The sequence below is a fragment of the Desmodus rotundus genome, chromosome 11, assembly GCF_022682495.2.
Source record: "Desmodus rotundus isolate HL8 chromosome 11, HLdesRot8A.1, whole genome shotgun sequence".
Taxonomy (NCBI): domain Eukaryota; kingdom Metazoa; phylum Chordata; class Mammalia; order Chiroptera; family Phyllostomidae; genus Desmodus; species Desmodus rotundus.
Genome location: NC_071397.1, coordinates 35,667,163 through 35,811,341, shown reverse-complemented (window position 1 = coordinate 35,811,341; position 144,179 = coordinate 35,667,163). Strand labels below are relative to the sequence as shown.

The 144,179-nt window shown below is 37.1% G+C and overlaps 1 pseudogene; it reads right to left on the bottom strand.

The window, feature by feature from the left end:
• Positions 1-58,642: 58,642 nt before the first annotated feature.
• On the bottom strand, positions 58,643-141,007 carry LOC112319276 (striatin-interacting protein 1 pseudogene; annotated as a pseudogene).
• Between the last annotated feature and the right edge of the window lie 3,172 nt (positions 141,008-144,179).

Genomic DNA, 144,179 nt, shown 5'->3' with positions numbered 1-144,179 from the left:
TCGCTCTCAAATTCTACACTGTAATCAATAAACTATAATTTTTCTGATGATAAATTTCTTACTATTGCATTGATACAAGAATTTTTATATTTCAGTTATTCCCAGTGGCACTGGGAACAGGGGAATAAATTACTTGGTAGTGCTCCAGAGGGCTAGTAACCTAGAACAATCTGTATAGAAAAATTTATTAAAGATTGTATGGGCTAGGATGTTACAGTATATAACTAATAGTGAGCTGACCTCCAAGTATGGATTGAGTTTCCCTCAGAAAGTAAAACTGGAAATCAATTGGAACAAAAATATACAAGTCATCTAAGGGATAGCCAACCTACTCCCTTAGGCGAGAAACACATGACTGACACCTGACTGAAGATGTTATATCTGAAGAAAGACAATACCAAGCAACTAAGGAGCCTGATTGAAATGGAAATGTAAAAATAGTAAGTCATGTCCCACACATATCATGGTAGTGCTCTTCTAACCCAGTCAAAGCAAGAGGGCCTGTGGTCAGGAGCAAACCTCTCAGGGCCAAGTAGCAAGAGTATCCCTCTTGTGTAGATGACTGTTCCTTGTGTAGATGACTGTTTCTCCTGTCATATTCCACACAGAGGAAATGACATGAGTCGAGACAAAAGGGCAACAAGTGATCCAGCATAGCAGGAACATATTAGCAACAAGTTGGATGATGGTGCTAATGGTCAGGTGATTAAGTGTGTGGGGAGAATTATCCATTGTCCTATGGTGTCTGATTGTTATTATTTAGATTTTTTGGGTACTGAAGGTAACTAAGGCAGGGAATAATGAATAATTAGGGAAACCCATATGAGGTTTTTGCAACATAGAACAGGTGAAAAATGATTAAGGCTTAAAGTAAGCATTGGACAAGAGGGAGCATTGAGTATGGTCTCTTGCAAAATGAATATACGACAATAAACAGAGAACACTTTTAGCATCAACAAATAGCAACCAGTGTTTAATACCACTCAAGTGTCTGAACTTCACTTTGCATCAGTAGAACACCTGTGAATGACGTTGTCTCTATAGCCTAGAGCACTATTTTTTAAATTATTATTATTTGTAAAAAGTATTTAAAATACCACAGACAGGGACTTCTAGAGTCTTACCATCCTAGGCAGTGCCAAGAAGTCCGCTCTTGAGAAATACCTGGGAGACTTCACTCCCACAGAGGTCCTGTGTAGCTTCCAGGCCCAGGGCCTTAAAGGGCCTTGCTGATATGACCTTTCCTGCTTATCCTCAGGAGTGCAGTGCAGGGAACCATTCTTTCTAGGAAGATGGCTCGCTGGCCTGGGGCAGCACCATGTCACAGGTCTAGAAGTCCTGGACCTCTAAAGGCAGGTGCTGCCAGAACAACTGCGCATGTCTTTGGGGCACTGACTAGGCAGCCTGGGTTGTGTAAGGATAGTCCTGGCTGTAGGAATAGTAAATATTTATAACATGAAGTTTATAGTGATAATAAATATTTATAACATTAAGTTTACCATTTTAATCACTTTAAGTGTATAAAATACAGTGGTATTAAATACATTCACAATACCATCACCAATATTTATCTCCAGAACTTTTTCAGTTTCATTCCAAACTGAGACTTCTACCTATTAAACAATTACTCCCTCTTCCCTCCCCCCTCCACCCCCTGGAAATCTCTATTCTACTTCCTGTCTCTATAAACTTGCCTACTCTAAATAACTCATTTAAATGGAATCATATAATTGTCCCTTTGTTACTGGCTTATTTCATTTAGCATAATACTATCAAGGTCTATCCATATTGTAACATATTTTAGAAGTTCATTCGTTTTATGCATGAATAATACTCTATTATATGTATATATCACATTTTGTTTACCCATTCATTAATTGATGGACATTTGGGTTGTTTCTACCTTTTGGTTGTTATGGATAATGTTGTTAGAAATTTTGGCACACAGTATCTATTTGAATCCCTGTTTACAATTATTTTGGATTTACTATTCAGAGAAGTTTCAAAGTCTTCCTTCATTGTGATCATGTGTAGGAATGAAAGGCCAGATGTGTGCACTGTGCCATCAAGAGCTCTGAATTCTAATCACTGTTTCTATTGCTCAGAAGAAGGTCAGATTGTGTAATTATTCATTCTGGGAAGTGACAATGCCTTGAATTTCAAAGAAGTAACACTTTTGTTTCCCAAAGTTCAGGAGAACAACTGCTTGTCATTTTCCCTCAGTCAGTAGTATGTACATGTGTGTATCAGAGGTCTTTGCACAAACACTGGGCACTTTGGCAGTAGCACACAAACATTTCCATGGTACTGGCCACTCAGTGTGAGAGCCTGGAAAGAAGGAAATCATGCCATTGAAATCCACATTGTCTTGCAGACTACTCTTTCTTAATAGCATCTAAAGTTGATGCTGACATTACCTCTTATGAAAACAAGTGCTAAGGCTGTGAGGTAGTAAAACTGAATCTCAAGCATCAGTATGTTCTGAATCAAGGCATAAGTTTGTGTGTAATGGTGATGGGTACTGTGGTCATACCATTTGCAAGGAACCTTTCTAAGTTTTTTTTATATGTGAAGTGTTGGGCACGGAGTAGTCTAAGCATCTGTCTTTCAAACTGGATCATCTCACTGTGTTAATATAGTGATAACTAGCACCCAGCCTTTCGACATATCTATAGACAGATGGAATTAGCCAGAACTCTAACAATCAGGACCTGGGTTACACACTCCTGCTCAAAAGCAATTTAATCAGCATCTCGCTTGGACATGTAGACTCTGCCCAAAGGCAGCCAGGGTAAGGTTGAAGTGAGCCTAGCCTCTGGTAGGTCTAGGTTTTTTAAATAATATTTTGTGTATTTACAAATTTATATCAAACTAAGATTCTGAAAGAAATATTGAGAGTAAAGAAATTCATCAAGAGTAGTTTCTTTATTATAGAATTTCCTGAGGATAAAAACAAAAAGAATATTTTAACCCTGTGTTTTTGTAAGTTAGTGGAAAGATAATTTTACCAACTCTTATCTGTTTTATTTATGCCTGTGATCTCCTCAGTGGGAGAGGAGGGATACAGCCATTTACATCATTTTTGAAGATCAAGTGTAACTCAGAAATGCTTGGGACAGTGACTTGGATTTACATGAAGATTTAAATGAGTGGATTAGGATAAGGCGGGCAAGAGAAGTGCACAGAGGAAGACACAAGAGCCACTGAGTCCCTACGGGGAGAGCAGTGTTGGAAATGCTTTGAAAGAAAAGACTTAGGATGCTGGGAATGAAAACAGCTGACTTTAAAATGATCCAGGGCTAACTCTTGGTACACATTATTATTAATTTCATTTGACATTAACAATTTTTTAAAAAGCCTTCTAGAGTTAAACATGTTAGAAAGATTCTGAGAAAAGCAGGCTTTTTATCCTCCAAGCCTCTACTTGCTGTGTGTCTGTGTGTACTGCTTGCAGAGTATGTTCCTGTGCAGGGAGACAGAAGCACAAATTCTGTGTCTGGGGCTTCATTCAGGAAAAAATTCATGTTAAGTTCTTCATGCCCTAAATTAGAAGTCACTGGTCCTTGGGACTTAATGCTGCTCTATTTGCTGAAGCTCTGCATTCTGTGGATTTTCCTGAGGAAGCAGGGGAATCATCTATCATCACAAATTGCTGCTGGTTTGGTGACTACTGCTCCCATCATTGTCTTTCTCTTATTGTACATCCTCCAATTTGGTGTGAGATCGAAAGGTACATCCTAGAAGTTACTGATTTTGTTCTTGGTTCTGCATGGCCTTAAAAGCCAAGGGCTTTTTGGATACTCCTTATCCTTACCTGAAACTAATGTTCAAGGAAGAGAGAAAAGGAAGAAGAATTTGTTCAGACTTTCAAAGGGAGTGGTATTATCCTTTATTTAAAAAAAAACCCAAAACTTAGAATGATAATAGTACTTCAGTGCATTTAAATTGGTCCTGTGGATCTGACAAGGCACTGCATTTATTGACCTATTGTCAAGCCAGAACAGGAGCCCCTCATACAAAAGCTGTGAGCTGTTTTTTGTTTGTTCATTCTGGAAATGTAGCATCAGTTTGGAGGCTCCTCTCCACTTGTCTGAATTTGTTACAAGGAAAGTAGAATATAAATAGAACATAGGAGTCTTTATGCAGGGATTTAACTTATTTGCATCTTTACTAGACTTATTCATTGGTAAAATGTAATTCTCTGTAAACTTTAAAAATATATTTTCTGATATTTTGTGTGTGGAATAAAAATTCAGAATATATTCTGAAGATAATTAAGAATATGATGGTATTGAAGGTAATTTAATTTGTGTCCAGAAGTATTTCAGAAAAATAAATCTTGAGCTAAAGCAGGAAAGTATTAGCTGGACTCAGGACAGACCATTGCTTGGTGCTGGTAGAAAAGCTGGGTGATCTGGAACTGATTTTAGATTCTATGAAAGAAATGATTCATTTTGATGAAAACTCTTAGAATGTATATGAAGTGAAGCCAGAGAGTGAAAGATAATAGGACTTGTCATTCCTATTTTTGCTTCTCTTAAGTCTGGTAAAACATATTGGAAAGTTCATAATAACTGCATTCCTGGCCGAAATGTAATGTGATCAGAATAGGTGGCATGTCTCTATGCTCTCTGCTCAAAATTCTGCTATTGACTTGAATTGGATACATACTTCAGAAATGATTATCTCAGGTACATTCATGCTTACCAATGTGCTTCCAGGGCATCAAAACTCTGTAGTAAATTTGAAAACCAGAGTATCTCCAGCCCTAGAACAATGCTCCACACATATCTTCTATTCAGTAAATATTTGTTGAATTAATGAAAATTGACAGAGAGGCAAATTCATCTTTAGTGTGTATAAGTGTAATCTTCCTAATAATAAAAAATGGGAGCTTTCCTTAGGGTGTAGAGGTTGTTTATAGCATTCAGAAATTCATATCAGGATATTCAACTCTTAGAAAGATTGGCCGGGTTGAAGGCTGGAGATAGCTACTAAAGCAATTTTACCCTGGGCCTAGGGACTCTTAAATTCTATACAAGTCACAGTTTGCACAGAAAATAGGTTAGAGCAGAGGTTCCTAAACTTTCTTAGCTCCCAGTGCTTTTAGTGTCTTAGTGATTTTTTTAAATGATACTCCTAGACCAAAAGAAAAAGCAACCAGTTCCATTTATTAATTAGTTAGTTCTATACAACTTAATACTTAAGTCCTAAAAACTTAATAACCATTTGAAAAAATACACACACATTAAAAGAAAAAAAAAACAAGATTTCCATTTCCTTCTAAAATAGCTACAATTAGGCTCAGAAGGTTGGGCATCATCCCACAAGGTGAAGGGTTATTTGTTCTGTTCTGGTTGGGGCACATGCTGGGGTTGTGGGCCCGGTTCCTGGTTGAGGTGTGTGTGAGAGGCAACCAATCGATGTTTTTCTCCCTCTCTTTCTTCCTCTCTTCTCCTCTAAGTAAGTAAGTAAGTAAATAAATAAATAAATAAAATCTTTAAAATACCTGCAATTAGTTACCAATGGGATGTGTATGCGTGTTGAGCACTGTACAACTTCCCAAACTTCAGTATCACTGTCACCCTCATTTTCCTTTCCACAGTAACTTTTATGTACTACTTGATTTTTATCCCAGCAATCACTTTAAACCAAGTTTCTCAAAGATGGATATTTTGAAGAGAACAGGAATCTAGTGTTAAAATGGTCCATATGGTATTTGGCAGATGTCAGGGATTGCTACGTTTTCCTCAAGAATTTAAAATGTCCCACTGTGCTCTGTGAGTTCACTGCTGTGTCCCAGAGTCCCTTGGTCAACATTTAGAAACCACAAAGTTAAAGAGTTAGAAAATATGCATAATAATGTCACCTGTCAACTTTCCAACAAGAACACCAACATAAACAAGACCAAATTTATTTTTAACCCAGTAAGGGAGACCAATAATCTTGTTGAGTCTTAGTAACACATCTGAGGGGGGAGGTGAAGGCACAGATATTTATAAGGTTTTTGGAGTTCTGGATTAAACAGGTTTCTGAATGCAGTGGCATGATTGGGATTGGACAAAGTGTGGGACATAATAGTTTAGAATCATTTGCCATGGTGAGGTAAGGATGTCAAGAGAGTGTGGAAGCGTACAAGTTAAGTAAGCATTTGACAACCCCAGTTGAGGTCTGTTGTCCTGAGAAGGGAGGTAATTAGGGCTTATTGAAAGTTGAGTTATATAGATTTGGTGGAAATTCCTGAAATAAAAAATAGTTATTAGCACTTTCATTTTTTTGGACAAGTGTTTCTTGCAAGAGACAAATCATGTTAATGCAGACAGACAATATGGTTATGGTTTTCAATAATAATGACAACAATAACTACCATTTATTGAGACTTTTTTTTGCTAGCCATGGTTCTCAGTACTTCATATGTATTCTATTTTAAAATATTCTCAATAGTTTTTTAATCTTCACCTGAGGATATGTTTATTGACTTTTAGAGAGAGGGAGGGAGAGAGATAGAGAGACAGAGAGATGTCAAAGTGAGAGAGAAACATTGATTGGTTGTGGCCCAACTGGGGAGCAAACCTGCAAACCAGGTATGTACCTTTATAGGGAATTGAACTGGCAAAATTTTGGTGCATGGGACAACACTCCAACCAACTGAGCCCCGAGCCAGGGTAAAAATATTCTCAACACTCTTATGAAGCAGATATTGTTATCCCCATTTTTAGAGCAAAAGGATGTGAAAGGAAGACAGACTGGCTAATTAAACGTGCCTATGGTCACGGAACAAGGACAAGACAAAGCATCTGCTTTTTTGTTTTTCTTTTAAATAGTAAAAAGGCACAAGTAGGATGATAGTAATTCACAGGTTTGTACATTGAATATTTAGTTTCAAAATGTTCTTTAAGCATTCATATTACTCCTGCTGTGGCCTTATAATGGTCTGTGGGGCTCCCTGCGCATTGATAGAGGGGCTTCTCTGGTTTGACCATGCTTTAGGTGCAGCTTGTTGCAGCTTCCTGTTTCCTAATCCTGGTTGTTAGAGACCAAATGCCCTGGAGCTGATGTCAGGCCTCACACTGCTGCTGACTCTGGCAGAATGCCTGAATGTCAGCAAAGCCTGTGTACGTGGAGAACAGGCCTTCATCTGAGCAGCATAGCTGTAATGCACCCTGTTCTCTTACTTTATGGTATATTTATTAGTTGCTTAGTTATTGAGCCATGTTACAGATTGTGACTTCATTGTAAAAAAATACAGTGTTAAAGTGATTTGCATCCTTGTTAGCTTAAAAAATGTTTTACTTTAGGTGTTAGTACTATGTAAAAAAACACATTCTGATACAAGAGTTCAGGTTCTAACATTTCCAAGCTGTTACCTGAACCAAGTTACTTAACATCTCTGAATTTCAGGTTCTTCTTTAGTAAGTTATGAATAGGTACTTCGCAGGGTTGTTAGGAAGTTCCTATAAGTTAATATCAAGGTATATTAGGTATATTAGGTTTTTAGCACAATAAGGTATTATACATACATTAATAGTAACTATTGTTATTATGTGGTTCTGTGAAAGTATGTTACATATAGTTAATTACTAGATAGTCCTATAATTCTATTTAATGCTACTTCATGCTAATATGTTTATTCCTTGAAACACAGGAATTCATATGAATCACCTTCTAATTCTGGGCATATTGTAGTCTAACACCCTGGCAGCTCATTTACAATAGACTAGATTTCTAAGCATAGTGCATACTGTATTGAAAATTATTTCTCCAAGCTATATTTTGAGTTGGTATTTTAATTTTCATACAGGCCCTTAACTGCAGGATTTATAATATACAAGAATGTGTCAGTTCAAACACATACCCACAGACACACAAGCACTGTCACAGAATTTCCTACAGACAGAAATTCATCTTTAGAAACCTTCCTCCAAAGGATAGCTCAAGGGGACTTTTACTATGATCAGATGTTCTCTGAGGGAGTCTTACTTTTTGACTTTCTTTTAGTCCTTCAGGATGTACACCTCTCATTTACATAAAAAATAAATGCTGAAAGTGAAGGAGATGATGGAGAAAAATACAAGAAAAGCAATGTTTTTGGTTTCAAAATTACTAAATTTACTAAATTACTACCTTCCAAATTACTAAATGCCACTGAATTTATTAGCCAGTTTTAAGAGATCAAGTTATCATTTCTACTTATCAAATTAAAACATAATTTATTAGTTTGTTCAATTGATTTTTACCACATATCTGAAGAACTAGAACATATAATTTACGAATTACAGGTATACTTCAGAGTTTATCTCTCATTAAGTGTAAAAGAACACCTAATTGGCTATGTAACCCTGGTCTTTCATGTAACATTAATTATAATGTTTATATACCAGTTGTCAATGGGTCTAGAAGTCAATAAAGTAATAATCATGACTTTGTATATAGAGATTTATTTTTATTTTTATAAAAAATAGCTCAATCAGAAGAATACAGTAATTTCCCTCTAGCAAAGGATAGAAGGCTGGTAGGGACACTGTGACAGGAGCTAGAACTGAAATTCAACAGGACCTGGGCAGATTTTTTTAGCATGTGCCTCTCTTTCTCTGGAAATACATGGGACTATTTCTAGGCATCCCTCATTGTTATTTTCTTCCTAAAGTAAAATTTCTTGTACTCTACTTACACCTTTCTATCATGACTTCCTCAGAGGAGGATCCTCTGACCTAGGATTTCACAACATGTGACAAAGAAGCAACCACCACTAACTGACCTTTCTACTCTTTTAGCCAATTCCAAATTCCTGGGAGAGAGAGACTCATTGGCCCAGTCCAGTGTCTTGGCTATTAGTCCTTAAGTGACTTTTGGTTCCTTAAGTCACTAATACTATAAGTAAACTCACCTAGAGCCATGGAGTAAAGGCCTGAAGTAGGAACATGACTCCAGGGACAGGGGATGACAGTTCCCAGAGAAGGGAGTTATGGCAGGATAGCCACCCCCAACTCACAACACCATAAGAGGTTTTAATTATAGAAATGCTTTACTGTTATCACAGAAACATTACCATGCAAAAAAAGTCAGTTTCACAAAAATCTGGATTTAGTTTATGTTCCCAGCTTTATGTAATGACTAAATTAGTAAATATCATTTTATTTAGTCCTTTGTAATCCTCAGTATAGTCATTTACAAGAGTTCTATGGGCAAGTGACTTTTGAAAAGTCCTGTGTGGACTTTGGTTGTGGCTGGCGAGAAACCTAGTGTTCTGTCCCAGTCCACATCCAGCTAATCCTCTCATGGGAGTCTTTATTGTGGCAAGCACCCTTGTGGTGCTTAATGGCTCGACCCATGCCCTTGAGATTGCAGCAGATGCTTAGGAGGGAGAGCAAGGCTCCTGCTTACTAAAGAAGGTACAGTTGCAAAGCAGTCGCAAGAGAGGGTGACCTAGGGAGAAAACCATTTTCCTCTGAAATCCAACACATCCTACAACCTAACTGAAAAGCACTTGGTGTCATTGGCCTTTACCTGGGCTGATGTGTGCACTCTAACCAAGTTGGTGTGTTGTCCACAACAATGGCTGGTAGCCCTGGGTCCCTGTTCTGGGGCGCCAGCTAATGTGGACACTGGCCCGCATTGTCCATGGCATTGTGGCTGAGATGAGACAAATTCACACAGACTACTGAGTCCTGTGGAGGAAAAGGGATGGCATGGCCACTCTCTCAAGAGGAGAGTGTCCAGACCCTTGCCTTGACAGGCTTTTATTGGCTTAATTTGCATAGGAATACAGGGTGTGTATGAAAAGCTCATTAATCATTGTCGGGCAGTAATAATCAAATAGATAACATTCAAAGAACTCTGAGGGCTTATTCTGAGTCAGGGTCAGATAGCTAAAGGACCATAAAACTTTGGGGAAACAAACTCATTTCATGCTTGGACCCCTATCATTTAAATTGAGGGTATTAGCAAAGCAGGTTTCACAGGATTTTATGTATTCTTCTTAGGCCTGATTGCCCTAGGGAACCCGCCCTTTCTAGCACAGGACTGCACTGCCCTCCAGCATTGTTTCAGGCTTAGGTCAGGCAGGGGAAGTAAGGCAGCCAAGAGATTAGGAGACTTCTTGCAGACAGAATGAGGACTCAGGCCATGTCAAAGCCTGAGGGTGAGGGTCCATCACCCCCTTTCTCCATAGCTCCCCAAGTCCTTCCCTGAGGGCCCCCTTCATGACTGTGCCTGTCTTGGGTCATCCCTCCCTTGAGAAATCTTACCCGTCATTGGCTAACCTGTCATGAACTAGGGGCCAGGCAGGGTAAAGTAAAGTGGGCAGAGGTGGTGCTCCTGCCAGAGAGATAAGCTTTGTCTCTTTAGTGGCTTAGGGTCTCAAGGTCTCTCACTCAGCCTTAGCCATGGGGGTTACAGTCTCTGAAACCAGGCAGGGCAGTTACCAACAGGAGAGTGCTTTTAAAAAACAATCAATAAACATGCTTTTATGGAACATACATTGATAAGTATACATATCTTTGCTATAGTACATTGGTATAACAGTCAACAAAAAATTGATTTACTTTATATTATTAGAATTGATACTTTATAGAGTTTTTTGGTTCCTTAAGTCACGGGGTTCTGTCAACTTGGTGATGAATTTGTGGTGGTTGTGCCTTCCTTTAATCTGTATCTTCTTCTTTACAGTCTATATATAGAATTATTGTCTTAATTCTAAAATGGGTATAGGAAAGAGCTTAAAGTGTTAGAACTGAAGAAGGGTAAATTTGACTGTAGTCTGGTGAACAAGGGGAAAATGACATACATGCATGAATTCCAAGATACAATCAAGACAGATATCAAGGAATCTCTTTATAAATGCTATGATATTTGTTTTCGGTATGTGAATTTCCTATTTACAGCAGAACTCACTGAAGACCAGTGCAATCTACAAAATTTATTCTCAAGATGTTTCATGACTCATTAAATTAGTAACGCTGTCTTAGAATAGAGGAAATTTATATAAGGTACAGTTAGACCCCTAGGCTCACTCCCTCCCTGGAAACCAGGTGACTTTCCTGCAAGTAAGAGACCAGCCATTAATAATTCAGGGGTAACTGAACCTGAGAAGTGCTGGACTTCTGTACATAAACCACAGCAACATATCAGTGTGACAAATTAAAAAAAACAAACAAACCAGAAACTATATAGGGAGAAATAGATGACAAAAACAAAAGCAATGTTTGAAATCCTCAGAATAATCAGAAATCATGGATTCACTACAAACAAAACACAAAATCAAAAATATGATGTTTATGTAAAGGAACAGAATCAGAAAAAGTCCTGCAAATTAAATAAAGTTATTTTTAAAAATGCAGTACATGTCAAGAAAATCCCTGGGAAAATAGAATCAAAAGATAAAGAACTGGGAAATAGAAAAAAGGAAGATAGTTAAATGATCAATCTAGTCTCAGCATTCAGCTCATAGATATCACATAAAGAGAGAGCAGAGAAAGCAGAGGTTAGAAAATTGCTCAAGAAATAGAACATAAAGAACATTTACAGAACTGAAGTAAAAAGGCCTCCAGGGTAAAAGAACACAGCAAGAACTCAGGAGGAAGGAACTCACATTAAAGCAACCTTTTGTGAACTTTGAGAACCTTTAGAAAAAGCAGAGGATCCCAAAACTTTCCAAAAATATAATTAAAATGAAAAAAGAAAGAAACACACTTATCTACAAAAACACTAGAATTAGAATGTCGTTAGACTTGTCAAAAGCAACACTAAGGTTAAAATATTATGGAAAGAGCTTAAAATTTAAAAGGAACATTGTTTTTAACTTAGAATTATATATACCCAGACAAACACATTATTCAAGTATATATGTGGAATAAATATATTTCAAGAATGCAAAAAATTATTCTGATTCTTGTGTTCTTCCTCCCAGCTTTGTTGAATTATGATTGACAAATAAAAATTATGTGTATTAGTTTATGCAAAGTGATTTTTAAGGTGTATAATGTATTGATTTATATATCTCTTAGTTCAGCTTCAGCAAAAATGAGAGGGGGGAAAAATAACAATATGGAACTCAAGGGAGGAAGGTCTAGTTCTTGAAAAAAGTCATCCTTCCTTCCTTCCTTCCCACCTTCCTACCTTCCTTTTCTTCTTTCCTTCCTCCTTTTCTTCTTTGTATTTTTCACCTGAAAATGGTACCAAATTTTAAATTCTGTAACCTGGACTATGTAGATGTTTACAACTCTTAATGTAATAGCAATTCCCTTTGTCTCAAATAACTTTTTGCCTCCTATCTTTAATGAGTCCTCAGGTTATTTACAGAGTGGTGAAGAAATCATCCCAAGCATAGTGTGGCTAGGGAGAGAAATGCAGGCGGAGAACACATGACTTGATGAAGAAAATGAGAAAAGCAAATTGAGACCTTCAGGAAGTGGAATTAAAATCAGAACAAAACATTTGCCCCTGTACAGATAGTGATGAAATTAAAGCTTTGTGGGAAAGTTTGCAAAGCATTCTCAAAGCTATCGAGATATTTTATGCTTTTATTGGAATTTCTGCATCATCTCTTCAGAGTCATCAGTGCAAACTAATTACAAATATACTGAGAAACAATTGAGGAAAATTTGTTGTAAAAAAACAATTGCATACTATCAAAATAATTTTAGAAGGAAACAAAATTATTTTGTCATGTTTGCCACTCAAACCCATGGTTAGACCATTTTTATATGTATGCATTGTTCATAGTGAATGAAATAGTAAAGTAAATCAGTTCTTTAACACACTATACCTGATATATTTTTATCAAGCTTTCTGTTGGGTAAACATCACTTAGATGAAAACAGTTCATTTCATTTCACTTTAGTTTTATACTACTTCTTTGATTAAAAGAAAAAAATGGAAGAAACTAACTGGTTGGTATCACAAGAAACTTAAAGCAAACAGTCTGTGGGCTGTTCTTATGATAATATTATGATATGTATTATCTGTCATTATTGATATATTGAGTACATGAGAATTAACATTATTGATATATTTCTTTGATATACTTCAAAAGTTAAACATTTGATAAGATACTTAGGAATAAAATTAACCAAGGAGGTAAATGACCTGTACTCAGAAAACTACACAACACTGAAGAAAGAAATTAAGGAACACACAAGTAAATGGAAGCATATACCTAGTTCATGAATTAGAAGAATTAAGTCATTAAAATATCGATATTACCCAAAGCAATCTATAGATTCAATGCAATCTCTATCAAAATACTAATGACGTATTTCACAGATATAGAACAAATATTTCAAAATTTTATATAGAGCCATAAATGACCCCTAATAGCCTCAGCAATTTTGAGAAAGAAGAACAAAGTTGGAGGGATCACAATACCTGATATCAAACTATATTACAAGGCTACTGTAATCAAAACAGTCTGGTACTGGCATAAGAACAGACACACAGATCAATGGAACAGAATGGAGAGCCTAGAAATAAACCCATGTCAATATGGTCAGTTAATATAGGAGGAACATAATATGGAGTAAAAATAGCCTCTTCAACAGATGGTGTTGGGAGATCTGGACAAGTCCATGCAAAAAAAAAAAAAAAAGATACTTGACTACCAGTCTACACCATACACCAAAATAAACTCAAGATGGATAAAACACTTAAATATAAGCCATGATACCATCAAAGTCCTGGAGGGAAACACACGCAGGTAAGTTTCATATATCCCATGCAGCTGTATATTCACTGCTATATCCCCTAGGGCAAGGGATATAAAGGAAAGAATAAATAAATGGGACTTCATCAAAATTAAAAGCTGCTGCATGGCTAAAGATAACATCAAGAAAATGGAAAGGGAACCAACCATATGGGAAAACATATTTGCCAATGATACCTCAGACAAGGGTTCGATCTCCAAAATATGTAATGAACTCACATGGCTCCACACCAGGAAGACAAGCAATCCAATTAAAAAATGGGCAGAGGACCTGAACAGACACTTCTCCCAGGAGAACATACAGAGGACCCATAGACACATGAAAAAATGCTCAACATCACTAACCATTAGAGAGATGAAAATTAAAATCATGCTTGAGAACCAAGATGGCAGCATAGGTAGACACACTGCGCCTCCTCGCACAACCAGAACTGACAGAAAATTGAATGGCAAGGAAGTCCGACACCAAGGAAATAAAAAATAAACATTCATCCAGACCAGTAGGAGGGGTGGAGACAGGCAGCCGGGGCGGAGAGGACTTGTGTTGCCGTGGCAGGACCGAGACTGGCGGAGTGTGGGATGAACGGGGCAGGCAGTGCCCCACATTCGCGCACAGATAAACTGAGAGGGCTAGACTCAGAGTGGCGGGTAGCACCTGGCGGCCCCACATTCATGCACAGATAAGCCAGACAAACAGCAGGCAGCAAAGCAGACCGTGCAACCCAGGGCTCCAGCGTGGGGAAATAAAGCCTCAAACCTCTGATTGAAAATGCCTGTGGGGGTTGGGGCGGCAGCAGGAGAGACTCCCAGCCTCACAGGAGAGGTCGTTGGAGAGACCCACAGGGGCCTGGGGCATGCACAAGCCCACCCACTGGGAACCAGCACCAGAGGGGCCCAGTTTGATTGTGGGTAGCGGAGTGAAGGATTGGGGTCTGGTAGAGAGTGGAGCAGCGCCATTACTCCCTCTCTGCCCCTCCCCCATGTACAGCATCATAGTGCAGCAACCAGTGTTGCCCCGCCCCTGGTGAACACCTAAGGCTCCGCCCCTTTAAGTAACAGATGTGCCAAGACAAAAAAAAAAAAGGCTCAAATGACAGAACACTTCAAAGCTCCAGAAAAAATACAACTAACCAAGGAAGAGATAGCCAACCTATCGGATGCACAGTTCAAAACACTGGTTATTAGGATGCTCAAAGGAGAACTTCCCCAGTCTGGCAAAGGAAATAGACTTCCAGGAAGTCCAGGAAGCTCAGAGAGTCCCAAAGAAGCTGGACCCAAGGAGGAACACACCAAGGCACATCATCATTACATTACCCAAGATGAAACAGAAGGAGAGAATCTTACAAGCAGCAAGAGAAAAGGACACAGTTACCTACAAAGGAGTTTCCATAAGACTGTCAGCTGATTTCTCCAAAGAGACCTTTCAGGCAAGAAGGGGCTGGCAAGAAGTATTCCAAGTCATGAAAGGCAAGGACCTACATCCAAGATTGCTCTATCCAGTAAAGCTATCATTTAGAATGGAAGGGAAGATAGGGTGCTTCTCAGATAAGGTCAAGTTAAAGAAGTTCATCATCACCAAGCCCTTATTATATGAAATGTTAAAGGGAGTTACCTAAGAAAAAGAAGATCAAAAATAGGAACAGTAAAAATGACAGCAAACTCAGAGTTATTAATGACCACACCTAAAACAAAAACAAGAGCAAACTAGGCAAACAACTAGAACAGGAACAGAACCATAGAGATGGAGATCACATGGAGGGTTGTCAGTGGGGTGTGGAAGGGGGAGGGGGAGGGAAAGGTACAGAGAATAAGTAGCATAGATGATAGGTGGAAAATAGACAGGGGGAGGGTAAAAATAGTGTAGGAAATGTGGAAACCAAAGAACTTATAAGTATGACCCATGGACATGACCTATAGGGAGGGAATGTGGGAGGGAGGGGGTGGGCAGGATGGAGTAGAATGAGGGGAGGGAAATGGGACAACTGTAATAGCATAATAAATATATTTAAAAAATAAATAAATAAAATTTCTTACCTAAAAAAAAAAAAAGAAAATTAAAATCACAATGGGATACCATTTTACACTGGTCAGAATGGCCATCATTAATAAATCAACAAACAAGTGCCAGTGAGGTTGTGGGGAAAAAGGAACCCAAGTACACTGTTGGTAGGAATGCAGACTAGTGCAGACACTGTGGAAAACTGTATAGAATTTCCTCAAAAGTCTAAAAATGGAAATGCCTTTCAGTCTAGCAATCCCACTGTTGGAACTATACCCTGAGAATCCTGAATCACCAATTCAAAAGAAGCAATGCAGTGTTCATAGCAGTGTTATTTACAATCACCAGATGCTGCAAAGCGCCTAAGTGCCCATCAGTAAATGAGTGGATCAAAACACTGTGGTACATTTACACAATGGAATACTACACAGCAGAAGGAAAGAACTCCTACCCTTCTTGATAGCATGCATGGAACTGGAAGGCATTATGCTAAGTGAAATAAGCCCAGTGGTGAAAGACAGATACCATATGATCTCACCTGTAAGTGCAACCTAATCAACAAAACAAACAAACAAGCAAGCAAAAAAGAAACAGAGACATGAAAATAAAGAACAAACTGACAGTGACCAGAAGGGAGGTGGGAGGGGGATAATGTAGGAAGGAAGGGGAAGTGTCAAGTCAAGGAACGTGTATAAAGGACCCATGTGGGAAGGATTGAATGTGGGAGGTGGATAGGGTACGAGAGAGTAGTGGGGTAAAAATGGGGGCAACTGTAATTGAATAACAATAAAAAAGAAAAAAATCCACAAAAAGCAAAAATAAAATGGAATCAAATATAAAAAATTAAAATAAAATTTACTTTTTCCTTTATTCACCTCATTCCTGTTCCTTACTCTTTTTTTCTCCTCTCTCAAAATCATTATTCTTTTTAGTCATTTCATATGCTTTTTCCTTATAATAATTGTATTCTCTTTATAACTTTATTAATCTTTGCCCATTTCTCATTAATATTGCTATTGTAATTATTCTTCAATTTTGTCCCTATTTTTTCAATATTTTTATATCAAATCTCATATCATTTTACTCTTCCTTTGTATTACTCCATTATACCTTCTTCTTTCCCTTTCTTACTTTCAGTTTAAATTATATTTTTTCCTTTTCTTCACCTTGTTTCTATTCCATGATCTTGTTTATGCCTCCTCTATCTTGTCAAAATCATTTTAATTTCTTTTTGTCATCTCATATGCTTTTTTTCTGTCTCATAATACTCTCTTTCCACCTTTGTTCTTTGCTCATTTGTTGTTGATATTGCTGTGGCTGTAGTTTTTCCTCAATTTTGTTCCTATTTTTTCATCCTTTTTATTATTTTCAAACCTTTTCTTGCTCCATTTTGCCCTCTTCATTCCCTTTCTTATTTATGTTTTAGATTTCCCCCTTTCTTCGCCTGTTTTTATTGCCTATTCTTATTATTTTTCACTGTCTACCCTCTCAAAATCATTTTCTTTCATCATCTCATATTCTTTACCTTTCTTATAATATTCTTATTCACTTTCCACCTTTATTAATCTCTGCTCATTTGTCATTCATATCATTGTTCTTGTGGGTGAATATTTTTGCTTGTGTGGGTTTTGTTTTCTCTGTGGTTTTGTTTTGGTTTCTCAGCACCTGTACAACAGCACAGGAGATCAAGGTGATTGCACCACAGAGTTGTACAGATCCCCTACACAGAAGGCCTCCTGATGAAGACAGGGAATCAAAGCAGATCAGTCCAATATGCAGAAGCAAAAAGAGTCACTTAAAATGGGGAGATGAAAAACCCCCAATCAAAAGAAAAGGAGGAATCCCGAGAAAAAGAGCCAAGTGAAATTGAGGCATGCAATTTATCAGATATCAAGTTCAATGTGATGGTTATAAGGATGCTCAAGGATCTTAGTGAGAACTACAAGGAACTTAGTAGGAACTACATCAACATGAAAAAGGACATAGAAACTATGAAAAGAACCAGGAGAAAATGATAATACAAAACTAAAATGAAGAATATACTAGAAGGAATTAAAAGCAGGCTAGATGGAGCAGAGGATTGATTCAGCATGTTGGAAGACAGGTAGAAAAAACACCCATTCAGAGCAACAAATTGAAAAAAAAAAAAGAAAGAAAGAAGCTAGTTTAAGGTCAAAATGAAACATAATATTTGCATCATAGGGATACCAGAAGGAGAAGAAAATGATCCAGGGACAGAAAATATGTTTGAAAAAATAATGACAGGAAACTTCCCTAACTTGGGAGGGAAAAGTAGCACAAGTCCAAGGGGTCCCAATCAAGATGAACCCAAAGAGTCCCAGTCTAGGACACATCACAATAAAATAGCAAAATGTAAAGAGAAAGAGATAATTTTAAAAGCAGCAAGGGAGAAAATGCTAGTTACATACAAGAGAGTTCCAATAAAGCTATCAGCTGATTTTTCGACAGAAACACTGCAGGCCAGAAGGATTTAACATGAAATATTCCAAGTAATGAAAAGTGAGGACCTGCAACCAAGACTGCTAATCCAGCAAGGCTCTCATTCAAAATGAAAGGAGAAATAAAGAGCTTTCCAGACAACAACAATGACAACAACAACGACAACAACAACAACAAAAGGCTAAAGAATACACTTCCATCAAACCACCATTGCAAGAAATGCTAAAGGGACTGATTTAGAAGTTACAGAAAGAGTGAGAGAGAGGGGGAACACAGGTACAAAGGGAAATAAATGGCATGAACAAACACCTATTAATAATAATCTTAAATGTAACTGGTTTAAATGCTCCAATCAAAAGACATACGGTAGCTGAATGGCTAAGAAAACATGACCCACATATATCCTGTCTACAAGAGACCCACCTCAGAACAAAAGATTCACACAGACTGAAAGTGAAGGGATGCAAAAAGAAAAAATAATAATCCAAGCAAATGAACATGAAAAGCTGGGGTAGCAATACATATATCAGACAAAATAGACTTCAAAACAAAGGCCATAATAAGAGACAAAGAAGGTCACTACATAGGAATTGTACCAAGAAGATATAACCCTTGTAAACCTATACACACACAACATAGGGGCACATAAATATAAAAAAAAAATCTTGGAGGACTTTGAAGAGACCAATAGCAATACAGTCATAGGGGATTTTAACACCCCACTGTCAAAAATGGATAGATGGTCCAAACAATCAACAATGATATTGTGGCATTGGATGACACACTAGATCAATGGACTTAATTGATATTTACAGAGCACTTCACCACAAAGATGCAAAATAACATTCTTTTCAAATATACATGGATCATTTCCAAAGATAGACCACATTGTAGGACACAAAACAAGCCTCAACAAATTCAAGAAAATTGAAATCATATCAAGCATCTTCTTGCATCACAATGCCTTGAACCTAGAAACCCACCTCAAGGGAAAAACTGAAAAACATTCAAATACATGAAAGCTGAACAACATATTATTACATAACAAATGGATTAACAAGGAGATCAAGGAATAAATAAAAAAGTATCTGGAAACAAATGAAAATGAACACACAACAACCAAAAACCTGTGGGACACAGTGAAAGCAGTCCAGAGAGGGAAATGCATAGCAATATTGGCTTATCTAAAGAGCATATAAAAGTCTTAAATAAACAACCTAACAAAAGAAGTAGAGGAACAACAACAAACAAAACTCAGAGCAAGTAGAAGGTAGGATATAGTCATGGTTACAGCAGAATTAAATGACATAGAGGCTAAAAAGACAATTTAAAGAATCAATGAATCCAGGATTTGGTTCTTTGAAAAGATAAACAAAGTGGACAAACCTGTAATCAGACTCATCAAGAAAAAAAGAGAGAGGACCCAAATAAATAAAATGAGAAATGAAAAAGGAAAAGTAACAACCAATATTACAGAATTACAAAGAAGTGTAATATATTACTATGAACAATTAACTATATGCAAAGAAATTGGACAACCTGGGAGGAATGGATAAATCTCTAGAAACAGAATCTTGCAAATCTTATCAAGAAGAATCAGAAAACCTAAACAGACTGACAGAAAACAAGGAAATTGAAGCAGCAAACAAAAAACTACCAGGACACAAGAGCACTGGGCCATATGGCTTCACAGGTGAATTTTACAAAACACTCAGAGAAGTAACTCGTATTTTCTCAAACTATTCCAAAAAATTCAAGAAGACAGAAGACTCGAAAACTCTTTTTATAAGACCAGTATTATCCTAATTCTAAAACCAGGTACAAATACAACAAACAAAGAAAATTATAGGCCAATATCTCTGATGAACATAGATCTAAAATCCTCAACAAAATACTAGCAAACCAGATCAGCAATATGTTAAAAAGATCATATACCATGATCAAGTGGGATTTATTCCAGGGATGCAAGGATGGTACAATATTAGCAAATCAATAAATGTGATACATCACATAAACAAAATGAAGGATAAAACCACATGATCATATTAATAGATCCCAAAAAAGCATTTAATAAAATCCAGCACCCATTTATGATAAAAAACACTCAGATAAGTGGGGATAGAGGGACCATACCTCAACATAGTAAAGGCTATATATGTAAACCTGCTGCCAACATCATACTCAATGGGCAAAAACTAAAAGTGTTTCTTTTAAGATCAAGAACAAGATAAGGATGGACCCTTTACCACTCTTATTCAACATAGTACTGAAAGTTCTAGCCACAACTATTAGACAAGAAAAAGAAGAAAAGGCATCCCAATTGGGAATGAGGAAGTAAATCTGTCATTATTTGCAGATGATGTGATAGTGTGCATAGGAAAGCTTATAGTCTCCACCAAAAAGCTACTTAACCTAATAAGTGAATTTGGCAAAGTAATGGGACAAAGTCAATATTCAGAAATGAATGGCATTTTTGTACAACAACAATGGGAATTTTGTACAGCTGAAAGAAAAACTAGGAAAAAAATCCCATTTACTATAGCAACAAGAATAATAAAGTACCTAGCAATAAATTTAACCAAGGAGGTAGAAAGTCTGTACTCAGAAAGATATAGAACACTGAAGAAAGAAATTGAGGTGAATACAAATAAATGGAAGCATATACTCTGTGCATGGATTGGAAAAATTAACATCATTAAAATGTCCATATTACCCAAAGCAATCTATAGATTCAACAGAATTCCTGTTAAAATACCAATGGAATATTCACAGATCTAGAAAAAATATCCCAAAGTTTATATGGAACCAAAAATAGACCCTAAATAGCCTCAGCAATCTTGAGAAGGAAGAATAAAATTGGAGGAACCAGAATACATGATATCAAACTGTACCACAAGTCCACTGTAATCAAAACAGTCTGGTAGTAGCATAAGAACACACACAGATGAATGGAACAAAATGGAGAGCCCAGAAATAAACCCATGTCTCTATGGTCAATTAATATTTGACAAAGGGGGAATGAGCATACAATGGAGTAAAGACAGCCTTTCCAATAGATGATGTTGGGAGAACTGGACTGGTACATGGAAAAAATGAAACTAGACCACCAACTCATACCATGCACCCAAATAAACTGAAAATGGATAAAAAACTTAAATATAAGTCAGCATACCATAAAAATCCTAGTGGAAAACATAGGCAGTACAATTTCAGATATCTCATGTAGCAATATTTTTCCCAATATATCTCCTAGGGCAAGAGAAATAAAGGAAAAAATAAACAAATGGGACTACATCAAAGTAAAAAGCTTTCGCACAGCTAAAGAAACCATCATCAAAATGAAAAGGGAGTCAACTATATTTGCCAATGACACCTTGGACAAGGGTTTGATCTCCAAAATATATAAAGAACTCATACAATGCAACATCAGGAAGACACACAATCCAATTATAAAATGGGCAAAAGGATCTTATTAGTTACTTCTCCAAGCAGGATACACAAATGGCTCTTAGACATACGAAAAGATGCTCAACATCACTAGCCATCATAGAGATGCAATTTGAAACCACCATGAAATTTTTCACCTCAGACCTGCCAAAATGGCTATCATTAATCAATTAGCAAATGAGTGCTGGAGAGGATGTAAAGAAATGGGAACCCTAGTGCACTGTTGGTAGGAATGCAGAAGGGTGCAGCCACTGTGGAAAACAGTATGGAATTTCCTCCATATTGTTATTAAAAATGGAAATGCCTTTTGACCCAGCCATTCCAATGTTGGGAATATCACCTAAGAATCACAAAATATCAATTCAGAAGAATTTATGATCCCCTATGTTCATAGCAGTGCTATTTACAATATCCATGAGTTGGAAATAGCCAAAGTGCCCATCAGTAGATGAGTGGATCAAAATTATGTGGTATATTTACATAACGGAATACTATACAGCAGAAAAAATAAGGAATTCCTACCTTTTGCGACAGCATGGATTGGTTGGAGAATACTATGCTAAGTGAAATGTCAGTCAGTAAAAGAAATATCATATGATCCCACTTATAAGAGGAATCTAATGAACAAAATAACTAATGAAATAAACCGTAGTCATGAAATTGGGGATATACTGACACTTGTATGAGGGGAGGGGCAAGGTGGGAACTAATTGAAAGTTAAAGAGATTAGGCAAAGAACATAAATATAGGACCCATGGGCATAGACAACAATATGGGGATTGATTATGGAATCGGGTAGGTGGGCTGTGTGGATGGGGTGAAAGGGGGAAATAGGATATCTGAAATAGTGTAAACAATGAAATATCAAAATGAAAAAATAAAACAAAGAAAAATTGACATCTTATATACTGTCTTCCTATTCAAAAACATATGTCCATTTACTTAAGCCTCATTTTATATATCTCATTAAAACTTAATTATTATTTTTACGTTTTATTGTTATTCAATTACAGTTGTCTGCATTTTCTCCCAATCGCTCCACCCCACCCCAGCCAAATCCACCTCCCTCCCCCACCTCCACCCTCCCCCTTGATTTTGTCCATGTGTCATTTATAGTAGCTCCCATAAACCCCTCTCCCTAGTATACCCTCCCCACTCCCCTCTGGCTATTGTTAGATTGCTCTTAACTACAATGTCTCTGGTTATATTTTGTTTGCTTTTTTCTTTTGTTGATTATGTTCCAGTTAGAGGTGAGATCATATGGTATTTGTCCCTCACCACCTGGATTATTTCACTTAGCATAATGCTCTCCAGTTCCATCCATGCTGTTGCAAAGGGTATAAGCTCCTTCTTTCTCTCTGCTGCATAGAATTCCATTGTGTAAATGTACTATAGTTTTCTGATCCACTCATTTGCTGATGGGCACTTAGGTTGCTTCCAGTACTTGGCTATTGTAAATTGTGCTGCTATGAACATTGGGGCTCATAGGTTCTTTTGGATTGGTGTTTCAGGGTTCTTTGGGTATAATCCCAGCAGCGGAATTGCTGGGTCAAAGGGCAGTTCCATTTTTAGTTTTCTGAGGAAATTCCATACTTTTTTCCACAGTGGCCTCACCAGTCTGCATTCCCACCAACAGTGCATTAGGGTTCCCTTTTCTCTGCATCCTCTCCAACACTTGTTTGTTGATTTGTAAAACTTAATTATTTTTTAGAAAACAAGTAAAATGTTCACACTAAACAAAGCAATCTACAGATTCAATGCAATTCTTATACCAATTGCATATTTCACAGATCTACAGCAAATACTACAAAAATTTTATGAAATGAAAAAGAGACCCCAAATAGCCTCAGCAATCTTGAGAAAGAAAAACAACATTGGAGGGATCACAATACCTGATATCAAACTATACTACAAGGTCATTTTAATCAAAACAGTGTAGTTCTGGCATAAGTACAGACACAAAGATCAATGGAACAAAATGCAGAACCCAGAAATAAACCCACATCTATGGTCAAAGAAAGTTTGACAAAGGGGGCATGAACATACAATGGAGTACAAATAATCTTTTCAATAAATGGTGTTGGGAGAATGGGAATGGTGCATGCAAAAAATGAAACTAGACCACCAACTTACACCACACACCAAAATAAACTCAATGGATGAAAGACTTAAATATAAATTGGGATACTGTAAAAATCCTACTGGGAAACATAGGCAGTACAAATTCAGATATCTCACATAGCAATAATTTTGCCAATATATCTCCTAGGGCAAGGAGAAAAAGTGGAAAAAATAAACAAATGAGACCACATAAAATTAAAAAGCTGCACAGCTAAAAGCCATCATCAAAGTGACTGTATGGGAGAACATATTTACCAATGATACAATGGACAAGGGTTTAATCTCCAAAATACATTAAAAAACCATACGACAGAACACCAGAAAACAAACAGATAAACGATCCAACTAAAAAATGGGCAAAAACATCTGATCATATTAATAGATCCCAAAAAAGCATTTAGACATATGAAAAGATGCTCAACGTCACTAGCCATCAGAGAGATTCAAATTAAAACCACAATGAGATTATCATTTCACCCTTGCCAAGATGTCTATCACTAATAAATCAGCAAACAACAAGTGCCGACAAGGATGTGGAGAAAAGGGAACCCTAGTGCACTATTGGTGGCAAAACAGACTGGTATAGAGACTCCTCAAAAACTAAAAAATAGAACTACCTTTAGACCCAGCAATTCCACTGTTGGAATATACAGTAAGAATCATAAAACACCAATTCAAAAGAACATATCCACCCCTGTGTTCATAGCAGCAGTATTTATAATATCCTTGAGTTGGGAACAGCCTAAGTGCCCATCAGTAGATCAGTAGATTAAAAAACTATGGTACATTTACACAATGGAATACTACACAGAAGAAAGAAAGAAGGAGCTCCCACCCTTCCTGACAGCATGGATGGAACTGTAGGCTGCTGTGCTAAGTGAAATAAGTCAGTTGATGAAAGACATATACCATATGATCTCACTTATGAGAGGAATCTAATGAACAAAATAAACTAATGAGCAAAATAGAACCAGAGGCATGGAATCACAGAATGGACTGACAGCAGTAAGAGGGGAGGAGCAAGAGAGGGGACTGTTTGAAAATAAGTGAAGGGAGCAGTCAAGGAACATATATGAAGGACCCACGGACACAGACAATGTGGTGGGGATTGACTATGTAAGAGGTGAGTGGGCTGGGTAGAGGGGGTAAAGGGAGAAATAATTGTAACAAGTGTGAAACAAAAATTTAAAATAAATAAATAAATAAAAAGAGTTGGCAATTTCTTCTGATTCTTTGCTCCTTTTCTGGCAGCTATTTATTCTTAAGATTTAACCATGTCAGATGTGATTCCTCTGATAACTAAGGGCCAGTAAATGTCTCCTTATGGAAAGCCTGCTAATAATCAAACTTAATACCTCAGTGCTCATCGTTAATTCATTCTGGAACTCTTGACAAGTACGAATCTGACAAGTACTGAACATGTGGAGTGATGAAGCATTTTCTCTTGTGGGGTGGCATCATGAAGTTCTAGCAAGAGTGATGATTCCAGAGTGCTGGGTGCTGAAATATTTTTTTCTTGCCAAAATGCAATGAGTACAGGGTTTGATGAGTTCTGAAGCCAATGAGTACAGAGGTATGTGATGTGGATCCCATCCCGTGGGATCCAGGTGCTGTGGTAGCAATGGACAAATTCACATGGACTACAGAAATCCTGTGGAGAAAAAGGGGTGGCATGGCTGCTCTCCAAGTGAGAGAGAGCGTGAGGGCCAGAGAGAGCCCAAGAGAGCCCAGCACCTGCCTGGACAGGCTTTTATGGCTTTTCTGGGCACATTATACTGAGGATGGTCCTTATTTACTATGCACAGGTTCACTGTAGGTGATTACCTTTTACAGACAACAAAGGAAAGAATGCTGCTAATTACTTCAAAGAGAAGGATGTTAGAGCTCAAGGGGGAAAGTGGTTGAACTGGTTACACTCCATACTTGGGAGGTTTAGCACAGACTTTAGGAATAGCCAGGGGGGAGTGGGGAGAGGGGATTACAGGAACTACTATAAAGGACACATGGACAAAATCAAGGGGAGGGTGGAGGTGGGGGAGGGAGGTGGGTTCGGCTGGGGTGGGGTGGAGGGATGGGGAGAAAAGGCATACAACTGTAACTGAATAACAAAAATAAATAAATAAATAAATAAATAAACAAAAAGAAGGAAAAAAAAAGATACTCAGTAAACATTTGCTGCCTCAATCCAGGGTGAGGGAGTTTTAGCAAAAGCAAGTCTCATAGCAGCCTAGGTACAATGCAGGCCTGATTCCCCATGGGAGAATCTGTCCATGGGTGTGGGTCCTGTGTGCCAGACTTTGCACCCACTGGCTTTTCTGAGTGGGAGCTGGGCTACATTTTCCACATGTGGAACAGTTCCCTATAGGTATGACTGTATATTTAAGCACAAATTCATTTTTCTCTTAACTTCCATGCTTTTGTCTCCAAGTCAGCTTCTCCTACATACCCTGAGTGTTGATTCTCTCACAGGTTCAAAGGCACTCTTGTCTTTTCTCTCCTTCATCCAATCGCTCATTGAGATCACTTGGATCCCCCTTTAAATTATCTTTTTAAATGCACTTTTCCTCTGTTTTTAAGACTATCTATCTTGTATTATTGCATTACCTCCTAATTTCCCTCCTTGATTCTAAAGTTTTCCCTCTGCAACCCATTATTTTCACCCTCTCGATATACACAGACACATCTTTTTTTTACACACATTAATCTTAAATGGTTCCCACTGCCCACTGAATAGTAAAAATTCAGAACCTTAAACTAATTTTCCACGGCTTTCCTTTCCAGGTTCATATTTTTCCACTACACTTTTGTCCTAGACTTTGGTTTTAAACCTTCCAACCCATGTTCTATATTTAGTCTTTAACATGTCTTGCATTTTTCTTTAGCTGAGCATTTACTTTTCTTGAGTTTTCTTTCATTGTGGTATTTCTACACTTTTTCTGTGAAACACCACTTCACATTATTCCAGATGCACCACTATTATTACTCCTTCCATGAAGCCTCTCTACCTCTATCCCTATTAATGATACCATTGCCTTATCCAGATGCAATGGTGTTTAGTTTATACATTTTATAGTGCTTATATTAGATAGGTTTTCAGTTTAGTAGTGAAAAAGGAAGGCTCAGGGATCAGACTTACTTGCTGTGTGGCCTCTGCAAATCACTTGATAGCTCTTTTAGTTCCTTTCTTTATTTGTAAAAATAAGATTATTAACACTTACTTCATTGAGTAGGTAATGCATGCAGTTCTTAAAGGATTGTCTAGGTCATAGTAAGTATTCAATCAATGCTACTTATCATCATTGTCACCATCACTTTTTATATTATAACTGTTTGAGTAGATGAGCATCTGTGTTTCCCCACTTTGAGGTGCCTGAGGGTAGAAAATGTGTCTTCTTTATTTTGTGTCCTAAATCATAGCACAGAAACATGAGACAAACATTTTAAGAAGCTTAATTTAAAAAATAAAAGCAAGAATCTGAGAGCAGCTATTCTGAAATATATTTGAGTGACTGGCAAATGTCACAGTCCATCATCAGAAGCTGACAGGTGGTACAGTTAATGGTTCAAAAACATGCTTGATTTTTAAGGATAAAACATCTAGGTATTAGGAATTTGTATTTGATAGATACTTGCACTCCCCCCACACTCAAAAAAGTTCACAGATTAGAATGTGTTTTGGTTTCACTTCAGTTAAGAACTATGCTACAAAATTGTTAAAAAGTAACTTTCCCTTGAGGTATAAGATTTTGGGTGTTTGCATGCTTTTTTTTTGATACATCCAAGACACAAAAGCCAAACATAAAGCTGTCTGGGGATGAATTTGGGCAAACTAAGTAGTGAAGTGAGCTTGTATTAAAACAGTTTAAAGATAAGCCTGTTGATGGCAGTCATCTGGGACACATGCTCCTATTATGAGCACGATAATAATTTAAAATATTACTAGAATTTTGTATTACTTTGGACAGAGGCAAAAAGCACTCTATATTTCCTCTTTGTTCTGTGACTTTTCTGTTATATTTTATTGAAAAAAAGACCCTACTCGCTTTCGGAGCTATCTATTAAAAATGTGACAAATACCATATGATCTCACCTTTAATGGGAACATAGTCAACAGAAGAAAAAAGCAAACAAAATATAACTAGAGACACTGAAGTTAAGAACAATCTAACATTAATTAGCCAGAGGGGAGGGGGGAAGGGACAGTGGGGAGAAGGGTTTTCAGGAACTACTATAAAGGACACATGGACAAAACCAAGGAGAGTGTGGAAGCAGGGGAGGGAGGGAGGTTTGGCTGGGGTGTGGTAGAGGGGTGGGGAGAAAATGCAGACAACTGTAATTGAACAATAATAAAATAATTTAAAAATTGAAAAAAAAGTGTGAGCAAATTTTTTAAAAACAGAAATTGTAAGATAGACATCAAATCTACTTTCCATGGCAATAACCTGGCTTGCGTTTATATTGCATTCTAATGCCATCCATCTTAACCTCCAATGAGACAGTAGGATTTGGAAAAGTTACAACAAAATGAAAACTTGTTTCTTAAATTTTGTGTTCCTAGATCTTCTTTTTGACATCTTGTCTTGGTCATTAGATTTGTAGATATCTTAGCTCTACCATTGCCTATATTCTTGTTTTATACAGTTTGTGGCTCTTTCAAAAGTTTTACTCATGAGGTGGTTGGTTGTCAATATTTTTTCTATTGTAATTAAAGTTAATGATACTTAGCTTATCAAGGGTGATGCTTTATAAATGTATAGTCAGATATCAATGAAAAAGACTAATAATAGTGAATTATAAATGGAAATTAATCTCCTAACAAATTAATAAGCTGTAAGAAATTGATGTTTTATTTCTTTTCCTACTTCATTACACACATTAATGCCTTAAATGAAAAGCTATTACATATTCCTTAAGATCTGGTTGAACCATTTGTCAAAACAGGACATAAGAGAAAATTCTTAGAGATCTTCACTAGTCTTTTGTTAACATAATTTTGGCCAGACATCAGTTTAAATGTTTTGTTTATTTTATATATTTGAATTCTGGCTTAAAAATTCAATGTCTTTTGAGAAATAGGCAGCTTAGCTCAAGTTTAGCTAATGTTTTCTTTTTATCCTATTTTGCATTGAAGATCATACTTGGGAGGCAGCTGTGAAGTGCCTGTTAGAATTTGTAAATAGGGGTAATGAAATTGCCCTTTGACAATTAAATTATTAAATTAATAGATAGTGGATCAGAGCAGAGATATGTAGTCATCTGGAAAAAAGAGATACACTGGCAGTGTTAAGAGCAAGACTTGACTGATTTATATTTAAAAAGTATAAAGGAAAATAATAGTCAGTCAGGACATCATCCATCAATAAAGGCATGAAAAGTTGACTCAGAGGAGCCAGCATTGGCTCTGTCCATTCTTAACAAAGAAAGAACATATTGGCCAATGACTTTATTGTGGAGACTATTCTTCAGGCCATCACTTGAATTATATAACTTATTTTTGTTGTGATTCTGTTCTCACCAAGGACCATTCCCATTAAAGTTTGACTTTCCTTAAAGGTCTGCCTTTGGGAGTAAAAGCTGGTTATGCTGATGTGTTTAAGAAGGTAGGACAACCATATTTCTATTTATTCATGGGAATTCTAATTTAATACATGATTCCCTGTGTACTGGGTGAATGAAATCCATCTTCTGAAAGATGAATTGATTCTCAATGTGCTGACATTTAGGCTTTTTCTCTCCAGCTTTATTGAGACATAAGTGACACATAACCTTGCATGATGATTTGATACACATGTACTTACAAGATAACTACCACAATAGGTTAGTTAATACATCTGTTACCTTACATGATTACCATTTTTGTCATATGTGTGTGTAGTGAGAACTTTTAACATCTACTCTTTTAGCAACTTTCAAGTATACAGTACAGCACTGTTAACTATAGTCAACATGCTGTACATTAGACCCTCAGAACTCATCTTATAACTGAAAATTTATACTATTTCATCATCATCACCCATTTCCTCCACCCCCATTCCCTTGCCCCTGGCAACCCCCAGTCTACTCTTTGTTTCTATGAATTTGGGTTCCTTAAATACCACATATAAGTGAAATCATACAATTTTTGTCCTTCTTAGTCTGACTTACTGCACTTAGCATAGTACCCTCAAGATTCATCCATGTTGTTGCAAATGGCAAGATTTCCATCTTTTTAATGGCTGAATACTATTCCACAGTGTGTGTGCCTATATATTAAATATATACTATATACATCAATATATATCACATTTACTTTATACCTTAATCTGTAGATTGACACTTAGGTTGCTTCCATGCATTAGTTATTGTCAATATTGCTGAAATAAACACCTGGGGTACAGATATTTCTTCAATATCCTGATTTCATTTATTGGGTATATACCCAGAAGTAGAATGACTGGATCACATCATAATTCTATTTTTAATTTTTTGAGGAACTTCCATTCTGTTTTCCATAGTGGCTGTATCAATTTACATTTCCGCTGCATGAGGTTTCCCTTTTCTACACATCCTCACTAGCACTTGTTTTCTCTTGTTTATGTGATAAAAGCCATCTAACAGATGTGAAGTGATATCTCACTGTGGTTTTGATTTGCATCTCCTGATGATTACTTACATTGAGCATCTTTTCTAATATCTGTTGTCCATTTGTATGTCTTCTTTTGAAAAATGTCTATTCAGGTCCTTCATCTATTTTGGGGGGGGTTATATATATGTGTGTATATATATATATATATTTCATATCTCTATCTCTATACATGTTTATCCCAAATATATATATCTTTATATATATATATATATAGTGTGTGTGTATATATATATATATATATATATATATAGAGAGAGAGAGAGAGAGAGAGAGAGATGTATGAGATCTTTGTATCTATTGGATATTAACCCTTTTTCAGATATATGATTGGAAAATATTTTCTTCCACTCCATAGGTTACCTTTTCATTTTGTTGATGGTTTCTTTTGCTGTGCAAAAGATTTTTAGTTTTCATGTGGTCCCATTTGTTTATTTTTGCTATTGTTACTTGTGCTTTTGGTGTCATATCCAACAACTCATTGCCAAGTCAACATCAAGTAGCTTTCCCCTGTGTTTTCTTCTAAGAGTTTTACAGTTTCAAGTCCTACAATTAGTCTTCAGTCTATTGGGATGGCCAAAAGTTCATTTAGTGTCTTCTGTACAATCACTATAGAAGTGTTTAATTGTCTTTAACTTCATCCAGAACAATTTTGTTAGGTTCTATTGTGACAGCTGTCATATCAGTGTGCATTTAAAAAAAACCATCAATATTGATAAATTTTTGTGTAGCCATTTTAATACTGAAAATGGGAGAAAATACACATTTTCAGCATATTATGCTTTATTGTCTCAAGAAAGGTATGCAACTGAAAGGCAAAAAGAAGATTTGTGCAATGTATGGAGAAGGTGCTGTGACTGATCGAATGTATCAAAAGTGGTTTGCAGTTTCTTGGTACTATTGACATTTTGGCTAAATATTTCTTTGCTGCAAAGCTGTCTTACACATTGGAAGATGTTTAGCAGCACCCCTGGCCTCTATCCGCTAGAAGTCAATAGCAGGAGATAGCCAACATACTCAAAATATTCAAATCAATAAAGTTATTGGTGAAAATGAAAAATACATCTTTTATTTTATGGAAAAACTAAATGGAATTGTTGGCCAACCCAATATTTTGATTTAATTTTTGTGAGTGGTGTAAGATAGAGGTCTAGTTCCTTGGGGGGTTTTTGTTTTTTTGTTTTTTTTAATCATTTTTTATTGTTGTTCATTACAGTTTTCCCCATTTTTCCCACCATTGCTCTCCCCTGCTCCATCCAACACCTGCTCTCAAAGAAAATCCCCTCCCTATTGTCCTTGTCCATGAGTCCTTTGAACATGTTCCCCTTCTTTCCCCTGTTATCATCCCCCCTCTCTCCTCTAGTCACTGTCAATTTGTTCTTTATTTCCATGTCTCTGGTTCTTTTTTGCTCATTTGTTTGTTTTGCTGATTAGATTCCACTTATGGTGAGATCACATGGTATTTGTCTTTCACCTCCTGGCTTATTTCACTTAGCACAATACTCTCTAGTTCCATCCATGCTGTCATGAATGGTAGGAATTCCTTCTTTCTTTCTGTTGCATAGTATTCCATTGTGTAAATGTAACACAGTTTTTTGATCCACTCATTTGCCAATGGGCACTTAAGCTATTTCCAACACTTGGCTATTGTAAATTGTGCTGCTATGAACATTGAGGTGCCTAGGTTCTTTTGTATTGGTGTTTCAGGATTCTTAGGGTATAATCCCAGCAGTGGAATTGCTGGTTTAAAAGGCAGTTCCATCTTCAGTCTTTTGAGAAAATTCCATACTCTTTTCCACAGTGGCTGCACCAGTCTGCATTCTCACCAATGGTGTATGAGGGTTCCCTTTTCTCCACAACCTTGCCAGCACTTGTTGTCTGTTGATTTGTTTATAATGGTCATTCTGACCGGTGTGACGTGGTATCTGTGGTTTTAATTTGCATCTCTCTGATGGCTAGTGATGCTGAGCATCCTTTCCTATGCCTATTGGCCCTCTGTATGTCCTCCTTGGAGAAGTGTCTGTTCAGGTCCATTTTTTATATGAATATTCAACATACTTTGAAGATACTATCTTTTCCCCCATTGAGTGTTCTTGGTTCACTTGTTAAATGTTAGTTGACTATATATGCATAGATTTATTTCTGGGCTTCCTATTCTGTTCCATTGGTCTATGTGTCTGTTTTTATGACAACATCATACTGTTCGATTACTGTAGCTTTGTAGTATAGTTTGAAAATGGGAAGTATGATGACTGCAGCATTTTTCTCAAAGTTGGTTTGACTACTAGGGGTCTTTTTTGGTAACATACAACTGGTAGGATTTTTTCTATTTCTTCAAAAAGATGCCAGAATTTTGATAAGAATTGCATTGAATCTATAAATGGCTTTAGTAGTATGGTCATTTGCACATTATTAATTCTTCCAATCTTTGAACACAAGTTATTGTTCCATTTATTTGTGTCTTCTTCAGTTTCTTTGATCAATGTTTAATAGGTCTCAGAGTATAGTTTTTTCACCTCTTTGGTTAAAATATTCCTAAGTTTTTATTATATTTGATGCTATTGTAAATAAGAATGTTTTCTTTATATTCTCAGATAGTTTTTGTTTGTTTATTATTGTTTATACTATTACAGTTGATCAAATTTTCCCCTTCACCCCAGATAGTTTGTTAATAGTGTATAAAAATACATCTGTTTTTGTATGTTGATTTTGTATCCTGCAACTTCACTGAATTTATTAGTTGTTTCTCATGGAGTCTTTAGGTTTTTTATATGTACCATATTTTTTGGACTATAAGACACACCGGACCATAAGACACACCTAGGTTTTAGAGGAAGAAAATAGGAAAAAAAAATTTGAAGCAAAAAATGTGGTAAAATATTTAATAACATAAATAACATAATATTTCACCAATATAAATGTAAACAGAACTCAACAGCAACGTTAACAACCATTATTACTGACTTTAAGCTTTAAGAACGGAAACTCTTCTGATGACCAGGGAACCCCAAGAACTCTTCATCTCTACTGTCCATATTTATGAAGCTCAGTTCCTCAGAATCACTAGTATGACTGTCTTCACTCTGTTCATAGAGGATGTCATCGTCAGAGCTGTCTAAGGTATTGCTGATGCCACATTTTTTTAAAGACCTCACAATGGTTTCATCCTGAACTGACTGCCATGAGGTTTTCACCTACTCACAAAGTTGGGTAATAGTGTGCCTCTTCATTCATCCAGTTGGTGTCAGGTCATGATTTCCAGCAGCCATTCATTTGTTCCACTCTTCTCTCATGAAAACTTTAAATGGCTTGTTGATGGAAATGTCCAAAGGTTGCAACTGGCTGGTAGGCCCCCCAGGAATTATACCTAGATGGGTTTCTCTTCTTTAAATCTCTTTTTTGTGGCTTCAGTGATACATGCCCTAAAGTGGTCAAGCACTAATAGAGCAGGTTTTTTCAGAAGCCCTCCAGGACATTTGGACCATACTTTTTCTATCCATATCTTCATGCCATTTTCATCCACCCATCCTTTGTCATGAACATGAATGATTACTCCTCTTGAGATTGCCTCTTTTGGCATGTTTTTTTTTTTCTTGAAAATCAGCATTGGTGGCAGTTTGGTGCCATCTGCACAGCAGGACAACACAACTGTGTAATGGGTTTTATCATGCCCTGAGGTTTTCATGGTTATGGTTTTGGCACCTTTCACATCAACAGTCTTCTTTGATGGAACATCAAAGGTTAACGGGACTTCATCCATGTTCCCAATCTGGCTTATTTCAAATCTATTTTTCTTTCTTGCATCCAGTACATATTTGTGAAAAGACACAATCTTGGATTCATATTCTATAGGCATTTTTGTGCAATCCTAGTTTTGGTGCGCACAGCAAGGCCACATCTCTTCATAAATTGGTGGCCCCACAATGGTGATCCAGTGCCTTTCTCTGCAGCAAGATGTTTGGCTTCATATATGGTCATTTTTGTAGATACTGAAAAGCCATTGTTCCCGTGGTGTATGATCCACTCTTTCATATCTATTTCTAACTGTGGCCATTTTGCAGCATGCCCACAAAAACGTTGCTTCATTTTGTCCATTTTTTGCAGTTGATCCTCCTGTTTCCTCCATTCCCATATCATTTTTTCAGTTGGAGGTGGCCCAAAGTGTCTCTCTGCTGCTCTGTTCCCATGTTCTTTGGTGTACTTCACTACCTCCAGTTTAAAAGGGATTTTACCTATATGAAATCCTTTTCTGCTTTGACATCTTTCCACAATTACGGTAGATTCAGCAGGAGACTAGGGTACACTACCATATCTTTCTACAACAAAATACAGTAATGACAGAACTATCAGCACTGTGCCCTTCATAGTTATGGGGGCCCTGTAGCTGAGAACATCAGTGGATGATGCACTGGTATGGGGAGATCTGCTGCTGACGCTGTTATGGGGAGATCTGCTGCTGATGCTGTTATGGGGGCATCTGCTGCTGACACTGTTATGGGGGGATCTGCTGCTGGAGGGCCACAGGTTGTGCAACACTCTTGTATGAAGACAGCAGTTTTGCACAACCTGTGTGGCTCTGCAGCTATTGCCAAATTGCAGCTACCATCATCCCAACCTGTCCAAGTATGATGGGAGTTGTAGTTTTGCAACAGCTGCAGGGCCACATTGACAGGTGACCCTGCAGTGGAATTTGCTTATGTTAATGTTAATTGGGGACATACCAGTCATGTAATAGAGGCACATATGGGCTCCTCAGGCTTTCTTCTCCTAACGTGCCTACACTGCCTGTACCCTCCTCCCTAGCACTGTAGTATGCCACAGCGGGGACTCTGCTCCTGCCTCACTTGCTTCCCACTGCTGGGACACCCCCTCCTCCCAGCCCAGGGCCCGCAGCATCACCCCACTCCTGCCACAGCCAGCTTCCTGCAGCGGTGACCCTGCTCCTGCCTCCTGTGACCCCACTGCCCCGCCTCCTCCTGCCCCCCCCCCCCAGCACAGCAAGCCAGGTAAACTACATTTGGACAATAAGACACACCCCCATTTTTCTCCCAAATTTGGGGGGAAAGTCTGTTTTATAGTCTGAAAATGAAGTAAGATCCTGTGATCTGCAAAAAGAGATGTTTTATTTCTTCCTTTCTGATTTGGGAGCTTTTAATTCTTTTTCTTGCCTGATTGTTCTAGCTAGGACTTCCAGTACTATGTTGAGTAGGAGTGGTAAGAGTGGACACCTTTGTCTTATTTCTGATCTTGGAAAGATTCAATCCATTTGTCTCTGAGTATGATGTTAGATGTTGCTGACATTTAAGTTTTAAGCTTAAGTGACTGATGGTCAGAGCCTGTTACTTGATTATTTTACCACTGTAAATGTAATTCTAAGATCTGAGATCTCAGATGAGAGAGAGAGAAAGAGAGAGAGAGAACACGCACGTTTCACCTGGTGAGGCTCAATTTCAGTATTTTCTTTGAAACCTCTCCATGTAAAAAAACAGTGTAACTTCTTGTTCTGCCTTGGAAGCATTACTCAAACCTATTTCACATTATGCTTTTTATGTAATCAATTCTTAGCAAGGTGATAGATCAGTGGTTTATTGTGTGTTGTAATAATGAGGTGGGCTATCTCAGGGTACTATAATGGTTTTCAATGTCTCCTAAAAATATTTCTTTTCTATATATGTTGAGACACCTAAAAGTATTCCTTTTGTATATGTGTTGAGAGGCAATAAATAAAAGTTAATAGCTTCCATATATAAAAGCTGTTAGAGTGACAACTTCTTTTAGTTAGTATTTTAGAGTTTGATTCATTCAATAACTGTGTGACTCATGCAGGGGAAGTATTATTATTTTCAATTTGTAGATTAGGAAATTGTGGCTTATGTCATTTAATCAACTAGCCAAGATCACATGACTAATAAATGTGATCTTGTCAGCACAAGCACATATGCCTCAAAACACTAATCCAGTGCTCTGCTAATTCTGTTACTACCCCTTGTATACCAAATTAAAAAATTTAAAAAAGGTTCCAAAAATTAAAGTTTGAGTACAACTTGTTTTTATAAAATGTCCCTATATCTGGCCAAACTGTGATAAGAAAAAAAGATGATTATAAATAACCCACTCATGAAATGTTTATCATGCACATACCATGTGTAAGACACTGAGCTAAGTACTGGAAGTGTGATAGAGTACAAGGCAGGTAGGGTCCTGCGCTGATAAAGCCAACAGTTTAGTGGGAAGACGGTCATTAGGCACATGATTATACAAATGCCTATGTGAATGTGGTAATGGACTGGGGGCTTGAGGTACGTTCCGCAGGAGTGACATTTCAGTTGAGGCCTGTTGGAGAGGAAGTTAACCAGGCACAAGAAAGGCTAAGGAGGAAGTCACTTTATTTGGAAACCATATCATGTTTAACTTAATCATCTCAAATAAAAAAAAGAGAAAATTGAGTTCTTCTTACCAGAACTTTTTGTTCCCATTCAAATTCCAGCATCAGGGAGAAGGAGGGTAGGAGGAAGAAGAAAAGAGATGTTGCTTTAAACGAGCTGATCCTTGATAATTAATTACCACAGCTTCTTGGTTCTCATTATTATAGTATAGCTGAAACTTTGAATAAAAATTCCCCACAAGATTCAGGGATGGCTAATAGGATATTGTGTTACTGTAAAAGCAATCAGAGGTCCAAACTTAATTGTCTTAATAAGCCACTTAATCATTCATGACAGACAAGAGAAACCACAAAGGACCACAATTCTTAGGCTTTTCAGTTTTAAGTTTTCAAAAGCTCATTAATAAAGCAGGAGGTTGAAGAGAAGGCTGCAAAATTATTTTATCCAGAGATCTCAGTTATTATTATGCTATGTTTGTGAAATTGCTTTGTATTAATCTTTCTTGGTAGCATGAGGAAAATTTTGAAGGAGTCCCCACACAGAGATAATTATAGGAATCATCATGACAAAAGAGAACTAAGCAGAAATTACTTTGAAAATAAAATTTTGAGCATGAGAGACTGAATAGCTTTCATAATAAATAAATAAAGCCCAGGCCTTGATTAACTGGAAGCATAGGGGATTAATTTTTCTGACCAATTATTAAAAATACTTCAAAAATAAACTAACCTTTTTTAAAAAAAGGCTATCTTATGCTTGTATTACTTCTATTTATAATATGTTAGAAAGTTGGAAAGCCTAATAAAATTTTAAGTTTCATAAAAGAAAAAAATAATATACAATGATTAAGCTAAGGGAATTTGATAACCAGATACCAATTATACTTTAATATTTTTCCTTCAGATCCTTTAAGAATATGTACACACTATTAAACATATGAAAAATATTGACAATATTGTATTTAATATTTCAATTATTTTTCAGTTATATTATGATTTAAGATTTTCAATTTCTATATATTATTTTAACATGCAAATGTGCCTTTTTATTTAATCATCATTCTTCTTCCCTTTTTATTGAATTTATTCAGGTGACACCACCGATTAACAAAATCATACAGGTTTCAGTTGCATAATTCTACAACACACCATTTTTGCACAGTCTTGTGTGTTCACCACCCCACGTCAAATCTCTTTTCATCACCATTTGTCCCCCCATATCCTCCTGCACCTCCCAATCACCATTCTTATGCTAGACACCTTGGTACCTTTTTACTTTTAGACATTTATCCCTAATGCTTGAGTAAACCACCTTCCTCAAGGGTCTGTTTATTTTTTTATAAATCCCTATAAAGGAATGCTTAAAATTTGTTTTAATACACTTATAGAGTATGGATGTTTAAAATATATTTACATGTATTATAAAATTGCAGATTTATATGCCTTATTTGTTTTTTTGCAACAATTCTACAAAACACATTTATTTCTTTTCATGTCTAACAATTTTGAGTGAAAACGCACACTTCACTGTATCTTAAAAACCTTGAAAATTACTCATTAAATAATTGTATTGGTTTGGTGGACTGAGATGAGATATTTGCAACTCTCCCTAAAATCTTTAAACTTGCAGAAAATTTATTTTTAAAAAACTTAGCCTATACCAGCACTCCTGAAAAGAAAGGAAGCCATCAGCAAACAAGACAAGGAATTTCTGAATATAAGAAAGCAGATGACATAGTGATCTCAGAAAAACAAGAGAAGAAAAAAACATAGCCCAAAACAATTAGGAAAATTATGGCAGAAGGAGAAGCAATTCCAGGAATAGTGCAACTTAGAGTCAACACATAAGAAAAGCAAGTGCTGTGAATGGAGACATTATCAACATGAAAGATTGCTTAAGTGTTTGAACTGCCATCCCTTGGAGTTTTCCATAAATGAGTTAATGTGTCTGGACTGAGCATCTAGAGTGAATGTTTTTGTTGGAGAGAGAAGTAGAAAGAAAGGAACATCTCATCAGGGAAACAGTTTAAATTACTCTCCATGCCCACCCATAAAAAGACCTGTTTATTTTAGGACTTACAGGCTTTAATCTATAGCTTACTTATCTGCTTCCCCAGTGCCCTTCTCCAGGCATACTTAATTGAGATACACAGAGAGCATTCATCCCTGCATTCAGAGGGAGGCCTGCTGGGCAGCCAGAACAGGACAGCTGTGGAAGACAACTACACCAATTAACATAGCCCTTCGTTGTAAATATGAACCACCAACCAAGGGTCACCAGACATTTGAGGAAAACTAATATCATTTTTCTTTATCTTTGAACTGCCTCAACATCTTTGTAGAAAATCAGCTTACCTTATTTTGCAACTCTCTATTATGTTTCATTGATCTTTTATGTCTACCCTTTCACCAACATCAAATTGTTTGATAACTGTAACTTAAAATCATGCTGGGTGTGTGCTTCAACCTTGTTCTTCTTTTAAAATATGCTTTGGCTAGGAATTATACATTTCCATACAGATTTTAAACATCTTGTTAATGCTACAGAAAAATGCTGGAATAATTTATTGGGAATGCATTGAATCTATAGATCAATTTGGGAAGAATTGACATATATTGAGTCTTTCAGCCCATGAACATAATGTATCTCTCCATTTACTTTCATCTTTTAAAAAACTTTTCATTAACATTTTGCCATTTTCACTGTAGAATTTTTGGGATTATTTTGTTACATTTATTCTTAGGTATTTTATAATTTAAATGTTATTGCAAATGAAATTGAGTGCCATTTTTACTACCAGTGTATAAAAATATAGTTGATTTCTATATTAACATTATATCCTACATTCTTTCATAACAAACATTAATTTTAGTAATTATTTTTGTGTGGTTTTTGGATTGTTGTACCTATACAATCATAGGAACAGTATTATTTTTCCTTCTGTTACTTGTGCCTTTTTTTTTTGCTTTATTGAAATTTCTAGGACCTAATGTAAAATTTGACAAAAAATGGTGAAAGGGAAAATCTTTACCTTTTCCTATACAAGGGGAATATGAGGAAAACCACCTTTCACTGTTACATATTATATTAATTGTGTAGATATTTTGTATACCCTCTGTATGAATGAGGAAGTTTCCTGCTATTTTTAATTTTTTAAGGTTTTTTTAAAAATCATGATTGGGTATTGAGTTTTATAGATTTTTATCTGTTGAAATGGTTATTCTATTTATTTTTATTTTGTTAATGTAATGAATTACATTGATTAGTTTTTTAAGCCAACTTTGCATTCCTGGTATAAACCCTATTTGATTATATTGTGTATATTTGCATGTAATGATGGATTAGGTATCCATCATTAGATCAAAATATATTGGTCTATATTTTGTGCATGTTTATATGAAGTCTTCATCAGGCTTGGTATCAGAGTTTGGCTGACTACTTAAGAGCTGATGAATTTTATTGATATTTGCAAAGAACTAGATTTTGGCTTTTAAATTTCTCTATTTTCTGTTTTCTATTTTAGTAATTTTTGCTTTTATTTTTGGCATTCTTTTTCTATATTTATTTTGGATGCATTTTACCTTTCTTTTCATAGATTCTTATGGTGGATTCTTATGATTCTTATCTTAGAAACTTTTCCAATTTTTTTCTAAAATTAGCATGATACACATTGCTTTAGATTAATCACACAAATTGACATGCTGTGTTTTCATTATTGTTTAATTTAAAATATTTTCTAATTTGTTTTGTGATTTCTTCATTGATGCTTGGTAAGCAGCTCTGTGACCATTATTTTGAACTCTTTATTGGGTAAATCACTTGTCTCCATTTATTTAAGATGGATTCCTGAAGATTTATCTTGGGGTTTTTTTTGTTTTGTTTTGTTTTGTTTAGAACATTTCTTCACTTTTCCTGACTCTCTGTGTTGGTTTCTGGGCATTAGATACAACAGCCGCCTCTCTCAGTCCTGAGTAACTGATCTCTTATAGGAGTACACCTCATCAATCAGCTCAGCCTGAGCTCCCAGTTACTTCTCAAACATTTGTGATCCTATGAACCATCATCTGTTTTTAGTGGCTCCAGTATTTGAAGGCATGCCAAGACCTGTCAGTGTCCAAAGGTGGGAATCATAGTCAGCACCTAGGTGCAGGCTGATTGGAAGTTGGACCCTCAGGCAGCAGCTGGGAAATTTGCAGTCAAGCCCCTTTCAGGGAAAAACTAGGATATGGGAGATTTTGCCTACTTTCTCTGCACTGAGCCTGGGCTTATAGTTGTGTGTACACGTGTGTGTGTGTGTGGGGGGGTTTCTTTGCCCATTTAAAAGATGCTTCTTTTCTTGCCATAGTCTTATGGAATTCATGAATTCAAGCCCCACTGCATGTAAAAACTAGGTAATTTGGGAACTCATTCCTTAGAAGGCAATTATGAAATTTGGGGTGCTAGATGTGTGGACAAGTTTCTTCCACAGAGATGCTCACTACTTGTTTTTGTTATTGGAACAAGCCAGAGGCAGATGATGAGAGAACTGCTAACTGTTTCTTTCAAGTTCGGAGAAGGCTTGCAGTCGGCACTTGGATTCATGCTAAATAGAAGCTGGATTCCCAGGCAGTAGCTTGTAAAGTATACAGTCAAACTCCTTCCAAGGAAGAACTGAGTGTTTGAGCCTGCTCCTCCTGCCCTGAGACCTGGGAGGAGAGCCTGTGAAAGTGCTCACACACCTGTTAAGTACTGTTGCTTTGTTTGCTGTAGTCTTGTGTGACTCTTAAACACAATCCCTCTTGGCTAACAGAACCGGTGATTTTGGTGTCCATCCTTCCAGTGGCAGCCTTCAAACTTGGGGCACTAGATGAGTGGTCCAAACCCTTCACTCCTCAAGGAGTAGCTGGGAGTTGAAGGTTTCCTCCCAACTGTATGGCACTGTGCAGGGGGTAGGTTTTGTGGTGAGAACCCCAGCCTTTCCAAACAGTTTTGGGTATTTTCTCAGTCTCCTGAGGTGTAGTAGTCACTCAGTTAGTTTCTGTATTTCTCTCAAAGTGAATTTCTACATGTGTAACTGCATATTTGCTGCATCTGTGTAAGGAGGTAAATTCAGGTGCCTCCTGTGTTGCCATCTGGATAGCCCCCTTTATCATTTATTGCAGTGTAGGTCCACTGAAGGCAATTTTTTTTCTGGCAATGTCTTTATTTTGTTTCTTTGATAGACAAATGTCACTCCTCCCCCCAATTTAATTGTCCACACTTCCCTCCCAGTTTCAGGGCCAATCCATGATTAAGACGAGAATAGCCACCCCAAAATGTGCCACCCTGGCACTATGTTGACTCCAAGGCAATTAAGACTTAACTGACCGAGGAAAGCTTTTTGCCTGTCCCTTAACTGCCTAAGAGAATTTAAATAAGGAGCTTGTACCAGAAAGATAGCTAATACCAAAGATAACTTTTTATATCAGAAAGACATATCTGCATGGCCTAGCAAACTTTTGTTTACTAACCATCTACTCTCCTCATTTTCCTGTGGTTCATCTTTCTTCCTTAAAGACTCCAGGCACCTACCTCCTTCTCCTTATCTCAGGGTGGTATATAAACCTCAATTATCTGATCACTGAGGAGTTTCTTAAGTCTTTGTGAGGCTCCCATATATACAAAATAAAATTTCTTTTTCTCCTTTTAATCATACTTATGTCATTTAATTAAGAAGGGAAGAAGAGAAAACTTTTCTACTTGTATAGCCATAAGAAAGGGAGGAGGGGAATTCTGGTTGCTTCTCTGGTATTGACTCCCTTCCAAGGTATACCTGCTTTGGTTATTCCTTAGGATCCTTAGGTAGTTGTCTTTTGCATTTTCCCTAAAGTTTATAATTATTATCAGTGTAAACCAGAGGGTTGGTCTGGACAGGAGTCAGTCATATCACTGTAAAAATTCTGCCATTAGTTTTTATATCTAGCATAATAGCACAATAATTTTGCATGCCTGCTACTTTTAAAGATCTTCTAATGAATTTATTGTAAAAGGTGATTAAATGATTTATATACTAGGTAAAGAGGAAGATAGAGTTATATATTGAAAAGAAATTATCTCTTAGAAATAGTGAGTAACATAAGCAAGTATAATGTGTTTTAAAACAAAAACAAAAATATAAAGTGCATACTTGAGTATGGGTATCTTTTTAAAATTTGAGCATAATTTTAATGCCATATAAGAAATGTATTCTCATTATTCTTCTCTTTCTCATTTTTTTGGGATATGTTAGCACATTATTTTCTTCTAAGTGAATTTTAAGAGCACATTGTTAAGTGACCATTGTTCCATTCTTCATATAATATTTTAAAAACTATAATTGGACACTGTAACATTCTGGCTTAAGACTCTTCAATAGTGTTCTTTTAAATTGATGATAGTGATAAAATAATAATAGACAACATTTGTAGAACTATTTTAAGTGGTAAACTACATGTCAACATCTTCTTTTTAACTTTATTTATTTATTTATAATTGTTGTTCAAGTATAGTTGTCTCCATTTTCACCTCACCACGGCCCCTCACCCCACCCATCCCCACTTTCCACCCTCAAACCTACCCCCTTTGGCTTTGTCCATGTGTCCTTTATAAATATCCCTTGATGGACCTGCCCCTATTATTTTACCCCCTATCCCTATCCCGTCTCCCTTCTGTTTACAGTCAGTTTGTTCTTTATTTCAGTGTGCACAATTTACAATAGCCAAGTGCTGGAAGCAATCTAAATGCCCACCAGTAAATGAGTGGCTAAAAAAAAAAATTATGGTACATTTACACAATGGAATACCACACAGCAGAAAGAAAGAAGGAGCTCTTACCCTTCACAACGGCATGGATGGATCTGGAGAGCATTATTCTAAGTGAAATAAGCCAGGCAGTGAAAGACAAATACCATATGATCTCAACATCTTATTTCATTACTTCTCCCAACCTGACTTAGATACATAGGTAAATACATGTTAACATTTCCTAGTTCCCCAGAGAAAATGACAACCACTCTCTGAATTTTAGCTACATGCAATGTGTCTGCCCATTGCACTTAGGAGAAATAAGGCTTAAATATAAGTCAATGTAGTAGTTACAATGGGATAGATTTTTTTTTTGTTAACAAGCAACCACAAATTCTTCTTGTGTAAAATTGAATGTATATTGGGAGCCAGATCACGACTCAATTATTTTTGTCTTTAAATAGTTAGGGTGCTGGGCTCATGTGATAGGAATATGATGACCCAGGACTAAAGGAGAGAGGTTAGAGAGATATATGAAGAAAGGCATTGGGAGAAATATAAATTGCCTGCTACAAAAAAAATTTTTATGCTAGAATTGGCCTTGTGCCATGAATACAAATTGCAAGGATGTTTTCTCTCTTTTCTTTTCTTCCTAACACTACATTCCCTGAACTGCTAGCATCTGGGACTCTTCTGAGTATGTAAGTATAACCGTGCTGTTGTGTGGGTAACTGTCTTTGTTCAGTCTACTCTTAGGCTATATGTAATATTTATAATACAGTTTTCACATTCTAAAGAATTTACTTGAACAAATTGAATAGTTATACATTTGATAGTCAAGGAGACCTACACAGAGCTAGCACCCAACTGACTCCTGGCATTTTTCTTTTTTGTGTATATAGTTTGTAGAAGTTCTCTTTTCTCCATGAGTCCAATGAGAATTATTCCACATTCTAAGTAGTCTGACTTAATGGCATGACTCAGTTCTGAATACAGTTTGTATGACCACATGTACTTTTTCATATGTATGAGTGAGGGATAATAGTTGTTAGTGTAAAAGGATAGAAAAATATGACTATAAAAACATTTGAAACTTAAACCATCAAAATAATCTTTGTGATATTTTCTATTAAATAGAAGGTGTTATAGCATATAAAAAAGTTTAAAGGAGTTCTGTTTTATTGTTTAGATGACAGAGCATGAATGAGTTTTCATCTCCCAAGTCCTACAGTGCTATGGTTCTTTGACCTTGGGTTATTTAAATGATATTATTGTTGGCATACAAGTCCGTTTTGTCTACTTCCAGTTATGAACTTCACAATAAACATCAGGAGCCTTTATAGAATCTACAATTCTGACTAAAACATATGTAGTCTCAAATTGAAGAGGACAGTTAATGCTAAAGAAAGTGATATGTGTTCCTCAAGCTCAAATACTGGTACACTCAAAGCCAGCTCAGCATTTCCCAGGGCCTGGTATTTCATCATGGCTCTGTCAACACAGCTTGATCAATGTCTTCAAAGGAAAAATGGAAGCAAATGGATGATTAACTTCAAGCATTTGTCACTGAGAGTAAGCTTGGAGCAGTCTTGGGCAGTGTGATGGATGGCACAGAGAAGCTCCTTTATATCTGTCGGTCAAATGGAGTAACTGTGGAAATATTTAACGGTATAAAAGAATCTGCATTGCTCACCTTCAACTTCCCTGAATTTTTCTCAGCAATGTTAACATTCTGCAGTACAAATGATATAGCCAGAAAAGGGGTGTTTAGGACACATAAAGAAAAAGGAAAGACACATTCATTCAACTTACCTCTGTGCTTGGCTTTACCAGAGACCATTTTCTCTTCCTCCATAATTTTACAAAATAAAATACACACATGTATGTCACTGGATAATATGTGTGGTGGAACAAACTTAGGATTTTGATTCAGAAGACATGTGCGTGGGTCAGTTCTGCCACATACTAGATGTGAGGCCTTTGTCAAGTTATCTGTCGTACCTGTTCTAAGTTTCATCATTCTCGTCAATAAAATGGAAATAATAAGGCTTCTTCATAGGATTTCATGAGGGTTAGTGTACATATGAGTACCTGGCATGTGGTAGAAAAGACCTTGTAATGGTTTAAAAGAAAAAACACATGTAAATGTGTATGTGTTCATTTACAGGAGGGAAGGCCAGGGTATTCTTGTCTATCACACTTTCTAATATAAGTCAAACTGAGAAGAGGCTATTCTCAGTACTGTTTTTATTAGTAACATACAAATAGTCAACCACAACAATTTATTATACATATATAAAAATAGGAAGTTTTTTTTTGGTAGAATGTTTCTTCACTATTATACAAATACTGCACTAGTTAGCATTGTAGCACAGAAAATGCAAAACTAGTGGTCTTTAGAGCACACCGCTGTGCTGGCGAGGCTCGTCATCCTTTCTGAGTAATTAGTTGATTCTTTAAATAGCACAATAAGATGAGATTTATAAACCATAATTCTTTTTTTAATAAATAATCTTCATTTGTATTCAGTGACTAAAATATCACTTGATATATATACTTTGCAAAATGACTTGTCTCTTGTTTGATAATTTAATGGTGATGCTTAAGAATAATTTTCCTCCTAAGACTCTAATTTCCTGTTAAAACATTAAGTAATTATCTGTGGGATCACCTCAGACAGAGAGGATAATTCCTTTGACAAAGATGCTGGACTGTGTAGGATTAATCTAATTCAGGAGTATTGGGGTTCCTATTTCATCCCAAGGAAGTGATGTGCTAGATAGCAGGTACCACAGTCTTTGCCTGTGGAATGAAGAAAAATGCACCCCCAACTCCTGGAATTAGCTGACTGTAGTCTCACTGGGTCATGCGTAAAGAGAAAAGGAAAAGAAGAATGGAAAATATAAGAAAGAAGAGGATGTGCAAAAACTCCTCCCCCCCCACATACACAAACATACTTACTGTGAAAGAAGAGAAGGAAAATGAACCCAGAATTACAAATAGTAGGTAATAATAAGCATTGATGCTTGAAAGATTAGATATTTTTAATATAGCACTCACTCTTCTTTAATTTTTTTGATTGTTGTTCAAGTACAGTTGTCTCCATTTTCTCCCCACCACTCCCCATTACCCCAGCCATCCCCACCTCCCACCCTCAATCCTACCCCCCTTAGGCTTTGTCCATGTGTCCTTTATACATGTTCCTTTGAAGAACACATTGTATTTGAAGGAAAAATTATGCCTTGTAGGTCCTAGTACTCAATAACTCATCATATCCCACTTCTCAGATGGGGCCAAGGCACTGGGCATACCAGGAGACTAGACTGGTTTTGTAAATGGTTCATCAATTTTCTACAGGCTGCAGTGCAGGGCACTATGGGGGTGTTGTGGAGGGAACCTGTCCTAAAGAATGGGACACTACAGGAATGGCGAGGGAGAAGTAATCCTTTTCTCATTTTATTTTCCTTTTGAATTTACATACAGTAATATTCACTCCTTATGATATATAATTATAAGGTTTTAACAAAAGTATAAAGTCTTGTGTCTGTTATTACCACCCTGATATGCTCTAATGATTCTCTTGTACTGCCCCTTTGCAGTCACCTCCTTTCCTTATGCTAGCAACCACTAATCTGTTGTCCATTCCTGTAGTATTGCCTTTTCTTTTCTTTTTTCCTTCCTTTTTTATTGATTTTATTGGGGTGACATTGGTTAATAAAATTATATAGGTTTCAGGTGTGCAATACATCATCTGTATGTTATATTGTGTGTTCACCACCCCAAGATGTTCTGTATCCTTCCATCACCATTTACTCCCGCTTTACCTTCTTCTACCTCCCCTTACTCCCCGTCCCTTTGCCTTTTCCCAGATGTCATAAAAATGGAATTTCACAGTCTGTGGCTTTTTAAAATTCTTTTAACAGAATTTTCACAAAAAAGTTTTTAGTTTTGATGAAGTTCAATTTATTGATGATTTTCTTTATGGATTATGTTTTTGGGTACTTTGGAAAGCAAAACAGACAGATCCCTTGCCCTCATAGGATTCAATAAACTAAAATAGTGTATTGAGATAGATATAAATATAGTAAAATGGATGATTAAAGTAAAAGGAAATAGAATTTCAGCCAACCCTAAAGGTCCACTTGGGGAGAGTGGTCATGAATTTAAAATGAGAGCAGCCAGCAAAGTTTTGCATCTATTCCTTCAGCTTTATTCAGCTGCTCATATGCCAGTGCAGATGGCATGAAGTCATGCATGGTCAGAGATTTGATTTAACTGGGTTAAGATTGTCACCAAGAGAGTATAGTGGTGGGAGAATGTGGCAAGGGAATGGAGAGAATATATGGGACACTAATTATACTAAATGGTTTGGAATCTCAACCAGGCAAGGAGAAATGGACAATCTGAGTTAAGTGAAAGCAGTGAAAAAAAGGTTAGGTTAATAGATTGGAAGTTACACTGCATAAAAGGATTGTTGAGATGGGAGCAAGGAATGAGATAGCAGGATAGAAAGTGGTGGTCAGTGAATGAGCCTAGAAGTTGAGATTATGGATGGTGATAGAGGTCCAGTTATTGGAATGACAGGGAATAATGAATTAATTGCTGAGAAAGCATAGAGGGCAGAATTAATGGGGGTGAGGCAGACAAGAAATTAAGAGGCCAAAATTTGGAAAGAGTCAGGAAGATATTTCAGTGTCCATGGATATGGAAATCATAAAAGTCATTATAAGCATAGTGTCATAGGATAAGATACTAAACCAGGTACTGTTGTCTTCTAGGAATTTAGTGGCCTGGACATCTGTAGATGCATCCACTTGGAGTGTATTAGTTTCCTATTGCTGCTGTAAATAATTATAACAAACACAGTTCTGGAAGTCAGAATTCCCAAATCACTTTTACTGGGCTAATAATGTCAAGGTTATCAACAGGGCTGGTTCCTTCTGATTAAAGAATCTATTTTGCAATCCTTTTCAGCTTTTAGTGGCTTCCTTTTTCCTTGGCATGTGTTTACTAACATTTCTGCTTCTTTTCTTTTTTTAAGGCTATATGTACATATGTGTGTGTGTGTGTGTGTATAATTGTTTGATTATAATTATTCTGCCTTTCCTCTATTGCTCACCCATCCCACTCCCCTACTCCCACAGTCAATCCCCCCCCATTGTCTGTTCCCATAAGTCCTTTATTCATGTTCCTTTTCTTGCTCCTTGCCCTTCTTTCCCCCATTTCCCCCTTTCCCCTTCCCTCTGGTCACTGTCAGTTTGTTCTTTATTTCCATGTCTCTGGTTCTATTTTACTCATTTGTTTTGTTGATTAGGTTCCACTTATAGGTGAGATCATATGGTATTTGTCTTTCACTCCCTGGCTTATTTCACTTAGCATAATGCTCTCCAGTTCCATCCATGCTGTGGCAAAAGGTAGGAGCTCCTTCTTTCTTTCTACTGCATAGTATTCCATTGTGTAAATGTACTGCAGTTTTTTGGTCTACGCATTTACCGATGGGCACTTGGGGTGTTTCTATTGTAAACTACCTTTTTGTATCCTTTCATCAAATCTCCCTCTGCCTTTCTCCTAAAAGGCCATTTGTTATTACTTTTAGGAATGTCTCACCTAAAAAAATCTATGACACCCTCCCCATATCAAGATCCTTAACTTGATCATGTCTTCAAAATCTTTGCTATATAAGGTAACAGGACCTGGATATTTTGGTGGGGGTGGGGGTGCACAGAATTCAGGTCACTACATGATGGTACAGACTGATGGAAAGAGCTTCAAAGAAGCCTGGAGGTTTAGTAGGGGGGAAATTAATGGCCTGGAAGCAGCAATGAGGAGGATACCCATTCCTATATTATAGAGGGCAAGGTGAGAAAACAGTCTCCACTTAAGACAGATCATGCAACAGAGGTATTAGGGAATAATCAATTTCCACTGGATCAAGAAGGTGGAGGGAACTTTTAGAGAAGATTTTTGTGAATATCATGCATTGAATTCTGGGTGTAAGGGAAGCGTTTGGGGGAGAGGGAAGGTGTGAGGTTAGGCCAGATTTGGAGTAGGCTCTACTTTCTATGATCATTAAATATTGTTGAAAAATCTGGGACCAATCTAACATATTTTTTCTCTTATTGGTGACAGTGCTTTTGTCTGAATGTTTTTGTCCCCATATTGTTAAATTTCAGTAGTAGCTTTACTAGATCTGAGTTGGTGTTGACTACTCTGGGTCATATTTTCCAAGTGTTCAGTGTGCCTACTGAATATATAGATATTGGGGTTTCTTCCAGAAAAAAATTCTTTATATTGTACTTTAAAAATTTGTTTAGTTCAGTTGTTTTGTTTTTCCCTTTTAGGTATTTTAATTATTAATATATCAACTTGAGCTTTCTTTATATGTCTTCTATATATTTGACTTTCTTGAAAATGCCTTGTATCTTTAATTCTATTTCATTACAGTCACCCTTTTCTTTCCTCTAATTCTTCAACTTTGCTTTATGTTTATATATTTGTGTGTTTCTTCAAATTTAGTCTTCATTGTTTATTATTTTCATTTTCTTCTCATTTATTAATGAGTTATGATAGCTTTTTAAAAAGTTTATATCCTGTTGTCTAGTCATTTATTCTGAGATGTTCTAATTTTGATTTATGCTGTTTTTTCAGAGTCTTGATAATTTCCTTAATTTCTTCTGTCCCTTTTAGAAATAATATACTACATTTATTTTCTTTGCAGTCATATTTTCTTTAATGTTTCTCACTATTTTGCTAGAACATCAATTGGGTTATTTTATCTTCAATTCTATAATGTCTTTATACGGAATTTGATTGTAATCTTATTTATTTGTTTTACATGTTTAAATGAAAAAGCATTTCTGGAATTATTAGGAGGATGTTTGTATGTGGGAGGCATGACTGGGGCAAGGTAATTCTTCCCCTTCATAGCTTAAGAGCTTTTCTATGTTATCTGTCATCTATCTATATATTTATTACCTATCACCTATCTATATACGTATTTAGCCACTTGTACATCATATCTCTCAGGGCTTAGCCTGATCTGACTCAGGTAAGTTTCCTGTCTCTATATCTGTATTGTCCAGGGCACTGCCAGCTTTACTTTTCAAGATGGTGATGTCAATGCTAAACATTCAACTCTGCTATTCCAGTACCCTATGTTCTATTGCAGGACTGTCAAACTCATTTTCATCAGGGGCCACATCTGCCTCACGGTTACCTTCGAAGGGCCAAATGTAATTTTAGGACTGTATAAATGTAACTACGGTACTCCTTAATGGTTAAGCGAGAGCTCGGCACTGCTGCCGGGTAGAAACAAGGTGCTAGGCGGGATAAGACAAGGTGGAGGGCTGGATTCCGCCCACAGGCTTGTGTTTGCCTCTATTGGTTCCCTTTGCCATGCAGTATTTGAATGTTCTCCCCATTCCCCATGTGAGTTTTATTCCTGCAGTTTTAGTTCAGAGTGGACCTTTCCTTTTAAAAGGAAAGATTTATTAGATATTGCTGCATTCCAATAGTGATTCATCCTCTTCTACACTATTGAATTTCTTATGTCTCCCTTAGTGATGTCCTGTAGTCTTTGTGCACTAACCTCTTATTTGGAATCTACAAAAACTTCTTCGAAGTTTATTGGTTGTTCTCAAATTTATTTGCATAAAGCTCACTCAGTGTTTCTGTAGTCTTCTTCTCATAGGAACAGTATTTATTGATGATTACTCTGTTCTATGACTTATAACAAACATCCTTCCATATTTTAATCTTTACCATTAACACCATATAGCTGTTGGTGCTAGCAGACCTGTGCTATTTTGGTCCCATCTGCATCTTCATGAGAGTTCCTCATTATCTAGTTTTATTAAAAATATCATTGGCTGTTTATATTTTCTCCAAGAGCTTTAATTTTCTCTTAGTATTTTTGTATGAGGGGATTTGTGGGGATTATAAAAGTTTACTACATTCTTTTCACTTCCTTTATATTTCCTCCAGAAACCTGTCTTTGCATATTTTTTCTTGAAGCTAAAGGATCTCTTTGTTTTCACTGTTATGACATTTTATGATAGCATGCCTTTGAGTGAGTCTATTTTTAGGCTTTTACAGGGTACTTTCTGGACTCTCTCAAATTGTGAACTCATGTTTTTCTGTGCTTTGAAAATCTCTTGAATAATTGAATTTGTTCCTCCATTTTCTCATTTTTTTTCCTGGAATATCTATAAATTGGATATTGTGTCTACTGAAGGTTTTTCTATTGTTTTTTACTCTACTCTCTTTTTTCCATTTTCCTGTTTTTCAGGCCCACTTTCTAGGGGTGTTTTTCAATTCCTTCTTCTAACCTATCCACGGAGTTTTCATGTCTACTCTTCTTTTAGCAAACTGAGAGGCTATTATTTTTTGTTTGTTGAGTTTTCCTTTAGGTAGCATCCTATGCTGATTCATGATTGTAATAACTTATTTCTCTCAGAGTATTAATGAGAGTTAAGATTTATTATTTTTTTAACTTTTCTTCTCCATGCATTGTCTTTTTCTGTTCCAAATTACTTCTTTCCTATTTTGGTTGTTTTCTGTCTTTGATTTCATATATTTTCTTAAAATGTCTGGTAATTCTTGGTTGACAGCTCATATTTATAATAAGAGTAGTAAAAAGTTCATTGGAAGCTCTGAGTGTATGGGTGAGGCTTATTAATTTTGAGCTTTATTGTGGGATGTTTCTTTGGGAAATGCTTAATGTCTGTGTCTTAGATTCTTTCTCTTGAGTTGTGAAAAAAGCAAACAAAATATAACCAGAGACACTGCAATTAAGAACAATGTAACCATAGCCAGAGGGGAGTGAGGAGGGGATAGTGGGGAGAGGAGTCTATAGGAGCTACTATAAAGGACACAAGGACAAAATTAAGGGGGAGGGTAGAGGTGGGGGAGGGAGGTGGGACTGGCTGGGGTGGGGTGGAGGGATGGGGAGAAAATGCAGACAATTCTAACTGAATAAAAAAAATAATAATAATAAATAAAAAAAGAAACAACTTGACAACATCCCCTGTGAGGCAACTTTGGGTAGGGACACATATGTTGCATGTATTTGTATGACTTACACTGTAATTTAGAAAAGAGCAGTATTCAAGCCAAACAAAAATTGGTCTATTTGTATGTTTGACATTAAGCCAAGAGATAGTTTAAAGCTTAAATATCATATTAATACTTTTTTCTAATTAAAAGCTAATATCAGCTTTCATAAGTAACTTGAAAAACACTGCAAAATAAAAAGTAAGGAAAAATTAATAAAAATTTTATAATACAAGAAAAAAAATAAAGACATGTAAAAAAAACCCCACAAAAACACAAAAAAATAAAGTGAGTACCCAAAGATTTTGTCCATTCACCTGCCTGGATGATGTGTATGTAGCTGCCAGAATTTTGGGAGCAAAGTGAGAGAATACAGTGAGGCTTTCCATATTCAATATATAAAATTTTACCTAATTCCTTTGTATGTGTGGAATTTCCCAGGGCAGGAGACTTTTATTACTATTTGAAAAATTATATACCCTCAAAAATGCAAATAAAAAACACAATGAGAGACTGCTCTATAGCCCTGAGGGTGACTAAATGAAAAAGACAGGTAACAAGTTTTGTGAGAATGTGAAGATGGAAATCTCATGCACTGCTGTTGGGGATGTAAAATGGTGCAACCACTTATAGAAACAGCATGCTAATTATTTTAAAAAGTAAAGATAGAATTATCATATGTCACATAAATTCCACTCCTATGTCTATTCCAAGGGAAATAAAAAATATATGTCTGCATAAAAACTTGTACACAAATATTTATTCATAATATATATAAAGTGAAAACAACCAGCTATGGCTGGGTGGCTTAGTTGTGTGAAGTGTCATCCTGTACATGACAAAAGTTGTGGGTTTGATGACCAGTCAGGGCACATACCTAGGTTGCAGGTTCAACCCCCCATGGTTGGGTCACATATGGGAGGCAACTGACTGGTGTTTCTCTCTGACTTCAATCTCTCTCTCTCCTGTCTCTGTATGTCCCTCCTTCCCTCCCCCCTCCTCTCTCTTTAAAATCAATAAATATGTCCTTGAGTAAGGATTAAAAAAGGTGAAAACTCAATGTGAATCAATGTCAATGGCAAATGGTTAAGCAAAGTGTAGTATATATGGACAATAGAATGCTATATGGCAATACAAAGGAATGAGGTATCATTACATGCTATAACATGAATGCACCTTAAAAGTGTTATGCTAAGTGAAAAAATCTTCATAAAAAGGCATAGTGGATTAATCAGTTTATATTAGAACATAAATTTTAATTAATTTAAAATATAATGAATTTTAATTCATTTGATTAAATGATTTCTTTGAGCTGAGAGGAATCAGTGGTTGGAACATGATAGTTAATGGATATGAGGTTGCTTCTGAGGTAAAGAAAATGCTCTAAAATTGATTGTGATGAGAGTTGCACAACTTGAATATACAGTGCTATAAACCATTGAATATCTATAGCTATATACAGATTTGTGACTGCTCGGGAGGTGGGTGCCCCTAACCCCACATTGTTCAAGGGTTAACTGTATACCCTTTAAATGGGCAAATTGTGTGATATGTAACTATATGTCATAGAGCTATCAAAAAATATACCTGTACCTGTAGTTCTCTGATAGTGTAGGAGAGAAACAGTAACCTAGAGACTTTAGAATAGAGAAGATCTGGTCTTAATGCTTTCTAAGCAAGTTCTTAACCAATTCTTAGACTTGTAGTGCTAATTTAATCCATATTCAAAATATTCTGCCAATTCCTCATGTGTTTGGGGATCTGTTTTTAAGTTATATTGCAATTGGATCTATTCCAACAAGATGTTATTTGGGGGATGACATAAAATATATATACATTATTAGTTAATTTAAGTGAAAACATTTAAAATTGCCTTTTTAATTGAAAAATTTTAGGAAGCTACATTACTGCACATATTAATAAATTCAGAAACTGAGTAAATAGCTTTTGACTTTAAGAAGTGCTCTTTTCCTTTGGTAAGCACTAATATTCCTCTTTCTTAACTATCTGTGTTATAATTTCTATTCTGACATACACTGTATTATGTACAACACCTTCTGTTTATATTTTAAAGGATAGTAGATGCAATTTTTAAGGTTTTCTTTTTACATTCTCAGGTTTGGAAGTTTTTCCGGCTTCAATTTATAAGATGCACACTAGAGTGAAGAACTAAAGTAAGTATCCAAATCATGTTTCTATATTATGTGCCTCTATTTTATAACTATTTCATCTCAAAATGCTTTTCACCCAGTTCATTTATACAATCTTCTCAGTTTTTGGTATTTATAGATATCTATTTATTGCTATCTACGTATTTTCTATCAGTTCAGAATTCATATATTTTATTTTCAGAATTACCTCATTTTAGACTTCCAAGATCCAACAAACCCTTTTGTAACAGTTAAAATTCTAAGTTTCCTTGCTCAAAATCTACTAGATAATGAGGGGAAAATGTAAATAGTTAAAAATTGAATTTGAGGGAAACATACAAGTAGAAAAACTCATGCAAGCTTTGGTAGTTACTTTTTAGAAAGGATCACAGAGTAGTTTTATTAAGTTTAGGAAAAATTATTATTGACATGTGTTTAAGATGAAGTGGTAAAATTAAGGATATGTGGTTATTTGTAGAGAAGGGTCACAGAGGAGATGACAATATCGGCCTACTAAATGGGGGGCAAAGGAAGACAGTAACCATCAAGTGAGAGAGCAGTGGGTTCATGGGTCATTATGTCCTAAGTTCAGTGAATTTGAGGGATAAAGAGAAATGAAAACTCTTTGTATAAAAAGGCATTTACCAAAAGAGGTGAAGGGATACCATTCAGAAAACTGAAATGACATCTATTTGTAAGGATGAGAGGGAGAAAAGTTGTGGAGAAAACTAGGCTAGAATGTGAGGAGTGAGAAAATTCCCACTGAGTTACAAGTGGTAAGATGTTGGTGCTCACAGGAGAAAAATGGAAGGATAGGATCATTAGGGTGAGAAAGAGTGGGGATGAGATAATAAGAGATGATCATTTATGGACGAGGACCACAACAATGGAGGGCAAAGGGGCCAATTTCCTGAGACACAGTATGAAGTCTGTACGTTAGGTGCATAAGAAGTATGACTCCTTGTGGGCCCTTGACCACACACTGGCATTCTATGACATCTGGAGGGTAGGTGTGTTATTGAAATGGAAATAGCTTCTAAAAATTCTAGAAAACTTTTCCTTTGCTTATGCCTGTGAAATTAGGCCAGGTAAATCAGTTGTCTTGAAAGACCAAAGTTGAAGGTTCAATTTCTGACCAGGGCACAAATAAGAATGCATAAATAAAGTAGAACAACAAGTAGATGTCTCTCTCTCTCTTTCTCTCTCTCTCCCCCGTTCCCCTCTATTTTTAAAATAAATAAAAAAGGATTTAATCTAAATTTCAATGTCATTTTCTCCCTGACTAAACTTTCCTGTTATCATTTTATGATTGAAAAACATGGTGTAAACTATCTTTGAAAGTATATGCCTAATTGATTCACTCATTATAATAATTTGTTGTGAAATGAAACTCCTGGTTAGTGGGAAAATGTTAGCTCCCACTTTCCCTCTACAGTAGCTGTGACTCTGGACCCCAATTGTAAATTCAACACTTTTGATCAAGATACATAACTACTTTATCTTATTTTATTTATTTTTATTTTTTTACATTTATTTATTTTTATTTTTAAAATTTATTGATTGATTTTTTAAAATTTCTATTGTTTTTAAAAATTTTTTATTGTTCTTTCGAATAATGATTTACTATGTTTGCTCATAAAAGCAACAATTCAGGTGCAGGAGTATGTCCTGCTGTGGTGCAATTCTACACTCATATTGAATCCAGGTACCCCTTAAAGTTAGAAGGCTTTCCCAGCCATCCTCATCAAAAGCAGAGAGTACATCCATTTACAGTTCTGACTATCAACATTCCATCAAAGTGTATATGTAAATGCACATGCCTTCCCTGCCTTGTGTAGGTTACCTCTGCTTGGATCTGTAAGTTTGGCAGCCTATCATTATTAGTAACCTGATTCCCAAATCATATGTAATATCCAAGAATGTAAAACCACACAATAAAATAAACAAATGATACTAAATGTATTTCCATTCATCTTCTAAAGTTACCAATACTATAGATCTAAAAGCAAAAAGATAAAAATGTGATGATATAATAAAAATATAACTATATTAATGCAATTCAATATGTAGTAAATATCTTTAGTAAGATATTTGGTAAATGTCATTATTAAGTGAGAAAATGTGAGAAGAAGAACATTTTATAAATTGTTTAGAAAATATGGTAATGGCCCAGTGCCCAGTGAATCTATGAGAAATTCTTCAGTTGCTAATGTGAGCAGTCTTATATTTATATATCATCTTCCATACTTTGGCAACTTTGTCAGAAAATGATGCATATTTTATTTTTTATGAGATTTTTCTACTATAAATTACTATATCAATCTTTATCTGTTTGTTAAAATAGCTAAATGTGTGTATTAAGTCCCCAGATTTATTGCTAAATTATGATTCCATGTGTCTCTTATACTTTAAAACATGTTAGATTTCTGCATATTACTTCTCTATCAATCAACCACAGAAGGCTAATTATCATATAAAATTTTAGGATTATTATTATACTAGAGGCTATAGACATCCAGCCCTATCATTCATCACCTAGACAGGCATTTTATGCCATGTCACTCAATAAGTTCATCACACAAGATCAGCTATAATGCTTAATGGATTTTGACTGTTTATAGTGTATGGGGTCTTTTATATCAATTTAACTAAGTTAATGGAAGAGTTCCTTCAAAGCTTTTGGAGTCTAGCTCTGATTTTGTAGTTGGGATAATAGGATAGAGTCTATTGACTTGCTATGGTCTGAATTTTTGTCCCCCACCTCCATCCAGTTCATATGTTGAAGCCCTAATCCCCAGTATGACTGTACTTGGAGACGGGACCTTTGGGAGATAACTAAGGTTAAATTAAGTTGCGTATAGCATTCAGTCAGTTAAATGGAGTTAAGACCAAGGTAAATTTGAGATTAGGTATCTCTTTAAGAAATCAGCTTATTTTTATTTAGTTAAATAGAAAATTTACAGCCTCCCATTATGGACTGCATCTGTTATCTCTTAATTTTCAGGATTTTTTATTACTTCCTTGCCTCTGGAATAGACTTCTAAAATTGACTTCTGAATTTTTTTAATTGTAGTAATGCTTACTATAAGAAATTTTACACAATAATATAATATTTTGTTATAGGAAATTTAGAAGTCGTCCAGTTGCATCACTTACAGTGACTACCCAGCTATGTTGGAATCCTGCTGCTTAGGGGAAAGTGAGAACTGGAACAGTCCCTGGAAACTGTCCTGTGGAAATCCCACCTCTCCCTGTACATTTATTTGATTTTTATTATATTTGCTTCCTTTTAATGTAAACAGAATAGACAAACACATTAGAAACCCCAACATGACACAGGAGAATCCACACAGATTTATGTGTAGATATTTATAGACCCTTCCAAACCAAGGCAAATGGTGCCTCTAGCTTCTTTTCCTACCCCATCCCTGTCCAAAACCCAAGTGCTGAGGCAGCTACTAGAGCCTCTAGAGTTGCTTCTGGATGAAACTTAGCATGAGGCTGTAATGACATCAGAAACCCCCGAAAGAAAAACCAGGATTCTGACTTTCTGGCCCTGGCCCTAACCCTAAACCCTCTTCCTTGGCAAACTGACCTGCTGTGGATTTGCATGTCTCAAGAAGAGTCAGTGTGACCCATGAAATTCAGATTCAGTGGGTTCCCAGCCCATCCCAGCTGTTCCTAGACGGGCAGAATGAGAAATGAGCTTCAAATAACCATGTTCAAGAGAAGAGAGCGGGGAGGAGTGAAGGAAGGGAGGATCCCAAATTTAGAGATGACAGCTCCCAGGCAGGAAGTTGTAATCAATAAGAGGCTCAATCAGGACTCAGCAACAAGCCAGGTGCTGGTCTGGGAGGGCTCAGTGGGACTGTGCTGCCACCTGGAGGGGACCATGTGGCAGTGGACCAGGACAGGCCCTGAGGCACCTGGACACCACTTTTCCTCTTCAGTCCTCTGCCTGGGAGCTTCACTGAAGCAGCTCTTCCCAGGAAATGGGCTTGGAGAAGACTTCCCTTTCTAACCAGAGGTTGTAGTTCATCAGGAAATCCTTAGGCAGATCCACTCATTGGCTCAGGACACTCCACAGGCAATTGGCCAGAGATAGGAAGTCAGGGCTACTGGGACCCAGTTGTAGCAACGGGTGTTGAAGCATTCAGTGTTGGCATGGAGGGCACGTTCCTCTGCCTGCAAGGCCCAAGGCCCGGCATCAAGATTGTTATGGTAGACCCAGTCATCATTCAGCCAAGGACACACCTTTCTGGTAGATGGCAGACATCGTCCTCACATTGCTTTTTTGCCACTGCTTCCCCAGGTACTTAGTCTGCACCTTCAGCAACTTCAGCACATAAGGCTGCATCATGGCCTGTTTCACCTTCTGGGCCCACTTCAGGATGGGGCAGGCACCACCCGCACCAGCATCCTTGAATGCTTCCATTTGGTCAGTTTGTTTAAGATCTGAAGCAGATGGATACAAGAAAAGGGGTTCCTCTAGCAAAAGTGGTTATTGTCGCCAGCTTCCAGACTCTTAGCAGTCAGCTCTGGTAGCTCGCTTACACACCACGCAGGGAAGATAATCCAGAACATAAATGCTGTTCTTGGCAGTGATGTAGGACATGATGTTTTGACTGAAGAACTTAGGATCAAAGGGGTGCAGTTGGCAGATGCCAGGTGCTGGACCATGTATTCAGACTGGGAGGCATGGTTCAACTTAAAGTGCTTGAGCAGCGGCGGCAGGACAGCAGAAATGGCCTTAACCATGGCCTTTTTGTGGAGGTTCACATCCAGCCCCAGCTTCACCTGCTCTGCAACACTGTGGTGGGCATCTCCTCAGGCAGGACGTCTGCTAGGATGTTGATCGAGTCTGTTTTGGCTTTTGAGGTGGGAGTTGTGCCGGCAGGATCTTTAGCAGCACCAACATGCACTGAGGCAGGCTGGGGAGCAGACCTGGGCAGAGGGTTTCTGCAGGGACTTGCTCAGTGTCTTCTTCTTCCCATGCCCCCAGAGGAGAGCAAAGGCACTCTTCCTCTATCTGCACCTGGACCTCTGCAATGGACATGTACTCGGGCTGATTCAGAGTCTTGATGCTTTGGTGGATTGGCCTGGGTGGCCCCACTACTGTGTTCATGTCCCGGCCTAGAGTGTAACCTATGAGTTTGCAGTCGCTGGGACCAAGGAGCATTCAATGTCTCTCTCTCTCTGAATCTGGGTGCCCATGGGAGCTCCTATGGGCAGGTAAGCCTGTCAGTCTGGGGTTGCTGTGGTGGGGGAAGCATCACCTTGTCTCACTTGAGGGGGAGTATCTCCCCCTGCAGCAGACCTTTGTCCTCATCATTCTCCTCTTCCCCTTCCCGAGAGCCATGTCTTGTAGGGAATCCATTGCCGATTTTATATTTTTAGCTTTCAGTTTCACAAAAGTAGGATGATTACTGTGATCATTTTTCTTCCCAAAGGAGACTTTCTTTGTTCTTGTTAAGGTATACTATTTGTCCTTTAAATTAACACAGATTAAAAAAAATAAACATCATATGGTCTTTGGACTATACATCTGATGTTTTCTCCACTGCATGCTAGATTGGGAAATAGTGTAGCAATTTGGGCAAATTTGTTACTTTCTGTGAATTGAAACCTTCTTTTTAAGATGGAGGACATAGTATCCACCAACTAGGGTTTCTGTAAGTGTTAAATGAGTTAATGACATGTAGTAAGGGCCCATTACACAGTAGGTACTTTAGAGAGAAATTATATTAACCACGCTACCCTCTGTCCTCTTCCACCATCACTGTTAATGTGATATGACAATGACAGAAAGCAAATGGCAGCAAAGGAGTTACATATTGTACAATCTTACAACTCACTAAAGTTTCAAAGTAAAACCATTCATTTTTTTCTTAGATTATTATGTGACACCTTTGGATTCCTTTCTGTTCCCTCAGCTTTGACCAGAAAGTCCCCAAATGATGAGTGTGATAGACCATAGCATGAAGAAATTTCTATTGGAATTCAATTTTTCATGTGTACTTAACACAGGCTGTTATTTTACTGCTGTAGGCATACAAAATGAAATACTTTATGCTTTAAAAATGGACAGTTTAGTTCTGGACAATTTACATATTGCTTTACTCTGGTGGGAATCAGGGTTCAGTGGGAATTGAGGGGAATCTCTGCTCTGCTACAATTATAAAGCCACAGTACAAGCAAAACCAGCCACACTAGGTTCAGATCCATTTACTCTGAATTATTATGAGTGACTCAATTTAATTGAAAATCACCACCAGACTTTATTAGATAAAGTTATTAAATTATTTCTATAGCAGCAGTGACTTATTGGTCTTGTGTGCAACATAAAATAATAATGAAATGGCCATTTAAAGATTACCATTATAGTATATCATGTAGTCTATGATTGAAACATACATTATTTTTACATAATAAACCATGATAAATGCAATGTCTGGGATTTTAAAATGACAACCAAAGAAAGCAAATGAGCTTGTATTTTACTAACAACATATTGTAACATAAAATAAACAGATATCTGATAATGACTGTGTATTGTACACCACTGAAAAACTTTTCTTTTGTCAAAAACAGAAAATAAGGTAGAAATTTAGAAATAGGGCATGATTTTTCTTTACCATAGATCTTAGATTTTTCTCTACCAAAAATCTTAGATTTTTCTCTAAGATGCTTGAAGTTTTGATATGTACAAAAGATCTCAAGAATATAATTTGAGGCATTTGGACAATGTCATAGATTCCTCAACATCCATTCCACTCCAACTTGTTAGTCTCTAACCATAGTCATCTCATTTTTCTGGCAAGTTGTAGGAGCAACCTGACTTCACTAGAATGTAAGCTCCATGAGGGCATGGATTTTTATTGTCTTGTGCACCGATGCATCCCTATGATTTACAATGGTGACAGGTCCATGGTAGATATTTGATAAATAATTGTTGAAGAAAGAGAAAAAAGAGAGTAAAGAGGAAAGAAGGAAGGAAGGAAGGAAGGAAGGAAGGAAGGAAGGAAGGAAGGAAGGAAGGGAGGGAAGGAAGGAAGAAAGAGAGGGAGGGAAGAAAAGAAAAAAGGACCAAGAATGACATAAGGGGAGAGGATTGCTTGGGGTTCCTGGAATCTATCAATCAATCAATCAATCAATCAATCATCAATCAATCACTATAACTCTCTCCCTACCTGACGTGAGCAAGGGCAATTTTGCCCTATTGGTTCTGGTATTCATTCTAAGACCATAAAGACAACCAGCCATAGGATGGAATTGATCTCATTATCTTAAAGACATGGAAAGTGCATAAATTCTTGATGATAAACTTGAGTATTTTAATTAATATTTCTACCTCTGAACTTAATTATGGTGTAGCAAAATACATTTTATCTTATTTAATTTGAATGAAGCAGAAGTTTTATTTTTTGCAGCTGAACATTTTCTAACAGATAAAATCTGGATTTCAGAGTTTGGAAACAAGATTCTGAGGTTGAGAACCAGTCATTTTACCAGTCAGAACCCAGTATGGCACCTGTAGTGGAGTTTTCTGTAATCAGTAATAAAAAGAGCAATAGTCTTCTTCCCTGACACCATGTATCAAGCTCTGTGCTAATGTTTTGAATACAGTAGATCCTATGCTAGTCTTACTAGGTGGGTATTGCAGTTTGCATATGTGTGAATTAAGGCTTTAGGAAGTTAAAGAAATTTTATAAGATACACAATGATTAGGGGGTTGATCTAGGATAGTAATTAACAGGCATGAGACTCCAGAGCTCAAGCTTTGGGCCTCTGACTGTACTCACACAGGCCTCATTTTGGGCTGAGTTTTAGAGAGCTGCCTTTTCTTTTTTCTTTTCTTTTCTTTCCTTCCATATTTTTTATTGTTCAAGTACAGTTGTCTCCATTTTCCTTCTACCACTCCCCCCAACCCCAGCCATCCCCACTTCCCAGCCTTGATCCTACCCCACCCCCTTTCGTTTTGTCCATGTGTCCTTTATACGTGTTCCTGAAAACCCTTCCCCCTTTCCCCGCCCATTTTTCCCTTCCATCTCTGCTCTGGTTACTGTCAGTTTTTTCTTATTTCAATGTCTCTGGTTATATTTTGCTTGCTTATTTTTTTATTGATTAGGTTCCAGTTAAAGGTGAGATCATATGGTATTTGTCTCTCACCGCTGGGCTTATTTCACTTAGCATAGTGCTCTCCATATCCATTCATGCTGTTGCAAGGGGTAGGAACTCCCTCTTTCTTTCTGCAGTGTAGAAAGCAGCCTTTTCAAATTCACATGGTCTACTTAGAACAAAATGAAAAATTAGGGCTCAGCTTCTCTCCATATAATCCTTAATTTTCAGCTTTTCCTGGCAGTGTAAATATATGCTTAATTACTCAAAATTTCTAGTTTTGCCATTCCCTATGGGTATTTGAATTGTACAAAATGGTGCTTCAATGTATTTCTGTGTAGCATCATTGTTTTGGAAAATTTGGTATAAAGAAAACTTCCAGAATGATGGCAGATGCACAGGTGAAGAAAATTTTCAAACCACACTGCCTCTCTTCCTCCTTCCCTCTTCCTCTCTCTAAAAATAAATAAATCTTTAAAAAATAAGGATAAAAAATAAAATCAGTATTTATGTTAACTGCTGTTAGCACTCTTTAATATTTTTATCTTGCTTGCCAATCCTTTATTCTCACTCCCTAATTTTCACAGATGAGAAATGTGTTACTACATGCTAATATTAATGAAGAATCTCTCCCACATAAATATATTGCCAAAGTCCCCTTGAAACAATTTCTTATTCCAAAAAAGATATTATTTTATAGCTCTTATAAAATCCTTCGGGAAAAGCTAAACTTATTCTGATGATAATGTCTGCAATCTTGACATTTTCACTATTATCTTATCTACCCTTTTAATACTACTTCTCAATTTTTTCAGGACCTTAAACTCATTTAATTTTTTATTAGCTCTAATATTTTTCTAGCTTTCCTTGATAATTTTATCCAGAATGAGGGTGGTTCTTACAGTGCTAAAACTCTATTCATATCTTGAGGTGACAGTTTTCAGTAACATACCAAGCAGTATGAAAGGCATGGTAAGAAGGACATAAATAAGACACAGTTCCAGTGATAGATACATGGATAGACATCAAAAATGCAAACTGTTAAGACCTATAAAAGAGGAAGGTAAGAAAAGAATGTGAAGAGAATCTAAAGAGCACCTTAACCTGTTCAGAGAAATGTTACTTGAGTAGATAATTCCTCAGATGAGCCTTAAAAATAAGAACAAGCTTGGCGTGTAAGAAATGCAGTGGAAAAAAAGGAATGACATCTGCGAGAGAAGAATGTGAGAATCTCCTGGAATGATATATTACAATAAACTAAATCCTCATAAGGGTCCTGTGAGTTCTTATGGTTATTCTCATATTATTGATGAAGAAACTAAGGTTTGGAGTATTTAAGTCATTACCATTTGCCCAGTTCTTTGTTGCTCACTTTTCTTTAGTTCATTTTTCTTTGTTTATGAATTTATTATATAAAGCCCTATTACAATTATTCAATAAATGTCTGTTGAATAAATACAGGAATCAAGGAAACAAAGAATGTCATCTTTATTTATAATAAATAATTAAACAAAATTTTATGTGATTTCATGTTGGTTACCAACATGATTAGAATTCATGTCAAAGCAATTCAACTTGTGAGAAGATTTTAGAAAATCAAACCTCTCTCACTATTTCAAATAAAGGATTGGTTACGGAAGAGTTAGAAGATCTAGAAGAGCAAAAGGAGGAGGAGAGTTGCCTAGGGGAGAAGAGGATACAGAAGGAGGAAAAGGGAAAGAAAAAGGGAGCAGGAAGAGGAGAAGGAGGAGCAGGAGTTGGAGGAGAAAAGAGGGCTAATGAGAAGAAAGGGAAAAGAACAGGAGAGAGGAAAAGAGCGAGAGGAAAGAGACAGAGAGGAGGATGCCACAAGAAGGGGTAGAGAAGGTAGGAAAGATGCTGAAATTAGAAACTTCCAGTGAGTATCTTTTCATATGCCTATTTATTATTTGGGTTTCCATTTTGTGAATGTGAAATGTCATTTAAATAATTTGCCCATTTTTATATTGGGTTTCTTTCTTTTTGCATTGATTTGTAAAAGCATAGTGGGTTTTTTTAAAAGATTTTATTTATTTCTTTTTAGAGAGAGGGGAAGGGAGGGAGAAAGAGGGTGAGAGAAACATCAATGTGGTTGCCTTTCATGTGGCCCCCACTGGGGACCCGGCCTGCAACCCAGGCATGTGCCCTGACTGGGAATCGAACCAGCAGCCATTTGTTTCACAGCCTGCGCTGAATCCACTGAGCTACACCAGCCAGGGCTAGAAGTTCTTTATGTATTCTTCAGGCAAGCCTTTTTAAATTATGAGTTCCAAATGCCTTTTCTGACTCTGTCTTTTAGCTCCTTTTTGGTGTCTTTTGATAAGTAGAAGTTCTGTTTTAATTGAAGTAGATATATCAGTTTTTCCTTTGGTCTTTCTGTCTTGTTTGAAAAATTATTCCCTCCCTGAAGTAATAAAAACATTATTCTATATTATATCCTGAATGCTTGATAGGTTTAACTTCCACATTTAGGAAATTAACCCACTTATAATTAATACTTGTTTTAGCTGTAGAATATTGTCAGTGTCCATTCTGGGAAATAGAAATCAGTCCAGGTATTTCAATGTACAGTTATTTACAGAATTATTAGGGAACAATTGGAAGGCCTGGAGAAGCAAAAGGAAGACACAGGAAGTCTCTAGAGAAGCAAAAGTGAGAGGTTGTTACCCTGAGATCAGGAAACAGCCTAATACCCCTAAATTGAATCCTATGGTTCGTCATCTATGAAGCCACTAAGAAATGTTATGCTGCCACTGCTGATGTTAGAACTGAATAGGACACTAAGAGCCCATCCTCCTGCTGATGCACTGAGGACTGCATCAGTTGGCGATCACCTCCAGTTTCCTGCCATAGCGTTATTGTCATTTCTCCAGCAGAGGCCAAGAGAAAAGAAAGATACTGGCTACTCTCTTCCTGCCTTTTAGTTTCCAGTGCTTCTCGTGGGAAGAACCTCACAGAAAACAAATGAATACTATTGATGCAATTTTAAAAAACAGAAACATCTCATCTACTTTTGTTGTTGTTTTCATGGGTAGGGTTAATTTGAATGACCTAGTCTGCCTTTACTGGAAATGACATTTCTGATATTTGATTTAAGTAAATTTTTATGAATTATAAATGCTTACTAACTTACAGTTTTATTCAAAAATTCCATTTTCCATTCTATCAGTGGATATAGAAACATCATCACCCTTTTATCTGCTTAAGTTATATTTTTTTAGTAGAATAATACATACATTTAATAGTTTATTAGATTTTATTCTGTTTCCATCTGTCTCTTCCTAATTTATCAGTCTCCATGGAATTAATCAACTCTCTTGATCTTAAGATATACATTACATGTACGAGTTACCACAGTTGAGCTAGTGGTAGAGATATTATATTTTGAACTACAGTTGAGCATAATAAAAGTCACAGATGTGTCCTTATCCTTTGGTAGAAAAGTGCAATTGGATTTTGTATTGCTTCCATATCAACCTTATTAATTCTGTTTCACTTACATTTAATGCTGACACATTTTTCTTTGTCCTGATGTACTTTTTAGCATTTCTTCCTTTACTATATTTTCTGAAATATATTTACTGAAATATATCAGCAATCCCTCAAATGTCATTTTGTTATACATCTGAGATTTTTGCATTTTCTCAAAAAAATCGAGGTCTTTAGAAAGAGAAATGTATTATCAAGAAATACATTAGGAGATTTTATTTCAATTAAAGTTCATATTGAAGAATATAGTGTTTTCCTTCAAAAGGCACTAAAACAATGTAGGTTAATAGTTAACTTACTATTATCATTCAGCTATCCATTGTTAGCATTAAAAACACATGTCAGATTATGATAAATCCAGAAAGTAATTCTTAACTTAGCAACCACTTCTTCTGACATATCTTCTCTTCAGCTTGTTATTAATCCATTCTCATATCAGACTTGACACTGACATGGTGAGAGATGATGGTCTCACTGTGAGGATCATTTATTGAAGCTTCTGAATTAAAAGTAGTAACACCCAGTACATCTATAGAAAGAACACATTTCATCTAAAGATTAAGATGCATTATAAAAGCTGTCTGAGTACCTTCCATACTTCAGAGAAGCATTTATCTTGCTTGCAAGATTGTTGGCTTGAATTATTGCCTGAAAGAAAAAGATCACAAGCATACAATATTGGATACCATTATTCTATTACCGTTAATTGTTTGTTGTGCTTCTTTCAGCCTCTCACTTCTGTTGTCCAATGTATTTAACTTAATCTATTTGTCTTAAAAAATAGAAAAAAAGTACATTCCCTCTTGGAATTTCTGGGTTAATTCCAGTATTTAAAGGCTTATTTTACTTATTAGATACAGTGAATTTTTTAATTAACTTATTTACTACTTACTAAAATACCAAATTATAGTATAATTTGTTTGTTTATGATTGAAATTCCATCAGATTTAGCTTAACAGTATTGAACTGCAACTGGTCTGTTTTTCACATTTGCACCCAAATTAACTTCAATGTCCAACAGAAAGGAAAGGTTGACTGGAATCATTATGGATTGACTTAGCTATATTTTCTTCCTAAATATTCTCAAGGTGTGTATTCATTGTAGGCAACTGTCTTCTCTTGAAGCCACAATGAATCCTTCATACTTTCCATCAAAAGAATTATAAAAAAATGGAACTGCCTTTTGACCCAGCAATTTCACTGATGGGAATATACACTAAGAATTCCAAAACAATTAAAAAGAACTTATGCACCCCTATGTTTATAGCAGCACTATTTACACTAGCCAAAATTTGGAAACTAAGTGCCCATCAGATGAGTGGATAAAAAAAAACTCACGATGGAATACTACATAGCAGTTAAAAAGAAGGAATTCTTGCCTTTTTTGACAGCATGGATGGAACTGGAGACTGTTATGCTAAGTGAAATAAGCCAGGCAGTAAAAGACAAATACCATATGATCTCACTTATAAATAGAATCTAGTGAACAAAATAAACTAACAAGCAAAATAGAACCATAGACATAGAAATATGTAACAGACTAACAGCTGCAAGAGGGATTGGGGGAGGTGGGGACTAGTTGAAAGAAGGTGAAGGGATTAGTTAAAGAACATAGATGCATGACCCATGGACATGGACAATGGTGTGGGAATTGACTGTGGAAGTGGGAGTGGGCTGGGTGGAGGGGGACAATGGGGGAAAAGTTGAATAACTGTAGTAGCATAAACAATAAAATATTTAAATTAAAATAAAAGATAAAAGAATTGTAAAAAGATAGAAATAGCAATTTCCTAAATGCTGACATGGCATCCAAGGATATCTCAAGTGTTTTTTTTTTTTTTAACAACATAATTTGAGTGTCCTTATGTGCCAGGCATAGGGACTACAGTGACAAGCAGGACTCTGGAATCCCTGCTTTCAAGGAACACAGGGAGCTGACTTTGCCATTCCTTAGAAGAATGAATGGGCCAGAAGAAAGTTATATCTGAGTGCCCAGACTGAAATATAAATGGGGAGGCCTTTCTTTCTCATTACTACCTCTCTGACCCCTTCCTTATTCTCTTCTTATTAGCATGGTGACAGGTGGGAAAGATGGAGCTCGATGGTCTTCTATCTTCCTCTTCTTTTACAGACCTCTTCTCACCTTTTAACTCTCACACTTGGAAATGATGTGGAGATGACTGCCCCATTAAGAAAAATCACTGAAGTAGTCAGTGCAGCATCTCCACACAGTATACCCAGCTTTAACAGGTATCAGGTGAAGATGCTTGTCTGGGAAGCACTTTATCTGCCCTTCCATTCTCAATGATAGTTTTTCTGGATAGGGTAATCTAGGTTGTAAGTCCTTGTTTTTCATCACTTTTAATACTTCTTGCCAGTACCTTCTAGTCTGCAAAGTTTCTTTTGAGAAATCAGTTGACAGTCTTATGGCAACTCCTTTGTAGGTAACTATCTGCTTTTGCTGCTTTTGAAATTTTCTATTTTTAACCTTTGGCATTTTAATTATGATGTGCCTTGGTGTGGTCCTCTTTGCATCTATCTTGTTTGGGACTCTCTGTGCTTCCTAGACTTTTATGTATATTTCCTTCACCACATTAGGGAAGTTTTCTTTCAACATTTTTTTTCAAATATGTTTTTAATTTTTGCTCTTTTTCTTCTCCTTCTGGCCCTATAATTCAGACGTTGGTACATTTGAAGATGTCCCAGAGGCTCCTTAGCCTACCCTTGTGGGGGGGTTATATTCTTTTTTCTTCTTGCTGTTATGATTGAGTGTTTTTTCTTCCTTGTGTTCCAAATCATTGATTTGATTCTTGCCTTCATCCACTCCACCATTGGTTCCCTTTAAGTTTTTCTTTATTTCACTTAATATAAACTTCATTTCTTCCTGGGTCTTTTTTATACTCTTGATGTACCCAATGAGTTCCTTGAGCATCCTAATAGCTAGTGTTTTGAATTCTGCATCTGATAGATTGCTTATCTCCATTTTGTTTAGTTATTTTTTTCTGGAATTTTGTTCTGTTCTTTCTTTTTTTTTTTTTTTTAATATATTTATTGATTATGCTATTACAGTTGTCCCATTTCCCCCCCCCACTCCACTCCATCCTGCCCACCCCCCCTCCCTCCCACATTCCCCCCCCATAGTTCATGTCCATGGGTCATACTTATAAGTTCTTTGGCTTCTACATTTCCTACACTATTTTTACCCTCCCCCTGTCTATTTTCCACCTATCATCTATGCTACTTATTCTCTGTACCTTTACCCCCCTCTCCCCCTCCCACTCCCTTATTGACAACCCTCATGTTCTAGTTGTTTGCCTAGTTTGCTCTCGTTTTTGTTTTATGTGTGGTCGTTAATAACTGTGAGTTTGCTGTCATTTTTACTGTTCCTATTTTTGATCTTTTTCTTAGGTAACTCCCTTTAACATTTCATATAATAAGGGCTTGGTGATGATGAGCCTCTTCAACTTGACCTTATCTGAGAAGCACTTTATCCTCCCTTCCATTCTAAATGATAGCTTTGCTGGATACAGTAATCTTGGACGTAGGTCCTTGCGTTTAATCTTGGGTAATGTAATTATGATGTGTCTTGTTGTGTTCCTCCTTGGGTCCAGCTTCTTTGGGACTCTCTGAGCTTCCTGGACTTCCCGGAAGTCTATTTCCTTTGCCAGATTGGGGAAGTTCTCCATTATTTGTTCAAATAAGTTTTCAATTTTTTGTTCTTCCTCTTCTCCTTCTGGCACCCCTATAATTCGGATGTTGGAACGTTTCAAGGTGTCCTGGAGGTTCCTAAGCCTCTCCTCATTTTTCCAAGTTCTTGTTTCTTCATTCTTTTCTGGTTGAATGTTTGTTTCTTCCTTCTGGGCCACACCATTGATTTGAGTCCCAGTTTCCTTCTCATCACTATTGGTTCCCTGTACATTTTCCTTTGTTTCTCTTAGCATAGGCTTCATTTTTTCATCTGTTTTTCGAATAGATTCAACCAAATCTGTGGGCGTCTTGATAACCAGTGTTTTGAACTGTGCATCCGATAGGTTGGCTATGTCTTCCGTGCTTAGTTGTATTTTTTCTGGAGCTTTGAAGTGTTCTGTCATTTGGGCCATTTTTTTTGTTTGTTTGTCTTGGCGCGTCTGTTACTTTAAGGGGCGGAGCCTTAGGTGTTCACCGGGGCTGGGTAATGCTGGTCACTGCGCTGTGATGCTGTACGTGGGGGCGGGGCCGAGAGGGAGCAATGGCGCCCGCCTCACTCTCCTCCGGACCCCAGTCCCTCACTCCGCTACCCACAATCAAACTGGGCCCCCCCCCCCCCCCCCCCCCCCCCCCCCCCGGTGCCGGTTCCCGAGTAAGTGGGCCTGTGCACACTCCAGGCCCCTGTGGGTCTCTCCAACAACCTCTCTTGTGAGGCTGGGAGTCTCTCCTGCCGCCCCAACCCCCAGGGGCGCTTTCAATCAGAGGTTTGAGGCTTTATTTCCCCGAGCTGGAGCCCTGGGTTGCGCAGCGGTCTGCTTCTCTGCCCGCCGTTCGTCAGGTTTATCTGTGGGCGAATGTGGTGCCGCAATGTGCTGTCCGCCACTCTGCCTGCCCCACTCTCCGCCACTCTGAGTCCGGCCCTCTGGGTTTATCTGTGCAAATGTGGGACCGCAGGGTCTGCTAGTGCTCGGACTGCCTGCGCCATTTGTCCCACACTCCGCCAGTCTCAGTCCCACCACAGCCACTCGAGTCCTCTCTACCCCAGTGCCGTCTCCGCCCCTCCTACCAGTCTGGATGAATGATTATTTTCTGTTTCCTTGGTGTTGGTCCCCCTTGCTGTTCGATTCTCTGTCGGTTCTGGTTGTGCGAGGAGGCGCAGTGTGTCTACCTACGCCGCCATCCTGGTTCTCCTGTTCTGTTCTTTCATTTGGGCCATATTTCTTTGTCTCCTCATTTTGGAAGCCTCCCTGTGTTTGTTTCTATATATTAAGTACAGCTGTTTTGACTCCCTGTCTTAGTAGCATGGTCTACTGTAGAAAAGTGTACCAGTAAGTTGAATGGGGTAGAACCTTAGGTAATCACCTGTGTGGGGCAATCCATGTGAACCAGGTTGATGGAGTCTCCAATATAGTGTCACCACTCTGTGGCTCTGTGTGGAGGAGGTTTTAGAAAAGGGTCAGTGCCACTGCCTAGCCTCTGGAATTTTGTCCAGGAGGAAGCTGTCCCTCAGCACTCACCCTGTTGCCAGATGCTTCAGTTTCTCCCTGTATGCCACTGGTGCCCTTCCAGCTGCTGCCTTGGTGCTAGAGCTGAGAGGGACTAAGTTAGCATAAGTCCTAAGTCCCTTGTGGGTCCTTTTAGAGGAGATGCCTGAGAGTCTTTCAGTTTCTTCTACCACCCCACCCCCAACTGGTTTTTACAGCCAGAATGATGGGGACTTATCTTTTCCTCCCTGAGGAACCCTGAGCTCGGTGGTCAGGTGTGGGACCAGGATCCCTCACTCCCAGGGTATCCCTCCTGATTTTTATCTGCCACATGTAAGTGTGGGAGGACTGCTTATTCCACATCTCTGTATCTCTGTGTCTCCATCCCTCCTACCTGTCTGGTTGAATGTGACTACTTTAATCTCTTGCTTGTTGGACTTTCATATAGCTTGATTTTCTGACAATTTTGGGTAATAGTTGTTTGTAGTTTACCTGTAATTTTTCCTGTGGTTGTGCAAGGATGTGAGCTGTGTTTACCTACAACTCCATCTTGACTAGAAATAAAGTTTTTTAACAAAGCATCAAAATATTCCTCTCCAGTTCTGAGATTAGAATGAATTTCAATAAACTTTTTAAAAGGGTTCAGTCCTACCTTCTTTCTCTAAGGAGGTGATAGTTATTGGGGTCAAGAAGTCATGTCATCCTGGAGTCTGTGATCTCCTGCCCCCACCCTGCATCACATTCCATGTAGTCAAGACTCAGAATTCTCTGCCAAATGACACAAGTCATCTTCCAGGTTCCGAATGGGCCTTTTCCTCAGTTTGTTCTCTCTCAGCAAGTGTAGGCTTAAGGAATGGCTTAAGTAGGCAACTGGAGGCTGTTTGCCAGAGGAGAGCCTATAAGAAGAGTGCAGGTGGAGTGAACGTTAGGACTGGAGTGTTCTCATGTGACAACACAAGGCAAATGTGTTATAGGACCATCCCCAGAGTAGATGAGAACTGGGGCAGGTGGGAGACAAATGGCCAGGGACCAAGACATCTAAGAATTGGAAATTTCAAGTTGGTCTTCCAGGTCATTATGAGTATATGAGTATATTTGTCAAAGTAGAGAGATAGAATTTATTTTATTTAATAACTTCTTAAGTCGATTAATACCTTTGCATATTTAAACATTAATGTAATCCTCCATTTGTATTCTCCGACTATATACAATGATATACATTTGAGAATATTTTTGTAGCATTTTAATTAATAAGCTAATTTTCCATTAAAGGAGCAATGGTTAAATAAAACATGAGAGGCATAAACTATAGGATACTATTCAATCATTAAAAACAGTTTTAGGTTTATAAATATTGATTTGGAAAACACATGTTTATTGACAAAAATGTTGTAGAACTGATGATTAGTATAATTGTATCACTAGGAGAACAAAAATAAAAATGAACCAGTAAAATCTAGGTATGCTTGAATAAACACAGAAGATAGTGAAGGTGCTTTCACACCCAACTGACAATATTGGCTTCCCAGGAAAATAGCGTTGGGATGAAGTAAAAACCTTTTTTTATTACAAACCCTCTATATTTGTTGAAATGTTATAGTAACTATGAATTCTTTTATAATTTTAATAATATATAATATTGTTCTTAAAATGGCTTTTATACTGTAGGGTTACAGAGATAAGTCCTGTAAACCTCAATTGATTTTAAACGAACATAATTTACTTCAGCGTGAATTTTCTGTGGGTACTATTTAAAACTATTTTCTTCTCAAACAATAGCAATAGGGAGGAAAAATCATTTATTGAATTCTTGGGTTGTTTTGTTGTTGTTGAAACACTAATATTCACTAGTTTTCATGGTTATTTTATATCCTTCTTTTCTCTTTGTACTCCCCCTCACTCTCCCCAGCCTCAACAAGTGGCTTTATTTCATTGTCTTTAAGAAAGTAGAAGCCTTTGTATGGAGCTCCAAAAGTTGTTCTATCAGCAAACTCAGAAATGTAATGGTGCCTCCACTCTTTTTCCCCAATAATTACAGGGACTGCCTTCCTTCTACCCAAGACCAGTCCTTCCATCTGTGCCCTGGATCAATCTGATACTTTCTTGCCTTCAAAAAAACCGTTTATTTTTTACATATTTCTTTTCACTTTTGCATTGTCATATTTTATCTACTGGATTATTTTTATTATACAAATATGATCAATATATATCATCTTAAAAAAGTATCTCAGCCATCATTCCTCTGGAAGTGCTCTGTCACAGTTAAAAACTAACTCCCTATTGCCAAATCCAAAGAACACCTTTAGGTCCTTGTCTTTCTTAACTGTTTAGCACCATTTGACGCACGCATTTGGATTTTAACATTCCATGCTCCTTAAAAGATATACTTTTCTTCTGACTTTCTTTTTCTCTCTCTGACAATTCCTTTTCCATCCCTTTTGCTAGCTTATCTTCCCTCATCTGATATCTAAAACTTTGGGTCTTCAAGTACCTGTAAGGTTAAGGTTTGAGCTAAGAGAAATCTCGTAAATTCCAAGAATGTGATACAAGCCACTTGAGACACAATCTTTGACACATGAATTCAACCATAGGCTGTGTATTATAAAAATATACATATATAGAAGGATAATCATATCTTATATAATCTATTATATTTCATACAATAAAATGTAAGTGGAAAGTTACTTTAAAAGTTATGAGAAGCATTATTGAAAATGAATAGCTTGTGGTATTTCAAAATTTCTCCTTCACTAGTTTTAAATTACCAATGGGCTGTATCTACTGGCAAGACAGACAAATTATAATCTTTCCTTTAAGCTAGATGTTGAATTAATATAGAAAAATAGATATGTCAGTGATAATTCCTAAAGCTACAATAATGAGAGGTACTGGCTGCTCATGATTGAAGCTTCCTGCCATTGCTGCCTGTTTCATAACACCAGTAGGCTGTTCTCAGTTTTCTTTTGACATTCAGCTTAATCTAAAACTAGATTAAAACACTGCTAAGAGAAAGGCATTTCAAATTTATCAAAATGGTTTTGTTTTTAAATTTTCCCCCTGAATTAAAGCTTATATTTAGTGAAATTTAATTTTTATCAAGATAAGCCACACAATATCATTACCTTATTAAAGATATATGAGAGGTGTTGCCCTCTCTAATTCCTTGTCCTTATGAATGTAATTTTGGCATCATGTCTAAATTAGAAAATTTTCCTTCCACCTGACAGGCTTATTTTACTTCTTATATTAAGAATTCATTTGGGGAGTTGCATTTGTGTCCTGACTTTCTTTCTCCATACAATAACTACAGAGAGAACTCAATGTCATTTAAGCAAACGTAAATGACTTGCAGTGAAAGATTCCATATTAAGCAGATGCTAAATGTTCAACACTGAGCTCCTATAACCCTGCGTTTCAGCCTCTGACATTCTCCTTGTGCCTCAAGTTTGCAGACTTAGAATCATCTTTAACCATTCTCCTTTATTTCTTACATTTAATGAGTCTCCAAGTCTCTTTGAAATGTGTTTTCTTTATGCCATTTTTCCTCCTCTATTAATAATATCCTCCTTGTTCTAAGTCACATATCAGAAAGGGTTTGTAAATGTAGGCATCCTGTTCTCACTCTTGATAAGAAATGAAATACCCTAAAACAGGCACTCATCCAAATATTGACTCAATTTAGGTTGCTGATTATTTGAGTCCTTCTTTAATATTTTAATCAAGTTATTTATTTTTGTTTTTGTTTTTATTTTGGCTATTGAGTTTTAGGAGTTCCCTACATATTTTGGAAATTAACCCCTGATCAGTTATATGGTTTGCAAATATTTTCTCTTATTCTATAAATCGCCTTTCTGTGTTGTTATTTGTTTCTTTGGCTGTGCAAAAGGTTTAACCCTTTCATCTATTTTTGCTTTTGTTGCTTGTGTTTTAATGTCATATCCAAAAAATTATTGTCACAACCAATATCAAGAAGCTTTTCCCTATGTTTTCTTCTATGAACTTTATAGTTTCAGGTCTTATATTTAAGTTTTTTAGTCCATTTTGAGTTAATTTTCCCTTGACCCTTGACCCTGACCTTGGCCAGCTCCTTCAGATAGGATATCAAATACAATTTCTCTTTTGTCAGGGAAAACTAATTGGCATTTGCCAAAATACTGCACAGTAAGTAGATAAAAATCTAACTTTTTTCTGTATTTCTTACTTGCTATATAAACTAGTAAATATACACCAGGGGTGTCAAACTCGTTTTAACTGGGGGCCTCATGGTTGCCTTCAAAGGTTGCCTGAATGTAATTTTAGGACTGTATAAATGTAACTACTCCTTTAGTTAAGCAAGAGCTGGGCATTACCGCTGGGTATAAACAAGGTGCTGGGTGGGATAAAACAAGGTGGAGGGCCAGATTCAGCCCATGGGCTTGTGTTTGCCACCTATGATATACACTATTGTATTAGAGGATCTATAACAAGAGATTGTTATTTGTTTAATAAATAGTAAAATGAGGCATTTGTCTTCAGGGTAGAGTTGGATCACTAATAGAAGTTTTAATGCCCAAGATTATATTAAACTCTATTTAAAGCCAGGCCTGGCTTCTTTGAAAAAGACAATGGGCTGCTTTCCAAAATCCCTTACTCTACCTTGGTTTTTGTTTCTGGAATCATTGGTGCAGTCTTAGATTCATTTAGAAATAAAGTAACCATATGTTACCAGTTTGTCCAACAAGTTTCCATTTATACATCCTGTCTGGCATCCTGTCTAGTTAGTGCTTCTTTTTATTTTCAAATTCTCCCAGTTTAGATGATCAGATATATGGTCATCATATTGTTCACTGAGTAGGTGAATATGGAATCTCTTGCTGAGTTCTCTTCTTCCCCAAAGCATGTGTCCCTCATGTTGCTTTTTCTCAAAAGTGTTGTTTTAAAATCTCTGATTTATTTATTCCCGTTGTCAGGAGCTGAGGGCCAGATCCACTAAAGCTGGGTTTTTTAGGCCTGAGAGTTGATAGTTCTGAGACAAGGCAACCAATGAAGTGAGAAATAAAAAAACTAGAGCTAAAGTTGTATGAGAAAGCTAACATACAAAAAACCAATGGGGAAGACTTAAGGACAAAACAACAACAACAAAAACAACAAAATCCTATAACTGAAATTAGAGTCAACAGTCCAGAATTTGGTCTCATAGATGAAAACAAATGCAAAACATGGAGTTTTCCATGGTTTTTAACAAAAAATAATTCTGCGTTTGAGACCTCTTTTTTTATTTTTTAATTTTTTAATTTTTTAAAATATATTTATTGATTATGCTATTACAGTTGTCCCATTCCCCCCCCACTCCACTCCATCCTGCCCACCACCTCCCTCCCACATTCCCCCCCTATAGTTCATGTCCATGGGTCATACTTATAAGTTCTTTGGCTTCTACATTTCCTACACTATTCTTACCCTCCCCCTGTCTTTTTTCCACCTATCATCTATGCTACTTATTCTCTGTACCTTTCCCCCACTGTCCCCCTCCCACTCCCCTATTGACAACCCTCCATGTAATCTCCATCTCTATGGTTCTCTTCCTGTTCTAGTTGTTTGCCTAGTTTGCTCTTGTTTTTGTTTTAGGTGTGGTCATTAATAACTGTGAGTTTGCTGTCATTTTTACTGTTCCTATTTTTGATCTTCTTTTTCTTAGGTAACTCCCTTTAACATTTCATATAATAAGGGCTTGGTGATGATGAACTTCTTTAACTTGACCTTATCTGAGAAGCACTTGATCTTCCCTTCCATTCTAAATGATAGCTTTGTTGGATACAGTAATCTTGGATGTAGGTCCTTGACTTTCATGACTTGGAATACTTCTTGCCAGCCCCTTCTTGTCTCTTTGGAGAAATCAGCTGACAATCTTATGATAGTCCTTTGTAAGTAACTGTCTCCTTTTCTCTTGCTGCTTCTAAGATACTCTCCTTCTCTTTAATCTTGGGTAATGTAATTATGATGGCCTTGGTGTGTTCCTCCTTGGGTCCAGCTTCTTTGGGACTCTCTGAGCTTCCTGGACTTCCTGGAAGTCTATTTCCTTTGCCAGACTGGGGAAGTTCTCCTTCATTATTTGTTCAAACAAGTTTTCAATTTTTTGTTCTTCCTCTTCTCCTTCTGGCACCCCTATAATTCGGATGTTGGAACGTTTCAAGATGTCCTGGAGGTTCCTAAGCCTCTCCTCATTTTTCCGAATTCTTGTTTCTTCATTCTTTTCTGGTTGGATGTTTCTTTCTTCCTTCTGGTCCACACCGTTGATTTGAGTCCCAGTTTCCTTTGCATCACTATTGGTTCCCTATACATTTTCCTTTGTTTCTCTTAGCATAGACTTCATTTTTTCATATGGTTTTCGAACAGATTCAACCAATTCTGTGAGCATCTTGATAACCCGTGTTTTGAACTGTGCATCTGATAGGTTGGCTATCTCTTCCTCGCTTAGTTGTATTTTTTCTGGAGCTGTGAAGTGTTCTGTCATTTGGGCCATTTTTTTTTTTTTTGTCTTGGCGCAGCTGTGACTTAAAGGGGTGGAGCTTTAGGTGTTCCCCAGGGCAGGGCGGGGTAATGCTGGTGGCTGCGCTGTGATGCTGTACGTGGGGGAGGGGCCGAAGGGGAGCAATGGCGCCCACTGCACTCTCCACTGGATTTCAGTCTTTCACTCTGCTACCCACAATCAAACTGGGCCCCTCTGGTGCTAGTTCCTGAGTGGGTGGGCTTGTGCATGCCCTGGGCCCCTGTGGGTCTCTCCAACGACCTCTCCTGTGAGGCTGGGAGTCTCTCCTGCTGCCACCCCAACCCCCACGGGCGTTTTCAATCAGAGGTTTGAGGCTTTATTTCCCTGCGCTGGAGCCCTGGGTTACGTGGTCTGCTTTGCTCCCCGCCCTTTGTCTGGTTTATCTGTGCACGAATGTGGGGCCGTAGGGTGCTACCCGCCGCTCTGTCTGCCCCGTTCTCCGTCACTCTGAATCCGGCCCTCTCGGTTTATCTGTGCTCAAATGTGGGGTCGCAGGGTCTGCTAGTGGTCAGACTGCCTGCCCTGTTCGTCCCACACTCTGCCAGTCTTGGTCCCGCCATGGCCACGCAAGTGCTCTCTGCCCTGGTGCCCGTCTCTGCCCCTCCTACTGGTCTGGATGAATATTTATCCTTTATTTCCTAGGTGTCGGACTTCCTTGCAGTTCAACTTTCTGTCAGTTCTGGTTGTGCGAGGAGGCGCAGTGTGTCTACCTACGCCACCATCTTGGTTCTCGAGACCTCTTTTAAAATAAGCTTGACAATATGTCGCTCAGGATTTTAATTTTACTTAAAAGGCAGAAAATGTTTGTGTGATGTTTGTGTTAAATACATCATCACCATGGAAAATCCAAGTCTTCTTTAAAAGCCTACAGACCTTATCTTATAAAACTTTCTTAGTGGGCCTCATTTTCCAAAGTCTTCTATATGTTTGTTCAAGTCACAATTTAGTTTGTCACCTTTGTTATATTCTTTAGTTATCCTTGAACAAAGAAAACAGTTGTTAGAACTAGGAGTAAAAATATTGTATCTTATAGATCTTTCTCTCATTTTGATATAGATTGTGGATTGGTGGAGATGGTCATTAACTAATTCTAGTGACCTATTCCTGCCTTTAGCCCCACATGTTATATTTATAATCCCACTTGTTCCTTAGCTCACCTCCTTAGGTCCTGGGACTTGTACACAGAGAAGGATGTGAGATACTCTTTCTAAATGCCAGCCCTGCCTGAGATAAGTTCCTTGACTTTCAGAATTAATTACTCCCCAAAACTAGTTCCTTTCTTCCTCATTCCCTGCGTTTTTTTTATTTTAAAAAATAACTCATGTTTTTAAAATTGAGTATTTTACTCTGTTCATCCTTATACTGATGATAGCAGTACAAAATTTAAAAAATTCTGCTCTGACTACAAAACAAAAGTCAGAATTTATATCCTGCCATCATGTGTACTTCTCAGCTACTTTGCATCTTTGCTCTCCCTGTTAGCAGACAGTCATTCAGGCTTCCTCCATTTTGGTTTCTTTACAATCATCCAATACAAAGAGAATACTTTCTGAAGCATCATATAATCAATGAGTAAGTTTTTTTTTTTGATGGTCAGTTTTATTTCTAACTTCTCCCACAGATAATATAAATGCTGGAGCTTTCAAATGCAGCCCTCTCAACCTCTACTCAATCAACAAATAAATCCTCCTTTCTAAAACAATAAGAACTGTTACATAAGTTGTGAGATAATGACAACTACAGCTAAATTTCTGAGATTAGCTTTCTGTCACCTCGGTAGCTTCGAAGTCTGTTGAGCCTGTTTCAGGGTAGTGATCCAACTCTACCCTTAGGACAAATGCCTCATTTTACTATTTGTTGAACAAATAGCTTAAATCTCTTACTATATATCTTCTAATACTTTTATTTACTAGGTAATATACCAACTAGGGAATGAAGAAAAAATAAGATTTCTATCTACTTACTATGCAGTATTTTGGCAAATGCCAATTACTTTTCCCTGACAAAGGAGAAATTCTATTTGATGTCCTATCTGAAGGAGCTGGCCAAGGGTCAGGGTCAAGGGTCAAGGGAAAATTAACTCAAAATGGATTTAAAAACTTAAATATAAGACCTGAAACTATAAAGTGCATAGAAGAAAACATAGGGAAAAGCTTCTTGATATTGGTCTTGACAATGATTTTTTGGATATGACATTAAAAGCACAAGCAACAAAAGCAAAAATAGATGAAAAGAGCTACATGAGATTTAAAGCCTTTGCAGAGCCAAAGAAACAAATAATAATATGGAAAGGCAATTTATAGTGTGAGATAAAATATTTGCAAACCATATAAATGATAAGGGATTAATTTCCAAAATATGTAAGGAACTCCTAAAACTCAATAGCAAAATAAAAACAAAATAAAAAACAAGTAATATGATTAAAAAATTAGAAAAGGATTCACATCATTTCTCCAAAGAACATATACAAATGGCCAACAGATATATTAAAACATTTTCAATATCACTCAGCATTAGGCAAAATTATCACCTGACACTTTTAGGATTGCTATTATCAAAAAAATACAAAAACAGACTGGCAGCTGACAGAGGGGAGGGGTTGGGGGCTGGGTGCAAAAGGTGAAGGGATTAAGGGGAAAGAAAACCAAACTCGTAGACCCAGACAGCTGTACAGTGATTACCAAATGGAAAGGTGGGTGTGCGGAGGTAGAAGAGAGTAAAGGGGGAATAAATGGCTGATGGAAGGACACTTGACTTGGGGTGGGAACACACAATACAACATACAGATGATGTACTATATAGAATTGTACACTTGAAACATATAACTTTATCAACCAATGTCACTCTGATAAATTCAATATAAATTTTTAAAAAAGAAAACAAATATTTTTGAGGTTGTCGACAAATTGGAACCCTTGTGCAGTATAGGTAAAAATGAAAAATGATGCAACAACTATGCAGAACAGTGTGGTAATTTTTTAAAATATTAAAAATAGAACTACCATAATATCCATCAATCCCACTTCTGGGTATATACCCCAAAGAATTAAAACTGGGATCTTCAAGAGATATTTGCATGCCCATATTCATTACAGCACTGTTTACAATAGCCAAGACTTGGGAAAAGCACAAGTGTTTATCTTCAGATGCATGGATAAAGAAAATGTGGTATATACAAACAGTGGAATTTACTCAGCCTTAAAAATAAAGAAGGAAATTTTACTATTTACAATAACGTAAATGGACTTGAAAGACATTGTGCTAAGTAAATGAAATCAATCACAGAAGGGCAAATACCACGTGATTCCTCTTATATGAGCCATCTAACATAGTCAAACTAACAGAAGTAGACAATGCAATGAGGGTTACAGGAGATGTGGGAGAAAATTAAAGGAATGTACAGATATTTATGTAGAGAGATTTTGTTCAATGGGTATAAACTTACAGTATGGAAGATAGGTAAGTTCCAGAGATCTCCTGTACAACATAGTGTCTATAGTTAAAAATGAGGTATTATGTACTTAAAATTTCAGAAGATAGTTGTGTTCTTGCCAAAAGAAAACAAACAAAATGACACAAGGAAACTTGGAGGTGAAGGATATGTTTATTACCTTGATTGTAGTAACACCAAGGTATACATATGTCCAAACCCACCAAATTGTAGCTCGGGTGGGGGGGAGGGTTTTTATTTTTGTACACTGATTTTACCTCAAAAAATGGGGGAAGGGAAAAAGGTCAAGGGAAGCTGCAAATGCTTGGAGAGAAAGGATTAATATTTTTAGCCCCACTATATTTATAGTGGTTGATTAATTGCATGGCTTGGAAGATAACTGTACTTTGTATATAAATCACAGTGCTCAAATTAGAGTTTCAGTGAGGTAGCTATTAAGTGATATAATGTTCTCTATCTTTTATGTAAGACTATAGGTAAAATTTATTGGAAGATTATCATGAAGTTGAAAAAACTTTCAAAGGCCATCTAGAATCTTATAGAGATTTAAGCAGAAGAATATGCACCATTATAAACTGTCCTCTGGAGAGAAGATTCTTTCCCTTCCAGTAATTCACGCCATTAACCCAGTGTTCCTATCCAACCACCTGCTGCATCTTTTGCAGGGTTACAATATAGCATCTGTTGACAAATTTTCAGAATAGTGGCCTTTTGTCAGTTATGTACAGGGAATGTGTTTCAGACAAATTGTTCAGGAAAAATGTGATAAAAAGAAGTGGGAAATTTAATTTTCAGTTATACCTATTTGATGAATACAACTAAAGGAGCAATAGGAACGATTCATTAGTTGGGGCTGCTTAAGGGCTGCTCGGCACTGAAATAACAAGTCCTCAAAATTAATCCTTCCACCTCCTGCCCCCAATTCTCACATAGTTCTTTCTAATAGAATCTGGATAGGGATGTCTTGTTATGAATACTAATTACCATATTAAGTTGTCAAATACTCACTTTATGTAGAGAGATTTTGCTATTATTGTTATAATGTGCTTAGTTATAATTGAAATTAAATATAATTTTCTCAGCTTTTAGTAAAACCAGATGATTAAGTTAAAGCTCATTGGCTAGCTCAATAATTTTTTTAAAATACTATTACAAGATAATATTAGCCTGTAAGAAAATAATTAGTTCTAAAGTCTTGCATAAAAAACAGAATTATTAGTATTTATAAAGTGAAAATAGTACTTACTGAAGTATAGTCATTAAAGCATATCAGAAATTGTGTTTTTTTCATTGTGTTGAATGACAATTTGCCTTCAGTTTAATTTGATGATTATTAAATATGGAACACAATCATCAAAGTCAACTTTTAGATGCAAGGCCACATTCGTACCTCTTCAATGAGCATTTGCAATGGGAAAATTGTTATCTATCAGCTAAGTAAGACTTTTACATATGTTGATTTTGTGTTATATATATTTTCTAGAAAAATGGGGAGTATATAAGCTTGAATTTACACATTGTGCTTCTGAGAATTGATTGCATGAATTATTAGTAAGATGAAGTTGATATCTGAATTTTATAAGCTAATGACTTTGTAGCAGAATAGAGGTTGCTAATTGGAATTTTCACTCTGAGTTTTAGAGTATCGCATTGAATTATGTAATGTTAATACAAATTTTTTATTTCTATTAGATTGTTAGCCTCAATAACTTTATTTTAATAACATGAAAATCATGTTGGTGATGCCATACTTATGTTTAATGCTGTTGTGTAAATGCATGCTCATAATTTATTAATTGATTCATTTTGGCTTCTTCAAAGCTGTGTACAGAAATGATTGGCCAAGTAAGTGAAGAGAATGGATTTAAACACAAGAAGCAAACAGCTGGTAAGAGAACATTAAAAAGTATTTGCAGTGAGGTACTTTAGGGATACTTCAATGATGTTTTATAATATACTGTTATTAAAAAAAGATAAAGCACACAGTGAAAACTTAAATTTATAAATAACTTTTAAAATTATTGGGGCATACTTCAGGCTGTGTGTAGGATACCATTTTATACTAGCAAGTGAAAAGCCATGGGTTCAGAGAATAATCCAAACCAAACTCATGAAGAATTCACTCAGTTCTGTTTACCACCTGTATCAGTTTCCCAAAGCTGTCATGATAAAGTATCACAAGCTGGGTGGTTTAAAAGAACAAAAATTAATTTTCTCACAGTTATGAAAACTAGAGTCCAAGATTAAGGTGTCAGCAGAGTTGGTTCATCATGAGGATTCTGTGAAAGAATCTGTTACATGCCTGTTTTAGCCTTTGGGAGGACTGGCAGTCTTTGGCGATTCTTGGCTGGTAGATAGATGCATTACTACAATCTGTCCTTGTCTCCACATTGCCTACTCTGTGTCTTCACACAAAAATCAACATGGTTGTGAAAAACCTATTCCATGCAGATGGACTCCAAAATTCATGATTAAATATGGAGAGGTCCTTGGCGCCGCCCAGCAATCCTACCATTTTTCCCTAATCAATTCACTTTTCTAGACAAGTAGTTCACACTTTCTCCTCTCTCCTCAAATCTTCAACTCCACTTTTACTTCCTCACTCTCAGGTAATAACTTTATTATTTTACTGAGAAAACAAAAACAGAAAAGTTTCATCTCCTACCACTAAAACTACATGCATTTACTTACATTTGTACTCACAAATTTACCTGCAGTCTTCAGTATGAATGAGCTACATTCCATCGAAGGCTCAGCCTTTGCTGTGCACTGGCGCACGTCTGCTCCCAGCTGTGTTGCTCTGACAGCTTCCCTTTCTCTCCTTCATCTTTAATTTTCCTACCCTACCAGATCATTCCCAATGACATATTTATACACTCTACTAACAATCACCTGAAAACCATGTGTCCTTTTTTATCTCAAGTCTCACCCCATGTACAGCCCCACTCTGAAGAGTTGCCTATTTTTATAGCCTCTACTCTCTCACCTCCTATTCTTTTTTGAGCCTGCCCCACTCAGGATTTCACTTCAACCATTCCATTCCATTGATAAACTGTTCTTACCATGTTTATCAATGACCCCTAAATTACCAAATCTAATAATTCTTTCTCAGCACTTATTTTAGATTACCTATGAGCAGCATTTGACTCACTTAATCACATCCTCCTCTTTTTTTTGATATATTTATTGATTATGCTATTGCAGTTGTCCCATTTCCTCCCCTCACTCCACTCCATCCTGCCCACCCCCCCCCCAGATTCCCCCCCTATAGTTCATGTCCATGGGTCATACTTATAAGTTCTTTGGCTTTTACATTTCCTACACTATTCTTACCCTCCCCCTGTCTATTTTCCACCTATCATCTATGCTACTTATTCTCTGTACCTTTCCCCCCCTGTCCCCCTCCCACTCCCCTATTGACAACCCTCCATGTGATCTCCATCTCTATGGTTCTGTTCCTGTTCTAGTTGTTTGCTTAGTTTGCTCTTGTTTTTGTTTTAGGTGTGGTCATTAATAACTGCGAGTTTGCTGTCATTTTTACTGTTCCTATTTTTGATCTTCTTTTTCTTAGGTAACTCCCTTTAACATTTCCTATAATAAGGGCTTGGTGATGATGAACTTCTTTAACTTGACCTTATCTGAGAAGCACTTGATCTTCCCTTCCATTCTGAATGATAGCTTTGCTGGATACAGTAATCTTGGATGTAGGCCCTTGCGTTTAATCTTGGGTAATGTAATTATGGTGGCCTTGGTGTGTTCCTCCTTGGGTCCAGCTTCTTTGGGACTCTCTGAGCTTCCTGGACTTCCTGGAAGTCTATTTCCTTTGTCAGATTAGGGAAGTTCTCCTTCATTATTTGTTCAAATAAGTTTTCAATTTTTTGTTCTTCCTCTTCTCCTTCTGGCACCCCTATAATTCGGATGTTGGAACTTTTCAAGATGTCCTGGAGTTTCCTAAGCCTCTCCTCATTTTTCCGAATTCTTGTTTCTTCATTCTTTTCTGGTTGGATGTTTCTTTCTTCCTTCTGGTCCACACCGTTGATTTGAGTCCCAGTTTCCTTTGCATCACTATTGGTTCCCTATACATTTTCCTTTGTTTCTCTTAGCATAGACTTCATTTTTTCATATGGTTTTCGATCAGATTCAACCAATTCTGTGAGCATCTTGATAACCCGTGTTTTGAACTGTGCATCTGATAGGATGGCTATCTCTTCCTCGCTAGTTGTATTTTTTCTGGAGCTTTGAAGTGTTCTGTCATTTGGGCCATTTTTTTTTTTTTTTTTGTCTTGGGACATCTGTTACTTAAAGGGGCGGAGCCTTAGGTGTTCCCTGGGGTGGGGTAACTCTGGTTGCTGCGCTGTGATGCTGTATGTGGGGCTGAGAGGGAGCAATGGCGCCCGCTCCCTTCTCCACCGGATTTCAGTCTTTCACCCTGCTACCCACAATCAAACTGGGCCCCTCTGGTGCTGGTTCCCAAATGGGTGGTCTTGTGCACAGTCCAGGCCCCTGTGGGTCTCTCCAGTGACCTCTCCCTGGAGGCTGGGAGTCTCTCCTGCTGCCGCCCCAACCCCCAAGGGCGTCCTCAATTAGAGGTTGGAGGCTTTATTTCCCTGCGCTGGAGCCCTGGGTTACGTGGTCTGCTTTGCTCCCCGCCCTTTGTCTGGTTTATCTGTGCGCGAGTGTGGGGTCGCAGGGTGCTACCTGCTGCTCTGCCTGCCTCGTTCTGCCTGCCCCATTCTCCACCACACTGAATCCGCCCTCTCGGTTTATCTGTGCGCCAATGTAGGGCCGCAGGGTCTGCTAGTGGTCGGACTGCCTGCCCTGTTCATCCCACACTCTGCCAGTCTTGGTCCCGCCACAGCCACAGGAGTCCTCTCCGCCCTGGTGCCCGTCTCCGCCCCCCCTACCGGTTTGGATGAATGTTTATTTTTATTTCCTTGGTGTCGGACTTCCTTGCTGTTCGATTTTCCATCAGTTCTGGTTGTGAAAGGAGGCGCAATGTGTCTACCTATGCCACCATCTTGGTTCCACATCCTCCTCTTTTTAATTTCTTCATTTGAGTTCCAGGACACACATTCTCCTCGTCTAACTCCTACCTTTCTGGTTACATTTTCTCATCTTCTTGAACTCTTAATTTTACAGTGCTTTAAATGTCAATGATGTGCAGATAACGCCAGCATATTTATCTCTAGTCTTGATCTTTTCCTTGAGTATCAATCAGGTTCATCCATCGCCTATTTGTCATATCTATGTGAACATTTTAAAGTGTCTCCTCAAACTTGAAAAATAATATACCTCTGATTCCATTTCTTCCCTCCTCTAACACATGTCCCAGCTCTTCCTATAGTCTTCCAGTGTCATCAAATGTCAGTTTATGTCTACCAATTGCTCTGGCCAGAAATCTTAGTATCATCTGTGACTTCATTTGTTTTCTGGAACACCAGCAGACATTTTCTGCTCTACCCACTGACTATGTCTAGAATCTATCCTTGTCCATGCTACCATTACTATTTGCCTGGATTATTGCAAGCAATAGCTCCCAAAGGTCTCCTTGTTACCACTCTTGCAATGTAATGTTGTATTTTCTCATAAATGAGAAGCTCAGAGCAGTATTCTTTCATTTCCTCTGTTCTGTTTTTTCTGTTATTGTTGTTATTATGTTTTCTTTCTGCATGTGTTAAAACCCACAATAAATTGAATTATGCAAGAAATTATTATGTAAGTGTTTTTTTATGTAAGTAATTTTAAATGGGTAAAAACTATGTCTTTTATTTATACTAATGTATTTACCACTTCCAGTACTCTTCGGTTTTGAGCAATAGTATTTTTTTGAATTTCTAACTTATTATTTTCATTTAGCCTGAAGAACTTCATCTAATATTTTTACTTTTCAGTTTGTTGGTGACAAAATCTTTCAGCTTTGATTGACCTAAAATTATTTATGTTTCTATATTTTAAAAATTTTATACAAACATTTTATTTTAGAATAGTTTTAGGTTTATACAAATATCACAAAGATAATATAAGGTGTTGCTGTATACTCTTTTCCCAGTTGTCCCTATCATTAATCCTTTTTTCCTTTTTATTGAATTTATTGGGGTGACACTGGTTAACAAAATTATATAGGTTTAAGGTGTACAATTCTATAATACATCATCTGTACACTGTATTGTGTGTTCACCACCCCAGGTCAGGTCTTCTTCCATCACAATTTACTTCCCTTTGCCCTCCTTTGCCTCCCCCCATAATCATCCGACTGTTGTTCATGTCCATGAGTTTTTTTCTTTTGTTTTGTCTTTTTTGCTCAATCTCTCCACCCCCCCATGTTAATATCTTAATTACTATGGCACACTTGTCATACACACACACACACACACACAACAGCAATTGTGCATATCTATTTACTAAACTTTATGATGTATTTAGATTTTATTTTATTAGTTTTTACCTAATGTCTTTTTTTCTGTTCCAGGATTCTTTCTAGAATACCACATTACATTTAGTTATGCTCTATCCATAGACTTCCCTGGGCAATATCTTCCCTGACTTTCCTTGTTTTTGATGACCTTGACAATTTGACCTTGACAGTTCAAATAATCCAATACTGTGTTATTGTTCATTCTAGTTTTTATCCTTCCTTATTTTAAACCTTCAATGGTGAAAAATCTTTGTTCTCATTCTTGAAGGAACTTTTAAGACACTACAGAATCTAGGTTGATATTTTTATTCAGTACTCAAAGGCATTGTCTGCTGTGCTTTATCTCACACATTTTCTCATGAAAAGTCTGTAGCTATTCTTAAATTTATTTTTCTGTATATAATTGATCTTTTTTCTCCCTGCTGTTAGGATTTTCTATTTATCACTGGTTTTTATTAATTTGTTTATCATGTGCTTTGGTAAGATTTTCTTTGTTTTTCTACTTGGGATTCATTAGCTTCTTGAATCTATAAGCCTATATTATTCATCAAAATTCTAAACTTTTCAACCATTATTTCATTTAAAATATTTTCAGTCCCCTCAACTCAGTGAGACTACCATGCTCTCCTTAGGGACTCTTCCCTGCACTGGAGTCCAGCGTGCACCTAGGGAGGCACATGGGTCACAGCTCCATGCTACCTTTTGTCTACAGTCAATTGTTTCATATATTTTGTTCAGTTTTGTACTTGAATGATGGGAAAGTAAGTTAGCCCAGAGTCCATTATCTGTCATAGCTGGGGAAATGAATGAATTTTATCTTTTAAAAATTATTTAAATAAATTTATATTTTTATTTTCTATATCTATTTCTGCTGCAGTGCTTTAGTTTTATCATTTTTACACTTGGTTTTAAATGGCAGACAAAGGTTGTGGTCAGAGAGAATGGTAAATACCTTTTCCAAATAATTTATAATTAATTTATTTGGCATTTTCTATGGTGTGAATGTGTACCCCCCAAATTTATATGTTAAAATCCTAATCCCCGAAGGTGATAGCATTAAGAGGTGGAGTCATGAGGTAATAAGTTCACAAAGGCAAGTAAGTGCCCTTGTGAATGAGATTAATGCCTTTGTAAAGAAGTTCCAGAGAGAGAGCTGTAGTGTTTCACCATTTGAGAATAAAATGAGAAGCCTGTGACCCTGATGAGGTCCCTCACCCAACCATGTTGACACCCTCATCTAGGACCTCTAGTCTCTACAACTGTGAAAAATAAGCTTCTGTTGTTTATAAACCACTCAGTCTGTGGCATTTTGTTATAGCAGTCTGAACAGACTGAGAAAACATTCTAAACTAAGGGAGTAGGTGCTATTCTTTTAGGTTTTCTTAATGCATATTCAAATTTCTTAAATGTTGAAGACAACATATTTATGGTAATTAACTCAGAACACTTTATGATTTACATTTGTAAAAACAAATACAAAAGGAGCCACTTTAAAATGGAGACAACACTGTCATGCCTGAGGAACTGCTTTGCATGTCTTAACCCTCTAACCTTTGTAAAACGGAACAAAATCACCTTTGGACTGGACCTAAAGCAACCTTTATCCCAAAGAACTGTTTGCCAAAATAACAAGAAAGAAGATATTGTAAATAATGGACTGATGGCTACCAGAATGAAAATTAAAAACATTGTTTAAAATTAGTGTTACTATGTTGGCTTTCCTGCACCAATAGAAATGCCTTCCCTCTATTGATGCAATTTTCCCCTTTGCATTCCTTATAAATACCCCTTGCCTTTGTCTTCTAATAGAAATGTGATTTGGACTTTGCCTGAATTAGTGTTTTTTGGAATAGCTCTTCTTTTTTATATCAAATAAATGTTTGTTGCCTCTCACTTTGAAAGGCCTTTTATTTTTTGGTTGACATATTGTTTCTTGTATAATAATGGTCTTTAGTTACATTTCAAAAAAATAGAATGCTGTTGGTTTCTCAGAAAAGGGACTCGAAAATGAAGAAAGCTCAGGGGTACACCTGAATTGTGGGGCAAGGTCCAGGGTTGATTTTAACTTTGAGGGTTGTCTGGTAGGGTAGGCCAGTTGGGCCAGATTGTGTCCGTAGGTTGGCTTTTCCTTCATATGCAACAGAGAATCACTGAAGATTAGGGCAGGGGAAAAAGCCAGCATGAAAATGAGGGAGAAAGTGTGATATTTAATGTTAGAGGTTAAAACAGTCATGCCTGACTTCATTTCTTACTTCATGATTGATTTAGACATGTTGGTAATTTTTTTTGAGAATGCATTTCACTGGAACTAATACAATATGTTTTGTATATTGTTATGAGAACTAATTCAGATAATTTATACAGAAGTCCTTGGTAAGCTGGAAAAATACTGTAAGTGAGTGTATTATTATAATTTTTATGAAGAGAGTGACACAAGCAATGTTTTGGAAAGACCGTTTTGGTAATGGCATGTGAGTGGGAATGGAAGGGAGTGGCTGTGGGCAGGGAAACTATAGGATGTTGTCCTCTTAGGTCTAAGAAGTCTTCAAGCCTCTGTCACAGCTAATGTTTGCTGAGTAGGAAAGGAGAGGACATTCAGATCTAGGGTGTCACTTCTCACCCTTTAATATGCATACAAATCACTCAGGATGCTTTTTAAAATGCCAATTTTGATTAAGAGGTTTGGGGTGGGGCCTGAGATTATTTTTAATAAACTCCCAGAGATGCCAATGCTGTTAATCCACAGAACAGGCTTTATGTAGCATGTATTTAGAAGTTGCTGAGGATGAAGCCCCAGAGGTTTGCAGATGCCAGGTGACAGCTTGTTTTCCTTTTAGATTTGGTCAATTCTAGATAGTGAAAAAATCAAACGTCTGTCACTGTGAAGGGTTTCCTAGCAGTGTATATTGAACACTGTGGGTTATATCGTATTCAAACAGCATCTGTCTCTTTCATTGGGTTATATTTGTCTTTTTCAATTGTCCTATCACCCCTCCTTTTTAAAAAAATAATTGCAATGAGGAGAAAGAAATATACCACAACAAACAGATGATGATAATATAGACTGAAGAAAATAATGCTGTCCTTCTGTGGTAGTAGCATTAAAATGCTCTTATATAAAAGTTAAACTTAATATTTTCTACTTTTGGAAAAATTAGTTTTGTGGATACATTCTTAATATTGACAAACTAATTACTTATTAAGCTCCCTAAATTTCAAGTTTACTTCTTAAGGAAAGAGTCTGAGTTTTAAAGCCATGACTAACATATCTGATCATGAAAACTGATGGCATTCTTTCTTTCTGTAGATTTCAGAATTTTTCTTTGAAAGAAGAATATGTGACTAAAATGAATTATAATGATGTTGTAAATATGAGTACTTATCCTTTATTTTGATTTGAATATAAACCATCACAAAGCAACTGGTTTGATTGACTCTTGGCCTGTAACTTGAAGGCTTCAATAGTTAAAGAATGGATTCAGTCTATGGTGACCCAAATAGGCTAGATATGCAGAGTAATTGTTCATGAAACATCTCACTTATGAGCTCATTGTAATTTTCATGCAACTAAGCTAAACATTTTCTCTGTATTAACAACATTATTTGAAGGAATTAAGTACATGTTCCCATTTTAATTTCAGTTTGTACAAACTTGACATTGTTTAATTGGAAGATTTCTTTGCCCTTTAAAATCATTTGCATAAGTATTTCAAAGCGAAAACTAGTTGGATGAATCTCTTTAGGGTCACTTAGCCTATATTTTCATAGGCTATAGACTGCCCTAAGGATTTTGTTAGATTATTTGTTTTATTCAAATGTTTGAGTAGGTAAATTGTGCATATGGTAAAAAAGTAAAAATGTGCAAAGAGATATTAAATTAAAAGTAAGTCTCCCTCTTGATCAGTTTACTATGTATCAAAGCAAAAATTGCATTAGACAAAGTTAAACACATAAAGAAATTTTTTAAAGATTTTATTTATTTATTTTTAGAGAGAAGGGAAGGGAGGAGGAAAGAAGGAAGGAAAGATCAATGTGTGGTTGCCTCTCTTGTGGCCCTCACTGGGGACCTGGTCTGCAACCCAGGCATGTGCCCTGACTGGGAATCGAATTACTGACCCTTTGGTTCACGGCCTGTGCTCAATCCACTGAGCTACACCAGCCAGGGCACGAAGAAATTTTTATGCAAGACTATTGCAACCAGGAAAGACACCAAAACTCAGTTTGAGTGCAACTCCATAAAAAAAAAGAAAAAAAGCAGAGTCAGGGGAGGTAGGAGAGTTTTTAAGATCTGGGCTGAGGAAATCATCTTAGGCCACCCATGTTTGCTAACTGGCATTACCCAAGGGAAAATTAAACTTTTTCTTATCTTCATGACAGAAGCTAGTTTTATAAATTGGAGCACAGGCCTCCCTAGGTGTTAGGCTCCTACTTTCCCACAGAGACTGGGAGATAGGCAGGTCTTCCTTGATGGTTACATTTCAAAGAGATGGATTCCAGAGCCTTTAGAAGGATAGTTCTGGGTTATATAACTGACAATGAGCTTTTCAAAAGATTTACATCTCAAAGGGATAGAGAAAAAATTTAAAAGACATGTTTTCAAAAGTGCTGGAAGAAAAAGGATGTAAGGAGTCTGGAGTAAGGAAGTAACCTGTCTAAGATGTAGTCAAGCTGAAGGGAATGATAAGGCCATTTTAGTCACTGTATCCCCTCCCTGGAGGCAACTGCTGACAGTTCTCAGATGTCCCTTTCCAGAGAGATCTATGCCTGCTGTGTGTAGATGCACTATGTATTTTTGAATATACAAATATCATGTAACTTGTTTTTTCCATGTTACAATATATATTAAAGACTAGTATCATAGTATATGTTATACAGTTAACTATAAATAGTATCTGGTTTATAGATGTAGTCAAATAATTAAATAATTCTCAGTTAATAGAAATTTAGGCTGTTTTTAGGCTTTTGCTATGACCAACCATGCTGCACATTGGAACATGCTTTGTTTGCATTCAAGAGGGTATTTCTTTAGGATAAATTACTAGAAATGGTATTGCTGGGTCGAAAAGGTACATTTCAAGTTCTGTTAGCTATTACTAAATTGCCTTCCCTGTGGTGTATGAATTTTGGCTCACATCAACCTTTGCAAACACAGCATTTTATCAAACTTTTTGATGTTTGCCAATGTTATAAGTGAAGAGTAATCACTTTTTAACTTTTAATTTGCATTTTGTGTTATGAACACCCACACTGTCAGTACATAGGCGTTCAAACTGTGCAATGAATCAATTGTCAGTTACCAGGTAGAAATAGTTTGCTGTGATTAACTTCCCATTACTGATAAAATGTCCAAATTATGTTAGGGAGAATGTCAAAAATTGTAAAATGTTAAAGGACATTTTCCATTTACAAAGACCTTCAAGAGATAGAATGTAAGGGACAACCTCTGATAAAGGAAATCTTCATGTTTGTGTTTCTTCTAGTCCCTAAATTTCCCTTATCATGTTTTGCTTTCAAGCTATTTTTCCTTAATGTCTTTTCTGATTCATACCTATACTATAGATAATTATGAGATCAGAAAATTTGGAGGAAAGGGAGATTTTGAAAAAATAATTACTGGAAAGTCTAACCCTCATTTCCCCTGAATTGCCTTTAAGAAAATATAAAAGAAGCTAGGTAAGGAGCAGAACTATGCTCATTATGCAAGGTCCCATTGAGTTCATTTCCCTGTACAAATGTTATTTCATTTAAGGTCCAAGACAACTTTCCAGATAAGTGGTGCCATTTTCATATTAGATGTATGCAGCCTGAGGTTAGGAGAGTGAAGCAGTTGGGCAAGGTTACCCAGCTAGGAAATAAAGCTGGAATTGTATCCCTTTTTCATGCCATTGCAAAGCCCTGCTTTTACCACATGGCATATTTTCTTAGCCTATGCCATGTTATATAAAAAGTGTTTGTCAATTCATTATAGCTGGCATCCTATCCTAACTCAGAAAAGCCTTTCTGTCTTTTCTGGCTTTTACTACAGTGATATATGATGAGGTCTGTCTAGAAAAAGCCCAGTCATTGATAATTTAAAAAGAATGGTTTCTACAACATTGATGTAACCAAGGAGAGTGAACTGGAATGCACATGCTTCATGAACAATGACAACTTCACTGTACTAGTTAGTATACAGGATTGAGTGAGCATGTGTACGGTGTGGCCATCACATTCAAAATGAGCTAGTAGAGCAAACAGTTCTGCATCATATTTTGTGTTAAGCTTGAACATTCCTCCATGGAAACTATTTGGATGATTCAGAACTCTGCAGCTATGGGCAAGTAGTGATTAAGAGATTTCAGATCTCTGATGAGATTCAGGAAAACATGACCGGGCAACTGATAGCAATTGGGAGAACTGTGTGAGGTCCCAAGGTGTCTACTTTGAAGGAGACTGAGATGTCATGGGCCTATGTACAATGTTTCTTATATCTTGTATTTTATTCAATAAATGTCTCTATTTTTCACATTACACGTTTAGATACCTTCTAGACATACCTCATATACACAGACATTCTAGATATTCAAGGGTTGGTACATATGAAAGAGTGAGTAATGTTAGTTTAATGGGTTATTTTCAATAGGGGAGTAAATGAGAATATGGATTCATGTGACTCAATGGGTTATTTTGTTGTTTGTTTGCTTTTTATTTCATTTTTTAAATCCATTTTCTTTTTTTCGTACTTTTTTCAATTTTTATTGTTATTCAATTACAGTTGTCTGCATTTTCTCCCCATCCCTCCACCCTACCCCAGCCGAACCCACCTCCCTCCCCACCTTCCACGCTCCCCCTTGATTTTGTCCCTGTGTCCTTTATAGTAGTTCCTGTAATCACCTATCCTCACTGTCCCTCTCCACTCCCCCCTGGCTATTGTTAGATTGCTCTTAACTTCAATGTCTCTGGTTATATTTTGTTGGCTTTTTTCTTCTGTTGATTATGCTACACTTAGAGGTGAGATCATAGGGTATTTGTCCCTCACAACCTGGCTTATTTCACTTAGCATAATGCTCTCCAGTTCCATCCATGCTGTTGCAAAGGGTATAAGCTCCTTCTTTCTCTCTGCTGCACAGAATTCCATTGTGTAAATATACCATAGTTTTTGGATCCACTAGTTTGCTGATGAGCACTTAGGTTGCTTCCAGTACTTGGCTATTGTAAATTGTGCTGCTATGGACATTGGGGTGCACAGGTTCTTCTGGATTGGTGTTTCAGGGTTCTTAGGGTATAATCCCAGCAGCAGAATTGCTGGGTCAAAGGGCAGTTCCATTTTTAGTTTTCTGAGGAAATTCCACACTGTTTTCCACAGTGGCCTCACCAGTCTACATTCCCACCAACAGTGCACTAGGGTTCCCTTTTCTCTGCATCCTCTCCAACATTTGTTTGTTGATTTGTTTCTGTTGGCCACTCTGACTGGTGTGAGATGGTACCTCATTGTGGTTTTAATTTGCATCTCTCTGATGGCTAGTGATGCTGAGCATCTTTCCATTTGGCTCTGGGCCCTCTGTATGTCTTCCTTGAGAAGTGTCTGTTGAAGTCCTTTGCCCATTTTTAATTGGATTTTTTGTGTTCCTGGAGTGGAGTCGTGTGAGTTCTTTATATATTTTGGAGATCAGGCCCTTGTCTGCGGTATCATTGGCAAATATGTTTTCCTATGCTGTTGGTTCTCTTTTCATTTTAATGCTGTTTTCCTTAGCCACGCAGAAGCTTTTTATTTTGATGAGGTCCAATTTCTTTATTCTTTCCTTTATGTCCCTTGCTTTAGGGGACGTGTCTGTGAGGATGTTGCTGTGTGGAATGTCTGAGATTTTCCTGCCAATGTTTTCTCAAGGACTTTTATGGTGTTACAACTTATATTTAAGTCTTTTATCCACCTTGAATTTATTTCTATGTATAGTGTAAGTTGGTGATCGAGTTTCATTTTTTTGCATGTAGCTGTCCAGATCTCCCAACACCATTTGTCAAAGAGGCTATTTTTGCTCCATTTTATGCTCCTGTCTCCTTTGTCAAATATTAATTGACAGTAAAGACTTGGGTTTATTTCTGGGCTCTCTGTTCTGTTCCATTGGTCTATGTGCCTGTTTTTATGCCAGTACCAGGCTGTTTTGATTACAGTGGCCTTGTGATACAGTTTGATATCAGGCATTGCGATCCCTCCAGCTTTGTTGTTCTTTCTCAAAATTGCTGCTGCTATTCAGGGTCGTTTATGGTTCCATATAAATTTCTGAAATGTTTGTTCTATGTCTGTGAAATATGTCATGGGTACTTTAATAGGGATCACATTGAATCTATAAATTGCTTTGGGTAGTATGGCCATTTTGATGATGTGAATTCTTCCAATCCATGAGCATGGTACATGCTTCCATTTGTTTGTGTCTTCCTAAACTTCTTTCTTCAATGTTGTGTAGTTTTCTGAGTACAGGTCTTTTACCTCTTTGGTTAGGTTTATTCCTAGGTACTTTATTTTTCTTGTTGCTATATCAAATGGGATTTTTTTCCTGATTTCTGTTTCTACTGTTTCATTGTTGGTATAAAGGAATGCCTTTGATTTCTGAGTACTGACTTTGTATCCAGCTGTTTTGCCAAATTCATTTATTAAGTAGAGTAGTTTTCTGGTGGAGTCTATAGGATTTTCCATGTACACTATCATGTCATCTGCAAACAGTGACAGTTTCATTTCCTCCTTTCCAATTTGGATGCCTTTTATTGCTTTTTCTTGTCTGATTGCTGTGGCTAGGACTTCCAATACTATGTTGAATAGGAGTTGTGAGAGAGGGCATCCTTGTCTTGTTCCTGATCTTAGTGGGAAAGCTCTGAGTTTTTGTCCATTGAGTATGATGTTGGCTGTAGGTCTCTCATATATGGCCTTTATTATGTTGAGGAATGCTCCCTCTATTCCCACTTTGCTGAGTGTTTTTATCACAAATGAGTGCTGTATCTTATCAAATGCTTTTTCCACATCTATTGATATGATCATGTAATTTTTGTCTTTGCTGTTGTTGTTGTGATGTATTATGTTTATTGATTTGCAAATATTGTACCATCCTTGCATCCCTGGGATGAATCCCACTTGGTCATGCTGTATGATCTTTTTAATGTATTGCTGGATGCAGTTTTCCAATATTTTATTCAGAATTTTAGCGTCTATGTTCATCAGCGATATTGGCCTGTAGTTTTCTTTCTTCGTTGTGTCTTTATCTGGGTTGGGATTAGGATGATGCTGGCTTCATAAAAAGAGTTTGGGAGTCTTCCTTCAGTTTGGATTTTTTTGAATAGTCTGTGGAGGATAGAGGTTAGCTCTTCCTTAAATGCTTTATAAAATTCTCCTGTGAAACCATCTGGTCCAGGGCTTTTGTGTGTTGGGAGTTTTTTTATTACTGCTTCAATTTCGTCTGCTGTTATTGGTCTGTTCAGGTTTTCTGCTTCTTCATCATTCAGTTTTGGAAGATTATATTTATCTAGGAATGTGTCCATTTCACCTAGGTTTTCAAATTTCTTGGCATACAGTTCTTCGTAGTAATTTCTTACAATCCTTTGTATTTCTGTGGTATCAGTTGTAATCTCTCCTCTTTCATTTCTAATTGTGTTTATTTGGATACTCTTTTTTCTTGATGAGCCTACTTAAAGGCTTGTCGATTTTGTTTATTTTTTCAAAGAACCAGCTCCTGGATTCATTGATCCTTAGAATTGTGCTTTTAGTCTCTATGTCATTTAACTCTGCTCTGATCTTGGTTATTTCCTTCTTTATACTTGCTCTGGACTGTGTTTGTTGTTGGTCCTCCAGTTCTTGTAGGGGTAGGGTTAGGCCGTTTGTTTGAAATGTTTCTACCTTTTTAAGGTTGGCCTATGTTGCTATGAACTTCCCTCTCAGGACTGCCTTTGCTGTGTTCCATAGGTTTTGGGTTGTTGTGAGTTCATTTTCATTTGTTTCCAGAAAGTTTTTGATTTCTTCCCTAATCTCGTTCTTGACCCATTCATTGTTTAATAGCATGCTATTCAGTCTCCATGTTTTTTAGTGTTTTGGGTTTTTTCCTTTGAGGTTGGTTTCTAGTTTCAGTCCCTTGTGGTCAGAGAAAATGCTTGATATGATTTCAATTTTCTTGAATTTTTGGGACTTGTTTTGTGTCCTCTCTTGTGGTCTATCTTTGAAAATGTTCCATGTGCATTTGAAAAGAATGTGTATTTTGCTTCTTTGGGATGAAAAACTCTATATATATCAGTTAAGTCCATTTCTTCTAGGGTATTGTTAACTGACACAATATCCTTGTTGATATTTTGTTTGGAAGACCTGTCCAATTTTGCCAGTGGGGTGTTAAAGTCCCCTACTATAATTGTGTTCCTCTCAATATCTTTCTTGAAGTCCTCGAAGATTTTCTTTATATATTTGGGTGCTCCTATGTTGGGTGCATATATATTTACAATGTTTATGTCTTCTTGGTGGAGTCTTCCTTTTAGTATTATTAAGTGACCTTCTGGGTCTCTCGTTATGGCTCTTCTTTTGAAGTCTAGTTTGTCTGATATTAGTATTGCTACCCCTGCTTCTTTTTCCTCTCTGTTTGCTTGGAAGATTTGTTTCCAGCCCTTCACTTTCAGTCTGTGTAGGTCTTTTGTCCTGAGGTGGGTCTCTTGAAGACAGCATATGTGTGGATCATGTTTTCTTATCCATTCAGCTATTCTATTTCTTTTGATGGGAGCATTTAATCCATTTCCATTTAAGGTTATTATCGATAGGTAGTTATTCATTGCCATTTTTTCCTACCTGTGTTCCTCTCTCTTTCTCTTTTCCTTCCTTTCCTTAAAGAAGTCCCTTTAGCATCTCTTTCAGAGCTGGTTTGGTGGAGGTGTATTCTTTTAGACTTCCTTTGTCTGAGAAGCTCTTTATTTGGCCTTCTATCTTGATTGAGAGCCTTGCTGGTTAAAGTATCCTTGGTTGCAGGCCTTTTGTTCTCATTATTTGGAATATTTTTTGCCATTCTCTTCTGGCCTGGAGCATTTCCATTGAGAAGTCAGTTGCTAACCTTATTGGGGCTCCCTTGTGTGTTATTTCCTGTTTCTCCCTTGCTGCCTTTAAGATCCTCTCTTTGTCTTGGAATTTTGCCATTTTAATTATGATGTGTCTTGCAGTGGGTCTCTTTGGGTTCCTGTTGCTTGGGACTCTCTGTGTTTCCTGGATTTGTGTGACTTTTTCTCTCATCAGATTAGGGAATTTTACATCATTACTTTTTCAAACAGGTTTTCTATCCCTTGATCTTCTTCTTCTCCTTGTGGTATCCCTTTTATACGGATATTATTACATTTCATGTTGTTCTGCATTTCCCTTAATCCATCTTCATTCTTTCTGAACTTCTTTCCCTTTTCTTGCTCTTTCTGGGTGTTTTTTTCTACCTTTTCCTCCAGCTCACTGATCTGATCCTCTGCTTCATGGAGTTTGCTTTTGATTCCTTGTTCTGTGTTCTTCAGTTCAGAAATTGTATTCTTCATTTCCTCTTGGCCCTTGTCAATAGTTTCTATTTCCTTTTTCATGTTGATATAGTTTGCAGTGAGTTCATTGTAGTTTCCCTGTAGTTTCTGGTAGTTCTCCCTGAGCTCAGTAAGCTTCCTGATAACCATTACTTTGAACTCAGTATCTGATAGTTGACTTGCCTCTGTTTCATTTAGCATTGTTTCTTAGACTTCTTCCTTTCCTTTCATTTGGGGATTGTTTCTTTGTCTTCCCATTTTTTGTGAGACTTGTTTGCCTTTGCTTCTTAAACTGATCTGTTCTGACTCCCTGGGTTTATGGTATGAACTTCTATGGTAGAATGGCAGTGGGATTCAGTGGTGCCATCTCCTTAATCTCCTGTGCTCACTGGTCTTGAGCTGACGTTTATGGGTCTAACAGGGTCTAACTCTGGTCTTTTCATAGCTCCAGGTTTTATTGTCTCACCTGTGGGGAAGGGAAAAAAAAGGAGAAGGGAAGGAAGGGAAAAGGAATAGAAAAGGAATGGAAGGAAGGAAGGAAGAAGCAATAAAATAATATCAGAGGAAAGATAAGAAGGAATTTTAACAAAAATTAAAATAAAAAAATAAATAAAAGAAGGCAGGAAGAAGGAATATATATGTAAAGGATGGAAGGAAGAAGGAATAAAAATAGAAAGGAGGACAGAAAGGAAGAAGGAATTTAGGGGGAAAGGAGAAAAAAAAAAGTCTGCTGCTGGCTTTAAACCGGTCAGGTTAGTTCTGCTGGTCTTCTTGTCTGTGGAACTTGGCGGGAGGGGGGGGGGTTGGAGGGATTGGTTTCACTTTTCTCCCTTCCTGAGCCACATTCTTTGATGTTGTCCAGTCTGCAGTCCAGTTCCTCAGGGTCCTTCTGCTCCCCCGTAGGCCTTCAGTACACCAGTTGTGCTGTCCTTGAGGTGCATCAATTAGGGGCAACTCACATTCCACCTTCTTGCTCTTTACTTTCTTAGATGCTAGAGACTCTTGGTGCTCCTTCAGGGGAAGTTCAGCCCTGCAGGACTCTGTGTGCAGGGGCTAGGTAGGAGTTGTTCAGAACCAGTGCTTTTAGGTGTGGTCGCCTGTGGGCAGCCAGGCCCTTGATCAGGTTGTGCAGCCGATCCCCAGCTTTGGGCCTGTGCATGGGGCAGCAGCCGCTGATCCAGGTGCACACCCACATGGGGTTTCAGGTGTGGGTGCCCAGGCCACTGATGGGTCTGTGTGCCTAGACAGCCAGACCTCTGATGTGGGTTCACACTGATCCCCAGCTTTGGGCCTATGCACTTGGGCAGCAGAGCCACTGATCAGGTTGTGTGCCCACTGGGGTTTCATGTGTGTGCTGGGGCTGCTTATCTGGAGTTCACAGTCCAGGGGCTGAGAGGGTAGAGGTGCAAAAGGCTAGGGCTGCTGAGGAGAGTTCTCTAGCTGCTGAGTGCCTCTATTTTCTCTTTTTCTTTTTGAGAAATTCCTCCTATTCAAGCCCCCCTGGTCCAAACAAGCACCTGGCCTCTCACACAGCCCAGCCTGCCTCTCTCCCAAGATTCCTACAGCAGACCCTGTGCCCCAGCCAGGGGATTCAGCCACCCTGGTCCCCATGCTGGTCCCAGGGACCTTATTGTCCTTAAGCACTCTTCTTACAGTCTGATCTTACAGTGTCCTATATCTTTGGTCTCTGATCTTCATATATGCTGGATTACCGTTGGCTGTTTGCTCTGTTCCTCATATCAGCTAGGTGTTTCACTGTTGCTGAGGGGAAGTGGACTCTGCTCACACTTATCTCTCCGCCATCTTCCTGATGTATTCCCACTGGTGGAATCTGTGTGTTGTGACTGCAGTGGACACATTCACATGGACTACCAAGTCCTGTGGAGGAAAAGGGATGGTGCGGCCCCTCTCTCAAGAGGAGAGCCCCTCAATGGGTTATTCTGAATAGAGGAGTAAATGAGAATATGGATTCATGTGACTCAATGACAGCGCGACTATTTTGTTGATGTTCAAGTTGCAGTTGTTTTTTTGCATATCTTTCCAAGAGGAATTTCAATAGATATCTCCACAGGAGTATATTAAGATTCTGTGTTGACAAGGCAGAATGTTTGTTAATTAAACTCTATTTTTTCCCATAGGATATTTTAACAGTACATGGAGAGGAATGCCCCAGCTTGAATTCTCTAGGACATGATTTCTTTAAAATGGTAATAAAGGTTATATGAAAAAAAGTATAACACGTAAATTTGGGAAATGATGTGGTTCTAAAAAAAAAACATAAGCAGATTGACTTCTTGAGACTTCAAGGGGATTTTGGAATGCTGAGTTTCCCAGTCTCATTTGACCTAGGACTTCCTTTCAGTGAGTATCGTAAAGACCAGCAATTTTTAACCAGTGTGCCATGGTGCCCTGGTGAGCTGCAAGAATTTTTAAAACATGCAATACCTGACTATTTAGCAAGGGGAACTGACCTCTTTTCCCTTAGATTGTCAAATAAAAAAAATGACAACAGCCAACACAACATTAGCTGTTTGGTGTGAATGAATCAAAATTATACTTATTTTTATCAGATTAGCAAAAATGTATTTTTTTTGGTGTGCTGCAGAATTTTAATAATTAGTTTATGAGTGCCACGGTGTGAAAAAGGTTGAAAATCACTGCTATAGACTAATGTGCAGGAGGAATCTAGTGTGAAATGCTGCTGTAGAAACTGCTGTTAGTGAACAAGGAATGCAGATTCTAACCTGAGAACCAAGATATGTCTCAGTTTATACTATGGTCTTAGGTTTATTGGTTTCTAAAATGTAGAGTGCCTGCAATTTTTCAGGTACTTCTGGCCTGACTTATTTCACAAGTCTTTCACTCAACTAAGATCCAACACGCTTAGACTTTTTACTGCCTTTATGTACTCGGAAGTCTGTCTGTTATAGTTAATACTGAAGAATACCCAGGCTTGTAACCATCATTTATTATATTTGTGGGTTAATACCTGAAACCCCAACAGTTTGTGATGTAAAGAACCAAATTTCTTTTGTGAGATTGTTATATTTTCACCTCATAAATGTCTGAAATGTCACTATACAAAGACTGTGCCATCTCAGAACATAACTTTTTTCCCTAATTTCTATTAAATATTTTATCACACAGCACTAAAAGTAAATGATGGTTGATTAGCAGTAGGTAGTAAATTTTTCAGGATGAGCCACTCATCTACAAACTGCCAGGTGTGTTGGCTACCAACAGCTCACAGCTGAGTGCCTCCTCAGCAATTGCAGTCAGCAAGAGGAACAACTCACACACAATGACTAGTGGTATGGCTGGCATACAAAGGCCAGGTCCTACCTCAGTTCTGGACAACTCTAAAGGGCAAGTAGCTCCAAATCTCCCTGTGAAGTCTACTGAGGCTTTTGTTGCAAGTTTATCACGTTTTGCCTCTCCCTCTGCCCATTCAGCTTCCCTCGTTCTTCTCACAGGTAGTCCCAATGGCCCTGCTCAATAAACTTCCTGTACACAAATCTATATTTCAGACTGTTTTCTGATGGATCTGACTTAGGGAGTAGTATTTTCTACAAGAATCTAGGTCTTCTGGGTGTCCGCAAGCACAGAGAAGAATGGATCTTGTAAGGCTGAGTTTATCTCTACTTGAGTGAATTGAGGTAAATATGTGTAGTCTAAACATCTAAAAGAAATATCCATCTAAAGTGCATTAACCAAAATGCTTTTGTAGAGTGAATTTAATCTTTAATGAAAATGAGTTTCTACTTTTCTGAGTTTAGAGGAAGCTGGAGAATATTTCATATATATATTCATCATAATCATCATCATGACCTTTCCTAGGGAACTGGACTTGACTCATATTGTCAGTGCATCATTTTCAGTCATTACACCTCAAATACTGGGCCTAAAGTAGATGTAAGGAAGAGATGAAGCCAACTTGATTCTTCTTATTTAACCTGAATTTCTAAATGAAAACATCACATGTGAGGATTGCCAAATGTTGACTACCTATCAAGCTAAGTCAAGAGGCTACTAATCTAGAGATACTACAGTAGTTTGGAGAAACACTGTAATTACAGAGAAGCTTGAGGGAATGAAGTAAATTTAGTGATAGAGGAGTGAATGGAGGAGAGTTGAGGGAGGGAATGTGATCATTTGACTTTTGACAGCAAATGCGACATAGCAATAATCATCTCCTTTCTCTCTTTCAACTCCACTCTTATTTATTCAGCACGATTATGTATTGGACTCTCAGTATACTTTTTGTCTTGTGTTATGTGGTAGGCATTTTATCCCCATTTAAAGATGAAAAAACTAATGCTTACAAAAATCAAGTAAACTGCCCAGAGTTACCTATCTAGGTCCAAAGCCACATTCTTTCCATTATATGTTTATAATATATATTTTAAAAGGATATTTTGTGCTCTTGCTAGAGAATTAACCATTATCTATATTCAAAAATTTCAATTAATCTCAATATAACAATTAGGTTGAATTTTGCTTAATAAATTGATATTGACAAATAGATAATTTCATACTTGTAGCTATAACTAAGAGGAGTAATGGTAAAAGCAACAGAGATTTCAAAGGGAATTCATACACTAATTAGGCCTCTTTTGTAGATTAATGGAAACAGCTTGGAAAGAAAATATGCAAATGTTCATGGAATACATTGACTTATAAATGCAAAAAGAAAAAGTATCATAATTATATCATTAAATGTATTGAAAAATGCTGTTTACCAAGTTGATTATGAAAATTAAGTGAATTAAGTTGGTTTCTATAGTTGCTGAGTTTAAAAGTAGTTTGGAAAAACTCAGAATCACTGTGTAAACTCTCCTATTTCTCTAGGATCAGAATGTAACTACCTATGGGAACAGAAGGAAAACTCTATTATTCTCTCATTATGTATCACTTCTAGGACTACCTCAGAAGAGAAAGAGATTTGTATCTATGGAGAATGAGAGAAGAGATATAAGGAATTTAACTTCTATTCCCTTGGTATCTCCAATGAAACCAATCAGGATTTAAGAAAAAGTTTTAAAAGTAACTCAAATTTACACACATCTAGTCTTGGATAAAGTTGAAATTGTAAATTAGGTTTCTTTATTTCAGGCTGAAGTATTTCATAGAAGCAGTTATGTTAAATATTTAATGTTAATGCTATTGCTGAATTATGTAGTAAAATCAGCAAAATGTAAGATGTTTATCATTTGAATTACCAATTTTTAAATGTGAGGTATGTATTACCCAGGTTTACATGAACTTTACAGTGATGAGAAGTATGAACATATGTAATTATTCAGCAATGTTATTAATATTGTTTATGGTATCCATTTTATAATATGAAATAAGAGGCATATTGGGGATATAACAGAATCTTAACAAAGATGTATTGAGATAAATTGACAAAAAATGTTTCAGTTAAACATATTATCTATTTAACATTTTAATATGGCTGTACAGCAAAAATAGAATACAAATAAAAGCATTTTAGAAATAGATGTTTCTGGAACTATTAGTCAAAATTTTGTTCACTATATTATAAATGCACTAATGGAAAGTCATGTCAAAGGAAATCAATGGTAATCCCTCAGTAAAATAAGAAATTCATCTGAGATATAAAAATTATTTTCTGAATTGTTGAGTTTATCTTTTCAAGTATAAATTAACATAAAATGAAGAATACAGTTTTATTATAATTTCTTGATCATTAATGTGTGCACAGTTGAGTAAACACTAATTTGTTATTTTGCACATTAATATTGAAAAGGCATTATCAGATATTTATATCCAAACACATGATAGGTAACTTTTTCTCCAGGAAAAGGTTTTATTTTTCTTGCCTACTGCAATGACAATGAGTGTCCTACAGCTCACATCCTTTGAAACATGCTTATTTCAGCAATTGTTCTGGAAGTTATACTTTGTGAATGCAGTTGTTTGCCAATATGGTTAATCATTGTTGATTAATGGTTCAAAATTTTTAGTGCATTATTTTAGTGTCTCTCATTCAGTTTCAAACTACTTAAGTCATAGTTACTTAATAGGTTACTCTCAGAGTAAGCACTAACAACAAGGGACAAGATAGAAAATTTTGTTGCATGAAAATTTAATGAAAAACTAAAAGGAACTTTAGATACAATGAATTCTGATGTATTTTCCTTCCTTTATTCTTTAACAGTAAAAATAATGGGTAGATCTTGGTCAAAGGGTACAAAGTTGAGGTTATGTAGGATGTACAAGTCTGGAGTTGCAACCTACAACATGATGACTATAGTTAATAATGTACTGAATACTAGAAATTTTCTAAGAGTGGGTTTCAGATGCCCTCACAACACAGAAAGTAAAAGGTAACTATATGAAATATGTTCATTAGGTTGACGGTACTAATCATTTCACTGTGTGTTATCAAATCACCATGTTGTGTACCTTAAAGATATTACTATTTATATTTTAAAATTAAATTGCATTTCATCATTTAAAAATAATGTAGGTCACTTAAATAGTGAATGCTTTTAATAGCATACTATATTTTTAAAATGTATTAACTTTATTTTATTGCTAAATTTATTTAGATAGAATGACAGAAAAGATGAGAAATATAATATTTTTCATTTATCAAAATTTATCAGCACCACATCTTATTTTATTTTTTTTAAAAGGCAATGACTTACAGAAAAAACCAAAAGCTTTCCCCTTAAGATTGGGAACAAGACAAAGGTCTCTGCTTTCACCACTCTTATTCAACATAGTACTGGAAGTTGTAGCCACAGCAATCAGATAAGAAAAAGAAATAAAAAGCATACAAATTGGAAAGGAGAAATTAAACGTCGTTGTTCACAGATGACATGATGGTGTTCATAGAAAATCCTATAGTCTCCAGCAAAAAACTGCTTGGCTTAATACGTGAATTTGGCAAAAGAGTGAGGTACAAAGTCAATATTCAGAAATTGAAGGCATTTTTGTACACCAACAGTGAAATATCAGAAAGAGAAACTAGGAAAAAATCCCACCTACTATAGCAACAAGAAAAATAAAATACCTAAGAATAAATTTAACCAAGGAGGTAAAAGATCTGTACTCAGAAAACTATAGAACACTGAAGAAAGAAATTAAGGAAGATACAATTAAATGGAAATATATACCCTGTTCATAGATTGAAAGAATTAACATAATTAAAATGTGCACACTACCTAAAGCAATCTATAGATTCAATGCAATTCCTATTAAAATACCAATGGCATATTTCATGAATATAGAACAAATATTTCAAAAATTTATATGGAATCAAAAAAGATCCCAAATAGCTGCAGCAATTTTGAGAAAGAAGAACAAAGTAGGAGGGATCACAATACCTAATATCAAACTACACCACAAGGCCACTGTAATCAAAACAGTCTGATACTGGCATGAGAACAGATAGATCAAGGAAATGGAGTAGGGAGCCCAGAAATAAACCCATGTCTCTATGGGCAATTAATACTTGACAAAGGGGGCATGAGCATACAATGAATTAAAAGTAGCCTCTTCAATAACTGGTGTTGGTAGAACTTGATTTGTACATGCAAAAAAAAAAGAAAAGAAAAAAAAAAAGAAACTAGACCACCATTGCACACCAAACACCAGAATACACTCAAAATGAATAAAAGACTTAAATATAAGTCATGACACCATAAAAGTCCTAGAGAAAGCATAGGCAGTAAAATTTTGCATATCCAATGTAGCAATATTTTTTGCCAATATATCTCCTAGGGCAAGAGAAATAAAGGAAAAAAAAAAAACAAATTGGACTACATCAAATTAAAAAGTTTCTGCATGCCTAAAGAGAACATCATCAAAATGAAAAGGGAACCAACCATATGGGAAAACATATTTGTCAATGATACCTTGGAAAAGGGTCTGATCCCCCAAATATATAAAGAGCCCACATGACTCCACACCAGGAAGACAAAAAAATCCAATTAAAAAATGGGCAAAGGACCTGGACAGACACACCAAGGAGGACATACAGAGGGCCCATAGACATATGAAAAGATGCTCAAAATTGCTAGCCATCTGAAGGATGCAAATAAAAACCACAATGAGATACCACCTCACACCAGTCAGAATGGCCATCATCAATAAAGCAACAAACAACTTGTGCTGATGAGGATGTGGAGAAGAGGGAACCCTAGTCCACTCTTGGTGGGAATGCAGACTGGTGCAGCCACTGTGGAAAACAGTATAGAATTTCCTCAAAAAACTAAAAATGGATCTGCCTTTTGGCTCAGTGATTCCACACCTGAGAATATATCCTAAGAATTCTGAATCACCAATTCAAAAGAACTTATGCACTTCTATGTTCACAGCAGTGTTATTTATAATAGCCAAGTGCTGGAAACAGCCTAAGTGCCCATCAGTAAATGAGTGGATCAAAATACTGTAGTACATTTATGAACTGCAATGGAATACTACACAGCAAAAAGAAAGAAGGAACTCCTACCTTTTGCAACAGAATGGATGGAACTGGAGAGTATTACGCTAAGTAAAATAAGGCAGACAGTGAAAGACAACTACAATATTATGTCACCTATAAGAGTAATCTAATGAACAAAAGAAACTAATGAACAAAATAGAACCACAGGCATGGAAACATGGAATAGACTGACAGTGACCACAGGGGAGGAGAAAGGGAGTTAATCATGGAAAGAAGGGGAAGGGACTAGCCAAGGAACATGTATGAATGACCCATGGACATGGACAACAGTGTGGGGATTGACTGTGAGAGCAGGGTGGGATGGGCAGAGGAGGGCAAAGGGGGGGGGGGAATTGGGACAACTGTAAGAATAGCAATAAAAAAAAAGAAAGGCAATGACTTAGGCATAGCCAAAAGCATAGTGATGGGTGTAATACATGTAAATACTTAAGACAAAATTCTCAAGCCACCTTATTTCAAAAAAATGTAATGTAAATCAAAACCTACATCAATAGTGCACTGCAAAAGCAGGCTGTGAGTGGTGACTGCAGAAGTGGTTTGTGGTGGCAGGTGTGGACTCTTTTCATGACATCTTCCAAGTGAAGCACCAGAGCTCTGAGAGAGAAATGGGATATAAAGACTCCGGACATGTAGAGAATTCTGACTTCTCCAAACAATTTTTCTCTCTGAAATTTCACATTGTTTTCAGAACAACTCTGTGAGATGATTGGGGCAGCTTTTTTTACACCTATTTTATGTATTTCCCTTTCATCTCTAATAATCTTGTCTTGTTTACAGCCATCATTTTGGCTCAGGACTGCATTACTTAGCACACTGACTATAGGAATGTGTTTCTTTCCAGAAGCCCTGCCTCTGATCTCTTCTCATGGCCAACTGCTATCAGAGTACTGAGTAAGGCATTCTTTTTCTTCAAAACATTTGCTAACCTCATTGCTATCTGTATTTTTGTAAAGTTCTTTACATGACTTTGATATGCATTTCATTTGCTAAGTGGTTTAAAATGTTCAAAATTCACTAAATCTACTGTTGTCTGTGTAAATGAGGACATGAAAAGAAACATAGACAAATAATAGGGTATTTAAATAAACAAAACATAATGTAATACTTTTAAGAAAATAGTCCAAATCATTACAAGAGCATTTTATATTTAATGAATTGTCAGCACACTTCTAGTTAGGGAAAATTAGCAGTAAAATGTTCAATAACGAAATGATTGTAGCCTCCTAGAATGCTGACTGACAGGGTTTGACCTACTAGTGAAATTGGCATAATATTTTAATGAATTAAAATGAGAATAATGAGATCTAGAGTTAGACTAAATAGGAGAGATTGCATGGGAGGCAGAGTTAAATTTCTCATAAAAGATATCTGATAACACAGTAATTACCAAATAATTATGTAGTAAATTATATTTTTTATCTCTACTGGTGGGAAAACTCTATTTGCTGATTAACTTTAAACTTTGTTAAATGAACTTTCAGTGACATTAATCAGCCTGTTAAAAACAAAAATTCAAGCCAATATGATGTATTAGAAGAGTGAGGATAGATTTATTAAGTAGCCTAATTCTACTTTCAAAGTTTCAATCTCCACCAAGTTACTTTGCTTACTGACATGATTTTGTAATTTGAATACATAAGGATATTGATCTGTCAATACGATAGCCTAGAATTTTACATTTTTAAGACTTGGGGACTCTCTCTGTCTCTTTCTCTCCCCCTCACAAACACACACCACACTCATCTTGTATACTAAATAAATTTTCATAAAATTTTAAAATCAGGGAAGACTGAAACTGACTAAACCTAATGATAAGACCAGTGGTTACAGTAATATGCATGTTCACTAAATTCTTGCTCATATTCCTCCTTATTTCCTGAACTATAGGCACCCTTCATATATCCATCACTTGATTAATCCAACTATTTATATTCTTTGATTCTGTTCCCAGACTGGACAAATCTCCATGCTAAGCCAGTAAGTTTCATGAAGACATTATGTTTCTAGCTCCATTGAACTCCTTACTCCCACCCCATGTTTCTGTATGGTTTCTTCCCCTGTTTTCTAAAATGTTCTCTGTGACAGGCTCTAGTATTCTTTCCAAAACTTTGTTTCTCTTGTCCACGGCATATTTTGCCATCCCAATGCTGCCAAGAATAAAATGTGGTCATCGGACAGGACCAGTTCTTGACTTCCCCTCTGTAGTTGCACATGACATTCCTCACTCTGGCCTTTTCCTCTCCTATTGAAAGAAGAGGAGTTGATTGTCCTGTCCCAGTTCAATTATTCAGCCTTTAACCACTGTGACAGACAGAATAATGATTCTCCCCAAATATAAACATCTTAATCTCTGGCACTTGTGAATATTTTACCTTATATGACAAGAGAGACTTTGCAGATGTGATTAGAGATAAAAAATTATCCTGGATTACCTGGGTTGACTCAGTATACTCACAGGGGTCCTCATGAGGGGTGGTCAGAGTCAGAGCAAATAAGATATGACAATGAAAGCAGGAAGCAAACAAGAAGAGAGAGAGATTGATTTGAAGATGGAATGAGCTGGCTTTGAAGGTGGATGATGAGTCTACAAACCAAGGAATGCAGGTAGCCTCTAGAATCTTGAAAAGGCAAACAAAGGGTTTTTCCCTTATAACTTGCAGAAAGGAGCCCTACTGACATCTTGATTTTTATCCCCATAAACCATATTTCAGACTTCTAACCTCCAGAACCGTAAGATAGTAAGTTTTGTTGTTCCAAACTACTAAGCTTATAACACCAATATCTCAGCTACCATCACTTACACAGGATTTTATTACATTATCATCTCTATTTCTTTACCATCAATTTTACCTATTCTTTTAGCTCCTTCATTTCAGGTTGCAAAAAAAAAAAAAGGGGGGGGGCCTTCTATTAATCTTTATTCAAACTACTGCCCTTTATTTCTCCTTTCTTTCAGCATCATTCTTACTAAAAATAGTTTATATCTTCCACGCCTGCCCCTCAAACTGAAAATGTAAATCTCAATTCTGGCCCTGCTCTGAGTGGCTTTCCAAGCTCCTTGGCAGTTTCTTCTTATTTGACAAGTTTAACTGAGCTCTTCTCTCACCTGAGGCATTTTCAGTTTTTGATATTGACCTGTTCTCTCAGGGCTTCTAGTTATTAATTTTGATAATTCTTTCTGGGATTCTTCACAGGCTCTTTTTCCCTCTCCTCTGGCCACTACTTGTATGTTGGTACATGAGTCAAGGTCTATTCTTCTATCTCTTTCAGTAGCACTTTCCATATAAACTTAGGGTGATTTCATCTACTCTCATGGTTTTAATTACCAGTTACAAGTGGACAACTTCTAATCAGTCATCTCCAACTTTATTATTGAATTCCATATATATTTATCTACTAGACATGTTTGCTCACATGTTATCTAGGGTACTCAAATATATTTAAACCTAAAGAGATTCTTCTAATCTTCAGTGTCTACATAAAAAATAGTCACCCTTAACTCTTGCATTCTACTGATTCCTTTTCACTCAGTTGAATCTATTTTACTAATATCAACCAAATTAATCATTGCGTGACTCATAGCCTTCATCATTTGACAGGATGTTTCATCCTCCTTCTAGAAAATTTCAAAACCTCCTAACTCTACTCACCTCCAAATCCATCTTCATCCTGTAACCAGCATGATGTTCCTAAAGCTAAATCTGATTATGGCTCTGCCTTGTTTAAAGATTTCTTCTATATTCATGTTGCCACAGATAAAGTATACATTTCTTAACATTGCTTCTAAGATCTGTTCTGTTCCACTGGCTGACTTGGCAACCTCCCTGCTCTCTGTATCAGATACCTTATGCACCAAACACAGAGAGCAGCTCCTTATTCACTGGACCTGCCTGATCCTTTCTTGACTACATGTCTTTGCATACATTTTTCTTAAAAGTTGCCTCTGGCCTTATTTACCTAGAAAAATCTACCAATTTCTTAAGCTCATACATCCCCCCCTGTTTTTGACTCTTTTCTCAAGTAGTCAGAAAGAGTCACTAAATATAAGTCTCCAGATCACTTTTTTCTTACTTATATCATATCACTTACTGCATTGCATTGCAGTTATGGGTGCTATATTCTGTCTGACTGGTCTTTGAATTATTTAAGGGCAGACTGTGTCTCTCTTCATGTCTATATACCTAGTACCTAGCACCATGCTTGACACATGAGAAACATTAAGTACTGTAGCATGGAATATAAATGTAGAATTTATAATATATATCATAAATCAGCATGATCATGTAATGACTTTCTAAAAACAACACTTGGGGTCTTTAAGGACACTCTTACTTTTCCTTCAAGAATTGATTATGAAAGGAAACATACTACAGTTGATGAAGCAGTGAAAATAAAAGTTCAAAAATTTGACACACCTTGTGAGGAAGGCCCTCCATCCTACTTCAGATGATGCACACTGATGAATAGGGTGCTTTTATGTTTTCAAGACATTACATCTATAAGAAAATACAGTCGTGTGCACAGTTAGGTGGAGTAAGGGACTACAAAGACTATGATAGATGTGTGTACAGGATTAAAAGAGCAATGAGTTCTTTTTTTAAAAAATATATTTACTGATTATGCTATTACAGTTGTCCCATTTCCCCCCCTTCACTCCACTCCATCCTGCCCAACCCCTCCCTCCCACATTCCCCCCCTATAGTTCATGTCCATGGGTCATACTTATAAGTTCTTTGGCTTCCACATTTCCTACACTATTCTTACCCTCCCCCTGTCTATTTTCCACCTATCATCTATGCTACTTATTCTCTGTACCTTCCCTCCCTCCCCCTCCCACTCCCCTATTGACAACCCTCCATGTGATCTCCATTTCTATGGTTCTGTTCCTGTTCTAGTTGTTTGCTTAGTTTGCTCTTGTTTTTGTTTTAGGTGTGGTCGTTAATAACTGTGAGTTTGCTGTCATTTTTACTGTTCCTATTTTTGATCTTCTTTTTCTTAGGTAACTCCCTTTAACATTTCCTATAATAAGGGCTTGGTGATGATGAACTTCTTTAACTTGACCTTATCTGAGAAGCATTTTATCTTCCCTTCCATTCTAAATGATAGCTTTGCTGGATACAGTAATCTTGGATGTAGGTCCTTGACTTTCATGACTTGGAATACTTCTTGCCAGCCCCTTCTTGCCTGTAAGGTCTCTTTGGAGAAATCAGCTGACAGTCTTATGGGAAGACCTTTGTAGGCAACTGTGTTCTTTTCTCTTGCTGCTTGTAAGATTCTCTCCTTCTGTTTCATCTTAGGTAATGTAATTATGATGTGCCTTGGTGCGTTCCCCCTTGGGTCCAGCTTCTCTGGGACTCTCTGAGCTTCCTGGACTTCCTGGAAGTCTATTTCCTTTGCCAGATTAGGGAAGTTCTCCTTCATTATTTGTTCAAATAAGTTTTCAATTTGTTGCTCTTCCTCTTCTCCTTCTGGCACCCCTATAATTCGGATGTTGGAACGTTTCAAGATGTCCTGGAGGTTCCTAAGCCTCTCCTCATTTTTCCGAATTCTTGTTTCTTCATTCTTTTCTGGTTGGATGTTTCTTTCTTCCTTGTGGTCCACACCGTTGATTTGAGTCCCAGTTTCCTTCGCATTACTATTGGTTCCCTGTACATTTTCCTTTGTTTCTCTTAGCGTAGGCTTCATTTTTTCATATGGTTTTCGAACAGATTCAACCAATTCTTTGAGCGTCTTGATAACCCGTGTTTTGAACTGTGCATCTGATAGGTTGGCTATCTCTTCCTCGCTTAGTTGTATTTTTTCTGGAGCTGTGAAGTGTTCTGTCATTTGGGCCATTTTTTTTTTCTGTCTTGGCGTGTCTGTTACTTAAAGGGGCGGAGCCTTAGGTGTTCCCTGGGCAGGGTGAGGTAATGCTGGTTGCTGTGTTGTGAAGCTGTACGTGGGGGAGGGGCCAAGAGTGAGCAATGGCGCCTGCTCCACTCTCCACCAGACTTCAATCTTTCACTCTCCTACCCACAATCAAACTGGGCCCCTCTGGTGCTGATTCCCAAGTGGGTGGGCCTGTGCGCGCCCTAGGCCCCTGTGGGTCTCTCCAATGACCTCTCCTGTGAGGCTGGAGTCTCTCCCGCTGCCACCCCAACCCCTAGGGGCATTTTCAGTCAGAGGTTTGAGGCTTCATTTCCCCCGTGCTGGAGCCCTGGGTTGTGTGTGTGGTCTGATTTGCTCCCCGCTGTTTGTCTGGTTTGTCTGTGCGTGAATGTGGGGCCGCCAGGTGCTATCTGCCGCTCAGCCTGCCCTGTTCTCCACCACTCTGAGTCTGGCTCTCTCGGTTTATCTGTGTGAATGTGGGGTCGCAGGGTCTGCCAGTGGTCAGACCCACACTCTGCCAGTCTCGGTCCCGTCACGGCAACGCGAGTCCTCTCCGTCCTGGCTGCCCATCTCCGCCCCTCCTACCGGTCTAGATGAATGTTTATTTTTTATTTCTTTGGTGTCAGACTTCCTTGCCGTTCAATTTTCCATCAGTTCTGGTTGTGCGAGGAGGGGCAGTGTGTCTACCTATGCTGTCATCTTGGTTCTCTCCAGCGATGAGTTCTTTATGGGGTTAGATAAGGCTTCCTAGAAGAAGTAATTAAATCAAATAAAAATGTTACAATTTTGAACAAAAAAGTTAACTATTAATACTAGGAATTGTAAAATATGAAGTGGATAACCCATTAGGTGAAGCATTGTTTTTTGTGTTCCTTTTGTAAGCTAATTGAACATGTGTCATAGTCATGTACATTTATATTTAGTCAAAAGCTATATTCTATTGAAAATTTTGTTTATTACAAATTGGTGTGTCCCACAGGATTTTATTAAGCTACCTTATTGAATTTGTGATTGGCCAGATGAGAAATTGAAATATTTCATTATAAACTCTGATCCAGTTATGGTGGGAAGAGATCAAATCAGGAGTCAGGTAAAATGATAGAGGTCCCATTGGGCCTGGTATATTTTATATAAAGTTTAGAGTTTGTTCTTACTCCCACATCCTCTAGGAGTATGATCAAAGACATTTAGATCTCTCAGGCCACACAATTTGAAACTGACAGTCACCTCAGAGAACAGATTTTCAAAAGTCTTTGGGGACATCATCAGAATATCATCAGTCAATTATTGCTGTAGATTAAACACATATCTCTGATAACAATCATTAAAATTCATACAGATAATTAATTCAATAATTTTACTCTGTGATTATTCAGTCCCATAGAGGGACAATTAATTTACATTCTAAAAATCATTTTAATAGCTATTTGTTGCAATTTTGATACACAATGAGGTGTCCACATGCATAGGATAGTAAATTTGTTTTCCCCAGAAGGATGCATCTGCTTAAGGAAAAAAGTAATCATTAGACATGATTATTTGATGCTTTTGAACTTTACATTATCCGGATAGGAAACTTCCCAAAACATATAAATCTTTATTAGGAGTATCTTAGCTGTTCTTAGGTTTTTCAATATTTATATTTTATATTCAAAACTCAACTGTCAAAGTGTCTTTGAAACTGTGAGATATTTATTGAAATTGCAATGAATTTACATATTAAAGAGAGATGAAATTTTTTGTCAGTTGATGTACAGAGTACATATCTCTATTTGTCTCCTCTTTGTCTCAGTAAGGTTTTAGATTTGTCTACAGAAAGGTCTTATGGAATCTTTGTTGAGTTTATTCCTTGGTATCTATTTTTAGAGTCATTGTTATCACTCTGCAGGGTGTATTGACTATTTCGTTCCTACCCTAGATAAGCATATCCAAGAATTTTCTCACCATCATTATTTTTAATGCAAAAATGACTGGGAAGTAGGTAGTTACTGACCAGAGAAAGTATAAATAAGTTGTGCTCTATCTAGCCATTGGAATATTTGACATAGGTAAAATTGAGTGAGAAAAGTACATAAGCAATACAAGTGAATCTTAAAAACACAATGCTATTGGAAAAAAATTCAGAGGGCTACATGCAATATATTATTTTTATAAACTCAAAAATAAGCAAAATGACTTTATTATTATATTCACTTGTTACATATATTTTTATATGCATCAAATATTACCAAATATTAGATGCTGTTTTGTAAGTAAGAGGAAAAACTCAATGGCTTTTTAAAATTGATTTTAAAGAGAGAGAAAGAGTGGGGAGAGAGAGAAATATCAGTTTGTTGTTCCATTCATTTGTACATTCATTGTTTGCTTCTTGTATGTGGCTTGACCAGGGATTCAACCCACAATGTTGGTGTTTTGTGTTGACACTAACCAACTGAGCTAACTGGCCAGGACCTCAATGACTTTTAAAAATGGTTAGGTCTGGCTAGGCAGCTAAGTTGAGTGCAGCATTGCCTCAGACACCAAAAGTTGTGGGTTCGATCCTGGTCAAGGCACTTACCTAGGATAAGGGTGAGATCCCTGGTCAGGGCAGGTATGAGCAATTGATCAATGTTTCTCTTTCACATCCATGTTTCTCTCTCTCTCTCTTCTTTTCCTCTCTAAAATCAATAAACATATCCTTGGCCGAATACTAAAAAAATTGTTAAGAATTCACAAATAAATAATGGATCACTAAGAATTGCATCCATCATTTTACTACTAACTTGTAACCCTCTTATGCAAGGCATATGAGCAACAGATCCTTGGAAGGAGGCTTTTATAAGCTTTGTGTTCACCTTGGACATAATAATAAATATATTTTTCATAATAAATTGAATTGATTCTGTGATTGAAAATATGATACTCTGAAATAAGATATAGCAACATATTATTAGGATATCAGTATTATATTATTACTTTTTCAGTTCTTTACAAAACTATCCTCTTTTCAATGAGGCCTCCTCTGAATATCACATTTATTACTACAAATGGCTCTCGCCATCCCCTGATATGGATCTTCTTTTTCTTTAGTCTTGTTTACAGCATTTAAGATATTTGATCATACCATGCACTTTATTTATTATATTATTGTTTAATATCTATTTTCTTTCATTAGAAGGCAGGATGGAAGTTAGGTCTCAATATGGCCCCCTATGCTCCACTTCTGGTATTTGTGCCTTAGTGTAGGAATCTCCCACTTGGAATTGTGGATGGCCTGTGTGGCAAATGGCATGCTGCAGAAGTGGTTTTATATGACTCCTAAGACTAGGCCATAACTTTCTCTACTTTATCTGCTTGTCCTCTCTTGGAGCATTTACTCTGTGGTAAGCCACCTGTCATATCAGGAAATCACTCAAGGAGCATTGTGGAAAGGGACATATGGGGATGAATTGAGGTTCCTGCCAACAATCAGAAACAACTTGCTAGCTATGTACTGATCCTTTAAGCTAGATTTTCCAACCACACCATGCTTTCAAATGAATTCCTGTCCCCATTTTCACCACACCTCATGTGAGACAATTAACCAGAATCACCCAGTTGAGTCACCCTTGAATATTTGACCCAAAGAAACTATGACAGATAAGAAATGCTTATATTTTAAGCCAGGAAATTATGGTTAAAAAATAAAGCGAAAAATATGATAGTAAAATCCTTTGTTTAAACCTCAGATAGATATGAGGTGTTAATTCAGCTAAACAGTAGAGCTTTGTTCTCATAGCCTCAGCTTAACTCAAAAGTAGAAAATGTGTTGTCTTCAAGATGCTTATGTGTGTGGTTTTATCTAATGAAATGAATTTCAGTATGATTCATAAGGGACCAAGCACATTTTAAGAGAATTGTACAGGCAGAAACACTGCCAACTTGATCTGAAAGAGACAGAGACAGTACAGAATAAAACCAGGAATTTGGGTACCCAATCATTTTATATACAGGAAGTAAAATGATAAAATGAGCTGCAAACATAGGCTACATTTTGTAACAAAAACAACAAAAAAATTTGACTGGAAGAGCAGAGTTAAGGGCCCAGAGTGCAGAGGGCAAAGTACCAGGGTGAATCATGACCTGGCCCTTAGTCCTAGCGAAGGAACCCGTAACATGCGCCTTGTGGGAATTCAGTCACTGTGGGCCAGTGACTCCTACATGCTTCCCATTGTCTCCCTTTCTCTTATTTTTCTTCAGTGGGGCAATTTATAAAGATTATCCTTTGCCTATCCTGAACATTGTATGATGGGAGTGTGATGCACATAATTTGTCTGTTTAGTTCACAGGTCTTCATACTGAGAGCTCAGAACTGAATCCAAGGAGCCTCATTTGTCCCTGGACTTGATTTTGATGGTAAGATTTGGGACTTTGATGCTGTAAGGGAATAAGGCTTTTGAGGACATTGGGAATAAATGACTTGCATGGGGGAAAAATGTGAATCTCTGTAGTCCAGGGGGGAAACTTAAATAGCCAGCCTCCAAATTTACCCCCAGTCTTCCTCATGTTGTGGCAATCATGCATTGTGGAATTCCCACCCCCACTGAATCATGTCTGGCCTGTGTAACCAATAGTTTGTGACTTCTCTGATAAGCAAGTAATTTTGGTTTGCTTAACAATTTAATTTAAGGTGCTTGGAAGAATTTCTGGTACATTGATATCCCATAGATATTTACTGAAAATAAAGAATAAAGATACAGCAACCATTTGTGATAAAAAGACTCAGCAAAGTGGGAATAGAGGGAGCATTCCTCAACATAATAAAGGCCATATATGAGAGACCTACAGCCAACATCATACTCAATGGACAAAAACTTAGAGCTTTCCCACTAAGATCAGGAACAAGACAAGAATGCCCTCTCTCACCACCCCTATTCAACATAGTATAGGAAGTCCTAGCCACAGCAATCAGACAAGAAAAAGAAATAAAAGGCAGAAATAAAATTGGAAAGGAGGAAATGAAACTGTCACTGTTTGCAGATGACATGATAGTGTACATGGAAAATCCTATAGACTCCACCAGAAAACTACTCGACTTAATAAATGAATTTGGCAAAACAGCTGGATACAAAGTCAATACTCAGAAATCAAAGGCATTCCTTTATACCAACAATGAAACAGTAGAAACAGAAATCAGGAAAATAATCCCATTTGATATAGCAACAAGAAAAATAAAGTACCTAGGAATAAACCTAACCAAAGAGGTAAAAGACCTGTACTCAGAAAACTACACAACATTGAAGAAAGAAGTTTAGGAAGACACAAACAAATGGAAGCATGTACCATGCTCATGGATTGGAAGAATTCACATCATCAAAATGGCCATACTACCCAAAGCAATTTATAGATTCAATGTGATCCCTATTAAAGTACCCATGACATATTTCACAGACATAGAACAAACATTTCAGAAATTTATATGGAACCATAAACGACCCTGAATAGCAGCAGCAATTTTGAGAAAGAACAACAAAGCTGGAGGGATCGCAATGCCTGATATCAAACTGTATCACAAGGCCACTGTAATCAAAACAGCCTGGTACTGGCATAAAAACAGGCACATAGACCAATGGAACAGAACAGAGAGCCCAGAAATAAACCCAAGTCTTTACTGTCAATTAATATTTGACAAAGGAGACAGGAGCATAAAATGGAGCAAAAATAGCCTCTTTGACAAATGGTGTTGGGAGATCTGGACAGCTACATGCAAAAAAATGAAACTCGATCACCAACTTACACTATACATAGAAATAAATTCAAGGTGGATAAAAGACTTAAATATAAGTTGTAACACCATAAAAGTCCTTGAGAAAACATTGGCAGGAAAATCTCAGACATTCCACACAGCAACATCCTCACAGACACGTCCCCTAAAGCAAGGGACATAAAGGAAAGAATAAAGAAATTGGACCTCATCAAAATAAAAAGCTTCTGCGTGGCTAAGGAAAACAGCATTAAAATGAAAAGAGAACCAACAGCATAGGAAAACATATTTGCCAATGATACCGCAGACAAGGGCCTGATCTCCAAAATATATAAAGAACTCACACGACTCCACTCCAGGAACACAAAAAATCCAATTAAAAATGGGCAAAGGACTTCAACAGACACTTCTCAAGGAAGACATACAGAGGGCCCAGAGCCAAATGGAAAGATGCTCAGCATCACTAGCCATCAGAGAGATGCAAATTAAAACCACAATGAGGTACCATCTCACACCAGTCAGAGTGGCCAACAGAAACAAATCAACAAACAAATGTTGGAGAGGATGCAGAGAAAAGGGAACCCTAGTGCACTGTTGGTGGGAATGTAGACTGGTGAGGCCACTATGGAAAACAGTATGGAATTTCCTCAGAAAACTAAAAATGGAACTGCCCTTTGACCCAGCAATTCTGCTGCTGGGATTATACCCTAATAACTCTGAAACACCAATCCAAAAGAACCTATGTACCCCAATATTCATAGCAGCACAATTTCTAATAGCCAAGTAGTGGAAGCAACCTAAGTGCCCCTCAGCAAACGAGTGGATGAAAAAACTATGGTACATTTACACCATGGAATTCTACACAGCAGAGAGAAAGAAGGAGCTTATACCCTTTGCAACAGCATGGATGGAACTGGAGAGCATTATGCTAAGTGAAATAAGCTAGGTGATGAGAGACAAATACCTATGATCTCAGCTTTAACTGGAGGATAATCAACAGAAGAAAAAAGCAAACAAAATATAACCAGAGACATTGAAGTTAAGAACAATCTAACAATAGCCAGAGGGGAGTGGGGAGGGTACAATGGGGAGAGGGGTTTACAGAAAGTACTATAAAGGACACAGGGACAAAATCAAGGGGGAGGGTGGAGGTGTGGGAGGGAGGTGGGTTTCACTGGGGTGGGGTGGAGGGATGGGGAGAAAATGCAGACAACTGTAATTGAATAACAATAAAAATTAAAGAAAGAAAAAAGAAAGGTAGGAAGGAAGGAAAGAAGGAAGGAAGGAAGGGATAAAGAAGAAAACAAGAAAGAAAGGAAGGAAGGAATGAAGGAAGGAAGGAAGGAAGGAAGGAAGGAAGGAAGGAAGGAAGGAAGGAAGGAAGGAAGGAAGAAAATAAAGAATAAATAATGTTGCCCTGAGCGGTGTGGCTCAGTTGTTTGAAGCATTGTCCCACAACCAACAGGTCGGAGGTTCAGTTCTCAGTCAGAGCACATTCCTAGGTTGTAGGTTGTGTCCCCATTGGGGTGCATATGGGAGGCAACTAATCCGTGTTTCTATCTCTCGCATTGATGTTTCTGTCTCTCCTCCTCTCTCTCTGAAAGCAATGAAAGAAGTGTTTTGGGGTGAGGATTAAAAAAAAGAATAATAACTAGAGATATTGAAATAAAGAGCAAACTGACATTAACCAGAGGGGAGGGGGAGGGAGTTAAGGGGGGGGAAGAAGAGAAAAGGTCATTAAGGAACATGTATAAAGGACCCATGGACAAAGCCTAAGAGGGGTAGGATTGAGGGTGGGAAATAGGGTAGGTGGGGTAGGAGAAAGAGGTGGTGGGAAAATGGAGACAACTGTATTTGAACAATAAAAATGATTAAAAAAGAATAAATAATGTTTATGTATCTGGTTAATTGTAAATTATTTTGAAATATTTTGTATTTTGTTATTCTCTACTTGTGCTATATGTGAATTTTAGTAGCCATTGTCTTTGACTTTGATGGCAGTAAGAGAACTGTAAATCACTTTTACTGTCAGTGGGGAGACAAATAGCTATCTAGGGGAGGTAACAATGTCTCTCCAAATCATCAGTGCAACTTACTTTCTAATATATGATCATCTTTTCTGTTTTAGCTACCACTGTGTGTATTAATTCCTATCACTTACTGCAATACTGGAGGCTTCTTTCTTGAATTAGTTTACTTGACTGTGTGGTACTGAGACACAGACTTTTTAGTATACGAGTGCATTGTAGTAGAGCTACTACTCCTGGCAGCTATTGAGCATTTACTTCGTGCCATATGTTATCACATTTACTTCTTACAACCCTGTGAGCCAGTACTATTAACTACTCCGTATGAAGAAATAGAGGAAAATGAGGAAAAGGGTACATAGAGAAGTCTAAGAGGTTATACTAGTTATTGTCAAAGACATAATCTGAACTAAGACAATAAAACTCCAAAAACTATATTCAGTGAATACCAATTCGCTATGCTATCCTTCCTTGGATTTCAAATCTAATACCCTGACTGTAGATGGATGGTCTTTAAATGCAATGAAGTTAGGAAGGAGCTCTGAGGCATCCATGCTGTCTTATGTTCTGAAGATGTAACTGGCTTTCACACTTCGGTATGTTCTGAAGAGGAAAATTTGACTTTTAAATAGAACACCTGCTAATATTTTATCCCCCAAAAGTTGTATTTATTTCTATTACATATCATTGTTGACAAAAAGTAATCCTCTACGCCAGTTAACCATGGGTAAATTTTTCATTTTGTACCTATACATATATATATCAGAAGAGTTTAGCTTTTATGTGGATACCAATTTTTTGGACAGTAATTTTAATAATGTTGCCATGATCAGAATCAAGGGCCAAACCAAGTCTTTGCTACATTACTGTGGGGAACAGTAGTAGAGAATTTTTAAAATCCTTTACCAACAAAAACTTTTTACTAATACCAGCCAACAAAAATGTGATTTAATATACAAAATGTGGTTGGTTGTTGAATATTATGAGCAACTTAGTTAGTTTAGCTTACAGCTCTAGACTTAGGAGGCAGTGTGATGTTTTTTGAGAAAAAAATGATTGGGGCAGAATCATCAGATTTTATCTACTAACTTTATATGAAAACATAGGTATATTTACTAAGTTAAGCTTTAAGTAAAAGCTTAAAACAGGAAAAAGGAATACAAACAGGAAAAAAAATACAAACAAAATTTCAATGACTTACACAAAGAGGTTTAATTGCCTTCATATGTTTCATGTTCCACAAAGGCCTATGGGGTTGTAGGGACACGTGATAGACAGAATCACTTAGGGACTCGGGTGGATGGAGACTACATTTTGTAGGTATGCTATTTGACTACGTGTTTCTGAAGCTATCATAGAAGGGAAGAGGGATCCAGGGATCATACTAGTGCTTATTTGCTTGGTCTCATTAGAGACATATGGCCCTGGTTAAATGCAGACTATAGGGACACACTTGCATATTTTCTACTGATTACCTTAATTCACTAATCTTGTCTTTTGCTAATCTTTTTGTTAAACTTATCTAGTGAAGTTTTAATTTTAAATTTGTGTTGTTTTTCTTCTGCAATTTCCATTTGATTCCATTTTTATAGATTTCAATTTGCTGGTTAAATTTTACATATTTTAGCTTATTTTTTCCATTTTTATGTTCTTGAGCAGATCAATCATAATCATTTTAAAGGTCTTGAGAGGAATGCTGATATCTGGATCAATAGTGGGTGTGCATCCATTGTTTGTTTTCTCTCCTCTTCCTTTGTTTTTCTAAGTAATTATTTTATTTAATGCTAGACATTAAATACAAGATAATTCTCTGCCTCTGTTGAGTAGCGAGATTGGTAGCTGATTATCTTACTTCAACAAGGCACTGTGTGCAGTCACTGCTGTATTGCAACCCTGAAAAATTTAGTCTACTTCACATTCACCCCTGTCCTTACAGGGTTTTCAGGTGGGACTCTGATGTCTTCTATGTGGAGTAGGAACCAAACTTCAAAGTTCATTTTATGAATTGTTTGCTATTCAGATGCTTTTCCTTTCAGGTTTTTAGCCTGCTGACCACGATGTCCCAGTTTTGGCCATTCTAGCCATATACTCGAGGCTCTCTGAATCTGTGCTTATAGCATAGCAGTCATCTACGAGTTTTCATTGGATTTTCTGCCATCTGTCAGTGCAAAGAATCATTAAAAGATCCCAAAGAAAAGCGACTGCAGAAGCTAGCTGACTTTCTCAATATTCTTTTGTCTCTAGAGTCTTAGCTCTTCTATTTTTCTTGAGTCAGAAGATTTTTGCTACCTTCACACAAATGAATGCTGTATTTTATTTTGCTTTTCAAGTTATTCTGGGTTGGGACATTAGTCTGCTGCTCAGCTATTCCATCACTTCCCCAAATAGAATTTTTAGGGAAATGTATGGAATATTTGAAAAGCATTAGTTATCTCTGACACAGTCCAATAAATTTTTTTTTATCACATATAGGAAACAACTCCTCTTCCAGTTATTAGACAGCCCAGCGCTCCAAGTTACTGAATCAAATTGTCGGCCTCTCCAAGAGACAGACAGTTGCATTATGAATCATCTTGAGCTAGAGATGTACGAACTACACAGAGAAATTACCTACTCATTGTCCACATCGGTGTGCAAAAATGGAACAGGAGCAGGATATCTGTAATAAACAACCACACAGTGAAAAAGGAAGACCAGGTGGCACATAGCAGTTGCCAGTCTGTAAGCTATTCTGGAATTCCTTTGGACATTCTACAACCCCGTGCACTGAAGTAGCAGAGGTTCCTTGATTAAGTTCTTATTCACTGGAAGACTTCCTATATCTATTGGTTTACATATTCTTTGGCTTTCCTCGGGAATGCTCCATCTTTTCTACTGCTTTTGGCTCATTGGAAATAGGAATTGGAAACTATGCCCAATTAAACCTTTCAGAATTATTGTTTCCCAATATTTTGAAGGCCTTCAGTATTTTCTTGTTTGTTTAAGTCTAGAACGTTCAAGGTGTTTTATAGTCCAAGCTTACGGTAAGCTTTCCTTTGAAAATGTGATAAGTTTTTGGTTTATTTGCTTCTAGTATGTTTCATGAGTCATAATTGTAGAGTTTGCTTTACTATTTTGTTCTCTTGTTCCACATATGTTTCCTCCCATACTGGAAGCTATCTTGGGGTTCTGTGGAGCATATGTATCAGCCACATCTGTAATTTGATCTCTTCCCTATTTCATTTTATCTAGTAGGAAAGGTATACTGGCCTTTGTCTCTTGAAGCCAATTTTGATCCTTTCTCTTAGTGTCAGAATCTGAAAGCTGTAAGTTTTTCCAGTCATGGAAGGCCCAAATTTCTGCTTGAAAACTAGCTAATTATTCCTGTGCTGATAACTTTCTTATAACATAATGCCATTCACAGCCAAGAGCAAATAGTATACATTCTTTCCCTGGAATTACTGTTGGTTCGCAAATTGACTGCTTGTACACAAAGGGCAAGGAGAGACTAAGGAATAAGGTAGACCACTCCAGATTGTTAGGCATCAGGTTTAATTAGTAAGGAAACATTACTTATGAGGCTTATCTTGGGTGGCTGCAATACAAGTAGATTTCTGTACTTGCCCACCAGAATCATAAGAGTTTATATAGAAGCCCTAAAACATTCAGTCACATATGTGTATACAGTACAGATAGTCCCAACAGCACATTGCTTTCTAAAGGCTGCAGGCTTGAAAAGGGCTCCCACTGTGGCAATGGTGGGCAGACTGTATATTCCAAGGACAGGAGAGGGGGCTAAGAGCCTCCAATTGCTTAGGTGCAGTACACAGGTCAACCAGCAGTTATATCCGCTCAATGACCTCCTCCAGGAACTACAGATCCAGTAGTACATCATCTTTCTTCTAATTTGCTAGTGTTAACAAATATTGAGCCTGTGTATAATTGTATCTCCATCTTTCCAGCTCCTGATTCCATGTTACACTAGAAGCACATTTCATATTGTATGTTGAATTAAATAATGTTAAACGCTTCAGCAGACAAACCGCAAAATCTCAGCGGTTCAACAAAACAACAATTCTTTCCTTACATTTCTTTTCCAGTGCAAGTTGGTAGGGGATGTCACTGTATAAGTCAGGTTGCTTGAGGAGCCACAGTTTGGTAGGTTGCTATAGGAGGAGGAAAAAGAAGTGGAGGAGACTCACTGTTCTTAAGAGCTCCTCTGAGAAGGAATGTACCACTTTCAGTCATAGTCCCTTGACTGGAACTAGTCACAAGGCTGCAAGCTAAGTGCAAGGAAGTCTGGGAAGAACTGAGAAGCACATAAAATAATATGTGTATAGATGAGATAAACCTTTAGGTCCTCTTACCTTCAGATTTTCATGAATCTGTGCTTAACAATAATCTGTGCTTTAACTTTCCTTATAAATGATATCTTTAGAATTTCTCATAATATACCAAGATTGTTTTGAAATGTTAGCCTTGGTTATTACTTGGTCTCTTTACATTAGTTCAGCATAGAAAACCTCTAATTGGCATTTAGACAAGACATCCAAGACATCTGTAAGTTCTTCTGGTTCCCAGGGTTAGTATTTCTTCCAGCTGCATAGTATTACTAGCTGCATATAAATTGATATCTGTTTGTGAGAGAAATCCTTGTGTTGTTTTCTGTCTTATCATGTTAGAAGAAAGAACTTTTTAAAGATGAGTGAAATAACTCCCAAGGCATATCTTAATGACAAGAGCTCATGGTACAGAAAGACAGCCCTGATTACTTTGTGGGGGTTGTACTTGTCTCTTGTTCCTTAGCTTAAGGGTTTTCACCTCTCCATTCAGACACAGAGAAATGTTATCTTTTATTTTCCCAGTTTCCTGAAAATTCCATATCTTGAAAGACACAGAATGCCAGGCATTCTAAGGGTGTTTTATTAAAATAAAAGCAAAATCCATAAATAGTGGCTATTCTGAACCATAATGTTGTAGTACAATAGCCTACAAGAATATTTTTCAATCACCTTAAAAAACTCTTGAAATACTTTCATACTAGGGTCCTCCATTGTCAAACCAAATTGTGTTTTTCTCAGCTGTCTGAGCAAATATTTAGCTTTCATGTAGTACTCTAGATATTGGGGGAGCCTGAGAAATCCAGTGCTTGATTTGGCTAAGGAATGCTCTTTTCTCTTTGAAGAACAAGACTTTTATAAAAATATGCCAGATCTAGATCCTTATCTTAGAAGTCCTAATTGTTTATAGAAGCTTACCTAAGATCCAGGCCTGTATCTATTGTTGAGACTTTGGTCCATTATGGTCAGCAAGAATGTATAATAATATTAAACCAAAGCATTGCATGATGAACAGTTCTGTGCTAGGGGTGGGGGTGAAGGAACAGGTATGGGGTTGAGTTGTGGTCGAATCAGAACAGTTCTCTGTTTCTCTTATAAATAGAATGGCTTTGGTATTGCTGTCACGAGCGAAGTCAGAAAGGACACATAGAGACAGCCAACATAGTGTCTCCAGAAAAACACTGCATAAAGAGATAGAAACTGTGCACAATTAATAAATAACTGTGGGTATTGGAGGAAAGATTAGAATTTTAACAGGAGACTTCTGTCAGTTGCAGAGGCAGACAGCTTTGCAGTTAATTATAATGCTTTGGGTAAAAGGGGTAACCATTCCAAAAGAGGACAGTTTGTGCCAGGAAAGGGATGAGATGTAGGAATACCAATTAAATAGGAGAACCTAGCCCTGTTTGGATAAAGCAGGCCAAAGCTGGTGGTCATCTACCAAATCCTGCAAGAGATGTGCTTTGTTTGACTAGCACAGGTTTTAACAGACTTGAATATGAACACTTTTATGTGGCACTAATACTCCCAGTTTATTGTTACTTTCTGTTGTCATAAATGTTTATACCGTTCGTACATTTATGTTACTTGTATGCCCTCTGTGTGAATTTTAACTTGTGGTACAAAAGGCATTTTTATGTGTTCCTAAAGAGGAGAAACAAAATGCCTATATCCAAGCATCGCTGATATACTTTGTACTTTGTTCTTTGTATTTATGCTTAGATCATCACGTGAGTAGTCAATAGTGCATAGTTCCTATTCTATAGGTACTTGAAATACTTTTTTTGCTCTCTTACAAAGCATCCTGTGTTTTTTTTTTTTGCACACACACATGTGTGTGCATGGATTGGATAGATCTTAATGATCATGGCAGTTGAAATACTTTCAAATAATCCTCAGTTACAAGATGCTGCATCAACTGTGTAGCTTCGTTATGCTTCAGCTAATGATGACTGTGGTTCTCTTTTCTTCTTTTCTTTCCCACATTCTTTTTCTGCTGCTTTTAAAGAAAAATAAGATAAAGTTTATTTAGAAAGTCACAGAGGTAGAAGTGTGCTGTAGAAGATATGGTTTTAGGAAACAAGTTACAGATGCAAAAGAAGGGCCCTTGGAGGTGAGGAGAAAGAGAGAGGCAAGAAAAATGTTCTTGGGGAAAAGTGTGGGTGGGCTCTGAAGAGAGGGCTGCCTCCCTCACTCTTTCAGGAGTCCAGCTTCTGCCCTGAGCTGACTGTCACCAGTACATTTTCTATTTATCATCTGAACTAAAGCTATTTCTCCTCAACCCTGATGACTATCCTACCCTCTCAATAGGGCGGGCATTTGTTCCCCAAAGAATGATTTATTTATAGCTAATAAGTTATTCCAGTTTTTTGTTCACTAATTATATCATGATTCACTGAATATTTCTTTTGTGAAATGCCTCCTAAGAGGCATTTCAGTCCTTACTGTGTGGCTAAGTAGATTGAGTGCTGGCCAGTGAACCGAGGTTCAATTCTCAGTCAGGGCACATGCCTGAGTTGTGGGCCAGGTCCCTGGTTGGGGGTGTGTGAAAGGCAACTGACTGATGTTTCTCTTCCTGTCTCTCTCCCTTTCCCTCTCTCTAAAAATAAATAAAATCTTTAAAAAAGAGGATATATACATACATATACGTTCACAAACATATATATATATAAATATATGAATACATAAATCTATACACATAAAAACACACACAGGTCTGTGTATATGTGTATTTATATTTTCCCCTCCAGAAGTTCCTATTGTATAGAGAAAGGTAATTGATAAGAACCTACGTTCCAGGTGTTTTATCTAGTTAACTCCATAATTCTATCAGTTGGGCATTTTAATGTTTTTAATCCTCACCTGAAGATATTGATATTAGAAAGGAAGAATGGTGGGGGTGGGGGAAAAAGAGAGAGAAAGAAACATCTATAGTTTCCGAACCCTTTGGTATATGGGATGACGCTCTAACCAAGTGAGCCACGTGGCCAGGGTGGCGGGTATTTTAATTTTAAAAAATAATTTTATAATTGAAGAACCCTATATTGAAACAGGTTCAGTGCTTCTCCAGGTAACCCAAGTAGTGAATAGCAGAGCCAGGATGTAAGTGTCTAAATCGATTATATCTCTACTGTTGCACCACGTCGTTTCAGGTTGATCTTGGCAACACTGGTTAAGATGATTCAGATTTTACTTTGCTTTACATTACTCTGGAAAAACAGCAACCTACCTATTTGATTACATATATTTATATTTTATTATCTAAACAAATAAAATTCTTCTCATTTTGTTATCATTAATGCAAACAGAAGAGTGTTGAGATGTTTTGGAAAATTTCTGCTTAGTTTTAATAGGCAATGAGTCAGAATCTACATCTGCTGAAGAAGAGAAATGATCTCACATGAAGGTGTGCATCAAGTCGTTTACAGTAGCAAATCCTTGTCTTTTCTCCGAGACCCTTCTTGTCAATCGCTAGTTGTCAAGAGTGTTCATCCTGTCACTTCTATTGAAGGTAACAAAGCTGATTTGATGAAAACTCCTTCTCTTGAGGAAAAATGATATGGAATTGTTTCCTTTGTCCTTATAAACAAGTGAAAAATACTTGTCAGCTTTTATCTTGGCAAAGTGTTGACATATCTCAATTAAAATAACAAAGAAAACAACTTTTAAAAATGTTTTTGAATTTGGCATTCCGAAGAGAATCCCCGGGAAATCTGCAGATTTTCTTTGGGAGACTAGATTTTTTGAAAATCTAAAACGGAAGTAAAATTATTGTTAATTTACATTAGTTTGCTTTTATTACATTTAAAATTGAAGAAGTAAGAAATTCACAATATTTGTCTTCGTTCTGTTGATTGATATGCGTGCAGTATACAAATTATGTAAATGTTTGTTGAAAGATAATTTAATTATATAATTACGCTGTTTTTATCCTCTACACCAAGAAATGAAAGTAAAGAGCATAGTACACTCACTATCAAGCACAAGAGCCTAATCTTTCCTCAGTTTTACATGGGGAAGAATAGATTTCCAAGAGTCATCTAAGCATGTATCTTCACTTTAATAATAATAATAATAAACTTAATACTAATGAAAGTTAAAATCAATACTTAATAACATATTAATAATAAATAATAAGTATCTTTGCTTAATAATAAGGACGAGATGAATATATTTTCCTAAAAATGTGAAGAAAGTTTGTTTCTACTAGAATCCTGATGAAATAAGTTTAAAGGTTGTGCTTTGGGAAAAAGAGAACTATTAGACCCCCAAATGAAGAGTTTTAGAAATAAACTCAAAAGACAGTACTGAGAGCAAAAAGGGAGTGATGAACAACAACAACAAAAAATTGTAAATGTGGTTATTTCTAAATAAATTTTTTAAATAAAAATAATAATGTAAAATTCAGGAGATAAAAATGAGACACAACTAAATTGTTTCAACAAAAGTAAATTGTTAGACTAGGCAAATTTGTAATTAAAAACTTTGTGTGGCAAAGGAGAAACTTGAGCTTTTCATTAACTTTAAACTTTTAATGAAATATGTACATACTAAAAGTCAAGAAATTACTGAAAATGGTAGTATATAGCATTTTTATTATGGAAGTAAAAAAGCATGTGGTAAAAGAATTAAATAATCCAAAATCAACTAAGCATAGAAAAATTATAAAGGCAATATCAAATAGATTAGTAATTACAAGAAATGCAAATGGATTAAATATTCCATCTTTAAAAATAAACTCAGACTGGATATTTTAAAATCCGGCTATATGTTATTTCAAGAAGAAAAAGAGAACATATAAATTGTTAAGGGTGGAGAAAGGCAGAATGTATAACAATGGAACAAATGTACTTAGGAAACATTAACAATAAATGTAGCAAATTAATATTAGGCCAAATATACTTTAATTTAAAAATTATTTTTTAAGATAAAAAATTCAATTCAGCAGGAATATAAACCACTTATAAACCCAGATGTACTTAATATAGTCTCAAAATATAGAAAGCAAAAATTGACAGAACTACTAGTGGAAGCTGATAAATCCACTAAGTTAGAGATTTTTAAAACGTATTTCTTAGTCATTAAGAGATTAATAAGGTAATGATAAATAAGGATATTATATATTTAATTTTTTTGCTTTTTCTTCAGATAACTTATCCTGAACTTCCCTGAGTCTCTACCCAATTGTACCTCCTCAGTTATCCACCATATATAGTCTTCTTTCCCTATTCTCATCATTCTTTTTCTCTAACCCAGCTTAATGTGTTTTTATAGTATTTTTACTACAATATGTCAAATATTTATTCACATGTGGTGGTCTTTCCACTTTACTCCTTATATGCCAAATACCTAGAACACAGCCTGGTACATTGTAGGTGTTTAATAAATAATTGTTGAATGAGCAAATAAACTCAGGATCTGAGGTAATATTGTTCTCTTTGTGGGTAAGCTCTTCCCCTACTCTTCCCTTTCCCTGTCTGACTCCAACTAGTCGTCTCAGCATTTGGGTTTCAGATTCCTCAAGAAATCTTTTCTTATTCTCTCAGCCTAGGTTACAGCGCCTCTGTCTTACACTTCTGTTGAACCTTATAATTCCATTTTGTAAATTCACTCAATCATTCATTCAAAAAAATACTGAGTGCCTCGTGTATTCCTACCCTTGTTCTGAGCCCTGGGGATGCAAGAGTGAACACAACACATGTAATCTCGACTCATGTAAAGTTCATATCCTAGTGGGGTAGGGGTGGAAGGAAGATGAGAATTAAACCTGTAAGGACTTACTTAGTACTTCCTATAATTGTAAGTAGGGTGAGAAAACATGAACCGGGTTAGGGAGATGAGAGAGCCAAGGAAATAGTAGAGGTGATTCTTTTATATAGAGGACCAGGGAAAGCCTCACACATTAAATGTTTTGCAGGGGAATCTGTAAGTAAATGAGGGATTGGCTCTGAGGATAACTGGGGAAAAATGTCCCAGTCAGAAGTGCCTTGAGGTAACAATGCTCTAAAAGTGCTGCAGAACAGCAATGAGCCCAGAGTAAACAAAGGAAAGTGTCATAAAAAGAGGAAGTCGAAGAGAGATTATTTCCTTGACAATTGATGCATTTTTATTTTTACAGATACCACTGGGACAGGCGGGGGAAAGGGAAAGGGGCACGGTGTGGGTTCTGGCCCCATGGTCCTAGGAAGGCCAGGTCCTGTAGGTGCCATTTCGGGAACAGCCACGAAGTGGCACCCGGCTGCACAGACTGCACCAGGAAGTCAGTTTAGCGCTGGGAGCATCGAGTCCTAAGTGATTCCAGGCTTCTCCAGACTAGCCCTCCATGGGGTTGGTGGACACAGTAACCCTTTTCCTGAAACCTCAGAAGGATTTTGATGTAGTCCAGGGATCCCAGACTCAGGCTCCCGGACCTGGTGTCAGTGGTACTCATCTGTTTCCGGTCAGAGTCTGGAGACTCGTTCAGCCCTGTCAACTCAGCTGAAAGTCAGCACCTAGCAACTTCTCATGCTGCTGGGGCTGTCCAGCCAAGGAGGGACCCAAGTCAGGCCACCACACAAAATCTCTAGGTACTTCGCAGCCAGAAGTTGTAACTGTGGCTGCCGAGGGTCATCCCAGCCGCCTCCTGGAATGATGGATGCTTCTGTGGAGCCCAACTTAGCATGCCAGGTAGGCCACTGCACCCATGGACTGGGTGAGGCTGAGGCTTGATATTTAAAGGACTTTGGCTTTCATGCTAAGATGCTAAAGCCACAAGACAGATTTTAGTTTGAACAGGTTCTCTCTGCTGTGTTGATCATAAGGGACTGACAAGAAGATTAGTTAGAAAGTAATTAGAAGAATCCAGATCAGAGATGACAGGAAAGGTAGTTGATAAGTGGTCGAATTCTGGAGATACACTTAGAAGTCTTAGCCAGCAGGATTTTATAAAAGATTGATTGTAGACAGAAACAAAGCAGTAGGTGATGAATTAGGTGTCTGCTCTGAGCATCTGCAAAGGTGAAACTTCACTTTATTGAGATTGGGAAGATTACAGAGGAACATAGGGGGAAGGGGTTAGTTTTGGAGAAATATAGATTTTGGATGTGTTGACATACCTACTAGCCACCCAAATGAAGAGTTTTACTAGTCAGCTGTATATATAATGTAGAACTCAAGAGAAAGTACAGAATGGAGATATAAATAGCGGAGTTAACATATATATGGTATTTTAAAGCCATCTGGAGAAAGAAAATACTTGAAATTTGATGACTCAGCTCTGGGTAATTCCAACATTTAAAGCTGAGATGTGGAAGCACCAGCCATGGAGAAAACAACAACAAAAATATAATGATCGGAAGCCAAGGAAATGAATGTTTTAAGAGGATGGGAATGATTATCTGTGTGAAATGCTAATAGGTGAGATAACACGTTGTCTGGGAATTGTGTGGAGGTCATTGGTGGTCTTAACACTGTAGAAATTGCAGGTAAAAGCTTCACTGGAGTAGGTCCAGCAGGGGATGGGTAGAGATATTGTAAGGGTGGTATGAACAACTTTTTCAAGAACTTTTGCTTTCAAAGGGAGCAGAGAAAACTATAGTAGCTGGAGGGAGATACACTGCTCACCATGTTTGAAATTCCTGTGTCTCTAAGAATAGCAGGAACTACACATTGTGGTAACAACTATTTCCATCTTGTTGGCTGCTTTTTGCCTAGTGCAATGCTTAACCCAAAGCAGATGCACAATTAAATATTTTTGAACAAATAAGTACCATTTCAGTTAAAATTATAGCCCTCTTACAAGCTGGACCTTGAAATCACTCTCCATGTTCCCCAGTGTTCTTATAGTCCATCATGAATGTCACCTTCAGTACGTGATGCTTTCCATGTGGATAGAGACTGTTTATTATTCTGTATTGCACCCACTGTTGCACCTTCCTTAGAACACTTCAAAGAGTGTGTGCCCTTCCAAAATATAAATTGATTGATGAAAATATCATTGATCATCTTTATCATAACACATTTTGAATTTTCCTCAAGTACCAGTACTTACAGTTTTAAAGCAAGAAGAACACAGTAGAATGTAACTGCAACACTGATCTTGTGGCAGAATTTTGAGTGTTTTCAATAGTGGGTAAGGAAAAGAAAGGGCATGCTCAATAAATGTCGGGGTTACAGAGCAATATTTTATGTCTAATTCTCATATTTGTGGGGTTTATTTCCTCTTTTGAGTCAGCAAAAACAGGTTTGAGATTTATTAGGAATGAATCAGAGATTTAAAAGCAAGAATTAAAATATTGAGAAGGAAACTAGCCACAGTATGAAAGCAAACACGTGTCCAATTAGACTTTGAGCTGGCCCAAAGGCTGCTTTACAATGCAGAAGGGAGAGCCCCGAGCTTTAGGTGTTGCATGTGATCTCTCACAGAGGAGACAGCCCTCACACAGTCCAAAATGGGACCCAGGCGCAGGCTCCTAATGTGTCTTTCTTCAGTGATAAGAGGGACTCATTTATTAGTGAAGAAAACATGGTTTCCAAAACAATACCTTTCTAAATAGCCACAGTGTGATGACAAAATCTGAGAAAGAGATTTGGAAAGGGCATGTGGATTTGGAAGATGAATTACTGTCTCTTAGGTGACCAATCAAAATGTTCTTAAATGACAGTGATTGAGATTAACAGGCTGCGGAGCCAGGGCACAAACAAGGACAAGAACCAAATCACTCTATGGATGGTTTTCCTCCTGAGAGAGTGGAATCCATCTGCAGATGTGGTCTCAGCTCCCAAAATGGGATGATATTTAGTACTCTCATTACTTCAGAAACAAGTATTATGAAAATGAAGTATAAAAAGTAGATCATTAAGTATGATGAAGAAATGATTCATATGGTTGCATCTCACACTCATCGGTGGTACTACCGCTAATGGCTGCATATAAAGGTGGATAACTAGAAAATGTGTAACCAATATTTCTTTAAAGATAGTACATAAACTGTATGCTGTGAATTAATGTATAATATTACAAAATGTTCAGCATCTGCCCTAGTCTTCTCTGAATGATTTCATACACTGTTGGCATAGTAATTAGGGTTTCTTATAGAAATGATTAAAAATTTAGGGATTTCAGGCTGGAAAAATATTTTTGTTGTATGGAATGTTATAGGGAACTGTTCCACACATGGGAAATATAGCCCAGCTCCCACTCGGAAAAGCCAGTGGGAATGAGGTTTGGCACGGAGGACCCACGCCCATGGACAGGTTCTCCCATGGGGAATCAAGCCTGCATTGTACCTAGGCTGCTATGAGACTTGATTTTGCTAAAGCTTCCTCACCCTGGATTGAGGCAGCAAATGTTTACTGAGTATCTTTAATTTCCTAAAGTCTGTGCTAAGCCTACCAAGAATGGAATATAACCAGTTCAACCACTTTCCCCCTTGAGCTGTAACATCCTTCTTTTTGAAGTAATTAGCAGCATTCTGTCCTTGGTTGTCTGTAAAAGGTAATCACTTACAGTGAACCTGTGCATAGTAAATGAGGATCATCCTTGATGTAATGTGCCCAGAAAAGCAATAAAAGCCTGTCCAGGCAGGGGCCAGGCTCTCTTGGGTTCTCTCTGGCCCTCTCGCCCTCTCTCTCTTAGAAAGTGGCCATGCTGTCCCTTTTTCTCCACAGGATTTCTGTAGTCCATGTGAATCTGTCTATTGCTGCCACAGCACATGGATCCCACTGGCCAGGATCCGCATCAGAATATGTCATAATGGTATTTTTGAAATGGGATTTGACTGATATCATGACAAGTAGCTGTTATATAGTTATACCCTGAATCTAAATACCAGAGAAGAGAATATAATTTTCCCATATTGAGTAAGGGCACTCATTTATTTTACCTCACTTTTCACTGTGAAGGGCTCAAATCTTAGTTGAGTAAAAATTTACATAGAGAACTGTTTGATAGGGAATCAGGTTGTCTTGTGCCACACTAAGTGTCTGGTTCCTGAGGGAAACATTTATCTTCACAGCTTCAGAAATCATTAGACATCTGTAAGTGGGTCTAGACCTGCTGGCTGGTTCTCAAAGCTGTCATTCATTTCTTCACTTAGAAAATGTAATATTAATGTAATTTCAGGCTACATAAAATAAGTTTAATAGAGTATGATATTATAGTATGTGTACTATTTGTATTCCTGTGCAGTGATATTTCTTTGCCCTAACACTAGCCTCATCCCTTTACTGCTACCTGGCAGAATACAGTACTGTGAGTGGGAAGTATTAATCACTCCACATTGAAACTGTGGAGCTATGTATCATTGTGCAGTGAAAAAAATATTGTGCAAGAACATTACTTAATTATATGGTAAGGAACTTGAGTTTTGGAATACTGAAAGACTTACCCATTGTAGAAATTTTGAAAAATATATTTTATTGAGGAAAATCATTCATAATTCTACCACATGGAGCTAGCCTTTACTACCATATTGGATTTTTTAAAACTAGGAAATAACCTCTTTCATTTAACAGCAATCTACTATTTATTTATTTATTTATTTATTTATTTATTTATTTATTTATTTTCTTACTTATTATTGTTAGTCTATTACAGTTGTCCCAGTTTTCCCCCTGTTGCTTTCCACTGCCCCATCCCCCTTCACTCCCACTGTCAATCGCCCCATATTGTCTGTGCCTGTGAGTCCTCTATTTGCGTTCCTTGTCTTGCCCCTTCCCCTTCTTTCTCCTGTTATTCCCCTCCCCCTCTTCTCTGACAACTGTCAGTCTGTTCCTTGTTTCCATGTCTCTGGTTCTGTTTTGCTTGTTTGTTTGTTTTGTTCATTAGATTTCTCTTATAGGTGAGATCATATAGTAGTTGTCTTTCACCAACTAACTTATTTAACTTAGTAAAATACTCTCCATATCCATCCATGCTGTTGTGAAAGGTAGGAGCTCCTTCATTTTTTCTGCTGTGTAGTATTCCATTGTGTAAATGTACCACAGTGTTTTTATCCATTCTTTTACTGATGGGCACTTAGACTGTTTCCAGCACTTGGCTATTGTAATTAACACTGCTATGAACATAGGGGTGCATAGGTTCTTTGGATTGGTGTTTCAGGGTTCTTAGGGTATAATACCAGCAGTGCAATTGCTGGTCAAAAGGCAGTTCCATTTCTAGTTTTTTGAGGAAATTCCATACTGTTTTCCACAATGGCAGCACCAGTCTCCATTCCCACCAAGAGTGGACTGAAGTTCCCTTTTCTTCACATCCTCACCAGCACTTGTTTGTTGATTTGTTAATGATGACCATCCTGACCTGTGTGAGGTGGTATCTCATCATGGTTGTAACTTGCCTCTCTCTGATGGCTAGTGGTACTGAGCATCCTTTCACAAGTCTATGGGTACTCTATATATCCTCCCTGGAGATGTGCCTATTCAGATCCTTTGCCCATTTTTAAGTGGATTGTTTATCTTCCTGGAGTGGAGTCATATGAGTTTTTAATATATTTTGGAGATCAAACCCTTGTCTGAGGTATTGTTGGCAAATATGTTTTCCCATACAGTTGGTTCCCTTTTCATTTCGATGATGTTCTCTTTAGCCATGCAGAAGCTTTTTAATTTGATGAGGTCCCATTACTTCCTTAATTTGTTGAGGTTCCATTATTTCCTTTGCCCTAGCGGATATATCAGTGAAAATATTGCTACGGGATATCTGAAATTTTACTGCCTATGTTTTCCTCTAGGACCTTTATGGTGTCTTGGATCATGTTTAAGTCTTTTATCCATTTTGAGTTTATTCTGGTGTATGGTGTAAGTCGGTGGTCTAATTTCATTTTTTGCATGTACCACTCCAGATCTCCTAGCACCATTACTTGAAGAGGCTACTTTTACTCCATTTTATGCTTCTGTCCCCGTTGTCAAATATTAAATGACCATAAAGATCTGAGTTTATTTCTGGGCTCTCTATTCTTTTCCATGATCTATTTGTTTGTTCTCATGCCAGTACCAGACTTTTATGCTTAAAGTGGCCTTGTAGTTTAGTTTGATATCAGGTATTGTAATCCCTCCTACTTTGTTCTTCTTTTTGAAATTGCTGTGGTATTTGGGGTCATTTTTGGCTCCATATAAATTTTTGAAATATTTGTTCTATATCTGTGAAATATGTCATTGGTATTTTAATAGAAATTGGGTTGAATTTATAGATTGCTTTGGGTAGTATGGATATTTTAGTGATGTGAATTCTTCCAATCCATGAACACAGTATACACTTCCATTTTTTTGTGTCTTCCTTAATTTCTTTCTTCAGTGTTGTATAGTTTTCTGAGTACAGGTCTTTTACTTCCTTGGTTAGGTTTCTTTCTAGGTATTTTATTTTTCTTGTTGCTATAGTAAATGGGATTTTTACCTAGTCTCTGTTTCTGATATTTCATTTTTTGTGTACAAGAATGCCTTTGATTTCTGAATATTGACTTTGTATCCCGCTGTTTTGCCAAATTTACTTATTAGATCAAGTAGTGTTTTGGTGTAGTCTATAGGGTTTTCTATGTACACTATCATGTTATCTGAAAATGATAGTTTTACTTCTTCCTTTCCAATTTGTCTGCCTTTTATATCTTTTTCTTGTCAGATCACCATGGCTATAACTTCCAATATTATGTTGAATAACAATAGTGAACGCAGACATCCTCATCTTTTTCCTGATTGTAATGGGAAAGCTTTTAGGGTTTGCATGTTTAGTATTATATTGGCTGTAAGTTTCTCACATATGGCCTTTATTATATTGAGGTATGCTCCCCCTATTTACACTTTGCTGAGTGTTTTTATCATAAATGAGTGCTGTACTTCATGAAATACTTTTTCAGCATCTATTGATCTAATTGTATGATTTATTGTCATTCATTTTGCTTTTGTGATATATTATGTTTATTGATTTGCAACTGTTATATCATCCTTGCATCCCTGGGATGAGTCCCACTTGATCATGGTGTATAATCTTTTTAATGTATTGCTGGATCTGGATTGCCAATTTTTTTTTTGAGGATTTAAGCATCTATGTTCATCAGAGATATTGGCCTGTAGTATTCTTTTTGTGTCTTGATCTGGTTTTGGAATTAGGATAATACTTGCATCATTAAAAGAGTTTGGGAGTTATCCCTCTTCTTGAATTTTTTGGAATATTTTTGGGAGAATAGGAGTTAATTCTTCCTTAAATGTTTGTTAAAATTCACCTGTGAAGTCGTTCAGTCCAGGGCTTTTGTGTGTGGAGAGTTTTTTGATTACTGCTTCAATTTCACTAATTGTTATTGGTTTATTCAGGCTTTTTGCTTCTTCTTTATTCAGTTTTAGAAGATTATATGTTTCTAGAAATTTGTGCATTTCACCCAGGTTGTCAAATTTCTTGGCATATAGTTGTTCGTAGTAATTTCTTACGATTCTTTGATTTTTGTGGTATTGGTTGTAGCTTCTTTTCTTTCATCTGATTTTATTTATTTGGTTCCTCTCTCTTTTTTTCTTGATGAGTCTGGTTAAAGGCTTGTCAATTTTCCTTATCTTTTCAAAGAACCACCTCCTGGATTACTGATCCTTTGAATTGTTCTTTTAGTCTCTATGTCATTTAATTCTGATCTGATTTTGGTTATCACTTCCTTCTACTCACTCTGGGCTTTGTTTGTTGTTGTTTCTCTAGTTCTTGTAGATGTAAGGTAGGTTGTTTATTTGAGATTTTTCTATCTTCTTTTAGATAGGCCTGAATTGCTATGAACTTTTCTCTCAGGACTACCTTCACTGCGTCCCATAGGTTTGGGTCTGCTTTGTGTTCATTTTCATTTGTTTCCAGAAACTTTTTAATTCTTTCTTGATCTCATTGTTAACCCATTCATTATTTAATAACATGTTATTCAGTTTCCATGAATCTGAATGTTTTTGACTTTTTTCTTTGAGGTTGGTATCTAATTTCAAGCCATTGTGATCTGAGAAGATGCTTGATATGATTTCTTTTTTCTCAAATTTGTTGGGGCTTGTTTTCTGTCCTATCATGTGGTTCATCTTTGAGAATGTTCCAGTGCATTTGAAAAGAATGTATATTTTGCTTCTTTGGTGTGATAGGTTCTGTATATATCAATTAAATCCTTTTGATCTAGAGTAGTGTCCTTCTTTGTCTTTTTATGGCCTTTATTTTGAAATCTATTTTGTCTGATGTAAGTATTGCTATGCCATCTTTTTTCTTCATGTCCATTTGCTTGGGATATTTTTTTCCAATCCCTTCATTTATAGTCTGTGTGGATCTTTTGTTCTGAAGTAGGTCTCTTGTAAACAGCATATATGTAGATCCTGTTTTCTTATCCATTCAGCTACCCAGTGTCTTTTGATTGCAGCAATTCATCTATTTACATTTAAGGTCATTATTGATAAGTACTTATTCATTCCCATTTTTTCCCTTTGTACCTGTGTTCCTCTGTTTCTCTCTCTTTTTCTTTATCTTATTAAGTCCCTTTTGCATCTCTTGCAATGCTGGTTTGGTGGAGATGTGCCCTTTTAGCCTTTTTTTTGGTTGGGGTAACTCCTTATTTCACCTTGCATTTTAAATGAGAGCCTTGCTGGGTAGAGTAGTCATGGTTGCAGGACTTTGCTTTTCATTTCTTGAAATATTTCTTGCCATTCCCTTCTGACTTGTAATGCTTTTGTTGAGAAGTCTACTGCTAGCCTTATTGGGGCTCCTTTGTATGTTACTAGCTGTTTCTCCCTTGCTATCTTTAAGATTCACTCTTTGTTCTTAAATTTTGTCATTTTTACTTGTGTCTTCGAGTGGGCCTCTTTGGGTTCATCTTGATTGGGACCCTCTGTGCTTCCTGGACTTGTGTAACTTTTTCTCTCATCAAGTATTCTGTCATTACTTTTTCAAACAGGTTTTCTATCCATGCTCCTCTGTTCTCCTTCTGGTATCCCTATGATATGGATATCATTACATTTCATGTTGTTCTGCAGCTCCCTTAGACCCTTTTTGTTCTTTTGGGCCTTTTTTTGTATATTTCTCTGTCTGGGATTTTTTTTTTTTCTACTTTGTCCTCCATCTTGCTGATCTGGTCTTCTGCTTCATCTAGCCTGCTTCCAATTCCTTCTACTGTGTTCTTCATTTCAAATATTGTATTCTTCATTTCCTCCTGGTTTTTATTGATAGTTTCTATATCCTTGTTCATGTTGGTGTAGTTTACGGGGGGTTCCATTGTAGCTTCCATGTAGTTCCTTGTAGTTCTACTGAGCTCATTGAGCATACTTACAATCATTATTTTGAACTCAATGTCTGATAGTTTGCTTTTCTCTATTTCATTTAGCACTGTTTCCAAGGATTCCTCCTTTTCTTTTGATTGGGTTTGTTTCTTTCTCTCCCCATTTAAGGTGACTCTTCTTGTTCATTTCTGCACATTAGATTGATATTCTTTGACTCCCTGTCTTCATGGTGTGGCCTTCTGTGCTAGGAGACCGGTGGGATTTAGTGGTGCAGTCTCCTTGATCTCCTGAACTTGATGATCTTGGAATGCCCTTGGGATGCCCTTGGGATGCCCTTTATGACATTTATGTTGGCTCTCTGGTTGTAATTGGGTTTTAGTTGTTGTTAGGTCCTTTCCTCAGGCTGGCAGACTGAGAGTCACACCACTTACTATATCTTGTATGCTATTGTACAGGTGCTGCCAGAACAAAATAAAACAGCAGGGGAAATACTAATATCTACAAAAATAACCCTCACCCACAACCACATTATCAACAGCAAATGAACCAATATTAATCAAGGTATAAAGAGATTAAGACTATTATGAGTAAGGAAAAATGAACATGAGATGACTAACTGAAAGAAAAATAATTTTGAGAGGGTAGAGAGAGGAGAAAAATAAGAGTAGGGAATATAAACAAAGGAAAGAGAGAAATAAAATACAATTTAAATCACAAATAAAAGAGGGAGGTAGAAAGGTGGAATGGAGTAAAAGAAGGGAAGCATATAGCATTAGGTTTAAACAAAAATTTGAAAAGAAATAGGAACCAAACTGGAGAAAAAGATCCACCACAGCACTAGCAACAACAAATGAGCAAAGATTAGTGTAGGTGACATGGGAATAGAGAGGAAAAAGAAATAAAGAAAAACTTAAGAGATGTCTAGAGGAAAAGGTTATTTCGAGAGGATAGAGGGACAAGGAATACTATGAGTGAGGAATGATAACCAGGCCAAGACAGGGAAAAATTAAAATTTAAAACAAAAAAATAGAAAAGGGGCAGGAGGAAGGCAAAATGGAGTAGGAGAGGGGAATGGAAAAATTTGATATTTGAAATACAAAATTAGTGAAAATCTAGAAATAAAATTGAAGCAATTCAACAACCACCACCATATCCAGGACCAACAAGCAAAGATTGATAAAGATGAAGAGAGAATAGGGGTATTTAAGAATGGGAAAAAGAGTGTGAGGTGACTAATGTCAAGAAAACTGGTTTTGAGAGGCTGGAGGGGGAGAAATGGTAAGAGCATGGAATATAAACAAGTCGTAGCTAGAGAAAAAAATAAATGGCATGGACAGAACTGGAGAGCATTATGCTAAGTGAAATAAGCCAGGCGGTGAAGGACAAATACCATATGATCTCACCTTTAACTGGAACATAATCAACAAAAGAAAACAAACAAAATATAATTAGAGACATTGAAATTAAGAACATTGTAACAATAGCCACAGGGGAGTGGGGAGGGGATAGTGGGGAGAGGGGTCTATAGGAGCTACTATAAAGGACACAAGGACAAAATCAAGGGGGAGGGTAGAGGTGTGGGAGGGAGGTGGGACTGGCGGGGGTTGGGTGGAGGGAAGGGGAGAAAATGCAGACAATTGTAACTGAATAAAAATAAATTAATTAATTTTAAAAAAATTAAAGCAAAAATAAAAAGAGGAGGGAAGAAGGTAAAATGGAGTAAGTGAAGGGAGGAGCAAAATTTGAGATTTAAAGTAAACTGTAATATAAAAACTAGTGAATTAATAGGCACAAACTTGAAGGAAAAGAAATGAATGTTAAAAGGCTATGCAGGAGAGAAAGTAACGTAAATCATGAACAAGACCGCAGTGGCATTTGTCTCAGTAGAATCCAATGTTTACCACTGTCTTCTCTTTCTGAATCTGCCCCTGGTGATGTCAGATAGTGTCCCAGTCTGGCCCTAGGCAGCCTGTTTGAGACTACAAGTTATCCAGTCTGTGGCTGTCTCCTTCAAATTTGCCTGCACCCTACAGTTCTGCCCTGCTGGCTTTCTATAAGTCCTGGGTCTACGAATGGTTCCTTTAATGTCCTGAGAAGACTGCCAGTACCTTCTCCACCTGCCTCCAGAGAGGGCCTCTGGTGCAATCAGGTAAGTGGGAACCCTGGGTTACCCCCTAGGGGGCATTATTCAGTCTTAAGGGAAGATGGTGCAACTGTTTCCTGACTCTCTCACCACATGTCTTGGTCTGTCCCAGATTCTTTCCAACAATCTATGGTTTCTGGTGGATTTGACGACCATTACTTTTTTTTTAATTTTAATTTTGTATTGTTATTTAATTACAGTTGTGTGCCTTTTCTCCCCATCCCTCCACCCCACCCTAGCTAAACCCCCCTCCCTCCCCCACCTTCACCCTCCCCCTTGATTTTGTCCATGTGTCCTTTATAGTAGTTCCTGTAATCCCCTCTCCTCTCTGTCCCCTCCCCACTCCCCCCTGGCTATTGTTAGATTGTTCTTAACTTCAATGTCTCTGGTTATATTTTGTTTCCTTTTTTCTTCTATTTATTATGTTCCAGTTAAAGGTGAGATCATATGGTATTTGTCCCTCACCGTCTGGCTTATTTCACTTAACATAATGCTCTCCAGTTCCATCCATGCTGTTGCAAAGGGTATAAGCTCCTTTCTCTCTGCTGCATAGAATTCCATTGTGTAAATATACCATAGTTTTTGGACCCACTCATTTGCTGATGGGCACTTAGGTTGCTTCCAGTACTTGGCTATTGTAAATTGTGCTGCTATGAACATTGGGGTGCACAGGTTCTTTTGGATTGGTGTTTCAGGGTCCTTAGGGTATAATCCCAGCAGCGGAATTGCTGGGTCAACGGGCAGTTCCATTTTTAGTTTTATGAGGAAATTCCACACTGTTTTCCACAGTGGCCTCACCAGTCTGCATTCCCACCAACAGTGTCCTAGGGTTCCCTTTTCTCCGCATCCTCTCCAACATTTGTTTGTGGATTTGTTTATGTTGGCCACTCTGACTGGTGTGAGATGGTACCTCATTTTGGTTTTAATTTGCATCTCTCTGATGGCTAGTGATGCTGAGCATCTTTCCATTTGGCTCTGGGCCCTCTGTATGTCTTCCTTGGAGAAGTGTCTGTTCAAGTCCTTTGCCCATTTTTTAATTGGGTTGTTTGTCTTCCTGGAGTGGAGTCGTGTGA